Source organism: Brachyistius frenatus, unplaced genomic scaffold, assembly GCF_029030835.1.
Source record: "Brachyistius frenatus isolate BFR_SWC_R1_liver_20210118 unplaced genomic scaffold, ASM2903083v1 Contig_96, whole genome shotgun sequence".
In the NCBI taxonomy this organism is placed as follows: Eukaryota; Metazoa; Chordata; class Actinopteri; family Embiotocidae; genus Brachyistius; species Brachyistius frenatus.
Window position 1 is genome coordinate 784,673 of NW_027210695.1, and position 135,770 is coordinate 920,442.

At 41.7% G+C, this 135,770-nt stretch overlaps 2 protein-coding genes across 3 annotated transcripts; one reads left to right on the forward strand and one right to left on the reverse strand.

The window, feature by feature from the left end:
* The first annotated feature begins 2,602 nt into the window (after positions 1–2,602).
* On the forward strand, positions 2,603–71,003 carry chrm2a (cholinergic receptor, muscarinic 2a). Of its 2 annotated transcripts, none has more exons than XM_069711049.1 (3): positions 2,603–2,731; positions 32,254–32,404; positions 68,327–71,003. In XM_069711049.1, exon 3 carries the CDS (start codon positions 68,368–68,370, stop codon positions 69,859–69,861), a length of 1,494 nt encoding a protein of 497 aa, XP_069567150.1. In that variant the 5' UTR covers positions 2,603–2,731; positions 32,254–32,404; positions 68,327–68,367; the 3' UTR covers positions 69,862–71,003. The 2 variants fall into 2 exon arrangements, with proteins under 2 accessions (XP_069567150.1, XP_069567152.1); XM_069711051.1 differs by lacking the exon at positions 2,603–2,731 and adding an exon at positions 4,090–4,462.
* Positions 71,004–76,758: 5,755 nt separating this feature from the next.
* Positions 76,759–118,294, reverse strand: ptn (pleiotrophin). The gene is made up of 5 exons (XM_069711092.1): positions 118,177–118,294; positions 90,349–90,443; positions 88,915–89,088; positions 85,666–85,827; positions 76,759–77,600 (listed from the first exon to the last, which is right to left on the reverse strand). The coding sequence occupies exons 2-5, from the start codon at positions 90,440–90,442 to the stop codon at positions 77,545–77,547; spliced, it is 486 nt and encodes a 161-aa protein (XP_069567193.1). The 5' UTR covers position 90,443; positions 118,177–118,294; the 3' UTR covers positions 76,759–77,544.
* Between the last annotated feature and the right edge of the window lie 17,476 nt (positions 118,295–135,770).

A 135,770-nucleotide genomic window follows, 5' to 3' on the forward strand; every position in this document is an offset into this window, starting at 1 on the left:
GTAAAGTACATTAGGATGGGATTTTACATTTGCACTTTGATGTATTTGCCATTTACAGGATGGTGCACTAGATGACTCTTTGTTCGCTGTGTCTCTCTTGATTCGTCAACAGGCAGTCCATTAAAACTGTGATTTTCTATAACTAATTGCGTCGCACTCAAGTCGGCCTTTGAGGCTGGCCTGTTCATCAGCATAACACAGGTGCATATGCAGCACATGATCCATCCGTGGCCATTTAGGGTCCTGTTTACAGCACAACCCCACACACACATTCAAGAGCAGTATGTGTGCATATACTGTGAGTCATGTGGTTCAGATGTATTGTGAATATGAATAACTATAGCATGTGGTGGGTGTTTTGACTGTCACCCAATGTGTTTTTTTGGGGGTTCTGGCCATCAGATAGGATTTGGTAATGAGAACAGACAAGTGTTATTGTGTCGCTAATAACACATCATCCTCCCTGGAACATGCACGAGCCATTAATGCGTTATTTTCTCAAAGTTAAAATATGTAAAACTGTGTCTGACATTTGTCACCAGATGAGAACAACTGTATCTTATTTTTTTGTCTTTTTTTTTTTTAATCACACAGCTTTCCCTTCTTTAGATGCAACCTCTCTGAATTTCAGCATACCAATTTCTCAGTTGCAACAGTTACACTGTTAAATAATTCAAGTACAGTATGTTTCCGAAACCTAAACCATTGACATATTTTAATTGACAGCTAAGGTTCAGGACGGCTCCATTCAAACTGTGCCTGATGGCTGCTTCACTAAATATGAAAACACATAAAACTCTTAACGCCGGTGGGATCAATTCTGGAGTGATAGCATGAAGTCAGAGAAAGGAGAGGCAATCAGCGAGCCGATTGGTTTAGGTGAATAAAACTGAATTTAGCTTTGCCTCCTGGTGGATGACCTGTTAAGAGACACACACACACACACACACACACACACACACACACACACACACACACACACACACACACACACACACACACACACACACACACACACACACAAACAGAGTCTTTTGAGACTACTTCCCCAGTAGATGTCAGTAAAACATCCCCATCCCATGTTTATTTTTCCTGACATTCAGCCAAGAATATCAGGTTGAAAAAAGCAAATACTAAAAAATTTCAAATCACACTAAGCCTTTCATACTAGCAGACCAGCGAATTCAATGATGTACTGAATCAGACAGGAATTAAGCTTTCAAACAAGTGTTAAACAGTTAAATCTTGATAAGTGCCAGCCGGCTATGTTAAAAGCAGTGATTCAGCTGTAGGAGCTGTCTTCAGAGGGGAGATCAGCTCAGGCCATACCGGTGTACAAAACCTGACAAACAGCAGGTCTTCTTAGCCACGTTTTGAGATGATCAACAGGCTTCCTGCATGGACCGAGTTCAGGGCCAGAAAACAGGCAGAATCAGAGTCACATGCACTTTATGATGCACATTCAAGGGATTTGTCTTGGTGCATGTATATATGTATGAAATGTAGTGCACAAAAAAGACCAGAGAAGTACACAACTTATTTACATGTATTCAGGAGAACTTTTAATATGAAACTATGGGAAGGGTTTAAATAATAAATTAAATAAACAAAGTAAAGCTGAGAGAGTAAATATGTGCAGAATATGTGAATGTGTAACTGAGCATGAGGATGAAACATGTATATATTGTTTACAGTATAAACAGAGTCACGTAAACATTGTGCAAGGTGCAGTGTATCATGGTAGGAATGCGAGAACTCACAGGATGCGATACATTCTTCTGTCTACTTTTTATTGTTTCAATTTGGATTTAGTTACAAGAGATGTGTTAAAACTGACTGCGATATTGTTTTGCGTCTTGCTCAACCACAGAATAGCATTCATGTTTAAGTCACCGAGTTCCGTTTGTCGTCTCTATTTGCAGTGTGCTTTGGATGAAAAGAGGCTTTTTGCAAAAGGTAAAATCAGCGAATGTCGTGAACACGCTCTGGATTTTTTTTTTCCTCATCTCCAAATATGCGCTCTCCTCGGTGCTGAAACCAGAGAGTCTGCGTAAACCTACAGCGATTTCAGTCATTTTTTTCTGAATGGAAACTGTCATATCACACGAAGTCCGCGAGTTTCTACCAAGAAGTCAAAGAAAATGAATAGAAATGAGGATAAGTCCAGTCCAGAAAATAAATATTGTATGAAAAAGTGCAATGCCGTGAAACAAGTACTAATGAGCTAAATGGGCTGATTTCCCTCTGAAAATCTGTGGGATGTGTCTAATTCTGCTGTCATGAGCTTTAATTGGTGTTTTGGCGAATAAAATAGCTTTGGATGATTTCTGTGTTTTATATCACGTGTTGCTGCACTAAACTCACGCTGGTTTCTACGGATCGAAAAAGCAAATAACGACTGTCATGATCGTCAAATAAACGCCAGCCTACTTCTTATAGCTCTCTCCCCTTTCTCTCTCTCTCTCTCTCTCTCTCTCTCTCTCTCTCTCTCTCTCTCTCTCTCTCTCTCTCTCACACACACACACACACACACACACACACACACACACACACACACACACACACACACACACACACACACACACACACCCGCCCCCTCTTCACTTTCTCCAGTGCAGCCGAGGCGCTTTTCGTCTCCAAAGCCTGTCTCCAGAAGCATGTCCTCAGACATGCAGTCACGGTGCGATGAAGCGGACCAAAAGACGCCACCAGCATGACAGCATGAAAAAAGGTAAGCTCATAACTGAACATTTTCCTTTCTTATAAACAATTCTCCGCGTTTGCTCTGATAAACCAAAAAGAGTCGATATTTCTGAAGATGGTTTATCACAAGCTCTCAGACCAGACGATAGAGCGCTTGTTTCTGCGGTTAGAGAGGTCTGTTCAGCTGTCTTGCTCAAGGACACTCCGACAGGAGGAAGTATTTTTGGCCCGGGGTTGAATCTCAGACTTTTTTCAGATGCGGGACTCTCTCCAACTCCCCTATCGAAATCTGTAATCAGGATCCTCCAGTGCGTAAAAATCCAAACTCGATGATCACAGTGCTATTCTGATTGGGTTTTCTTTAAGATATCAGACACTTGAAAGTTATTTTGGTCAGCCAAGGTGACAAAAAGTCAACAACTTTGAGTTAAATCCTATAAATTAAAAAAGAGAAAATATCTCAATCACTGTAAAAAAAAAAAAAAAAAAAAAAAAAAAACTTGTGTCAGTGGAAATAGGCTATCGAATAGAAAACAAGCCTGCCAGTGTCTGCTGCTGGCAGAGCTTTGCATGAGGAACGCAAAGAGAACGAAATATGTTGTGCCAGATCCACAGCTGCCTGTGCCATATGACGCATCTTAGAGAAATCAATGACAGCATAACTTTATTGGTTGTCCTGGTATATTTTTGTGAACACCAGTCTCCGTGTCATGTATCGTTTAATGTATAATGTTTGGGGTTTTTTTTGCCAAACGATTACAACCACACTGTGCCTTGGTTACACGATTCACGTCAAATACCCCATTAAATAAGCACGTTATACTCTGCCTTTCCTCGACATTACGAACATTTTTCGCTTTTAAATGGCTTACACAAACTGTGGTTTGGTTATTTTTCCAAATAAATGCCCAGCAGTTTACCAGAAACGTGTGCAAGCCTATGCGCTTTGGATAAAAAGCGTCCAACACATCATTGCTTTGAAAAAACATCTGGTTTTATTTCTCCATGTCTAACATAGACCCAAAAGAATCGCTACAGACTCAACTCTCCTCTTTTGATATGTCACCTGTGCTGTCAGCCTAGTGTATAGTCGTGGATGTGGTGGCAGAGATGCAGATCCGTGAGTCTATTTCCCCAGAAGCAGTTTCCTCTCGTCTCATCAATTCGATCAGCCATTCTTGATTTCTTGATTTCGCCACCGCAGGATGCAAAAATACGTGTTTATGATCCCTGTGTTTTTTTCGTCAGTAAAGCAACCAACACATTACAAAGCAATGCTTTCATATAAGCCTATGCATTTAGATCTACAACTCCTTTAAAGAATGCGATTAAGAGATGATTCGCGTCGCAGTCACACCAGACGTGCGTAAAAGCGCACAGCAACAGAATAGACTTCAGGCGGCAGGTTTGTGTCGGATCTTATGACTGCTGGTGTTATAGCTGAGATTCTTTACGCACAGACTGAATCCCCCAAATCATGCTTTGAATGACGTACAGTGAGCTGCTTGCCAATAAATACACTGGAGGACTCAGAACTTGATGTTCAAAACTGATTTGATCGAACAACGTTTGTTAATCCCACATTTTCAGGTTACATGGCGTATTGTATATCCATTTTTTTTTAAATCAGGAGGACAATTACAGTTACTGCAGTTTTGTCTGTCTACGAGCCGAGAAAAAAACCCCGCAGATGTTTCCTCCTATCATTTGGCTGGATGAATCAGTGCAGTGGGACGAGGTCTACTTGAGATGGCCGGAGGTAGGTTCTAGTTTTGGATCATTTGACTTCACTTTTTTCTTACTCATAAAGTTGGAATCAGCGTAAGCGTTTTTAGATGAAAATAAAACCAAAATCAATTTCTCACTTTTTACAGTATTGAAGGAAGGAAATCAGAAAACTCCGCGTTTCACACCCTACTCCTAAACCCAACTAAAAACACGACTCTGCGATTCTGAGTTATTTCTGCACTGGAGAAGAAGCAAAGTCTGTACAGTGTTCTCGTGGATTTGAGCGCTTTATAGTGAGACAGAATATATTTTGTTTGTGATTTTTATTCACTTAATATTTTCATCACGAGCTGTCCGATACAGTTCACCTGTACCATTAACATCTGGTTGCTCTGAGTTGTGCGTATGGATGAGTGCTGTGCATTGATTAAGCCGCTGACAGTAATTGGTTTTGTTTGAAGAGATGGCAGGTAAACAAATAGGACCGACATTGCCTCGGTATCTCTTTCTGCCGTGGATTGTACGTGTGTAGGTCGATGCTGGTTTTGTTCTTGGAGCCTACATTCATTATGGATTCGTGTGGGTTTTCATTTGGGGTCTTGCCAAAGAGAAAAATGGGGATTTGCATTTTGCTACTGTCTGGAATCCATGAGAAAGTTTCCCCACTTCAGTTTTGCACTATTATTTCTTTGAAATGCCACAGCAGGAGAACAAGTGAACACCCACAAGTCCAGGTTTCTCTGTGAAGAACAATGTTTATCCATCTGGCAAAAATCTTGATCCAAATTAGGTTTAAAAAACAAAACAAAAAACGGTATCAAATGAGTTGTTGTTATTTAGAATTTCAACTTGAGAAAAAAAAAATCATTTGGTGCTTTTTATTTATTTATTTATTTTTTTTTTTTTTTGGTGTACTTGATTATGACTGGGTGCCATCTGCAACACTTGAACCAAATATTACAGGGATGACGATTTTTGACACAATTGTTTTTCCAGGTTTCATAAATCACTCAACACAACCTCAAATAGTTCTTTAAATAGCTACAATGATAAAGTGTGAGAAGAAAATGTCCGATGGTAATCACATTTTATTGTGTTCTGCAGTAAAAATAAATATCTTGACGTTGCTTGCTCTACAGATTTAATTGTTATTCATTTGTCCTTGTTTTGTCTTTTGTCACAACTCCAGATATTTTTTTAATCTTAGCATTGTTTCCTTTGTGGCACATTTGTGCACACTCAAATAGCTTTTCAGATATGTTAAGCTCTTAAATAATGTTGAACTAAATTACCAAATTTTCATTGTGACCTGCTGTTCCATCATCTTGCCTGTGTGTTGCGTCACTGCTGTTTTCTCCATTTGAAATTGGAAGAAGTTTCTTGGACTTGTTGCTCCATTTCCACTTATCATTCTGTCCGACACCCTGATGTTGATGGATGAGTTTTGCATGCGGCGTGACTGAAGAGTTATTTGATGGGGTTTTTCAATTTCTGTCAGCACACTGAGGTTTACTGAGGTCAGACATATGGCTTTTTTTCCCTTTTTTTTTTAAAACGTCCTTCTTTATCTCTGTTGACATCACATTGAAGCTGCGGAGATGATAGACTGCGTTTAATCTGTCAGTCAGTGGCTGTCAGTGGCTGTGATATAAATTATGATAGGCATTGATTTATAGATCGGCCTGCGGTTATGCATGAATATTGTCTATAAGCATGTTGGTCAACGCAGAAGAGAGTACAGTGACAAATGCAGGAAACATGTTCATTTGAATATCTGTCACTGAATTATAATAATGTGGAATTTCTCCGATTTAAGAACCAACCACAGATTTTTGTGGTAGAAAGTGTTGCTTATTGCCCCCTATGGACAAAACAAAACATTGGCAGGCATGACTCGCTTTCTGTTTCCTTTCATGTTGAAATCACGAGGACATAAACCAACACACACACACACACACACAAGGCAGAATGAACTACTCTTTCTTGAGCACACTCACATGGAGGATGGAGAGAAGAGAGATTGACGGAGGAGGCTCATGCTGCTACCTATATGAATGCACGTCGGACACATTGTTAAATCTGTATTTTTGGCTGTGGTGGAAACCGTGTTTGAGAAGAGGTTGCTTTTGTAAAAAGTTACATTTCGCCAGTGGGGTGTCTCGTTCCATGGACATAAGCTTCCCTGTTGTGGAGTGGCTGCACAGTGCACATTAGTGAATCTGTGTATCTGGCACACACAGAAAGGAATGTCTAATTATCACGCTTTCAGCCGCAGTAGGCTCCTCTATTTGCACTGAGCGCCTGCTTTAATCGCTTTCTTTTTCCATCATTACACACTTATTTATTTTATTTTTACGCAATTAAAATGTTATTTTTGCCGCGTGTGGATGAGCTGGGAAGTCCATGCATCAGCGGCTGGATGTTGAAGGAAGGTTTAATTGAGCAGAAGCAGGAAGAATGGCTCCACTTATGTGTGGAAATTTTGTGGTAGAAATAAAAACAGATTCTATGAGGGGTTTTTATATAACGGTGAACATGGTGAATACAAGTACATACATGCAGGGATGGAGTGAAAATACTGGCAGGATGAGGTTTGACTCATACATATGTCTGAATGTGGTTTCATAAACCTAACTATGCATGTCGTGAAATCTATCCACATTCATAAAGCATTCAGATGCTGTATCTTCTGCTAGTAGGACAAATGGCCAGCGTACCCTTTAGCTGTGCTTCTTATCAGATGCTGAGTGATTGCAGAGCTTTACAATATGAAGTGCCACTAACCCACCGCACGAAGTGTCATTGATTGGAAAGGATGGGAGGAGGGAGATTCCTCCTTAAGGTCATTATCTGGCAGACAGAGAGAGTTAGACGAAACAAACCAGATAATTGCATTTGTAACAAAAGACTTGGAATCAATGGACTAAGAACTACTTACAGCGTTGGGTTCGCATATTTCATCAACATACAAATGGTTTCGGTGACACTTTAATTGCTCGTAAAGGCTATTCTGTGAAATCACTTCAGCAGCTTCCTGACATATGGAGTCTGTGAGGACTCATATTTCATCTGAATCAGGGTACATCTGACAAACTGGAATACTGACTGACACGCAGCACACATTTAGAGAAAGTAGACATGTGAAAGATATGAAAGACAGTCTGATGTTTGCAGACATTACAGCAGTGACGAGCTGGGATTTACCACCAGTCTGTGGATCAAAAACTCAGGTGATACAGAGTGAGGAAGACATATTTTCTTTTTGTTCCTGGAAGGGGCAGCAGTAGGTGGGATAATACTGTCACTCGTGGTTCAGCACGACTGCATTAACATATATATTTTGGCCACATGGGGGCAGCAGAAATACGGTACTGACCTATTTTAATCTTTTAAATTGATATGAGAACTTGTTATACACCCTTCACATATATCGTTTTCACAATTTGGCTCATTAGCTGTTAAATGGTCCACTATGAATGCTAGCTACCTGCTACCTTTGTACTGGACAATAGCATGCAGTACATTTTTAGTTTTTGTTGTTGTTGTTGTTCGTTTTTAGCGAAAATAGCCTGCTGTTGCTTAAAATAATGCTCACAAGAACACTGAGATTTAATCAAAACAGAAAACCAAAACAGTGAGCTGAACGATGCTAAAATGCTGTAGCTATAGAGATGTGTAGGAGTATTGCCTCCCTGTTGAATGCTTTCAGCTGGTAAAGTGGCCAGGATGTTTACAGAACATAACGACCTTTGACCTTTTGGATATATAACGTCATCACTTCATCATTTCATCTTTATAGACATTCGTGTGACATTTTGCCAAACTTAGCACATAAATTCCTGAGTTATGGTCACAAAATTAACACACGTATGTGACAGTGACCTCTGACCTCAAAAATTGTATCAGTTCACCCTTGAGTCCAAGTGAACATTTGTGCCAAATGTGAAGAAATTCATTCACGGCGTTCCTGAGATATCACGTTCATGAGAATGGGATAGATGTACAAATGGAAAACGTAACGCCTCTGGCATAAAGATATTGTTGATTATATTAGTATTGAAGTATTGAAATACAGTTTTTCTTCTAATATTCAGTCCAACATTCAAATAAGTAAACTTCTAAATGAAAAAAAACAAAAGGTTAATCTTTTACAAGAAGATATTTCTCTCTGTATCTCTGGATTTAGATCCATTTCATAACACCTATTTTGGCCTTAAGTCCTAATTTAAAAACCCTCATACAAACGGTTTAGATTTCTAGAGTAGAACTGGGATAGTTTGGTTAAGACATTTTCAGGTAATGATTGAGACTTCTGTTAGTCCACAGATGATAGTTAATAGTCCACCTTCATGCAAATATACAGGACTCTTGGAAGTTATATCTGATCAGATTGAATTGACGCTGCACTCCATATTTAGCCCCAGGATGCATTATTGTCACATGTATTGTGATTCATTGGAGTAAGATATGTTCTTACACTTGTAGTTTATGTTTCAACATGAATACAGACAACTTTCACTTCGAAACATTCTGGATATCTGCAATAAAAAAAAAAGCAAACTGTAGACCTGGCAGTGACTCACAGCTGCATTCATGTCTCAAAAATTAGGAAATAACTCCTCAGGTGGGCTATGTATCAGCATGGTGATACTGAATTTGCAATCAGAAAAAGGGAAATTACTTTTTTTTTTTCATATTTTAGAGGCGCTGAATATAGAAAAATCCTCAAAAACACTGACATTTAACCCATATTTTCAAAACACTGTCAAAACAAGTGTTTTGAAAATCATTAAATGTTGCGGAGAACAGCATTTTATTACAAATCAAAATGGATTCAAATTCGCCCAGAAATTTGTGCAACTTTACAAAATCACTGTCCTTTGACCTCAGTGTTGTTTGTCTGCATTTCAGCATAACAAAACCGTACATGTCAAAGTCTGAGCAGCAGTTGTAGTATGACATAAAATAATCTCAGGAGATTCCTCTGAATGTGCTGCACTTCCAAAAGCCTCAGGTGCTCCTCAAGTCTTGCCGCTCATCCAGCAATTATGTCGGGCAGCTCTTCTCTGCTCTTAATTACTTTCAGCCTCAGTACCAAATAATTCCAGCCGGCTACTTCAGTCTCCGGCTCAGCCGTTATCATTCGCGCCGTAAAACATTCAGATATAGTCTGCTCTCATCTGACCTTGCCACGGAGGGCTTATTGTAATTTTCTGCGGTCTGAATTCCTCTATGAGGGGACATTGTAAGACATACGAGACAGAAAAAGGTAGAATTACACTTCCCTTCTGACCTACACATTAACACACACTTAGGGTGTATTCAGGAGAGGCTGACATTTCAAAGAGAGGTCAGTGATGTGGACAAATAGTGAAAGAAAGTAGGAATGATTTTACCGGAGATGGAGATTACTTTTTTTTGCGCTGCAACTTGAGCAGCAGGGGAAAGAGACCCGACTGCCGTCACAAGTTCTTGTAAATGGCGCCAACATGACAGGCAACCTTAATATTTCACTGTGCTGCTGCAGATGCTGCTTGTGTGGGTGTGTTTTTTTTTAAGTAGCCCTGTGTGACTTTTTCCTTCTTGTTGGCCAGAGCACTAACAAGCAATTAGCCAACAGGAAGAGCGTCTGGTATTTCAGGGGACGAGAGCCAAGCTCACAAAGTCTGAGACGACTCTGTTTATTTTTGACAGAAGGTTTTTTGGTTGTTTGGGGAAGCAAAAAGTCGCCGCAGATACTAAAGAGGCTTAAAATCATTTAGACAGACAAACAAAGCAGAGGAAAACATTGGAGTAGTTTTAAATAGCAGGCAGAGACACCAGACACAGATGCACATAACCTTCAAGATCCCATTGAGAGTTTTGCAGATTTACAAAAAAATTACACTACAGTACACGTGATACACTTAAAGGTGAATGCTCAACTGCTTTTAATGCAAGTCAATGAGCTCCCGGCAGTTGATTTCTATTTGAATGGGCAATAAAAGTAAAACTGGCTTCCTGGAGGTATTGCTGTCCTAATTACTGGCCTGCCTGAGGCTGATAAACAGGGATGATCTCCAAATGGAGGCGCCGTGTTCTTCATGTCAATAATGAATCACTGTGCTCTTGTCACTGGTATCCCCCTGCTCTGCATGGATACAGTTCATTCGGTCCAGTCTGAGGTACCTCAATGACTACTGGATGGATTACCATGAAAGTTTGTCAGTATTGACGTTCCCGAGAGGATGATAATGAATAAACAAAGATGGTGGACATAGTATAGTGAAGAATTTCTCAGTCATTTCTCAATGTGCTTGTGAGGAAAACAACTCCTCTCAATACTCGTGAAACACATTAAAACTCACTAAAGTGTTAGAGTTCTCCACATAGTCAACTGTTGAGAGTAAAGAGAAGCTGCAGCACTGACAGTTATAAAGCGATCGTGGAGTTTTTTTTAATAGTTTAGATAAAGTGAAAAATGAGGATAGAAACAGTTTATTATCCTCCTCTTGAAAGGGACTTGAGAATTCTATTGGCTTGCATATTTCCTCCTTTATCCAATGAGATCAAGAGGTGTTCCTAAACATTTTTATCCTGTGACTTCCCTTGTCTGAGTTGTGTCCAGTGTAGTGCGATGGTTTAAGGAGACACTTTACTGGGAAAAGGATCGAGAACACTTCAAATGCCCTTGTGGGTCAGCCTGTGTCTGTAAAAACTGAACATGAGTTGAAAACAAGAATTTCTCAACAAGTCGTATGAGGAACGAAGCTGAAAAATGACCAGTTGGCAGACACTTTAATGGAGCTGGCCATGATGTATGCTCTCTTAAATTTCAGGGCAGAGAAGAGGAACATCCTATTAAAATTGTTGGGATATATTCTATAATCTATTGGGGATCTTCCTCTATTTAGATTCTGTGACCTGTTTTTATTCTTGGCATTTATTGTACTGTATTTTTTTCCCATAATAAATTATGAGTGTGTGCCAGTATTCTGTCTGTATTTAACCATTATACCAGATAAATATGAGCATTGTCGTGTTGTGTTATGTAATGCCTTGCTGGCATTAGAAATAAGCCCAAAAGTACATAAATACATTCAAAATACAGCAACACAGCTGCTAGCATGGCTGTAAGCCTTCATCTTGATCACTGATAGAATCATTTTCCATCTACAATCCTAAATATAAATCATATATTTAGGTTTTTTTTATGTATTTTTTCGCAGGTTTTTCCAAAGCTACACATCTTTAAATGAAATCTATATCACATTATAAGTGTGCTGTAGATCGGATTACTCAGCATTATCATCTACTTCGCATTAGCTAAAGTCTGACGTTATAATTGTTGCTGCAAAGAAAATATGATTTGTAATATCCTTTTAACAACAACAACAACAACAACAAAACACACGTTAAAAGGTTTTTCTAAAGTTTGGATTCAGCCTCATTGCTGGCTTAATTATCATCGACTTTGCAAACTTAAAACACTCAAAATTCTGGCTTTGAATTGCATTAATCAATCAGGCTATAAAACGCAATAAGCAACCTTCTCCTCGTATGTAAGAGAGGATTGCTTACTGCATTTGGTTCCAACAATCTCAATCATTACCCTTTGTTAGTGAAATGTGTCCCTGGGCTTTCCATTGAATTTGGAAAAAAACAACACAAGTCCATTAACTTGAAACCGTCAGTTCATTTCACAGTGAAAGGTAACTCTCCGTGGGAGAATCAACAGGATACTCAGCTCCTCTCTGCTTTAATGAAAGGATCTGATTACTAAGGTGTGAAAAAGAGGGAAGTCAGAGTTTTAGTCGTTTTGACAAAGTCACATTTTTAGAAATTGATGAAGGGGTTCAAATGTTCAGATAAAAAGGTGCTAATAACTGAAAAAAAAAAAAAAAATCATCGGAAACTGAATGAAACTAATATTCTCTTCACAATACCCGGCGAGAAAAAAAAAAACCTGTGTGTGAAATCAAACGCTGAGATGGATGACAAAAGCTGGATACTGTGTACACACTCAACAGATAAACACAGGTCCGGACCCTGGATACTGTGGATCAATTCTAAAAAGGTAAACAGTTCTCTCTCGACATCTGGAGAGACCGTGGAGGACTCTAGAGCCGACACAGAGAGATGGAGGGAGAGCGACGGCTGCTGTGTATCCCTTCCTGGGTCAATATTATTAAGTCCAGAGACAATCATTGTCTCTTATTGTTATTTCATTCTGTGTCCGCTCGTGTTTCATTCCTGTGCTTTTTTTTTTTGCGAGTGAAGACCTGTTTATCGCTTCAGGTACAACCTCCTTCATCCTTTGTTTCTCTTAATGCCCCGAGGCTTTGTAAACTGTAGTTTCCTTTTATGTGGTCAGCCGGTTCAATTTATCGACTCTGTCTACGCTGTCGTTTTAAAAGTAAATATGCGATGAAACCCAGATAATGGTAACAAATACCACTGTCTCGGTTTGAAGGTATTTTGGGGGATGTCTGCCTTTTTTCCCCCTAAAAAAACCCCCACAACTGTCCTGTTTTTGAGGTGCCTTCGGGGACAGAGGAGGAAATCACTGGAGTCTGCAGACATGTCGTATTATTCCAAGGTGCACAGGAAGTAGGGTTGCGAGATTCTTCCACAGGATAAACATGACTGGGTTATTTAAGGGAACGGAAACACAGCCCGAGATGTACACTTTATAAGTGCAGCGTGTCATCTGAGACATGGAAGTCTCTCTCTTTCCCCTCAGGCTATACTATGAGAAGACGGTGGATGTTGTACTTTATCCAAAGCTTTGTACAGATTCATAGTTTAGTTTGACATTCTCAAAGACGATCCCTGAAGGTCTGTGTAACTCGTTCCAGGTGAATGATTTGACATTTGGAAGAAATGCCAGAGAGAAAGAAAGTGGGCACTACTTAGGTTGTCCGAGCTTGTGCGTGCATGTGTGTGTGTGTGTGTGTGTTGGGCTTGTTGTTTGCATTCTACACCGGACGTATGGTCCAGCTCAGTACATTTCCCAAACACCTTTCTTTTTTTTAAACCTCTCTGTTCAGCTGGCTCGCTGTGTCAGAGTGAGAAGCCCATCTGAAATGCTGTTATTTGACTTGACAGGAACAGTGCTGCTGACAGAGTCCAGAGACTGGCTGTGTCAGTGGAACACAAACAGACTGTGGGATAGATTCACTGTGTGAGGCACCCGCTGCCCCTATGTTCACACTCTCTGATGGCCCTTTTGACAGCCCTCTCACAAAAAAAAAAAGAACAAAAAAAGCAGCCATAGCAGATGAACTATGATCTTATCATCTGATCATATGAAACAACTTCGAGACAAACACAACTTGCAAGTGATTAACCTTTTAGGCTGCACTAATTGTTCTGTTCCCACATATATGACAAAGAGCAGTGTAATAAATATGTAAGCCTATATGTGATCTAACTAATTATAGATTTATTTTAAGAGGGACCACCAGAGCACTGATCAGAAAGACTGAATTTAGTGAATGACACGATAATGAGTTGTGGAAAAAGTGTATCAATGTTGTATTTCATGACAAAAGTTGATGCTTTTTGAATGGGAGTCTATTGGAGCCAGAGGTTTTTTGTAGCCTGCCCCTAATGGCCTTCAGTGGTATTGCACTTTAAGGCACTTCCACATAAAAATGGTCTAAAAAGTGAAGCCAGTCATGTTCTATACTATTTTATAACATTTTAATTTATCCTGTCAACTGTTATAAAGGACAGTGGCATTTATTAGCTTGTAGGATGTAGCAGTAAGGTGGGAAATAACCAGGGTTGGAGATGTTTGATGGCAAATGCCAGTGAGTGAGTGGTGGTCTGTTCCTGCGTCACATTAATCAATATTCTTTAAAGACCCCATGCTGGTTAAGTCCTCTTCTGAGTTATCAAATCAAATCTCAGAATGCTTTTCTCAATATTCATATTCACATACAGGATCTGTAGTTTTTGTTAAATGATGTAACTGCCATTTCACCGAGCTCACACGGCGAGGATTGCTATGGAGGTACAGCTGTCTTTACTTTATTTGTCAATCAGGAGAAGAGTGCGAGAGACAAGGTCATCCCACTTCTCTCTAATTTTACAATGTTTTCTCGTCCAATCAATACGGCCCAACATGGCTGAATCAAAGAGGTCTCATTCCCCAGTCGCCTGATAATTGGAAGCTGTTAGCATGGAGGACGGGACAGGAGTATCAATTGGCTCAGCTTCTTGCTTTTTGTGGAATAAAAACTGAGGCTTGATTGCTTTGCGCTAAAAGCTCAAGCGTTGGATGTTTTAAGTGAAAATGGCACTTCCCCATTTTCCACTTGAGTTCGTTGCATATTTCACAACCCTTGAATTTTTATTAGGGAACAAACCTGCCAGAAAAATCATAGAAACTAAAGCCTTCAGTGCTTTGGAGAACTACAATGAATCGCCAAACTATTTTGTCAAAAAACAAAAATGTTAAAAACTCTTTTAAAGGAGGAACATTCATTTAATTGAATTTTTCATTCAGACAAAGATACTATTAGTCCTTTGCCTTTGAGCATCATGCACAATATAATTCAGCAGTAAGAAGCACTGAGAAGATTTTCAAATAATGTAGTTATAAAATAGCTGCACAAACTCCTCAAAGAAATTGTAGTGAAATAAAAACTCATATTTGGCAGTCTACTGTTACAAACACTTAGATTGATTTAAATTAAAATGGCCTGTGTGTACCTGAAGTAGAGTCCCTCCCCCCTTCAATCACCATTTAAAAACCTTATTTGATCAAAAATGTTGCCGGTTTCAAGACAACTCTTCAAAACTTTAAGCCTCGATGCTCAGAGGTACCTCACAAAACATTTAAAAAAAAAAAAATTAATTCCCTTTAAGGCAGCCTTTCACTCCTTGACTCAACTTAACTTGTTTGTGCCGTGAGCTTACACAGGCCTCATCTGATTTTGTATTTAAAGACTAATTAATTGCTTAGTTCTCGGATCCTAATGAAACTCGTACTGTAATTAGTGCTTTATGAGAGGCAGGTGCAGTGGAAAGGTCAACAAGTTTGCAAAAAGCACAGATGGTAATAACATCCATTTTACACAAACACGCTCCTGCAGATGCCTAATTGGAATTATTAGGGTATCGTCACTTTTAAATTAGATCCAGGTAATATCCAATAAAACGTAAATAAAAAGGTCAAATAAGGAAACAAAATCATTTTTTTAGAATTAAAAAGCCCCCAATTTTGGAAAAACACAGACTGTTCTGTTGGTATTTCACTGCAAGCGCGTTTAATGTGACCAAGACGTTAGAGTCAAATCTCAAAGATCTGTTTTGTTCTCTTTGGCGGCCCCTTTGGCGATTATTGGTAATTGCAGCTGTGTTTGGATTTCTGGGAAGTGAAGTTCAAAAGTTTGCCTCGTGTGACATCAGTCAGCTGGCAGTTGAAGAGAGAGTTTTATGGTGCGTTCATGAGCAACTGGGAAAGTTTCAACCTCTGAGTAGTGAACTACACCTGAAAGCCTGTTGAAATGGGAAGATCCCGCTTGGAAACTGAGAGGTTTTTGAGAGCAGCTTTGATGTCACTTGAAATTGCAACGTTTGTAGTGAAAAGGACAAAATACACTTTCTCCGATGTCAAGGTGAAATAGTCCCATCTTGCTAGCTGTGTTAACAAACACAGAGGACAAATGATATGAACCTCCTGAGCTCCGTTTTGGATTTCTGTATTCAGACAGCAGAAACAGAGCAGTTTTCAAGGGTCTGCCATGTTGCCTGTTTATGAACGCTCTCAATAAGAAGTGGGAGGTTCCCAAATAGGAACTTTCTCAAATCTCATCTCCCTTCACACAAAAAATAAAACAGACCGGGTAGGCGGAGGTTCATTGACTTTTTGTGTTATATTTCTATCATTATATATTATTAACTGTTGCTTATTGTGTTTTAAGTGTATGTAAAGAGCTTCGTGACTTTATTTTTGAAAAGTGCGAGAGAGATACAGTTATTATTATTATTACTACCCTTTCTGATGTTGCCACAGCCACGCAGCTTGTTCACCTCATAATGCTGCAAATATAAGGGCTTTCATGAGCTAGGTCAGAGCCTTCACCATTATATCACCTTTTTCAGTGACAGAGATGATTACTTGAAGAGTTTGAATACCGCCACGGACTCTTGGTACAGGTCGTCCTCTCCTTCTTGCTGTCCCCACATGTCCTTTCATCTCCAATTGTTAGCTTTTGCATCAAAAGATGGACATGCCATAAATTAAAGGCTGACAAAAAGACAGTAGAGCGAGAAACTACAATTATCATTGTCTTTATAATGGATGACTAATGCGACTTTGACGTTCTGTCTCAGCAAAGTGCTTCAACAGCAATGATTCGATTTTCTTTGCATCTCAAGCTTTATGTCTTCACACAAACCTTGTATGGAAATACATTTACTTTTGTAGATAACCCAACACTGATCTTTAAATTACTCTGAGACTCTGTGAGAGTGTGAGTTGGGCGTAATTATTCCCTACTGTTCAGAAGTGGCTGGATGTGAAGCGCTGATTTGGAGCCCGGCTGAATATTCTCGTCCTTGAGGTCAACTTTGTCTCTCGCTCTCACTTTAACGTCCTTATGATATACACACATTAAAATGACTCAACTCCTGAGCACACCCTTGCTGTGGTCATAGATGTTAATCTGCTATCCAGGTCTACCTCCGGGTCTAATTTAAAATGTTTTCTCCTTCTCAGAGAGGGCGTTTATTCCCCGGAGAGGAGCGCCATCCTACAAGTTTAATGTTGATAATGATTCCTGCAGCCCAAAAGATTCATTATGACAACCATCTTGTCAGATATAACATTCCTGGAATTAATCCAAAAGGAACTAAATCCCCATTTCTCCTCTTGGAGTTAATTGCAAATCATGGTGTCACTTTTCATGGTGCTGCAATAGTCCCCTGAGTGCAGCTCGTCCAATTATCTGTTGGCTGGTGATTTATTTGGTCACTTCTTTTCTCCTTCCGTTGCCCTCGCTAGCATCCTTCATTCACACTCCCTCGTTCCCTCTCCCTACTCCATCACTCTCCTTATCCTATATCCTCGCCCGCTCTCATCTTCCCATCTCCCCTACGCTCGCCGCGTTCGGTCTCCATCTCCGGAGCAGTAATGGTCTGGTTCACCATGCCAAGACTCAATAATGAAGCTGCCGCCCCAGAAAAGCCATGTGAATGTTGACTCTGGGATCAGACTCTGCTCCGAGACACACAGCGGTGACGAATGGATGTGCCAGCGGGAGCCAACCGAGCCCAATAAACAGCGCCGTATAGATCCGAGGCTTTGACGGAGAACTGGGAGCCGAGATGATTTTGCAGACAGATTATGGATATGCAGAAAATGGAAATTCAAATGTACTCATCGGGGAATGCTTGAGTGAGCTGCTAACATGTGCTTGTGGTAAATGTCTGACCAGAGGAGGGGAGTCTGAGTGCAGCAATGCAGTGTGTTCATAAACGGCAAAGTAGAATAGTGGCTCCCTGAAGTATTGGCTCATCCATCTGGTTGTCAACAGCATTGACAAGCTGTCTGCCTGCTCCTGCTCCGCTACTCTGACCTGCCTCGACCTCCACGGACCGGTCTGACAGACAGAGATGTGCTCTGTTCACGGAGAGGTGTGTGCATCTGTCTGTCTGCCGTTGTGCTTAGCTGCATTTACATCTGAGGATTGGTGTGGCGCTGACCCGGGCTGACGTACATGCAGGCAGACGAGAGGAGTTTCCTCTGTCTGCCGTTCCCACGTTTCTCCTGTCAGTCTCCGCCTGTCTGTGATGAAGAGACGTCACGCATGACTGCTCTGCAGCTCCAAAAGATACTGTCTGCTTGCGATGCCCACTCATGTTCTCGTGGCTTCGTGTGTAATCCATTTAAGTACCTCCAAACTATATTAGGCCTGTTAGAAAGGCTTCTCCTAAGGCAATGTAAAACTCCACCATGATGAAATAAACATGCCTTGGCTGCCTATACATACATGTTCTGTAAGATTGTCCATGTCTGATTTTGAATGTAGATGCTTTCTTGTCTTACGTGTAACTTTGAAACAATTGTACTTAGTTTGCTGATTTGTGGTCAGTTTTAAACATCACAAATCAAGTGTCCTACTGCATTTATATGCGATAATACAACTGGAGAAGTCTTCTGCACATCCTGCTCAATATAGGATACATACAAAATTTGATAAAAATGAGATGAAACATCTGCGGCCTATTTCCCCAAAACACTTGTGAGCTTTGCTTACATGCCAATGCATAAAAGATAGTCCCATATGAAGCGTGATAAATGAAAGGCCTTGTTTACAAGTCTGGCATTTGTTTGTTGGAATTAAGAGGCGAGAAAATGATCTTATTTTGCGAACCGTAGCTTACAAATTGGGTGAAACGTGCCCCGAGGTGAGAACGTATGCTTTGATGATAAGTGCATTCACCTTATACCTGGGATGGAGTGCATCTGCTCTGCATTAAGGCACCGATAACAAATTTACATGCAGGAAATGTAAAAGGCGAGAATTTAAAAACCCCAAGCACGCACAGCTCTGAATTCAGCGGATGCAATCAGGATCCATCTTGGAAAAGGAGGAGCTGATTTCGCTCCGCTTCTTGAAACGAGTGCGGCCTTTGGTTGTCGCAGTTGGAGGGCGATGTAACATGAAACCCCAGATACGAGGTGCCGCTCGCTCTCCCACAGCACCCACAGCTAGGAAAGCTGCATCCGTCATGCAAAGATCATCCCCACCCTGCCTCTTTGAAGTAATGGCTTGGATCTGCTAAGGCAACATGGCTTCATCCACACAATTTTCTCCACACAGAGAGACACGAAAAGGTTCTGCAGCTACGGACCTACTTATTGAAAAATGCATCAAACTCCCCTCTGCATGAGGGATGTGAAATGTTATGAGACCAGGTGTAACACGGCCAAGTCAATCAATTTCCAATTAGGCCACGCGCCTCAGTCTTCAGTAATTATTTTTAGCATGTAAGTGGCTTTTTAATCTATTCAAACAGGAGGTGTGCTTAACCCATGAACCCTCTCTGAAAAATGTCAACCAGAGCAGGAGGAATTAATTACAAGTGCTAAAGTGTCTTATGGATAATGTTGATTTTTCAAGTGAGAAAATACACTTAATTTATGTGAATTTAATTGTGTTCGAATCAGGATGGCAGCTCCACTGACGCCCAACTCATTTACAGTTCAAAAACTCCAGAGATTTATAGCGTCCTTTCACTTGCCTACGTGAATAATTTATTACTCAATCTCTCAAGAAAAAAAACCAACCACTTCTTCCTGGTGTAATACTCTGTTATGTAGAGCTGTAAAACCAAAATACTGTGTTAATATTTTGGACATTTTTGTCTGTTTTGTTGCCATTTTTTCTTTGATATTGGGATTATTTTGTCGGAGTGGAAATCGCAGAAAGAAAAAAAAAAAGATACAGATACAGATTCAGCTCTATATGGAGATAAGGAGGCCTGGTTTTCCGCCTGAAAGTGGTTAGTTTTCTCAGTGCGGACGATGTGATTGAACACGCCTCACAGCTGCTTCTGCCACAGTCCTGCCAATTCCCCCTCGATGTGGCGACTGATTAAGCTGTCCCGACTGGATTTCCATTGGCCCTGTGCCCACTCTGGAGCCAAAATACACTACCTGGCCTGTCAGCTAGTGAAGTTATGACATCATGAAGCCCCTCATAAGGCACCTACATTGTTTTGAAATGAAGGCACATCAATTTCATGGGCTCCACTGCCCAGCGGATGATTTGTGAGTGCTATTATCTCCTGAAATCACTCTGGAAAATGGCTCCAGTGTGAAGGCAGGAATTGGTGACGGGGGGGGGGGGGGGGTTCATGGAAATGGTTCAACCAGTAAGAGGAAGTTCAAGGTTAGACTATGTAGAAAAAAATACAACAGAAGAAAAAAATATTTTCTATACAGAAGATGTGTTTATTATCATCATTTCAAAGTTTCCTTTAGAAACATGAAAGCACTTCATAAACATTATATCCAGCAAACACTGAACACACTTATGGCTGAAAAGAAGAAGACTAAAATAGAAAGGGAGGAAGAGTGACCAATAACCTAGTTACAAAATCAGCATGCAGGCGCTTCATCTTTTTCTTCTCGTAGCGGCGGTGCAAACAGGTCCGACTGCCATCCAGCTGACGGGGGAAGTTTTCATTTCCAAGCTTGACTAATTCATTATAAAGCCATTTGAGTGCCAGAACTCTGTTGTTATAACCTGAATATGAGAAATATAAACTGCTGACTATTTGAAATAATAATTTCAAACCTTGGAGGTAAAATGCAGAATGTATCCTGTTGGGAATTCACCACATATTTAGCACAAGCGGTTCAATTTGTCTGAAGCTTCCACCAACCTGGAGACGAAATAAGCAGATTGCCGATAAGACATGCTCATTAATCAGGTCACTGCAGCAATCGAAGCAGCATGCCATCTATTTTCCTTTCAAGAGTTTACTCACCTGTTTTTTAGAAAGTCAAAGTCGAGAGAGAACAAAAATCTGTTTGGAGGAAAGCATCGCGGCCCGCTTTCAGGAAACCAGCTGCCGGAGCACAATGCGTGGTCAAATGGTAAAGTTATCAGTGGAGTGCAGAAGTGAAAGAGCCCCTTCACCACTCTGCTTTCCACACCTGCACTGAAGGATTTCACATCACTGCCAAAGCCCTGTATGACAGCGCAGCACCGTTCTGCCGGGCTGAGATAAAACAGAACACACACACAAAAAATATAGTTAAATAATCAATTCCAAAGAAATGCTTGGGTATTAATCTGGAGCAGACCGCAGGATGGTACCTCCCAGGGGGATTGCAAGATGATTTGCAGAGGGATTTAGGAAATGATTCACAGCCTGTGAAAAAGGCACACACACACACACACACACACACACACACACACACACACACACACACACACACACACACACACACACACACACACACACACACACCAATATTTTCTGAAATACAAATATTTCATCATGTTTGAGTTCATTGTTAAATTTGTACAATGGACATGCTCAGCCTTGAGTCTTTGTTCATAATTATAAAGTAAAATCATCTGCAAAGTGAGACTGGCCTCTCTCTCAGTCACACTTACTGAGTGGACACACTTTTGTTCAGGCTTCATGATAAAAGAAAAACAAAATCAGACTCATTTTGAAGCTGAACGGCAGACGACAGTATTTTGTCATTTGAGAAGAAGATCATGTCAGATTAAAATGATACATTCCCATTAAGCAGAAGGAGGGGAAGTGTGGATGCTGTGTACACACTGTACGTCTGCAAAGGCTTTTATTAAACCCTGATGTGTGCTTAATTTGGGATAAGACTCCTTTCTAGGGGGTTGAATTAAAATGGATAAATGGTTCAAAACAATTTTGCTTCACTTTCGGCCAAAATCTGTCTCAGAAATGACATTCATCTTTTACTAGAATGCTTTCAGAATTAAATAGTGTGCTAAAACATAAGTGCTGCTTGCATTACGTTTAGAGGCAACGTGCTACATTTATGACCTGTACCCATCTTTATTAGGAAGAGCTTGGGGTGGATGACGGACCAATACTGCCACTTTTGTCTCACACATCAAACAAAATCACACAAAATATCAGTAATTTAAGCCAATGGCTTTAATATGATGGCGGTATCTTGACGCCCTGGGAACGAGAACGGACTGGGCAGGCGGCTCCTGAAGTGTTGATAATCTTCCCGTTAGCATCTGTGGGAGGGATGCATTTGTTTTAAGCTACGCGTCACATGAGTGGGTGGATGGTACGCTCCATGTTACAGTCAGGATACAGCGTTGGGGATGCAATGTTTAGCAGAAAACTAAATATTGGAATTTGCAAGATTTTTTTGCTCGTCACCGTCACCAACCGTCCAATCACAGTGAAGGAGAGGCGGGACAAACGGCACCCACACTGGTCGCTGACTGGTCCGCCCTTTAGATGGCTAAGCAAACGCTAACACGAGCAGCGTGTCCAGACTGTATTCACAGGAAAGGAAACTGGAGCCAAGTGTAGCGCAGCCAGGCGAGACTTTTAGCACTAACCGGTTAGATCCATTTAAAATGGTGGTCCATGATGTAAACGCTGAGGCAGCATTGTGTAAATGCTTTTCCAGAAAGCCTGTGTTTGAGAGGTAGCGGTAAATTGGATATGACTAGACTTCAGTGCCCTTTGCACTTCATTGCATACGCAGTAGTATATCTCAAAATAATCAATATCAGAATACTGGGTGCAGATTTTTTAAAGACTTGAAAAATGTCTGCAGTTTGTGCAAATATCTGAGGTTTAAAGGTTTGCTTTGAAAAGCTGCTGAAGTCACATCCAGTTCTTTAAAAGTGTTACCCGTAATCCAGTAATTGGATTATGGTGATCAAAAGGAGAATCAATGGATCTTCCAGCTGTAAAACCAGTTCCTGCAAAGTAACACCAATATGCGGAGGAAGGATGTCAAATATACGAGAGAAATGACAAATTAAATGCTTTTCTTCTCCATGAGCCGCTGAAGTAATTTTGAGAGACAACTTCCACCGACCACGTCTGCTCAACCTACGTTTCTGTTCTCTTCATTATCGTGACATTTCCTGCTGTTTGACTTCTCGTAAAAAGGAATACATCATTTAAATAACTCTCCTCCAAAAATCATCCATTGTGAATTTAATAACAATCCTTATTGTGCTACTTCACCTCTAATTTTTTATAACACGAGTCTCTCACACAGCTGCCATGTGATCCTTTCTATCTCTTAACTGAGGTTCTTTTAAATTCAGCTTCGGACGTGTGTGATTATAAAACCCATTGGCGACGTATGAAAAGTTGCGGTCAGTCGCCTTCGAGATTATTGTTAAATCAAAGCAGAGTCGAATTTGTGAGGGATTTTGTGGCGCTCCTGATTGTCTGTAATGTGAATCATTTATATGATCCTCTTCACATTGTGTTCATTCAAACCTTATCTGCCTTGTATTCGGATCACCCTTTGCTCTGTTTTCTCTGAAGCCTTGCCCTGAACTTTTAGCCCAAATCTTTTCCAATCCTTTTGTAAAAAGTCTAAGCCCGGCCAACAAAGTGAATTCCACCGAAGAGAGGATGAAGTGTGTTAAAAGCACATTTTTCAATAGCAAGGATTTAAGAAGCTGATAGAACGGATTTCTATAAATATGCAAGTGGTGGTTTTATCAAAAAGGCAAAGATGAAATTGGATTGCTTATCAGTTATGCGAGTTGAAAGTAAAATAAACAGATGAAATTTGAACATATTTCTGGTTCAGTCTTAAGCTCAGACTCTCTGGAATAATCTTTTTTTTTTTTTTTTTTTAAGCTATTCATCAGACTACGTACACAAAGCAATCTGAAGCTGATTTTTCCATCTGCAGATGTCTGATCTCATCTCAGGGTTTTGCTCACAGCCTGCAGGTATAACAAACAAATTCATTTGATTTACTATATTTGATCTTCATTTGCACTCAGTGATAGCTCCACACAGCAAACACCTATTAGTTAAACGGAATAAAAAAAAAAAAAATAAAAAAAAAAAGAGGCACAACGATTGCAGCAACAACAACAACAACAACAACAAAAACTCAAGAGTCTTGTTGTGATGTTGTTGGCGGCAACATCAAAGACTCTCCTCAGCGATGCTGCTGTTCGGGTAAACGTCTGGTTGCAGCCTGGTGAAAAGCATCAGCAGCTCCAAGTGCAGTGAAGCCTCAAACCCATTAACACAATATCATTATACTGTGCAGAGATCATGACGAGTAATTTAAAGGAATTAATAAATGTGGCAATGATAAACAGCTCAATTTTAAATAGGATATGATGTTTAAGATGTTAAAATACCATTATGTAAATGTGGTGACACAGTTTGTCTTCCCTTTGAGTCACCTTCCCAGTTAGACGGAGTTTCTGAGTGGAGCCGAGGCGACATGTTTGTCCAGTGATGCACCAGCCAGTGTTTTGATGTCGCCGAATGTGATGGCAGCAGTTTAGGCTTTTTGAAAACAAACCTCAATTCACGTTGGGTCTTGGTGAAGAACAGCATGAGCTACGCAGAGGACACAATTGCAGCTGTAGAAAATAGAGGATGTGAATTTATGTAGGACAAAAGGCAATAAGCCACCCACAAGATACGGTCAGCAAGAGCTGCAGGATTTACTGAACTGTCTGGAAAAGAAAAAGCAAAAAACTCCAAGAAACGGGGAAGTTGGAGTAGAAAACAACAATGAAAACAAGGCCGCTTGCTAAATGTCAGTTTCACCCCATGAAGCTCTAAAGAATCAACAAGTGAAGATAAAGGATGGATGGATATAAACATGGGTGCCGCCCCTTTCTCGAACCATGTCTTTTACACATCTTTTGAAATGTTTTTTGACACATATTTCAGCCAACAACTGTACAAAGGAATCCATTCACAACGACCCCCAATGTCCCGATGCTCCAAATAGCCAATCAACATGTAACGTTCAAATTTCTTTAAATTAAATTAGTTTCAGTTAGTTTGCTGTATTATTATTATTATTATTTTGATGCCCCAGTTTCCCTCTTTGGGAAAGACATGACTGGAACACGGCAAACCTTTATCTCTCCGAGCATCAGCCGTCACACGATTAGCTGCTTTTACAGGCAAATCCCAGCACAGGTCAGACTAAACCATTTGGAGCTTTTTGTCTGGGGGGAGAGGAGTTTTAGAGAGCCTTCACTGTAGTTTTCTTTTATTTTTATCCCCTCTACTGGTTTATTCAGCCAATTTTTATTCAGTCATAACAGCAAATATTTAGAAATAAAAACCTGGGTCGTTAGTCCCACTTTTCCCCTCACGACAACACCCCTGGATAGATCATGTTTCTTTCCTTAGTGGTACAAATCTTTAAAAGTTATTTTGCCATGTAACACTATATATCGTTGAATATTTTCTTGATTGCACAGAAGTCCGAAAAGTTGAAAATCACTCAAATAGCTAAAGTGAAACTCTTGTATTTAAGTGTGTATACATTTATTTCTTTGGTCTCTCCATAAGCCAGTATTTTTATTTTTATGGAATGATTGAGACACCATATAGAAAACAATTCACTCTCCTCATTCGCTGTAAAGAGGCCGTGTACGGTTTGAACCGTAAACAATATAAACCTGTCATACTCTTCACTGCGCTTTCAGATTAATGCCCTAGATTTTATATCTGCTGAAGGACTTAACTCAATGGGTGCCTAAAAAAAACTAAATAACTATTTTTTTCGAAGCATTATTTCAACATTTTTTAAGGCCCTACTTCTCAGAGTCTTCTCTTTTGTCTCATCTTTCACTGGAAGACAAGTGGCTGTTTGTCAGGTGGTGTTGTAGAGGTGTTTTCATCTAATGGCAGGGTTGCTGGTTCAAACCCCAGCTCTTCCTGTCTTGTCCACAAATTACAAAGCTTTGTCCCTTAAAGTCCAGTCTAGCGCCAGGTTGGTCCCCTTTTGGCCTTCAGAACTGCTTTAATTCTTTGTGGCACAGATTCAACAAGGAGCTGCAGATTTATGGGCAGCACTTTCGTGATCTGAATCTCCCGTTCCACCGCGTCCCGAAGGTGCTCTATTGGATTTATAGATGGTGACTGTGAAAGCCATTTGAGTGCAGTGAACTTCATTGTCGTGTTCAAGAAACCAGCCTGAGATGATATGAGCTTTGTCACATGGTGCGTTATCCTGCTGAGAGTCGGCTGTGGCTTTTAAATGGTGCTCAACTGAGAACATCCCCCACACAGGTACACTTCCACCACCACCAGCCTGAACGTTTGATACAAGGCAGGATGGATCCATGCTTTCATGTTGTTTACGCCAACGTCTGACCCGACCATGTGAGTGTCGCGGCAGAAATCGAGACACAGAATAGGCAACGTTTTTTTTTTTCCAATTTCGTCTGTCCAATTCTGTTGAACCCGATCCTTTGTATCCTCAGCTCCCTGCTCTTATAACTGACAGGAACGGCACCTGGTGTGGTCTGCAGCTGCTGCGGCTTCTTCAACGCGTGGCGCGCTCAGAGATGCACATTTGAGTACCTTGGTAGTAACAAGGTTGGTATTTGAGTTGCCATTCTATCAGCTTGAACACGTTTGGCCGGTTTTCTCCGACCTCTCCCATCAACGAGGCATTTTCACTTTAAGAATTGCCATTGAATTCATATTCTTCCCCCGGATCATTCTCTTTATACCCAGCGAGGGTTGTACTTGAAAATCCCAGTCAAGTATTTATTTATAGATGGTGACTGTGAAAGCCATTTGAGTGCAGTGAACTTCATTGTCGTGTTGACTTGAGTAAATACTATAGATTGCAGATTTAACAGGATGATTGGCACAGAGGACTTGTCACTGAATCAAGACTGACATTGTGATGGCGAAAAAAACTCTGAAATACTCAATCCAGCCCGTCTGGCACCAACAATCATGCCAAGTCACTTAAATCACCTTTCTCCCCTGTTCTGATGCTTGGTTTGATTTTCAGCAGATCCTCCTGACCACGTGTCTAAAAGCATTAAGTTTCTGCCACGTGATTGGCTGATTAAATATTTGCTTTAACAAGCAGCTGAAAAGTGCACCTGTAGTAGCCAGTGCGTTTACATAAAATCCATTTACCAAGTATAGCTCCCTCATTTCGTTTGCTTCAGGCAATTTATTTTAAATGGATCTTAGTGGTTGCTCCACTTTTCTCCTGAGACATTAGAATATCTTTAACTAAAGATAATTGTGACTTACACAGTGTCTTTCTGGGGTTGTATAGAGTTTAAATACTCAAGTACAAATGCCTCAGAATTATACTTGAGTAAATACTATAGATTGCAGATTTAACAGGATGATTGGCACAGAGGACTTGTCACTGAATCAAGACTGACATTGTGATGGCGAAAAAAACTCTCATGAAATTGATCAAAATTACCGAAATGTCCTTCGGTGGTTTTGCTAATTAGCGCTGTAAGCTCTAAGTGGGTCTATGTTGGGATGCACTTAAAATGGAAAGAGGAAGTCAGACGATAAACTCGAGAGTTTGCTCAGCTATTTGCACTCCTATCGCCGCCTTCTGCCCCGAGGTTAGACAGATCCACTAATCTCTCTCTTTGTTTGGTTTGGGGTTTTGCGTTCAGCGCCCAGAGCTCTGGGTGTCTGTGTAGTCACTTGCTCTGCTGTCTCTCAAGCTTCAACATTTGCCTGCCTGCCTACACACACACACACACACACACACAGGTGCAAAAAACATCCACCCACTGAAAAGAAGAGTGATGTCTCCATCAGTCATTATACAGATTTAATATATGCTGGCGCTTGTCCACGCATGTTTTACTGACTTGTTATTTGGATTTCTTGATCAATCAGGAGGAAAACATTTACCAGCAGAGCATGCCTATAGATCCATCATGTATATTGAGGGCATACGATTTTTCTGAAGAGATGCAGAGGCGCTGGAAGATTGATGCATGGGCCTGTAAATAGGCTGACAGCCAGCCTTTCAGACAGTTACATAATCAAGACTTTTTATCCAGACACATGCCCCACTGCTGGGATGATGGCTGAGTGCAGATAATGAAGAGCCGGTGTAGATGTCGCCTGAGATCTATGACTAGGTTGAGACTTGGAGAAGCAGCCCTTCCCTCCTCCCCATCATAATGCTGATGTTACAATAAAGCAGCAGCCCACACTCGATGGAGGACCCCGGTGGTTGCAGTATTGGGACACCGAGTACTAGGAAATTGCATTACAGACGTTCCCTTTAGAGTATTTAAAAATGGAAACACTGGGAGGCTGGTTTTATGGCCTGCGCTCTCCGAGGTCTCTCCGAGGCACTTCCGACAGTTCATAGCACTGTTAACATGTTTTCGTTGTAATGCAGTTGAAGCTGCACTCTTCGGGGGATCCAGTGGAGATGCAGAAGTCATCAAACATAAAACAGCAATTTCATATGAGGGGTATTCTGAGGTGAAGTTGTGATAAGTGAAAATCCAATATGAATGGTTTCCTTTCTGAGGATGTCAAATCCAGCTGAGTAAGCACTTTCCTGCATTTTCCATAACCGGCATGCCACATCCCTCTTCTGTGTACAGCTCTGTACTTAATGGACTTTTATTATATTTCTATGCATAGCTGACCCACAGTGAGCATTAATAAAGAAATAACAAGACCATGAAGAAATCGGCTGAAGCTGCAGTTTCCTGTTCCAGTGTGACAGACAGTTCAGCATGTTTAAATATTGTTTGTAGTTGTTTGAAATGACAAAACGTTATTTGTATTATTGCAAAAAAGAATTAGTTACTGATTAGGTGATTATTCTCCAAATAATTTAATTGGTAGATCAATAAATCACAAATTCCCTAAAGACAAAGGGGATTTTTTTTGTTTGTTTGTTTGTTTTGTTTTGTTTTGTTTGGCCAAAAATCTAAAACCCAAACATATTCAGTTTCCTCTCACGTACAGTAAAACAAAGATAATCAGAAGACAATTTCAACTACCGAGTGACTGGAAGAAAATATTTTTGAGTTAACTTGGCTTTAAAAATGATTTGATTGGTCCATCATCAAAATAATTGCTGCCTGATTTTCTCCTGATTCAACTACAGCATTAAAAGACATCTCTTCGGCTTGAGTTTGTAAAGCATAAACAAATACGACAAAACAGGATAGAAGCATAATTGAAAACAAAATGACAAACTAGACTGAGTAATACAGTCTTATCCAACTAATATTAACTAGGAAATTAAAATAATTAGCTTGCTTTTAATAATCCAACTGGAAATCCTCATCATCTCCAGAAATGCATAGATATATGTCCTCGAAATTTTAGGCTTTGGGTGATCTTGAAACTTCAAATCAAAAAGGCATTCTGTGGATTGTTTGTCCATTAGGAGAGGAATGGAGTAATGTTTTTGTGAGTTGGGTCCCAGTGAGGTTTGTTTGTCTCCCCAAAAATGCACAAACTGTATCAACTGCAAAGACATGTTGCAATGCACCGGCAAAGACACTGGAGAAGAAAACATTGGTTTGTTAAAAATATCAAATAGAAAATGAAAAACTCCATTCAGTGCTGATTGAGGAAAAAAAATAAATGCATTCAGCAAATGTGCAGGACTCGGAGTCAGGCCACATGCAGATCTTCTTGCCAGTGTATTTTACACCAGTAGCTGTTTCACTGTTTTGGTTAAACAAATCTGGGAGATGACCTTCAAGATCAGACGGTGTACCAACAGGTATCCACTGTGTTTTTAGTCGTCTAGTCAGGTGATTAAGGCGCCAGCCCAGCCGGCTTTAAGGCACGTCCTTTCAAATCTATAAAGACGTAAATCAGATTAACTTGGGAACATTAGTTCAGTTTAGGGATCACACTCACATAAAAATGTCAGGTTTGTGATATTTCAGCAGTTAATACCATCTGAAAATGTCAGAGGCGATAATCCCGACTTCCTGAGCTGGAAGCTGGTTCAGTAACGAGCTGACAAAGTTTCAAAATCTTTCCAGCGCTCAGACACATCAGGATTTTATGGTCCACAGTGTCCAGGCATGTTCTTTATCAAACGTTTAGCTCTCCTCAGTGATGATTGGTCATTTTATTAAATCGGCGTTCCTGAAGTAATTCTTAGGAGATTAAGGTGATGGAGTTTGGATAACGCCAGCCGCCCAGGTCAGTGCTGTTTCTTTCTAACCGTGATGGACGACTTTTTTTTTTTTTTTTTTAACGTCACTCATACAACAAGTCCGCTGCTCGGAGCGGAGAAGAAACGTATCTTCAGGTCGTGCCATCCTAAAGCCAATCAACCTGAAGTATATCTCTGTATATGTTAAGCCTCACAGAGCAGAATTCTGGGATTTGCTCGCCGGGGAATTAACTGCCTGTTGGGCGAAGAAGATTGCAATCCCCGTCCGAAGCTCCCTATTAGATACTTTAAACCCTTATCATCATCATCTGACAATTTTCATGAATAATTTTCACCGTATTATAATGCGACAATCGCGAGGAGCAGTCAAATCATCGTCTACATGATTAGAGAACATTGAAGTACACTTACGTTTGTGCAACGTCTGATCAGACTAACAGCTTTTCCTATTAGCATAATAAATGAATTAGAGCACCAGAGACAAAGTTCATTAGGCAGATTCTTCCCCACGGGGAAATCATTTGGACAATGTGTTGTCTAACTACAGGAGACGACAGCGATGCATCACGCAGCCTCGACGGGTTTCATCCTCCCGCTTCACCCACTGAAGCCCTGCTGGTGTTTGCATTCTGCAGGAAACGACCTTTGTCACTTCAGTGCAGATGTTTTGTTCAAACAAAACAAAAAAAACAACAACTCATGACCTGTGATTTCTCCTCCTTCTTGTGCTCTGTGATTAGTCGTGACGGTGAACGACGTGCTTCAGACCGTAGCGGCCGGCGTGTCCATGCAGCGACGTGCCCTAAACACAAGTGGTTATCATGACACCACATCTCTTCACTGGCGCCGACTGGCTTAGTGTACTAAACAGTGTGGCCTCGGGGCTTAAGGTTTATCCCATTATCAGCTGCTCCCATCTCCCCCACTGCTCCCTCAGGTCAGGTTGTTTAACCGCTTCGGCTCAAAAACGGGTTATATTAAACATTGTTTCGTTCTTGCTCTTCCTGTGCTGAGGACACGTGCAGCGGCTTGTTAGGAGTCGTTTTTAATAATGAGGTTTGGTTAAATAGATTGCTGAACTGCTTCGGTTGCCCTACAAAGTCTTCTGGGTGAGCTTTGCATTTAAACATGAGGTATGCCTGTTAGTGCCGAGGCACTCTGGGATAATGGTCTCGGAGGACTGTGGCCCCTCTACAGGGAGCACACGTACAGTAAACCTGGGCCGCAGTCATTTACGTCAGAGGCAGTCGGAGCCACCATCATTTTCTTTGGTTGTCATGCGGGACGGTTACATTATGTATGACGGGGATTATAGGTCCGCAGGTACTGAGCACTGTATAATTTATAGAATGAGGACTGAAATATTTTCTACCCTTGAAACAGCATGACTGACTCTGGATCAAGGATGACCAGTGCAGAAGTTGAAGGAAATACATAAGTTTCATGACAGTTTAAAGTACAATCAGCGGAAAGGCAGGAAATGAAGTGTCTGCAAAAGGTTGAAGTGGCAAATCAGAGGTAGAAATTGGAGTTCATGCCCTCTCATCTTTTTCTTTTATTCAACTTCAGTGGGTAAAGTTCAGGAAAATTCATGGGTAGGTTATAAGCTGAACTTATTTGACACAAATCAAACCAAAAACTTTAAAGAAATCGTTTGACCTTTTCGGGAAATCAGCTCGTTTGCTTTCTTTGAGAGCGAGGTGACAAAATGAGCAATATGTCTCAGCATGAAATATTAAGCTACAGCCAAGAGTCAGTTCATGTAAAACCAAAACAATACACTTAAGTTTTTTGTACAGATAAACATTAGTGACATTGTGTTGATTGTGCCAGTAGCTGGATTTTGATACTTTTGGACACAGCCAATCCAGCTGTTTTATCCGTCTCCATGATTTATGGTGAACTCAGCTGACCCTCTCTTGGATTTAACTTCATATTTAATAGACAATTTTTGTCTATTACCAGATGGACTGGTATCGATCTTCTCATCCAAATCTTGGCAAGAAAGTGCTTTCTTAGCACAGCTTTCATAGAAATACAACTAAAAGTATTGCTGTTAAGGATCGAACATAACCAGAGTTTTGCAGAATCATGAAATATCTGCATTCTGTCATGGGACGACATGAAAGTAGCACTTTAGCACTTGTATGCATTCCTCATCCTGTTTTGTCTTTGTTCTTTGTCTACAGTAACCATGGCGATCAACCATGAAGCTGGAGCCAGACACACCCATCGCTTCCCTCCGTCAAAAAAAAGCCTCTCTGGTGCTACACTGAACGAACACCCTCTGAATATGTCAACCAAGTGCGAGGAAGCCCAAGGGACTGCTTAACACTCACTGTAAGTACACACACACACACACACACACACACACACACACACACACAGTGGTGATGGTGTGTACTCCTGACACTCAGACTATCAAACCCCAGAAGAGACAAACTGATCTTCAGCCGTGATTTCTGAATGAGTCATTTCCAAATTGTGCCCCGTCTGTTCAAATATTGTAAGTGAGGCATCTGCAGCCCCGCTACCCCTCCCCTGTCCCCCCCTCTGCACTCGTGGATGCTTTTAATTTTATTTGAAAGGATTTGTGTTTTTTTTTTACATCCTGTATGCTCTTTTTTCTTGCTGTGGGTTAATGCTCACGATTAATTTCAACTGAAATCTCAATATTGAAATGTACATACACTGACATTTACATGAATAAATTCACCAGGCACTGATTACTAAATGTATTCACCCTCCATCTTCAAGTATTTAAAGGTAGTATTTTGAATGTGTTTCAGACTGCCACATTAAATCTGATATTTTTACTACCTACATTTTTGCACGCTAAAAATGTTGCGGACGACTTACGAGACCTCGGCCTGCATCAGCAGATACAAATGAGCTCTCGACCATGAAGTAACAGGAGAAATGTGAATCCTCACACTGAGACCTCGAACACTCGGTGCTCAGTCAGGAGGCTTCAGAGCACAAGGTGGGCAGGGTTAACGGTACCACAAAAATTTGGATAATCTCAGGTAAGTAGCCAGTCATGGTCGTACATACTGAACTGTAAATACAGCACATCGTATAAACAGTTTTGACCTGAAATCATTTGAAACTCTACAGCGCTGCAATTACAGTGAAGTCCTTTTTTGAAGTGGAAATGAGGCTCGCTTTCCGATCTGAATCAGTTTTCAGTACTTTTTATATTTTTAAAGCCCTAATAATCCTTATTTATCAACCTTTATGACCTACGGAGCATTCGAGCATCTTTCCGTTCACCGTTTTGGGGCCTGTAACTGTACTGTTTGGGTTCAGTCTCAGTGCACCTGTCAACTTCACTTCCAACAGCAGCAGCAGGCGGCGTACCAACACTGAACAGCTGACAGACACATCTAGCGACGAGCTGGAGAATATAGTGGAGAGTTTAGCGGCTGAAGGGAAAGACATTTCCCTCAGGCGTTAGTGGAGACCAAGACAGAGGACGGTAACGTGACCCCCAACTGAACGTTGAAGTCTTTCAGTGTCTGCTGGATGTGTAAATAGTTAACTGCGCAGCTATTGTGTTCGCAACTTGTTCCCCTGAACAAATCTGTTAAATGTAGCTTTAAAATAAGTGATCTTTGCCACTTAGATGCAAATCCACTTTGATTGGATGAAGTTCTCTTTTTCTGGTTTGTACAGCTTTGGTCAGTTTACAAGTTTAATAGCTCATAAAGCACCAATCTGCAGCAGCACTATCTCATCATGATCGTTTTGTGAGCTTTGCATTCCTCTCCCTGTACGCCTCCGAGTTGACAACTGGTGTTTTCTATCAGAGGACGGAGCGTCGATGCCAAAAGCCGTTGCTTCAGTGCACTATAAATGAATAGTGCATGATTTTGTAGCAAATCCTCTGTCAGCCTCCTTTATTGAAATCATTTGCACATATGATTAGACAGGAATATGTTTCCAAGGCTGTGCATCATGTTCAGAGGCTTCAAAAGCCGTCAGATCAGATGTCACTCGGTCGTGCCAGACGATCTCTGCAGACAAAATGGACACCATGTACAGCGATGTGCGAGCACTTGATATCAACAGCCTCACTTCTCACTCGAGGACTCTGCGTGCGTGCGTGCGTGCGTGTGTGGACATTATCAGCAGATGTGGCATCTGCATGTACGCACAGACACTCACACCACTGTTTGATGCTGTTCCACTAACACTGTCAAGAGCTCTCCCTCTTCATCATCGCGAGGCTGTCCAGAACCATATCTCAAATGGAATTACAGCTCTTTGAACTCAGATTTTGTGTAGCTGTGCGTGTGCGTGCACTTGTCTTGTCTGTGGCTCTCATTTGCTTGAGAGTTTGTGTTCCTTTGTGCGTGTTCTTGTGTTTTAGTGGATCCATATCTATCCGTTTTTACTCCTTTTCTGTGTGGATGTTTGCTCGCAACAAAACACCCAAAGGACCGTCAGGTCAGTTCGTTGTCAGGCGAGCCAAATTCCCTGGCACAGATTAACAGAAGAGGCCAGCGCCAGCCTTTGAGGGCAAGAGTAGTGGGAGCAGTCACACCAATTAGGAACCAGCAACCCGACCACACAGTCCCACACTAACCCTGGCTGGCTCAAGATAACAGACACTCTAGCTCAGACAGATAGGCGTGCATATGGAGGGGGGGGGGGGGATGCTCGCCACATACCCACTCATAACTTGGTAGCTAATACATATGCAACGCGGCGCCAAACACCATCCATTAGCTGCAAACACAGGCTCGAGCGTGCCGCTAGAAGTGTCAAATATGCATGAGGGAGTGGAGGTCTGTGTCTCATAATTCCCGAGGCAATTAATACAATCGTTTCCAGGGCCAAGCACCTACAATGGCAAAACCTCAAACCTGTCTGCGGGCTTGTTGAATTTTTTAGGTGGACTAAATTACAGATACGTTGGCCAGAGGCTGGCTGTTATGGATTGGAGCCGTCTTGAAGCCGACGGCAGGTCATACATTGAGAATAGTCCGCGGTGATGTATGAGGCAGCGGGGCCGACACGTTCACAGTGGAGAACACTGTTTAAAACACAAAAATGCACGCAAAGCACAAAATCCTCTTCAGCCAATTGTGTTGAAGTTGTAATTGAGCTGTGATTTGGCGTTTGATTTATTTAACTGAATTGAGCATAAATTACAGGTTGTTTGATTATGACAGAAATTTAATCCTAAAAGTGTGGTGCTGTTTTCAGAGTCGTGAGGCATTTACGCCACACAAACATGGTATTTACAGACTTTACTGTCACTGAGAATGCTATTTTTTTTGTTCCCATCGCGTTGTCGTCTCCAGTATGTTGTAAAGCATTTAATTCTCTCGCTTTTTTTTGGTTCTGCAGATGTTTTTAGCCTCTAGTCAGATATTGATTGAAATGTTCAGCCTTGTGCGAGGAGAAGAGAGGCAGGGAGGTGGGACGGACTGGTATTGAGAGCCGTTCGGTAGGTGGGGAAGAAGTATTGATTGCACTTAAAGTGACAAGATTGAGAAGCCCCACTTTGACACATTATCCCTATTGCTGCCAACAGACGAAGTGCAGGCCGGAGGAGCGGCGCCAATTTTTTTTTCTGTGATCATGAATGGCCTGAGACCCCGCGAATCAGAAGTCCAGGCTGTGGCTGCTTGAAAATAAGTCAACCATTTTTCATAGCGCTGTGGTAATGTAAGGACTGACAGCTTATTTGATTTAAGAGGACAAGTAAACACTATGGAAATAAATAGGCTTCTTGCACATTCTGACAAGGCGAAAAGTTCTCACAGCTCCGGCAATAACACCCAGCCTGTGACGCGCACCGACAGGCAGTATATTTTAGGCGGCAGGTATTGCAGCCAGCCGGTTCGGGCTTCTACGGGATTTCGTTGTGCATAATTCACTGGTGAGGCATGAAGCTGATATAGCCTCTCCCCATCTTATGATCATCCATCAGGTAAAATTGCTTTCTTCTAACATTAGGCTGTCAGCGAGAAATAACAAATGTAGGCATGCAGAGCAACACATGATTACAGGGTAATAATGCCCCGGGGTCACGAGAACGTGACCTCATTCAGAGCGCCTCGGAGGGAGCAAGTGAAAGACTAGTTGAATTAGATGAGGAGTCACTGGGGGAACAGCTCATCTTCATCTAACGTGACTGCTGTCAGGTAGTGCACTGCTGTGATGTCAGTTTTATAATCATGGTCAAAAATGTTGTTTTCAATCACATGAAACCTACAGTGACAATTATGTTATGAAAGAAACGCTCGCGAAAAAATGGTTAAAAGAAAAAGTTGAAGGTATGCAGGCACATGACTGGAAAAAAAAAAAATTCTGTTGGGATCTTTGTCCACTGCTCAAAAACATCTCTTGGCAATAGTGGAGGGCTATTTCGAGCCCCACATTTGCTCTGATTGATATTGAGTAAATCCATCACTATAATCTTCCAGGAAATTGCACAGGCGTTTCCAGAGGTTTAATCGAGATATGGGTTGCACTCTCAGACTGAGTAGGAGTGAGAACAAGGAGGAAAATAAATTAAGGAGAGAGGCGAAAGACAGATGGAGGAAAGACCTGCACGGGCCGAGATACACAAAAGTAATAAATGGCTGGACAGATTATGGAGCGTTTGAGGAGAAGGAAAACACACACAAAAAATTAATAAGTAAACAAGATACAGTAATTGAATGGAGGGAAGAAGAGGGAAACGTTTGACACGCTTCAGTGGTCGCGGTTTTTTCCATCCCCTTGTTCCCCTTCCTCGGTGTCGTCTCTGGTTCCATGTGCTGCATAGCCAATTACCCATGGAAATAAGACAGGGAAAGCTAGTGTCACATGATTAACACACACACTTAACAAGCACCTATTTAGTCGCAGGAATGTGGATGCACATGAAAAGACGAAATGTTAAATATCTACTGCAGTAAAGATATTCTCAATGGACTGTAACGCCACATCTGTATCAGGTATTGTATTATAGCGTTCAAACGAAGCATGATTTTGCCCTCACCTAATAGTGTGAAGTGAAAGAATACAAGAGCAACAATAAAGTGGGGGACTGGTTTGTTGGATGGTATTTTCTTTCCTTTACTCAATGTGCAGAGTGTCATAGCAGGAGGTTGTGCACAAGCAAACACAGCATGGCGTACCATCACCGAGTATTTGCGGATGCGGTTGTGGGAGGCTTTGACTAAATTGTGATGTAGAATGTTTTGTTCTTCACAGGGAAGGACTCAAAAGCATTTTTCAATGTTTGAAGCTTCGGGGATGCAGTTACATTGCCGTCACAGCAAAGCGAGGATACATTGAGTTTCTTATATAGACTCTTTCTGTGTTCTGAATGGCGTACTTGTATACTAACCATACACTGTATATTAAAATGGGCTGTAGCTTCTGGGTCTGAAAAATGACGCAGATGCAGAAGTGTCTTAAACTGCGATGCCACCGAGTGCCTCCAGAAGTGGCTCCAAAAAGCCTCCGGCTCCATAGACTCCTGCTCAACTTTCTCATAAAATTCTCAGTCAATAAAATTTTTCCACGAGTTATCGCAGTGTGGCTACATGCAGAAAGGGGCGGGGCCACCGCCGTAAATAATTTTCAAATGAAGGCTTCTGAGGAAGTTGCAGCTGTTCCTGAACACAACAAAAAGGTTTATTTTTCACTAATGCTGCTGGACAAAAGAATCAGTGTGTCTATTGAGTGTTAAACATAGGGTACGAAAACACATTGATTTCTGGGTGAAATAATTAAAGCTGCAGATATTTTGGCAGGTGATGTGTTCACATGCTGAGGTTATTTCCTGTCAGTGTGTTTCCAACATGTTCATGTTTACAATAACACTACTCTGTCAAAACCCTGCGCTACACGGGTAAGAGTCCTAACATGCAAGATCACTATTTGTTAGTGTGCTAAGGGAAGTGTGTTATTTGCAACACAGCAACTGAATCGCCCTGATAATATTTCCAACATCTATACGGTAAATTATAAAAAAATGTATGTCAGGTTTTCAGCCGTTTTGGTTTCCAGTCGAGTGAAAAAAAGACAAATGAGAAAAAAAAAAAAAAGCTGCAGTGCAACTGTTGCTCTTTGCATTCAAAAGGTCCTTCACCCTGAAGACTGTGGAGCTCAGCTTGTGTCCACCGTTGCCAGCGAAAGTGAAACCAAGTGGCTGAGAGGCACATTCCTGCTTGACAAGTCCAATGTGACAGCAGACTCTGCTCACCCTTGGGTAGTTTAGTGTGCGCGCGCGCGCTTGTGAACAAGTAACAATGATGTGCAAATTGTTTTCTCAGAACAACTTTGTTCTCTTTAAAATTCCACCTTTGATACGTTTTATTTGTTACTTACATTTTTCTTTTCAACACCCTCTCAGCTCCTAATCAAATCGCAGGAGGCACTGGGGAATTTATGTGCATACATACATCTTTAATATTATGAATAGTATGAATTTCTCTGACACGGCAATATATTTTAATCATCTGAGGATTTTAGTGATTGAAATGAGGAGGTTTTCCAGCTGGGGTGGGAGTAGCGACGCTCGGCTAAATGTGCGCAGTGGCTAAACAGTGTGTAGGTTGGTGTCGTTGTCTGCTGCGAGCACTTGCATGGTTGTTTGTTTTGTGTGTTACTACCTGTGTGTAATGAGCCTCTGACCCTGTGTGGATCACTTCCCTTCTTGGTTTTAATTAGGTTGTAAATGTCAACATATGAGCCATTCTCTTCCGCTGCGTGAAGCATGTGTGCAGTGTTTGTTGTTTGCCTCGCTGGATGAAAAAGGACCACCGTTCATCTCTGGTCACATGTTGACTCGGACAATTAGAGAACCGGAGTGACTCCAAGGCACGGCCGAGAATAGCTACTCGAGGAGTCTTTCTACTTCCTGACCTCCATTCCTCCCCGACGTGCATCACAACAGAAGCTGGAGATACGTGTCCTGGCAACCACCAATTAAGGCCACATATCCTTCACTTAAGGGCTATTGCTTAATCAAAGCTCTGGGAATAATGAGCTAAAGTAAACAGTAATTATTGCAACCAGGTCATTGATTACAGTTCTGTTTCTGACTTGGCCCCATGGGAATTTCTAGGGAAAGGGAAGATCTCCAAATATCTGCTTGATTGTAACATGCGACCTTTTGGCTTGTAATAAAAGCCATTTATCACGCCGTATTTGCCTCAGGTTTTATTCACAGTGCTTTCAGCCGAACACGTGTTCCCGAATCCTTCCGTGTTCAGCCGTGGAGATTGTTGAAGCCTCCTCCCCATCAAACACGCATTTCACACGCAACCATTTATACAGCACGTGATGATTGATCCATTCAGCTGACTCGTATCGGCACTGTGAATTATTCATGTCATATAGATTTGTCCTCCACATGAGGAAGAGGGGAAAGACATGACTGTGCAAGCCGCAGTCACATTAGGAAGAGATCGGACTTGAGAATGGGACGCAGCTTAACAGAAATCCAGGAGCAAGAGGTCAGTCGCACAGACAGAGATTTTGTTAATGATGTTCAGCTGGTGAAAACCAACTCGAAACCTCCTGGTTTACGCAAATGGGCCTCGGGTCTAAGCTCTGTTCATGGTAGGAGTGTGATGTTGGACAGATCGAGCTGTATTCTCTGGCACACACACAGGCTGTAAACTGTAGCTAACTAGCAAGGCACCCACCAACTATGTGTGGGCAAGGAGTGTGTCAGTGTATGCATTTTTTTTTTTTACCTTCTTTAAAGTTACCCTCCAGACATGTTTTAAGATGTATATAGAATACTCTGCTTTAAAATGTCTCAGTGGAAGAATCTGTGAATTTGCAAATATATTTCATTTGTAAAGTTTAACTGTTGGATGAAGATGTCTCTTACTTCACTGTAAAGTCCATTCTTGGTGTTCGCGCACTGAAAGTTTGCAGTTTTCACATCGTATTTGTGTGCGTTGAAGTCGATTAAGATTTGCTTTCAGGTGGTTTGTGATGTCACAAATCATGCTCTGAGGCCTGTCCCTTCAAAATCTGATTTTCAGTGACCTCAGAAACGTTCCCTCTTCAACAGATCGAAAACAGCTTTCTAGTTTAAAACTCTGCAACATTCAACTGTAGTAACAAGTGGAAAAACACATCTTTGAGTTGATCAACAACATCGCTTTCTGCACTAACTGTGACTGGAAACTACTGTATGATTAAGATGAAGGAAAGGTCATGTTGTGGCAAACAAACTGTGGTAAGTGTTTGGGCAACTGAAACACTTGGCTGAAGTTTAAGAAAGGTCAAGGTTTTTGATGATAGAAATTGAATTTTTTTTTTTTTTATCTCCGTGACCATTCTCGTCTCCCTCGACTACACACAGGCCGCTACTTCCAACTTGACTTTACCATTGGACTAAATGGTGATGTGAAGTCACATTAGGATGTAGTTCTTAGAGATATCACCTCAAGATTGGGCAAACATTTTTCTCTAATGATTCCTAACTTGCATGAATCTAAATCACTTCATTCATAACACTGAATTGACTCTTCCTCCAAGATCCTGTTTAAAAAAAAAAAAATTTAAAAGCTTCCGCTGCATACTTTTAACAAGCATTAAGTGGCAGATGTGTTCATTTCAGTTTTGAAACGTCACATGGGAATTTTTGGAAGACACTGGTTTTATCTCCAATATGATCCTGGCCAAGGAGCTGCTAACAGAGGACATTAGCAGATCAATCTACACAGTGCTCTGGTTGGGTAATGACTAAAGGTATTATGTTTGTACACCATTCATCTGCGGGAGGGGGGGGGGGGGGTTGGAGCCATCATAACGAGTGGCTGGTCATCTGAACATGAGCAGTGGGACACGATGAAGCTGCCCTCTGACATCATTACCGTTCATTGTGGCCATTATCATTAAAACGGATGCTCTCGTAAAAACACACATTACCTGTCAGTGCACATGCACTGCACTTATCTTAAACAATCTTTTATTACTAGCCTTTTTCCTATTTTCACCGAATCAGTAACGAGGAGAGTCTGAGGCATTTTTTATTACGAGCCTTTTTCCTATTTTCACCGACTCAGTAACGAGGAGAGTCTGAGGCATTGGAATTTCCATACACGTTACATCCAGCCCATGTGTATGGGCATCATGAAAAATGCAATTTTCTGCGTGACTTCCTTCTCTTCAAGATGTCAGCTGTGTGAAAGAGAGAACGTGTGCCACCTATAATTGCATCGACGCTGACATTTCTCACGATTTTGTTCCCGAACCTCGGCGTAAAACTTTGTTCAGTCTTCACTCACAGCCTGGATGGGCCGAACAATAAAGAACGCGTATCAAAATCGTAAAAATAAAAAAAGAGTGAAGAAAACCTGTTTTTATACCATGGAAATAATGACACTAAAAAGGTTAATAAAAACAACAGAGGAGCCAAGTAGTGTGCCAACGTAAGAATGTTTCAATTATGGTTGTGATTGCCAAAATATAAAGCTCGTTTATCCCTCATTTCAACACAAGTCTGTGATTAATTACAAAGCAAGAAAGTTCGGTTGAATTCTGTTTGGGGACAGGAAAGCTAATTTTCACTCTGTTCATGTTATCGTCTGCTCTGTCTCAATAACCCAATAACCTGATGTATACATGTTTACTTTTTGGAAATTCTGCTGTCCATCGAGAATCAGCTTTTCATTTTAAAAGTTCCACACTTTTCATGGGAATTACTCAAACAGAAAGAATTAAAAGAATTTGAGGGGAAAACTCCCTTTAAAAAGTGCAACTGTGACACTAACTTCGAGTTTTCTGTTTGTGTGAAACGTCCCACTGTGACCACAAAATAATAGCAAGGAGGACCAGAGTTCAACAAAGAGCAGACCCAGAACATCCTCGTTCTCTGACAGTAGAGTACATAACAGGGATTTGTTGCAGGGTTACATCTGCCTCCCTGCTATTTCGTATCCAGATACTCATCCATCTGAAAAATTCAAGTCCTCCAAAGGGTTTTCACGATCAGCCACAGGAGTTAAAGCACTCCGAGGCCGAATCAAGCACTCGCATCAGTGACAGAGTTTTCTTCAATTTTTGCTCTACATAGCCGAACCTTTGGCTGCCCGTGTTAGATCAATGTTTTGACATGAATATAGACCCGTGGAGAGTTTCAGCCAGCCACACGGTGTCCAAGATGTTCAATTTATGACAGCCCTCACTCCTGTGAGGGTTTCGATTCAGCACATCAATAGCACTTAGTAATTTCTAAACAGAATGAGTGAGCGGCCGGTGGGGAGTCTAGAAGAAGAGAAAATGAACCGAGAAGCTCTCGCTCCCTGTCCCACCACATTTTCTGTGACAGGATTATTCCTGGCACAGTGACACGCAGTAAATGTCACTCTTCTTCTCGTCTCTGCTCTCTGGTGAGAGGGCAGCCTCTCAGGGCACTTCTGCAACACATTTGTGAAAATAAAACTGTAACGAAGGATCCGACGCACAGAACTTAACACGGCGCTTCTCTGGATGTTTCCGTGCGTGGTCTCTCCACATTCTCCAGTGGCGTGATGTCGGCGCACAGCAACGCGAGGCCTTCAATCTGCAGCCAGAGAGCCTCAGCAGGACAATGAGCCGATTTTGGGTGAGAGAAAAGGGTACACGTCTCAGTCCTGAATGTGAGGTGTCAGCATTTGATTAATGCCTGACATCACTGTGCATATCGACTCGGGCAGGCTGATAAACGGAGAAATTGCTGATGGATGGCCACCTTCCTCCAAGATCAGCCTCATTTCTCTCCTTGGGATGTAGGCAATACAGAAACTAGCGCTTTTTTTTGGTGTTTTTTTTTTTTTTACATTTAAAGACTTTTTGTGTATCACATTGGAGATCTTATTATCTTTTAGTCTTTCAGGTGGCCCTGACTTTGCACACTCTTTCATGAAACAGTTTGAGTACTAGACACGTGCAGCTTTTGAGATACAGATTGAATTTCTTGACACAAAATACTATAACACACGATAGCTCATCTAAGTGGAAACCAAGTTTTCAGTAAAGCCTCAAAAAATGTGCAATGGGGGCTTTTACTTGTGCAAAAATAGGTATAGTGTGCATTGAGATGAACACGTCACTAAAGCACAGCTGTCGATTGCATCATATTCAGATGACCTAAAAAAATACATTAGCTGGATGATGATTACGACGGCTCGAGCAAAGGGACTTAAAATAAGGGTTCAAAAAGAGTCAAAGCATCCAGAAAACAGATGCATCATAAATTACTTCTCTCATCTTAAATTCACAGACTTTGCGATCACTCTGCACCTGGGAGAAATTTTCAGGTTTCATTAAGAGAAATCTGATTCAGCTATTAAAAAAATGAACGACAACTAAACATCTTCGTGGGGTCATTACCAAGAGCACACTCTGCATATTATAGTCAGTGCAAATTTTTCTCAAGAGGGCCAACTGTTGCTTTCATTTACCCTGAGGGTATGGCTGTTAGGAAGATTTACCCCATCTTGCAGGTACCTGCAGTTGAGTTGAGGAGATTCCCAGCGGAGTGGAGTAAATGAAATGTCAGCATCTATGTGACGTGTGATGAAAATGAATGGGGTCCCACACGACGGGAGAGACAGAGAGGGGGAGGGAGGTTAAAGTACAGTCTAGTTGACTGTCATGTTTGGTCAGACAGGACTTCAGTCATCCATATTAAATCCTCACTCTCTACTCGCCAGTCAGAGGCCAGCGGTTAAAGAGTTAGTTCACCAAACATACATTCCAGCTCACCGTTTCTATCATGCAGCAATTGTGATATTAAATGACATTTTTTATGTTTCTCCTTGCGTCAAAAAGCAAACGTCTCTTTCCAGAACTATTCCCTTTTTACATTAGGTAACACGTTCAACTAGAGGTGTTTGTTAAAGCTTCTGTAATAATTGTTAATACCAACAATGGATACAATGACTGAGGATCAATGTAAAGCTGCTCACAGTGACAAACCTACAAAAAAAACATTACTCTGCTTGCCAAAGGACAAATTTAGCAAACAGCTCATGATCAAAGTGGAGAATTTAGCAGATGAAGAGACCATTAGAAGGTGGAGAGGACTAAAATAGAGCAAAAAAAAAACTTGTGATCATTAGAAATTTCGCAGATGGACACACATTGGCAACTAAAAGTGAAAATACACACTTCTTTGCCAGGTTGAAATGTATGCTCGTCTAAATATGAACTAATGTGGGCGAACTGGCCCTTTAAATGAGAAAACAAGCAACGTGATGTTCATACCATATTCAAAGAAAATTCCAAGAAGAATAAAACAAATGTTAAGTACCGTTTCAGGTTTCTTAAGAACACAAGACTCAGGGTGGGGAAGGGGATGGCATACTGTGAATGGCTCACTGGATTTCACCTTTTCTAATCTCCGTCATACACCTTCCTCATCTCCTCACTGTAAATTATGAGCCACATTCACCACGGTTGATTTGGCAGCCCTGGTAATCGTATTAAGTAATCCCACTCCTGGATGGTAGCAACAAGACATTGTTCAATAACTTTTTCTAAGATGCTTAGGCTGGCAACGCGCCAGACATGACTATTCATCTGTTCTAACATTCTCCTTTTTCTGCAGTAGAACATGAGTTCACCTTGATCTGGTGAGAGAGTGTTGTCAGCTTGAGTCACAATTTGCAGCCGTTTTATGCGCCCGAGCAGAACAGTTAGAAGGACATACAAAAGGACACATTTTTTTTATCCTTTTAAAATGTATTTGTATCGTGCGAGACATTTCTTGGTTTAAGTAGTCCTGGAACTCCCGTCAACCATAAATGTCTTCATTATATGCAGGGTCATGGAGGTGAATATGGGAAGGGTATCCCTCCGGACTTCGCTGATCTGATTGGTTTCAGAAATTCAGGCAGAAAAATGATTGTCCAGATATGGCGCAAGAATTCGACAAACTCTGACTGTGTGATGAAGATTGCAGCAGGAGCAAAAAGCAGGAATTCACCAGTAGGAATAAATGCAAAGTTCGAGAGATCAGATCTCGGTCCCCTCACTTGCTTACACGGAATAGAGTCAAGATTTTCTTGGGTTCAGTCATTGCGAAATATGCAACATTTTCCCATAATGGCTCTGTGGTCTGCAACTTTACAACTAGTGCAATGATGCTGGCTGTCTCAGCTCAGTACACCTCTGAAAAGGAAAGGCTGAGCTAAATTGGGTGCAACAAAATGGCAAATTTACCATTTCATTCCAGTGTAACTCCTGCACATGAGTGTAAGGATGCGGCAGTACCGAGTAATGATTGTGCGGTGGTTGTGTCGGGAGCTCTTGGTGATGTCCCTCATGATTTTCTTGCTGAGGGAGTTTGTGTTATTTTTGTTTTTTTTCCCTCCGATGCAGTTGGTACTGAAGGAGCAAAGACATGCTGATTTAATTGGATGTGGTCAACATTTCCTACTTTGGTCATTTCTCAAATGCCCCCTTTCCCCTCTCTTTGACTCCAGCAGAATGGAAAAATCATTGTTTCGCCAGCCATTACCACCGGAGTCCAATTCATCTCAGCCAAACTGATAGCCAGCAGAGAGGAAAATCTTCTATCAGATCAATATTCCAACATATAGTTCTGTCAAATATACTGTTCAGACACTTCATTTACTCCTGCATGATTTTGTGCCATCTGTATCAATAGTAATTATTATGCGCCTCAGTATTTGATATGGTATTTAAACCACTAAATGGTCCAACATGTGGTCACAAGGTGACGCTGAGGTTTCAGATGGAAAACCGAGGTGTTGCCTTCTCTATTTACAACACAAATATTAGTTGCATTCTTGTCAACAGGGCAATATTTAAGCTTTACGAAAATTAATTTGCCTACTGGACCTTTGTCGTCACGGTAACACATCACAAATTCTTAAGGTTCGGGCACCAAAACTATTTAGTTGGGTTAAAATAAGTACGTTTGTTTTGCAAGTTACGTTACGTAACTCGTCCATCCAACCATACCCGATCTCGTCACCTGACTTTCTCCATTGCTGCCATCATAACTACAGCCACTAGAGGTCATAGTAACTGTAAATATGGGTCGCATTAGTCCGCATGCGCAGACGACCCGAACAGCCGTGTTTTAGAGGAGGACAGCCTGTTTTAATGTCTTTTTGTCACTTATTTTGTATAGTGCAAATTCGCAACAGGTTATTTCAAGGCACTTAACACAGTAAAGCCCTTACAACATTATACAGGAGGAACCCAACAATTCCCACGTAAGCTAGGAAGAAGAAAAAAAAACACCTCCCCTTTAAAAAGGGAGAAAACCTCCAACGGTGGGAAGGAAAAATTCCCTTTAAACAGGAAGAAACCTCCAACAGAACCGGCCATCTGCCTCAATAGGTTGGGGTGAGCGGAGAGCAGAGAGAGACAAGGAAAGCATAGAGATCCAAGACAATGAACTGTTGATCGGACCAGTAATCGCAGGAGTTTTTTTTCGTCTCGTGCTATAAAAAGGAAACTTAATATACAACCAAGGCATTCTGGGTACCTTAATAACAACCGACTTTCAGTATACATCTTCAAAACGCATTGAGTGCCCAGTGAACTTTCAGATTTGCAGCCCACACTGATCTGAATTCCATCATCAGATTCCAGCCAGTTCTGCTTTAAAAACAAAAAGTATTTTTCAACCATTTTTTAATTTTCCCTTAAACTTTATCAGCAGAATGATCAAATACCACACTGTGCCTATTTGTCTCGATTCTTAGCAACTAACAAAATATGCATTTGTGAACTGCTGGCAATTACATCAGTGAAATGTGTAGCGAGGACAAAAAAAAAAAATCATCCTTGGAAGACAGAAGCTGGCAGAGGAAAATGGCTTTGAGGAGCCCTCTGTTAGGAGTGTGCAGTGACCCATTCCTGAAGTCTGGCTTCTCAATACAGCCTCCCCAGTCTTTCACACACAATGCTGCTGCTTTTTATTACTGAAGGGGTCATTGATAATGGTCCTTTCATGACTGTATCCGAGAGCTTCCCAATTGTTCATTTCAATATACATACTGACACACACACACACACACACGGAAGGGGGATGTGATGTGCAGAATACAGCGTGTGCACATGCACTAGCTCTTAGTTGAAATTTAACATGCGAGTTTGCTCGAGACCGTCTTCATTCTCTAACAGCATCTCCTTATACACACACTCACAAAAGGATGACAGCCTCCAGCCTTCAATGCAGCTGCTAATCTGGGGCCATAAATCAAATTGGCAAAAGCCACTCCCACTCAGCCACCACATAAAAGGCAGCACAACCGAGAGTAGCATATTGATGCCAGCCCCTGGAGTCGAGCTGCAGCCGTCCAGCTGGACTGACGCCTGGCAGTGCTTCTGCTCGCTTCCTGCCATGGCAGGCGCACAGCACTTAGCTGTGGTTTATCAAATCCACCGTGCCATGAAAGCATGACAGCGTGAGGCCAGCAGATTAAAACCACTCAGCGCTCCCATCGTTGCAAGAAGAAACGCACAACACCCTGTAACAATAGATTTGACAAAAGTCACAGCTCTGGGTCACTGCCAGAAAGAGTTATCGTCTCCGTTCCATTCGCCTCCGCTGAAAAACCACAGAGGTCTCATGGAAATATGTTGAGTTTGGTCCCATTTGTTTGATCTTGCACTCGTCCACTTGAAACAATAATACAAAAAGCGGGACACATCCAGACAGCTCTATGCTCTCATGTAAGTTGCATCATTTAACTACAGCGATATCCTCAAGATTGACCTCGCAGGATCACTCCAAACCAGAGAAAAGCAGCAGAGATGAAGTCGTTATGCAACAGAACAGAACAACCCTCTCAGTGAATAGCCTGCAACCCTTTTAGCTCCTGCGTGGTGGCGAACTCCTACAAGTCCTGCCGGCTCATATGGGAGTAAACGGATCAATAGGCTCACCTGAGAGATGGACGCTCACCTCCTCCGAGCAGCAGTGATCAAGCAGATTCAACAAATCCCCTCCCTTTCAGCCGCAGACTAATGACACTAATGGACAGCAATGCTCTGAGACCCTTTGTTACACTGATTAAGCCAACAACCTCAAATATAATATCCTAATCTGATTAAGACAGAGACACAGCGGAGCAGGAGAGGGACGGAATAGAAAGCGGGAGGCAGCAGACTGGTCGAGATGGGTTTTTGTTGAATTCAAAAAGGCTAAATTGCCCGAGAACTGGATGTCTACTCATTTTGATGTACAGTGAACCCTCGCTATAACGCGGTTCACCTTTCACGGTCTCGCTGCTTCACGGATTTGCATCGTGCATTGTGTTCTGCGTTCTGATTGGCTAAACAGTCTCTCCGCTTCTTCTCTACCTGTTTGTCAATAACGTTGCGGTTTAATATGTACACGTACGTAAAACAGCTTGCCAAATTAAAAATAATCGATGGTGGCATGTCGGTTTATAAGAATCTTTTTGCCCAGAAGAAAAAAGAGCGACAACAACTACCGATAACTATGTTCTTCTCTCGAAAAACCACACCTGCACCGCCGGCTTTAGAAGAAAAAACCGCTCCAGAGCGGAGTCAGGATGCAGCGGCTCAGTCAGAAGAGCAGTGAAATACACATGAGTCACTATTTGTCCTACTGTGCTTTGTATTTGTTTTCATAATCATTTTTCATTTTCTCCCGTTCTAATCCAATGACTCGGGTCGCAGTGGGGCGGTGCCGATCTCAGCAATTTGAAGCCTTCAGTTCGTATTGATGATTAAAATTATTATTTTACAGTACAGTAGTTATTTGTAAAAAAAACATTTATACAGTACTTTTATTTGTTAAACAAATGCTTGGGCCTGTAAAAAGGTTTTGTTCTTTGGTTTCAATGTATTATGGAGTATTTCATTGTATAATAATTGCAAAAAAAATAAAGGTTACTACTTCACGGATTTCGCCTATCACGGTTTCTATTTGGAACGTAACCCCCGCGAAAAACGAGGGTTCACTGTATGCCAATATAATCTGCATGGTAAAAATTAAGCCATTTAAATGTGCACCGTTTACACTGGTAGTCTGTAACTGGAAGCAGCTCTTAGCTGTGGCCAGATCCCTAGAGGGTCTGACATCTAAATGGAGGATGTGCAGATAGGAAGTAGTCAAATGCAGAATATATAGAATAATTAGGTAAAAAGATAGATATTACGCTTTGCTATAGGCACTAAATCAAGAAGCAGCATACAGTGAGGTGTGTTTAATTCTGAATTATGTTAAGAACATTGAGGTTATTCTGTTCCTTCATGTGAAAGAGCTGCAGTCAAGCAGCAATCAGCAGTGACGTCACCCGTTGATTGTTGAGTTCAGATTTTGGCCGTCACCATCTTGCTAGTTCGGAGCGGTTTGGAGTCAGAAGTGACCATATTTTCTAAGTAAATGACGGGATTATTTTCAGATGGACGGTCAGAAAATTATTAAGTAGTATCAACTTTTAGCCAACAACACAGGGATAACTCGTGGAAAAATTGTATCGACTTAGAATTTAATAGGACTAGTTGAATGGGAGTCTATGGAGCCAGAGGCCAACCTCTAGTGGCATTCGGTGGTATTGCAGCTTCAGACACTTCAACATCAGGCTTATTTTTCTGACCTGCATAAATCAGAATTTTAAAAACATTTGATTCCGTTTTTATTGTCCGACATTTATTTATACGTACAGTTGTCACAGAAATGTGACATTTATTTGTTTTATTTTGGCGGGGTCCACAGTGGAATGACTGTTTCCTGTGGTGTTTAACAGCCAATCAGAGAAGACAGAGAGCTGATTGACTTTATAGTTTTTTGCAAGACAAGAAAAACAGCAGTGAAGCAACAGAACTGGGTTGCTTCACTTCCCCCCCCCAAAAGAGGTGTCATGCCTTCAGCCTCTTTCAAATCCAAAAGACAAAATAGCTGGGAAATTTATCATGTGACCCCGGCCGACCTAAATTCAATCACTCCCTCTGAGATGGAACCTGCAGTGATGGATACAACCCCCCCGGCTCGCTGCGAGACAAGAGTGCCACTTTGGGAGTGTTTTGGGGGGGAGGAGTGTATGAGTGTACGTGTGTGTGCGCAGACTTCACTTCATTTAGCACTGCACCACAGGGGCGCCAGGGGAAATCACACGGAGACATGGAGGGAGAATAAACAAACAAATCAAAAGCATTAAACCAAGAAAACTCAACATAGGAGGCTTTTTTTAGGGACCGTTAAATCTACATTATCCACCTCAAATTAAATGTCTTCTTTGGTAGATTCCTTTCATTGTGTGTGTGTGTGTGTGTGTGTGTGTGGTGAGGGTATATAATAAGCACTGAGTAAAAAAAATTTAATAACCAAACTAGCTAAAGATATCAACCCCAATCTTAGTTCATCTCTTCACAACCGCCCCTCAAATTTATGGCAAATTGAGAAAATGGGTTGTTGTCATTTCCCCCAAAATACAATTTCCCAGCTACTTTCCAAATGCCCATGACATTTATATTATCGAAAGGGAATTATAATAACAATAAAAGAGAAAAAAAAAAAGAAAAAAAAAAAAAGGCCTCAAACATTCCCACTCTGTCCCTCTTCTGTGTGCAGACACCTCTCACTTGGTGTGAAAGTGTTTTGCTGCTTGCAGACCACATATATAACCACACCTGCCATTTAACACCTGAAGGCACTCAGTCGTTAGCTGATCCACTCACATGATACAAGCTACCAGGGAAAAATATATAATATTTACTAGTAAAATATATCCTTACAGTAAACTCACATAATTACAGATTTGCTGATGAACAAAGACAATATTGCACAATTCAAAATTTATACAAATATGAAAATATAACACAAGCAGAGCCATTAAATTCCTGTTGAAATGAAGCTGGGATTGTCAGATTTAAAATACTTTGATTAAAATCACCTCCTTGTACCAGTAATTATGTTCAAAAGTGAAAAAAAAAATAAATGTAAAGCCGTTTTTAGCGTTTTCATTTAAAGGAGCAATTTAGGTAGTAAAATGCTCATTCACTTTTGTTTAGAGAATTAGATGAGAAGGCCGATACCACTCAAATAGGAGCTACTGAGGTTCGCGCCTGTAATGCATCAAGAGCCACCGTGCCAAACTTACACATTTATGTTTGCAAATTAAAAGTTTCAATTGGTCTGCTTGTTTCATCAACATTATAATTATTTTCTTTGATATAATGTTCAGTCCAGTTTGTAATCATTGATGTTTTGCAGCAGATTTAAGAATTACAAGCTGAGCTCTTTCTTTTTGTTATGATCCGCCCTTAAAAGGAGCCCGACAGCTCAGGTTGTTTTTTGTTGCATCAGTTTTGGCCAATTTTTTTTTTTTATCTCTCTCTCACCGTCCCACAACTTTTCGGCGGTGAAACATCACATCACCCCTTTGAAGTTTCATTTTAGGCTGAGTTAGAGGAGTGGATCCGAGTTAATTAGCAGACAACATGAATATAAAATGACTGGCCACTACAGATCTGTTACTTTTTTTGGCCTACATTATTTTTTTATGCAAAATTAGGAAGAGCAAAAGCTGAGCAAACAGATCCTATTTTTAGACTATGTGAACACTAAATGGAGCTGAGATCGTGTCTGTGGTTATTTATGTTAGCAAAATATCACGAAGCTGAGTTTAGGGCTTCATCTGAGGATGATATAAGGCCAGTACTTTCGAGCAGTGGAATATAAATGTGTAGGTCTCTCATCAAAGGTCATGGAGTTATTTATAAAGGATGTCTTTTTCCTTATAATTATTCATGACTAAGAGTTGTTTCTGACATTAAATCTGACCTCATTTGGTGTTTAAATGTGCCATTTTGAAATGTTCATCTCTAAATCATTGCAAATGTGATTCAGCGCTCAGTTTAACTGACTGAAAATATAAATATTTGATCAAGTCTGTTGGACTACTGCTGTCTGCAGATAAAACAGTGTTAGTCCTATCTGTAGGTTTATGGTAAAATATCTGAATAAAAATATAAACATATAAAAACAAAAATCAGTATCTTCATTTTATTTATCACTAAATCTTACTTGGATAAAGAGATGTGTTTTATACTTCAGGTCTTTTTTGTTTAAAATAAACTCTTAATTAGGTACACCCGGTGCATTTTTAGGTTTTCTCTTCAAATTGGATCCCGTTAACGACTGAGTGCCTGCAGCAATGGTGGGTGGGCGGGCGGGGTCAGAGCTGTGGTGGGCGGGGTCAGAGGAGATAAAAGGTGCACACAGGCTCACAATTGCCACAGTGCTGTGTGAAAGTGTTTGGAGGGGGAAGAGCAGTTTTTGTGGCTGTTGGGCAGACTGGGTTGAAAATACATGACACAGGTTTTTTTTTTTCATTTTAGCTTGGTAGCCCGTTAAAGCCTCCATGATCCTACAATATTGTCCCAGCAGTGAACTCCATCTATCACAAGCACCCCTAAAGCATGTGCTTTAGGTTGACCTGTGCTTGAGCACTGCCTCACTTGACAATCTGAGAGCACAGAAGATGCAATATTCTAGGTTGACATTTCAATTGAATGGATAGAAAATTGCCATAGAAATGGTGAAGGTTATTCTAAAAATAAGCAAGAAAAGGACTCTATGCCTTGTGGGTGTGTGTGAAAAAGATAATTCAGATTATTTATTCAACGAGCCCAGTTTCACCGAAAAGCTAGCATTCAGTCAAAACTGTCTTTGTGCGAGAAACGTCATGCCATTACACCATTAAATTTGATCACATGAAACATGAAGATTTATAAAGTGACTAAAAACAGGTTTCATGCAAATGTGGGGTTAAAAACATTTTTAAATCCATTGCTGTGAAAGCTCCAACAGGGTGAAAATAACTTGGAAGTATTTTCGCCCAACGTAATCCCCACTTTCCCAGAATTGCATCATTTATTTTGCCACAGACAATTTTGTTTCCCTTTTTAAGCCAAACAAAGAAATTATTGCCAGTATCCCTTGAATGAAACCGCCTGCAACATCGACCCAATTACACCGCCATTGCGCTCATTGTTTATTGGCAGTCTATATGTAGATCGTGCAATTTATTGACACAACGTATGGGTGAATGTGCAGCAAATGAAAAAAGAAACCAGGTTAAATAAGTGAGTCACACTCGAACCAGAGATATTTTTATTTCCATCTGCATGGGGTAAATGTAAACAAGCACAGGAAACGCTATTTCTCATTGTGGTTGTGTGGATTGTCGCACATGTTCCCTTTTTTTAAAAATTTTAATTTATTTTTTATTTTATTTTATGAGACCACTTCCTCTCACCTTTTCAGTCTGACTGACATCATAATTCAATTGAATTATTAATAACAAGCCGAGACAGATTTGAATCTATTCTCCAGAGACGGGGATATTCTCGCCCTTTCACGCCGGTCAATTATGCTTTCTGTGTGACTGGTAGTCATCTGAATCGAATTAGAACAAAGGGGATCAAAAATGCGCCTCTTCCCTGTAAATTACAGGTCGTGACAAAGTTTGAGCAGGAATGTGGGATGAACTTACTGGAATTAATCAGAGTTTATCATTGTTGCTGTCACACTTGCGTGGGCACTCCAGCACTCAGACGCTGCAGCTCCGTTTGCCGTTAGCAGCTTGAAGAGGATCCCTCTGGGTGTTCGAGGTCATATTTTAACCCATTACACTGATGATGGGGAAAGCTTTAGACCATTTGTAAAAAGAATCACTTGGAACAAAAACACCTTAGCATTTATTATTGACGCAGAGGTTTCTGCTGATTTTTTTTTTTTTTCTGATATAAATTTTCCATGCAACATCCCTCTTGCTGCGCACCTCAATTTCATAATTGAAAAGTTTTCCATCAGGGTCATGAAGAATATTTTTGGCTTGTTCAGACAGGAACGGCTTTTAAAAAAGAGCTGGTGGTAATACATTTATAATTGACATGGTTCAATCAGAATCACTGCATAATTAGACTGACATGAAATTAAAGCAGCTGCCGTACATGCGATGATTGTTCTTGGTGTGCGTCGTGGATGAGCTGCGAGCCACTGTAGGCTTGCATAGCAGAGTGTCCTTGCTCATCCCTGGTAAAGCCTCATTTACCTCGTCTGTCCACGGACTATCTGCTATCGGTCTTTCTCCGTATGACTTGATAATTAGGCTTCTTCCAGATGAACTGTATCACCTAGGAAGTGGATAAAAGCAGGCAGAGGCAGCAGGGGTCATTGACAAAAAGCGACCATCAATATTGTACGAGACCTCACAGAAACCATTCAGATCCTGTCGGAGTCCACTCGAACGTAATAAAATGCTACCAGACTATCACTAATCACCCTGTGCGTGGTCTCCAACAATTGCTTTAAAAATGTTGGTCTGTGTGACGGGGTAACCGGTTTAAGATGTTATAGACAATGTGATGATTATAACATTTGAGGTTTAACCTCCATGATACTCAATGAAATGTATTTTTCCAAACCATATTTGAAGGTGATTTTAAAATGATTCCATTCAGATTTCTATCGATGGACGCTCTGGCTCAGATTAGATTTCTTGTGTTACTTGCTTCGCAACACAAAGTGACTGTCATTTTCAGGGTGAGCAGAATATATGCTAGCGCTAGCACAGCGCTATCAGAAATTGCAGATTTTGGCACTTTGGATGACAACCACACTGTGGAGGACCTGAAATAAAACGGTCTGCTGCCACTTCCATGTTGGAAAGGCGCATCACCAGCGTATATGTGCGCACATCGTTACCACAGCATCCCACGCAGATTGGTTGGTGATGTCTGGACACACCAAATCTGTCAGCTGTGAGATCAGCAAGTTTTAGTTTGATAATTTTCAACATAAACAATGTCATTACTTTTGAATCGGGGATAAAGCTAATTCATACATCCATCCTTTCCAGTCAGTAAAGACAAACTGCAATGCTTAAAGCTGTGAGAAACCTGCACCCGTCTTGAGTGCGAGATGTTATTGTTGCCTAAAGTTTCATGACATTGAAGTTTGTCTGGATCAGTTTGAAATCTAATCGAAACGTATTGTGCAGCGACAGCCGGTGATCGATTTCTGCACAAGCCCGCCTCATCTAGGACGAGCTCTATTGTTACCTGCTGGCTGATTACAGCGGTGTTTATTTCCCTGCTTGTTGGCACATAATCCCTTTTAATATATCCTCACTGGCTTCATTAACTCGCACATTTTCAATCATGATAAGGGGGAATTACACAGAGGGAACAAAACAATACAAACAAAGCGCTGCAAACAAAGCCCCTGTTTTTGCAATGTATACCCATCAGTGTGTAAACTTCAAATATACCAATTGTGTTTTTATGCTATGGGTCAGCATTAACAGCAGTGCAAACTCCAGTCTACACTGGAATTAAAGCAGAGACATGCTAATTGTACTTTAAAAGATAAAGCAGGATCTAGTATTAATTATCAGTGCTGTCTGTGGGCGTGTGCAAATGCCTAAATTCTGCAGTTTGCATGGAAAAAAAGCAACGGAGGCGTGTTGTGAAAGTGTTGCTATCACTGCAACAGTGGAAACCCAATAGAAGCAGTTCAGCTAAATCTGGCAGACAGTTGCCTCCTCTCCCCCTTCCTTTCCTCCACCCCAGTGTGGCTGAATTCACGGTGTCTGTAGTGCCGATGATGTCACCTCCGCCACAGGCTGAATAATGTGTAAACACTCGGCTCATCGGAAGGACAGGTGCCTCACCGACGCACCAGGTGAAGCTGGTCGGACTTAACGACTTATCTTTGCTGACTTCAGGTGAAAAGTTGCAGACTGGCTGTAATACCCTCTAATTGAGTGTTGCTTCTTCACACCATTGAGATGAGTCTTGGTGCAGCTACAAGTTGGGTTGTCAGTGTGCATTAGCAGTATTTTATGCCCAGTAATGTGCCATAATCACGTTGGCAGAGCTGACAAAAAAGAAATGAATGCAATGAGAGCTGGAAGGCTCAGACATTCTCATTGACTGACACAGTAACTTGGCCCGTTGACATAATTTGGATGAACATGGGCACGATTACTGTGGTAACTGTGTCCCAAGGTCTTACATCTCAAACGGTGGGCTTTCTGCTTGTTTTACCACGCTCTGACGGAGACGATTTACACATCATTTGATGCTCCAGAGATTTGATTACCTTATTTCATTTGAACCAAACGCTTTTTGTTTTTAATGTTAAGTTGAATTTGATTCCATTTCAACCACTTCACTGAACTTGTAAGTCATCGAGTCTGAGTGAGCAAAGTGAAGATCTATACCTGTAAAAACGACAGCCATCACTACACATGCTGAAATTAGAGGACTAATAGCAGACCAGTGCAAATAAAGGAGGACCGAAGCAGGTTCCTTGAGGTACTCCAGTCCTAACACAACTCTTGTGCAATAAGGTTCTCAAGATATACTTCTACCAGCTAAACAACAAATGGTCCACAATAATGGCAATTCAATCAAATATTATTTCTATCGTGCCAAATCACAGCACAGGTTATTTCAAGGCACTTAACACGGTAAAGTCCTTACAACAGAACTTTACAGCAATATACAGAGAAACCCAACACTTACACAAAACTCCCTTTTAACAGGAAGACACCTCCAACAGAACCAAGCTCAGAGGTGGGTGGCCATCTGCCTTAAAATCTGTTACACATTTTGTTTTTTAGGTTTCTAGTTGTCACTTTAAGCCAGCTGCCAATCGTCAATATCAAGATTTTACTTCTGATCATCACACTGATATACCGTACATACGCATACTGAGATGTTGCTTTAATAGTAAAATGCAATTGACAAAACTTGCTTGTAAAAAGAAGAAAAATGCAGAATACAAAGATAAAGTCATTGCTGTTTTAGCAGAGGGTTCACTGAATGATGCATTTTTCTAGTTTTAGTGCTTGTCTTTTAAATTTGATATATAATGGAAATATAAAGTCAATGAAGAACATTCATATCAGTGAAAATGGGTCAAAGATTGGCATTTTCAATGGATTTTGGCTGCAGGGAACATGACATCAAGATGGACTAATTAACAGAATTAGAAATGATGGCATGTTTCCCTGGGCTGATTTCCTTTTTAATGCACTAATGTCAACAAAATAGCCTTCACTGGTGTCAGGTCTGCTAATGACTGTTTAGTGGAAAGTATTCGATTGGCTCCAGGCACAATGTTTTGATGAGATGTTGGGTGCACTGTTGTTGCTCCAGCAGATGTGAAACACCAATTAGGCACATTTTAATGGTGGAAAGAATGGTCTTTGAGCACTGAAGTCCAGTGGCACGCTTTCCCTGAAATATAAAGCCGTCAGTCAGAGCACAAGGGAATAAGACGGTGAAAGTAAGGGGTGGAGAGAATAAAAAGGAATAATTACATAACTGACACCTCTTGCCCTTAAACATCCTTTGCACAGCTTTTTTCTATTTCTCTTTTCTAGTCATTTCACAACAGTGGCTTTGTTTGGCTGTGTATCACCGCCTTAAGTTTTTTTGTTGTTGTTGTTTTTTTCCCATTATTTTTGGGTCATTGATGGACATAAGTGATGTATTTGGTGAGCCTTTCAAAATGATGGTAGTTTTTGTTATTCCTCCTGCGGTACTGCCAGGAGCACTTGTCAGTGTGATCAATCCCGTGTCGAGAACTACTAGAAAGACAGATGCCTCAGATAAATCAAATATGATGCAGGCGCATGCCTCTCGTCTCTAAGAATGCGTCGTGGATCCTCCCTCGGCAAAATCATAATGCTGCTGACAGCATGCCAGCAGCCTTTTCCTGCGAGGTCTGTTTTCAGAAACTTAAACCGGGTTATCGTTATTTGTCTCTTTAAACTTCACAAACATCATTCAACTAAGCAGCCAGTGTTATGAGTGGTCACTCCAGGTCGTTCAGCCTCTTAAAGCAATGCAAATAAGAGTAGGATGTATGGTGAAACTGGAGTATTTTGATGACAATGGCTGTGAAATATGCTTTAGAGGGTTATACTCTTCAGGAGTTTGTGCAAATCATCTATAAACTGTCAAACATTGTGGGTCCCCTCTGGAGAGGGCGGTGAGGTGAAAATAAAAGATGGAAAATCGCCAGTCAGGTGTGGCATCACTCCACTCCTAATCTCTTTTCATCAGCAGATAAATGAGAGGCAGTGACATGTTAATCAAATCGGGGAAAGCCACATAAGTGGATCCTGTCAAAACTGCCTGTCTCTGTAACAACGCGGCTTGACAGGCCGTCAGGTTTCCAACACATTGAATTTTGGTCATGGCGCATCTGTTACTCGGATCAAGGTTGACTTTCCGTGGATTAGCATCTGTCAGCTTTATTTTCAGCAGCATCACGAGGCTTCGGAGCACAGATTACTGCCAAGGATACTGATGGCCACTTGTGACCGGCTCTGGCACGTTGCATTCCTGTCTTATCTGACATAGCTGAAGCCACCTCTTTACAAGCGGCAGACAGATCCCTCTGCAAGGGAACAACCAGAGAGTCTTCATACATCAGTAGTTCTTGGACCGCAAGTCCCACAACGCTCCACTGAAATAGTCAGTTTGTTACAGTCTCCTGGCTTTGGGTTTAGGTGATGCATTCAAAGAACACGGGAAACTAGAGAGTCAAGATGAGAACATAAAGGTATTTCACTCCCGTCAAAGCTTCACATTATTCACTGAATGCTGCTCCAGATGAATGTACATTTATAATGTAAATCATTTTCTGGCTTACTTGACGTGGAAAACGAGAGCATGTACTGTAAATAGAACAACCTGTCCAAGGGCAGCATGGCTCTTTTTTTTTTTATCATTAAACTATGAATCACAGGAGAAAAACGCAGTCGGGGGGCGGGGGGGGCAGTGAAATACAGAAACAATGAAGTGGAACGAATCCAACAGGCACACGCTTTATCTCGTTCCCTTCGCCTTCTCCGCCTTTTTTCCATTTTTGCTATCTTTCTCTATCTTAATGAGCAGCACAGCTTTCTATCGAGGGATGGTGCCAGTGTGATACATCACAGGCAGGACACGTACAGGGGAACGAGGACAGGACAGTAGCAGGGTGACGGTGACGCTGGCACAGCGATTAAGAGCGCTTAGACAGGCACGCTGATTCAGAGTGTGAGCAAAAGAGCACCATCATGCTCAGGGAAAATGGCTTCCAGAGCATGGAAGCCTGGAGATGAAAATGTTAGGATGAGTTGTTGAAGAGCTTTTGTGTATCTGTGTTTTTAAGCAGAAAGAAAGCCATGACTAATTAGGAAGAGTCAATTCCAAGACTGAATCCATTTGAGTCAAGGTTAAAAGGCAAATGAGTGAAAGTCGAGACAAATACCAAAACAAACTGGGGCCTAAATAGTCCTTTTTTTTTTTTCCTTTTTTTTTAAATGCAAAAACTAATTAAGTTTTAAGACCTACCTGCAATCAATGCATGAAAGGTTTTAGGTACATACTTTGACCTCCAGTGACGGTACCAAAGGAAATACTTGATTATAATGCTGCTATGTCTCCACTTGTGGATCCAATTTGTTGAAACTAAGATGAATAAGCTAGAAGCAACAGACTGCTACATCAGTATTTGAAAGAAATTGAAAATCGTGCATATATATAGACTATAAATGTGTTTCTGCATGTGAAATGATTTATTTCTAATCTCTTCAAAATATATTTTCCATGTTTAACGAGGATTCAAATGCAAAGGCGACTTTTCTTAAGACCCAAAGTCAGACTGTAATGACTGTCAGGGGTTCACTGGGAGAGGACGCGAATATACAACACGAAAGACAAGAGGTCAGACAAAAAGCAAGCTTTACAGCAGGTAATGGTTTTACACCCAAACACTAAAAGCAGAACATAACAGGCAGATATGAAACTGAGGTGACTTGACAAACTTGGCGTGACTTGACAATCTGGCAAAGGCGTCGTGGCTAGTGAGTTGTATTCTGACTGATTTAGTGAATGATTGCAGCTGAAACTGATTGGGAAACTCTGAGCAGGTGAGGTGGACGTAGTGGGCAGGAGTACCACGCAAGGAAAGAGGGATACAAAGTGGGAAACTCGGGGTGCAACAAAGAGAAAGAAAACTATAAAAATTACACTCCAGTACTGCTGTGTGTGTGTGTGTGTAAGATCACATGACTTTTCTTCACTGGCCCTTAACTGCTGAATTGTAACTGCAGTATGTGCTTGACACCGTTTGGAGTAGTTAAACCTTCCGAGAGTGTCGCACTGAGAGTGACATTAACAGGCTCATGTTCCTCCTGCTAAGCACACTTTAGTCCGGGAGTTATAATTGCTCATTGGACCGCGTTAAAATGTCCGGTCACAAAGTCAGACTACTCGGAACCAGTGATCAGACCCACTCGCTGTACAAAATCTGAGAGCTCACATGCATAACAGTCTCATTATTCAGAGGCAGCATTGCATAACATTAATGCGAGGTGACCTTTCCATTTGTCTGCAGCAGACGCTGCTGCATGTTGTATTTTTATTCCTCTTTGTCGTGCTGTCTCAAACTCTTCAACAAATCAAAAGTGGCGTATGTATATTTTTGTAACACTTATCCATCCCCTTCTTTAAAAATTACCATACTCGGAAATGTGACACTAGACTCATGTTCGGTGGTGGCAACTGAGAGCAGGGATTAATTGAACAAAGCTTGTGAGAAGAAGCCCCAGTGCAGCGCGAGCGGGGCTCCGTTTTACTTGCGTGAGACGATTACTGAGCCGCCACATAAATGTAGAGACTCGGTGTCGAATGCATCCATGTCTGTTCTATGTGAAATCAGTAATGAGCCAGAAACTACCAGGAGAGACCAGCAGGCCAGCTCATTACCATGCATGGTATGAAAAAGCAGAGACGGCAGGGGGGTGGGAGCCCCAGGGGCAATATAGGAAAGGCAACCGGCTATATTGTCATTCTCAGGGGGGAGAGGGGGTACATAACTCGGGAGATGCTCTCGGGTAACGGCAACAATAAGGCAAGAGAGGATATTGCCACATGTAATGCTGTTCTTGATTGCGTTCCTGGCCATGTGAAGCTCAGCAGCGGCTCCATTTCCATGGAGCTCCGAATGCAGCAGGTTTGTCGAGAGATGAGCCGTGGAGAATGCATTGTGCAAGAACAATCGTCGACGATCTATTTCTGCCCACGACACACAGATTAGATAATCAAAAGTGGGCATGTTTTTTATGGGAGAAGAAATGGAAATGTCAATACACTTACTCAGGATTTCTACATGGACAGTGGGGAGAGACTAATGTGCGGCAAGATCCGTGTACATTATTTTTTTGAGTTATTATATTTTCCACGGCATTCGCCCTCGCACACATAAAGCCTGCTGTTGTGAGTTGGCAGCGTTTCACCAGAGATGACTCGCCTGCCATATGTTGGCTAATATGTCTGTCTGTTGATTATAGCTTGTTTCAGGGCTGCTGCAAATGTCCTTGGTGCCCAGTAAAAAAAATGTTTGTCATGTATGAGCTAACAGACACCTGGGACTATTTCCACGAGGAGAGAGCAAAAGAGGTGTAATGTCTTACAAGCTGTGATGTGTTTCCTGCCATGATTTTTTTTTTTTTTTTTTTCAGGAAAAGATGATAATAATGACGGTATTTTTAGATCAAGGTTGCAGCTAATGGCACATATGCATGCCGGTATTGGAAACGCATCTGATGTTACTGAAACTATAATAAATCCCTATTGAGAGCTAGACTAATGAAATTGTACTAGGAGTTTTAGCAGCTCATACTACTGCTCTACTTCTGACAAGCAATTAGAAATATGGAAATCTGCTAATTAAAGCCAAATCAACCGAGGATTGAGAGATGCAGGATTTTTCTTTTCCAGTCCTGGGTAAATTATTTGTATGAAACAAAATCTTTTCATGAGAAGCGAGCTGGCAGGTGTTTGAGTAGCTAGCGTGATGCCGTTTGTCAAGTCGTAGCTGCTGTAGGGTGCCTCTATGACATGAGAGAATTGACTCGTCCCCCTTACCTTTCCAGCTTGCTTGAGGACATTGTTCAGTCATTACTGGCTCAGTTCCAGAGGTTTTTTTTTTTTTGCATCCCAGAAGGCTTGTGATATTTTCCAGACAAGGCCGACTTCTGAACTGTCAGCTACGGTTCGAAGTCTATAAGATACTCGGCAGAAGGCTAAAACATGCTTCGAAATGTGTTTATCTAACTGATATTTGGGTCGAATGTGGCAGGTTACAGCGACTCGTTGGCTGGGCTTCCTACCGGAACAGCAGAGGTCGTATCTGACACTGTCATTTTTCACAGATGGTGTGGAGGATGCCACGGCAAAGTAGCTGGAATATCAACAGACTCATCTCGTGAGCATCCTCTGAAGAGGTGGGAGGGGGGGGGTTGTAGCTGGACAGAGGGCACCTTTTTAAAATTACATTCCTGCAATGCTGAAGATAATTTGTGGTGAATCAGTACGAATATCATTTCTCTTAAGTGGTATCTAAAGGTCACGGTGAAAGAAAGACGTGAGCTTTTAGCTATCAAGACTCGAGTTGATTCATCAACGGACATAAAGAGGGAGTGACGCAGTTGCTTGATTTTTTTTTTTTTTAATTTGGTTGACCGACTAAGACCCGGACACAAGATGGAAAAAGTGTGGCCAAGATCACGCGCCCCCCTCGCTGTATTCTTATTAACAACAAACAAGGGCATGTAAATGTCTCCTGTGTACATTTTGATATTATTCCTTGCACCGTGACAATAGGCACCCTTCAGGTCCTTTTGGGGAACCTCTTAGTCGTCGACTGTTTACAGATTATCACCGCTTGTTTATCCGCCTGCTTGAATACCATTTCCTGCATGTTAACTCTCCATTAACGCCTCTTGTTTTGTGTCCACTTAACACGAGGGCTGCCCGAGAGGTTTGGGTTTGAGAGGCTTTGTCACACCTGCAAAGGAGAGGTTTGCCCTGCACTTATATCCACTCATGCAGAATGCTATTGTCTGACATTTAATGAGAAGCCACTGTCAAGTTTTTTTTTTTTTTCTTTCATGAGGATTTAATTATCCATTAGCGAATCCTAATCTCATCATGTTGGTGAGGCTTGTGCGCCACTGTGATCCTGGGAATTGTTTGGCAGGAAAAAAAGCTCCTGTTTGATTCTCCCATGGGTCCCATTAGGACCAAGATTAGGAGTGGTTCCAAGGTCCTTTTGTCAGCTTTAAATGGGAAAAATGATCCTACATGGAAACCCCTTGCATATGTCACATGCTCTCGAAATGATACCTCAGTTGGAGTGAGACTTCATAGTTGCTAAGGATGAGAGGCACCAACAACTGAGATCGTCTTGGTGAGCGAGAATATGGGCCGTCGTCATGAGCCCTCTGGTTCTGTAGTTTTGGCGTCAGGTCCAAGGGTTCTCTGTGGGCTTTGGGCTCCACCTTGGCTTTCAGTTTCTGGGAATTGGTTGCCATTATCATGGACAGAATTGGAGTCAAGGTTTTGCTGATGATGTCTTTGTGTGACCTTCAGCACAAACAGTTGTGCAGCAGAGATGAAAGCAACTCTGATCGGTCTTGGTATTTCCACGTCTGAGGGCTCGGTACTCTGCAGGATAGCGGTGGTTTGCCTCCTTTGCTCTGTGAGTAACTTGAAGTCAAGGTGTCTCCTTTGCAACAAATTTGGATCCCACTCTTATACGGTGACTGGACAGGTGTACAAAGGCAAGAAAGGAAGCTGGTTTTGAATGTTTTACTCACTCTTTCAATCCCATCAGAAGAGACTGTCTGAAAATAGTTAACCCCATATTTAACTGATGCATCTTGCCTTTATCCAGTGTTTACCTTTGGGCCTTTTGGAACCAGGATCGACAGTCGGCCGAGCGCTACCCATAAGGTAGCGTGTGAGATTGACAACTGGATGCTGGGATCGTGCTGGACTCTGTTGGTTCAGAGGAAGATGGGCTCAGTTTCCCCGGTGACCTCTTTTCAGCTCTTAGTCATGGTTCTGACATCTTGTTCAAGACTGAACGAATGAAATTGTAGATGGAAGCAGCCAAGAATTGCTTCCCTCAGAGGGAGCCTTGACGCTCCCTTTTAAGTTGGACCAATGTTTTTTTGTTTTTTTTGAAGTTGAAAGAAACCAGTTGTTCTGACCTGGATAGCTCCAGGATATTGCTGGTGGAGGTATCCCCCCTGGGTTTCCCTCCATGTCGACATCCCAGAGAATATTCTACAGAATTTGAGAGGGATCACGCATCATTTCTGGGCAGAGAACACCCCGGCATTACCCAGGTAGAGCTCATGATCGTGGCCGGTGGAAGACATGTGGCCTACTTTTGTTTATCCGAATTCCCAATAAATGACTGTAAATGGATGGATAAATGACTGTGATCGCTCACAGTATAAATGTTTACACGGAATCTCTCCTGGGTGTCTGTCAAGTTCTATAACTCAGTCTGATACCCCCGAGACAGTGGGAAGAGCTCGAGGAAATGAATGCAAATTTGTAATTAAACTCCAGCTCAAGATTCGGATTGTTTAGTAGCCATCTTTCTTCAGGACACTGATAGGGTGTGTCTGTTCGATGGTTATCAGGACACTTTTCATTTCCTGCTGAACATTTTTTCCATTTCTGTGTCTTTGTCAGAATCCCTGTCTGAATAAAAGCCCTACTGGGGAGCAGTTTACACATGCTTGGGATAAAATGAGCCAATATTTACCAAAGCAGGAACTTAACCTCACAGTGGAGTCCAAAAAGAAACGAGATTGTCTCGGTGAGGAAAAGACTTTCATTTTGTTTACCTACCACAAATGATATGAGCCACTGTTAACCTGCCCACATCATCATATTGGATTAAAACTGGTGTAACAATACCACTTCATTTGTCAGAAAGCTGACAATAGAGAAGCTCTGATCTTAAGATGAGCAAGTGAAGAAGAGATTTCATTATTTATTTACTAAATAATAATATACTAAAAGGTGCACTTAATGAACCCACACCCCCTGTGGACCGGCTTTACTGCTGCAATGATAGGTTTTGGATTCCAGTCATGCTCCTGTGCAAACACCAAGTAAACAAAGGCCTAATCCTGCATGCTCCCATGGAGAGGGTCAGCAAAGAAAAGTCGTGTAATCATCGTAAGCCGGGGGCAGGTGCCTTGGGCTTTGCCTGGTATCAGTGCTTGGAGATGGGGACTGGGGATCTGGACACTAGAGAGGCAGTCAAATGTGTCTGTTGGAGATGAAGGCTCCACAGCTGCCACATCTGGGAACAATATTTCCAATATTTATGCATGAAGCCACATCGACAGAAAGCCAACACTTGTCATCTTTCCCCGACAAAACTGCTGACCTGTGTAAGTGATTATTCAGCAGTTACTGTAATTGAATTAAAAATGCAGCAGTTTGACTTTTACTTCCGTAATGTTATTCTGGTTTACTCTGAGGTCAACTGACCAGCTGGCAGTCCACCACAAAAAACAAAGTGAGGACAGAAGTTGTGGGGAAAAAAATGGTGAGGTTGGTCCTCTCTGATTCCCAAAGGTCATAAGTAATTTTCAGCTCTAGTGAGCCAGCTCCAGGAATACCCAAGTCTGAACACAGAACAATACTAAAGCTCATTTATTCATGTCCTCCCATGGCAGCAACAGACTTGCCACACTTTTTTTTTCCCTACTAAACAAAAAGGGCAACGTTAGGAATTACTGAATCCTCTGACGAACATTTTAAATCATTGAGTTAAACGGCAAAAGATTCAGAATGGTAAAGACAAACATCTAATCTATTTAATATATGTCAAATGTTGAGAGTCTGTTAATCAATTAAGAAGTGTGATGAATATTCAGATTGGTTTTTTTCCTGATTTATTTCCTCTCTCGGGATAATAACGGAGGTGTCACTCACGCTCTGATTGGGCTCTGTCAGATGCACTACCACTGACTGCAGTAGTACTGACACTTGCTGGAAAGCTCCATGATTGATAGTTTTGCTAAGAGTGCTACTGCTGCTCCCCCCAGGCGATGGCAATTGCACTCCTGCTCAGCAGGCTGCAGTGCCAGTGTTTCCACCAGTCAACACTAAAGCAAAGACGTTATTCTTCAGTTCAGTACAACTTCCTGAGTATTTCTTGCGGTCTCTTTATGAGATGAAGCTGTTTAAGCAGCAGAATGAAACGCGACAACCTGATGGTAGAAATAAAGCACATCACTGTTTTGTTTTTTTTCCTTGAAAGCAGCTGTATCTGCTGTAGGATAGTCATGTGTGAATGGAAGCTTCAAAAACCAAGTCCGGGTTCCCCTGAGACCTTTTTTTTTTTTTTTTTTTTTTTTTTTTAAACTATGGCTGTCCGCATTGAGCGTAAAAAGATTTGTGCATCTTTTGTAGACTCTAGCCGGGGCGCAGCTTCTGCTGAGTCGTGGCAGAGATGTCAGATGTGGGACAAGGCTTATGGCAGCCAGAGGTGGACAAAGAGCAGCTGAGGGAGTTGACTGCGTCCACTGTGCAATGACCATCAATACTGATCCACTTTATTTCTCTAATCCACTTGGCTCAAGCAAGCAACAAGTGGGTCCCAGTTGTATGGTTAGTGTTTTTGAATGTAAATTGGTGGACTTAAATATTTTATGGGGATTAGGCCAGCTTAGCTCCATGCCTAATGCAATGATTAGGGATTTCTGGCACAGCCGATAAGTGAATGTTCACTAGTGACTCAGCGACTGGGCTCAATGGTTAAAGACCTGGTGTCAAAATGGCAAAGTCTTGGGGAAGATGGCTTTCCAGCGGCAAAAGTGTCATCTATAACGCTTAATTAAATTTGCTTTATATGGTTATAGATCAGATTGTTCGTTAGTCAAACCCAAATCAAAAGAGGAACTTAAACAAATTATGATTAAGACTGTCTAAATATAATCTAAAAAATAAAATGTAGAGGAGTAATGACCAATGGCCCCCAAAATGCTTCAAAGAGTTGTGACCGCGCTCGAGACGCGGAGCAGACCAACCAAATCACCCCTCAAAGCAAAGGACGAAATAACATGCAGAACTCGGCTGTACTTTTCAAAATCAAAGCAAGGTCTGCAACATGAATGTTTAAGGTTAAAAGTGAGAACTAGTGGGTCACTTGGGGATCAAAAGAATGTTATAGTATATGAAGAGAATTTTCAAAGTGCAAGTTGGACATGGACCCTTTGAAGATAAAATGTCAGTTTCAATTTTGTCAATAATTCCTTTTTAAAGTCTTTATAAAACTCCTGGTAAAACAGACTGTGCGGTGTATAATTACCCTCTCCCCCCACACACACACACACACGCTTTTTAAGAATGTATGCACCGCCGTTGCAGAATTTTTAAAAGGAGTACTGATTATTAAAACACCCATCAACTGCAAATATTAGGGGTTGGAAACGCATGCAGATGACAGAATAAATGAAAAGACAGTAATTCAAGTCCCAAGCTAGTCATTAGGCATTATGTGGTCGAAAATGTATCCATCAAAAGTGGATGGGCAGACAAAAGCCTGGAATATAGTGCAGCTTTGATCATGAAAAAAATAAATGCCACATTGACAACAGTGGGGATGTACATGGTTTGAAATGACAGCAAAGCTTTTTTTTTTTCATAAATCACAGATTTCTACCTGGAAAAATTGGTTGCTACGACTTGTTTTTAATTTTTTTATTCTTGAACTCCAACTTTTGTAGGTTTCAATAATAGCCTTTGGAAACACTTAATGAACTAATTTGTTTAGCATGTAAACCACCTTTGTTTTAGTCTCATTTTTCAATAAACTATTCCTGTGCATTAAGATTGTAGCAGATGTCTAATGGGGAGATGCTATTTATGCACTGACTACAAAACATATATGTGCCAGATATCTGTTTCTAACTTCCAGGTGAAGTGGTGTACAGCCAAAATTGTCACTGTTATTTGATGAATCGCTTTTAGACGTGCTAAAAGCTGGTTTACAACGGAAAAGGTCACGCTGCTCGCGCTGATGGTTTATTTATTTTTTTAAATCTATCTCCGGATCATTATTTCTCTCTGCTCACACCATTAAATGTTAAAAGATGGCATTGAATATTTCACTGAATGTCACTGAAACTAACTATGCTGTGCCGCTGACATCAACACAGTCATTTGATATTTCCATTTTTTTTTTTTTTCCCCTGGGTTTTTGGATCATTTACATTTTTGTTCAATCTTGAAGGGAAAGGATTGGGAAGGCTTTGAGATGGGACAATAAGCGACACATTCCCAAACTTAAGAGCGTAATAATGTTTTATCCACAACCCTATTGTACACGCCATTCAACAGTGTTCAGATGAATAAAAAGGTGAAGCTTTTGCACCTTTATTACAAATCTTCTCTTCTGTTTCTGTTCTCTCGTAGGTTCCATCTGAGTAGGAGGTGGCAACAAAAGACCAAATGCCATGGATGTATTCAATTTCACGTATGGGAATGCCTCTGAAGGCAATGAGACAGACGTCGTGGCAGAGAGCGAAAGCCCCTACAAGACTGTGGAGGTGGTGTTCATTGTGTTGGTGGCTGGTTCCCTCAGTTTGGTTACAGTTATTGGAAATATCCTGGTCATGCTTTCCATCAAAGTTAACAGGAACCTACAGACTATCAACAACTATTTTTTATTCAGCCTTGCATGTGCTGACCTAATTATCGGACTGTGCTCTATGAACTTGTACACAGTCTATATAGTAATAGGCTACTGGCCTCTGGGGCCGGTGGTGTGCGACTTGTGGTTAGCCTTGGACTATGTTGTCAGCAACGCGTCTGTCATGAACCTCCTCATCATAAGCTTTGACAGATACTTCTGTGTCACCAAGCCCCTCAGCTACCCTGTCAGACGAACCACCAAAATGGCAGGGATGATGATTGCCGCTGCCTGGGTGCTGTCTTTCATCCTCTGGGCGCCCGCCATTCTCTTCTGGCAGTTCATAGTCGGCGGGCGCACCGTGCCTGAGAAGGAGTGCTACATCCAGTTCTTCTCCAACGCCGCCGTGACTTTCGGCACAGCCATCGCCGCCTTTTACCTGCCCGTCATCATCATGATCCAGCTGTACTGGCAGATTTCCAGAGCGAGCAAGAGCCGCGTGAAGAAGGACAACCGCAAGCCATCAGGGGCCAACCCAGAACCTCAGTCGCCTGTCCAGAGGAGGAACAACACACCAAAACCCAACAATAACAACGTACCAGGGGAGGACGCGGGGCACTCCCAGAACCAGAACGCTGAGGACGATGGAAAGCTACAGAACGGCAAAGGGCCTTCTTCCCCCACTGCTGAGGGAGAAACTGAAGGTGACGATGTGGCGAGGGAGAACTGCACTCCTGGAGAGGAGAAGGAGAGCTCCAATGACTCGACATCCGGCAGCGTGGCTGCCTCCAACCAGAAAGACGAGGAACCAATACCGTCCACAGCCAACTCCAGCGCAGAGACGAGCCAGCCAATCCCACGTCAGCGAGCCAAAGCCGGGGGCTCCAAGCTGACCTGCATCAAGATCAAGACGAAATCCCCCAAAGGCGACTGCTACACACCATCCAATGCCACCGTGGAGATTGTCCCGACCTCCGAGCGTCAGAACCACGTGGCACGCAAGATTGTGAAGATGACGAAGCAACCTCCAAACAAGAAGAAGAAGGTGGCGCCGTCACGGGAGAAAAAAGTCACCCGCACCATAATGGCCATCCTGGTAGCTTTTGTAGCCACCTGGACTCCTTATAATGTGATGGTGCTTATTAACACCTTTTGCTCCAGCTGCATCCCCAACACCGTATGGACTATTGGTTACTGGCTGTGCTACATCAACAGCACCATCAATCCAGCCTGCTACGCCCTCTGCAATGTCACATTTAAGAAGACATTCAAGCATCTTCTCTTGTGCCAATATAAAAATAGTAGGTCGGCCAGATAAATACGGGCCACCTGGAAGGAACCATTGAAGTATGAGTTGCCTGTGTATTTGTGGGTATGTGTGTATCATCCATGTATATTTGTGTGTGTGTGAGAGAGAGTATGAAAGAGGTTCGTAACCATGGTCAAGACTGCGAGAGTACGTTTTGAAATCACTTTCCATCATTTTATCGTTAGTTTTCCAATTTTTCTCTCCATAACCGGTTGTAGCACTTTACACAAATTCAACCGAAGCCAGTTGCATTGAAATGTGCTGTGCAGACGAAGCGTAGATAAGGAAGGTCGTACAAAATTCAGTTACATTGAGCGCTGCGTGCGCCGAAAAAACCCAATGAGGGTGCGTGTAAAGCAGGAAACACTGAGCAGATAAAAAAAAAATTTAAAAAAAAAATTACCATAGATAAAGAGCAGAGGAAGATCTTCGCTGTACGAAAAATATGAGACAACTTCAAAAATGGGAAAATAGGGCTGACTGATTTTACAAACCACAGAAGTTTGAAGTTCAGTGAAGATACCTGTAGATAACTGTACATATCGGTGTATATTCTATTTGTGTGCGCACATGTAGGTGTGCGCTGACTCTGCTTTACTGTGCACACCCACTTGTGCCCCTCTGCCTGCCTTCTTCTCTCTGTCTGTGATCATCATCATCATCACGGCACTTCCAACCAGCAACATGTAGAATCAATTTTATGTAGATTGCCTCTGACACGGTCATATCAGGGCTTGAAGCTCTCCCATCTAACAACAAGCCCCAGAGGGAATGAGTTGCCATCAATGCATAATAGAAAAATATATTAAAGTTGCACTTGTCAACTTTGCATGCTGGCAGGAACAACTCGGGTATTTTTTAAATATCTGTCTCCAAATTTCTGCCTCCGTGCCAAAACCTTGGGGGTGTTTGTGCTCGCAGCATGGAAATATCACGTGTTAAAGAAAAAACTCACACTGTAAGTAAAATATTTTTTTGACCAGCTATTTAGTTACCCAAAAGATAAAAATGTACTCGACTACAAAACTTAAATTGGACCAATTGGATAAATCCATGATTCTACTAATTGAATGGAACTGCTTGGTATTTTGGGAAATATGCTCTTCAGAGTTAGAGGAGGTTGATACCATCATGTGTCAGCTGGGACCAGGAGAGGGTTATCTTAGTGTAGCATAAAGAGGGGACACCGGGGGAGGGAGAGGGGGCATCGTGAATCAATTTCACCAGCTTCTCTAATGCTCTCTGATCGACACGCTTTATCTGGTTTCTGTTTTTGTCTACAATAAAACACACGATAATTTGTATCTTGAGGGGTTATGTATGGGACTATTTCTTTGACTTGGTCTGAGGAAGTCAGTGCACCCAGCCACTGAGTAGTCCCTCGCATAGACCCTGCAAAACGTGGAATTACACCCACCAGTCTAGTAAGGACAGCGTGTCAAAACGCATGTATTTTTGTGGCGGAAAACAACACGTAAACACCAAAAAACTCACCAAAACACACGTCGTCTCGGATCCTGCAACTTAATCCACAGCTTTTGTACTTGGTCTCCTGACCCCTCTTAGCTGATGTTTATCACCTGTCGACCTGTCTCAGTCGAACGTGCATGTTCTTCTCACGCTGTCCTCTACTGGACCTGCGGGTGTATTGCACTATTTGCCGTGCTACTGAGCTGCAAAACGACAGCTGCAGTTCTCACATTTTGTATTTTGTATGGATTAATATTGTATTGTTGCTGAACACAGCCTGTCATGTATCGTCATAGTGAACAACCAAATAGCTGTAACTGTAAAAACAACAAACAGTCCCTACAAAAGCTATGATTGAACAGAAAAAAAGAGATTGTTCAGTTGCACTCCTTGAGTTGCCTTCCACACATCACTTCAGCTTTTCCTGCTGACAGGATGTCAAAGGTTTATTTTATTGCAACTATTAAGATATTTATGTTTGCTGTTAAGTTATTCACCACTCCGAAGAACCCTTTTACTCACAGTGAAACAGGTGGTTGGAGCTCAGAGCTGTCCTTTATTACTGTGTGTGTGTGTATTTGACGTCATTTGATCCTGCTGATTAGTGGATTGATGTTTCAACCTGTACTGTGCTGGAGATGATCATGAAGACTTGTGTGTGTGTGTGTGTGTGTGGTGACGTGTGTTTGTGCGCTCCAAGAGTGGAGTTTACTTCTGATCACAGGTCGCATCCTTGTGATTTCAAAAAGGGCTACTTCTGCGTCTTTAAATCATTTTTGTGATCCATCCTCATTTTCTTAAAATGTATTTCACAATTAACATTTTCGTTAATTAATTGTCAGAAAATCATCATCCTGAAATTCAAATTGATAAGTAGTGGGGTTTATTTTTTAATAATGGAGAAATGGGAAAACATCAATTTCCTGTTAGACATGTTCTGTGTTCATGCATGTCATCCATCATTTCAGCCTGTTGGACAGTTCTGCTACAGTAATGTATGCTCACCAGTTGGCGTGATAAATATGCAGGAGCGGTTGCCACAGAGGCTGGTAGGGGGGCTTTGCAGAGAATTAGACCCGCACCGAACAGCTCCTCAAGGCTGTCTCGCTTTAAAGAGAGATCTGGGACAGATCCCGTAATGAAAACTCACCATGGGGCTGATCAGATTACGGGACGATGTGGAACACCTACATTTGAGATTAAAGACTGCCCATTACACGCTCAGCTTGTGCTTTGCACGCAACACGTCCATGCCCCACTTAGTGCTCCACTCAGTCCTGATCCTGTTATAGTCTCCGACTCTTATAAGGTCATGAATGTAATGTAAATATCGTGTGTACTTTTCCTTTCTCCTGCTCCAATTATCGCCTTCCTTCCTGTTGCGTGAAGCCGTGCACTTGATATATGTGCAGAGCTACAACAGTGCAGAATAAACATCCTCTCCCATTTTACACCGGTGGTGGAAGAAGCATTCGGACTCTTCATCAGTAAGAGTTGAAGGAAAAATACTCTGCAAGTCTTGCGTTCAGAATTTCCCTTAAAGGGGCATTCCACTGATTGTAAAAGGTCCAAGTAAATTTACTGGTCAGTCAGAACTGCAGTGTCTATCAATTCTTCCTCTGTGGTTTCCATCTGATCTGATAAAAATTACTCCAGTGATGTCACTCAGGTGACCAGGCTTCAGCTTGGAAGTGCACACCTGAAACGATTAGTTAAATAATTAACCCATCGATTGATATAAATTTCATCGGCCAAGACTTTTAGAATTAATTAATTAGTAGAAAATCATGGATAGATCAATTGGTAATTAAAGTTGTTAGTTGCAACTGTATAAAAGTGCTGTACTAAATCACTGTAGTACACCTTTCAGTGATCAATAGATGTACTTATACATAAAGTTTAGTCTTTTACATACTTTATTGATGGGACAGTAATACACTCTTTAGATGCACAAAATGCAATATGTGGCTCCATATGGGATTTAGTATCAATCTCTACATACGTGATAGAATTATTAAGTAGCCTAAAATAGAAAAAAAAACGAGTAAAAGTACCTCCAAAGTTTAGTTAAGTACATCGTGGTTTTTGTACAGCAGTTTCAGCAGGACAGCGAGGCATCCATCCCAGTTCACCATCCAACCATCCGTCACGGTGATAAGTGGAGCCACGTCTGTCCGACATCTGTCACACATCTCAGCAGTGACTAAAGAGCCTTCCAGAATATCTGATTAATCTCAGTTTAAACTGTCATTTGAGCGATGCCAGCAGGGAAGTAAGTGGCTCGCGCTGTGGTCCGGGGGTCTCGGTCTGAGCAGCTGCTCGGGTGTTTGATGGAAGGTGACGGCAGTTTATCACCTGCTGGTGAGCTAAAAGGGTGAGATGCAACCCCCCTCCCCCCACCAAAAAAAAAAAAGATAAAAAAAATAGTGCTCACTGTGTTCATTCCCTGCACTTTGGACGTCAGTTTTCGTAAACTGTGTCACACACACCCCAAGTCTCGTTGCCAAGCTGTTGAGCAAAAAAGGCCTTCTTGTATCGGGCCCTGCCTCTGGACAATGTGGTGACAGCGAGAGGAGCGTCGTTGGGTGTCGGTGAAAGAGTACAGTGAGGGAGAGAGAGAGCCAGCTGACGGCCCCAAGGTGCAGCCTGCACGTATGAAACAGATAAGCGTGCCTTTGTAGTCATGGTACGAGCGGGGTTGAGAAAGGAGGGGACAGAGTGTGGGTCTGTCGGGGACAAAATCCAAAGCGCAGAGGATCCCGCTTGCATGTGCACCATGTTTGGAGAAGTCACAGCGATTCTGGGCAGGTCAGCCAAAGGTTTTTGCTGCAGGAATTTCAGTGTCCCAGACGAAACCTGCCGCCTGGTGTAAACACAGCGTGATGCCAAACTGTTTACCGTCCCTTCTGCACTTTTATTGTTCAAACAGAAATCGGTCGTTTCTCGCTTTGCAGCGAACGCGGTCATAACCTTAACATTTCACGAGTCCACTCGAATGCATGTATGCACACCCATAATGTGACGTTCATCTGTCCAACGTGGCTAAAACAAACATTAGTCTGCATTTGTAATCAACAGATCATAATGTGCCGTCAGAGCTAGCGGGGCTCCTGTTCATACGGCTTGTGTCAAAGGGCTACACTCCTTTTACGGAGTACATACGGACTACATGTGACATGTAACGTTGGTCAGAGACGACTTCAAATTCAAGGTTTCTCTGGCTTCACTCTGGCGACTGTCGCCGAGAGGAATCTCAACACTCTTGTGCAGCGGCGCAGACGTGAAAAAGCAGCAGCTCGTCCACGCTGCGAGACGGAAAAGTTTAAAAATATATATATCGCCGGATTGTACAGAGCAATTTGAAGTGCCTTACCCGGAGTGACATCAACAAATTGCTCTCTTATCCTTAAAAATCTCTGTTGTGTGTCTGAGTGTCCGTGCTGAAAGTTGCAGCTTGTGCTACGGTGTGGTGCGCGTTACAGAGTGTGTTATTCAAGCCTGCGTTATTTTTCCTTTTCCCGGCTCTGAGCTCCCATTACTGTAATTTCCATCCTAACAGCGGTCGCCTGATTGCAGAGGCAATGAAAGTTTGGACCGAACAATCTCAAACGATCATCTCCACGCCTTTTGAAATAATTGATCAAAAACTGTACCAGTGTACAGCCGCCACGGCGACACATTTCAACACTATCTTGCAGGCACAGTGGGCCGTTTGGGTTGATTTTTTTTTTTTCCACGTGTGTGTGTGTGTGTGTGTATTCTCATTTGTCATATCGGAAATGTTGTGCTTTCCTCTGGAAACCCTGCGTGTCTGTGATTATGTCGAGATCAGTGCTGTCATTTAGTGTGTGTGTGTGTGTGTGTGTGTGTGTGTGTGTGTGTGCATGCAGCTTGCTGTGTGGTGTTTAATTTTTATGAAATGGCATTCTCAGCATGAAGACATCAGATTGGACAAAACATCATGCCGCACATCAGGGAAGATGCACACGGTGTGATTGTCTCAGTCATCACTCCTTCCTCTTCAAAGTCGTACAATAGTAACAAGGTTCCAAAGACTCAAGTTAGACACGCCACTGGAATATATGTAGATACATGACATCATACATTTTTTATCACATTTTGTAAATCTGCTTGTCTCATCATTGTACAAATGTAGTATTACAAACTGAAATTATAAAAAATGATCAGTGTACAGCAAGAGTTTCCTTTCCTGCTTTGAAAATGTCATATCAAATCTACATAGAAATGAATATTAAGGATTATGAAAAGTGTTTCAAAGAGAATATTATTATAAAGGTGGACGCTATCAATATATGTGCATTTCTGGAGTTCATGATTTGCCAAGAACTGGATTGCTGCTTTGCAAAATGAGCAACTGGATCCAAACTTTTCCACATTGGCGCAGCGTTCAATGGGGGTCTGAAGAGTGACTTTTTGCAGCCAGAAAAGAGAACGAGAGAGAGAGAGAGAGAGGAGAAAAAGGAAAAAAAAAGAAGAGCAAAGCTTGGAAAGCCAGGAAGAGAACAAGAGCTTAAACTAGTTTCAGTGTGGCCCAGAAGCCCCGAGGAAAGGGGCTTCATTTTGATTTCACCTGTAAATTTATGAGGCTTCACACTCACCTTGGGAAGGAGCCGCTCCGCCCTGCTATCTCACCGGACACACTTTATAACTTTTGCAATTTCAAAATCCTGGGGAGAAGTTTTTGTTGTTGTTGTTGTTGTTGTTGTGAAGCAGCCGTCGTGTTGAGCTGTGTGACCCGACCTGAACCTCCAAGGGGTCAAAAAAAAAACAAAAAAAAAACACCGGGATTTCAAATAAAAATCAGCAAATGGGAAAAAAAAAAAATACAAAAAAAAAAAAAAAAATAAAAGAGAAATCAGTAGCCTGCTGCAAGTGTTAAATGTACATTCAGGTGTTACTTTTTTTTATTTGCTTATGTATGTAGATGTTCATTGTGTATTCACTCACTGTGGCTTGTGGCTTCTCGCAGTAGGAAAAATGAATTTAACAGTCTATTGTTTGCATTGTATATATCTAGATGATAATACATTATATGTAATTCAAATGCGGTACATTTGAAATGTACATACACATGTTTAATAGCTACTATCTGAATGTTCTCCCTCCCCCAACAATCCCCCATTTACTCTCCTCCCCTTCCCCCACTATGATACTTCCTGTACAGTAACAATGGTATTGATTTATCCGTTTCGATGCATTCTTGATTGATTATTTGTTCTGGACAATGAATCTGAGTGTTATTATCACTGGCCACCTATGACACTGTAAGACGAACTGCATTAAGTGGTTACATTGTGCCATATTCTCTCCGAATGAAGTTCAAATAAAAATGAGATGTGTTTGAAATTTTGTTGTTGTTTTTTTTTTTTTTTTTGATTGACAGGAAGCTAAAGGTGAACGACAAAACACTTTGGGTATCTTTTCTAAGTTTTATTTTTTATATATATATTTTTTTTTTCATTTTTGGAAATGTACCAGGAAACAAAGGGAATGTTAACTCCAGTTGAGGACTACAATGTCAGGAGAGACAGAGAGGAACAATCAGTGGGTATAAATTGAGGTACAACAGAGCAGCAGGTGGAGAACAAACTAAAGACTGGACACGTGTACAGTTGCTGTTTCATGCAACTTTGTGGACAGAGCTAGCTTGTGTTTCTTCTGACTTGAAATTTGCCACAGTTTTTAATTGGAAGGAAAGAGTTGCAATTAACTTCAGCCACTCAAAAAATTGCAAATGTGACTTTTTTTTTTTTGCACAAATTAATTAAGTGAAGATGTTTACAGCTTCACTTTTAGCAAACTGCTTCATTAAGTCAGAGCATGGACCAAAGATTTCTCCAAATTAGGGTTAGGCTATGCAACTGTAAAACAAGTCCTAGGCAATTTGTTCTTAAGAAAATAATCCTAGAAATAACATAATTAGGTGAGAACACTAGTAAACAAATCTTCTCATTATTTGTCCCTACCTCTGAGGATTATATCTCCTATCGGAAACATACAAGTTGTTTCTTATCGGGCGCTAGAAAGAAGAAAAAGTAAAACACGTTGTCACTAAAAGTCATATTTCCACTGGTATTGTCAAAGCTATAGAGGCTCCTACTGTCAACCTACAGGACATATATAGAGGAACCATGTTGAAATGGGGCCAGTGGACGTCTTTCCACCGTCGTCTTCCTCTCCTCGCTGGCTCAAACATCCTCATCAGTCCATTTGGGTGCGCTCTCGCTTCTTGCCTTCCTTCTTTTGCTTCTTTGCATCTGCAAAAGAAAAGACACAAAAAAAGGTAAACCTCGCAGTCTTCACTTCAACGACTTTCCCTGCCAGAGGTGACGTCTTTGAAAATAAAAATAATCCCATTTGTCTCCGTGAAGAGAGGCTCCGCTTCAGATCGTGAGGAGTTTTAATCAGTTTGTTTTCTGCGAGCAGGTTTAGTGCGGTGACACTGCTTGCTGTTCCTCCTGCTTTCTCCTGGGGATTGATTTGGTGGACTGGTGCATGCCCCATGAAAAAACACTTTATCAACCTCCTGCAACAGTGGATTGCTACCTGGCAGTCATGACAGAAGCCACAGTGCATGGCTTCCCTTTCTGCTTCATGGCCTCTCCGCTCTAGTGAGCAGAAAGAGGGCACAACCTGCAGCGGTTTTGGCCAGCGAGCTTCTGGCTCGCTGTTTGTGCGACTGTCAATCTGCTGAGTTGTTTGTGTTTCTGTGTGTGTGTGTGTGTGTGTGTGTGTGTGTGTGTGTGTGTGTGTGTGTGTGTGTGTGTGTGTGTGTGTGTGTTAGCCAAATTGTCTTGTGTCTTATCTTCTGAAATCTCTGTTATTGTTTTTTTTATGCGTGTGCAGATGTTACGGGTCTTAAGAGTCCAAATATGCAAAATAAGATGAATCCCTGCCAACAGGCATTTTTACAGAAGTCATGTTGACACACCACAGCAAGAAAAGGTGTAAATAAAAAAGGGAATTCAACTTTGCGGTTCTATTTTGTGGCTCCTCATACTGACCCGGACAAGCTCTTCTGTGGCAGAGAAAGGCTTCAGCATTGATTGGGCACTACTCGTGAAGTGTACCCAATCGGATAACGTTGGGATCGGAACATTGCTCAACACCACAGAGGCGTGACTGCAGACAAGACCAGAGCCAAAGCAGCGCAATTTTAAATGAGTTAATATTATTGGCGAAAAATGCTAAGTATCGGCCCCGACTTTAAAGACATAACGATGTTACTTCTGAACAAAGCCAGCATACCCGTTTTCCTTTTTCAAGTCTTGGCTGTAGCTTTGTATTTAGTACACGGACGGAGCAGTGGCATTAATACTTACTTCACTCGCAGCAAGAAAGTGCTTCCTCAAAATGTAGAAAATGCAACTAAAAATGTTAGAAATGAATAAACGGGCTGTCACAATGTCGCGGCTTACTTGGACACTCGAATAGAACAACACCATTGTTAATGTTATTAACAACACCTGAGCTTTTCCTGCAATGACGAGTTGAAATGGCTGGTGTGAAAAAGGCTTGTTCTGAATAACAGGATGTATGCTGCACTCGTCTTCATCGCCCTTTTCAAAAGCATGTGCTTGTATTTCTTGGTACTACTAATCTCTAACTGCATGTACTGTTCTTGCGCAAGCTTTTCAGCTCATGACATGCCTGGATAATCCACACTCTTTTGTTTAGACCTTGTACGTGAGCCGAGGCAAGTTCCTTCTGCACTTACTACCAAATTTAGATCCTCCTACGTCGCTTTTTATTTTTATTTTCAGGTCCACAGCTAAACCTATTGTATACAAATGGCAGATGTGTCAAATGTGAACTAAAAGTCAAGTCAAAGTCAAACTAGTGAAATAAAATGAGCAGATTTGATTGACATGTCTGAAAATCCAGTAAAAAAAAAAAAAAAAAAGACAGTGATAGAAAAAAGGGATCTTACTGCAGTTTAAGTGATAATATATGAATAGTTAATCCATTCATAAAAACTTTAATTCAGGGTTTATCTTGAAAGGACACCTGCATAACTCACAAATCCTCTCGTAAGATGCCGGTGAGCAGTACTGAACTGCGACAAGGTATGCTTAGTCAATGAGATTTCAATCGAGTTTCAACCTTTTAACATTCTCCATGTACACCACGAAATCTTGGAAATCTGTTCCTGTCACCTCAGCTGCAAATGTCCACAGGCATAACAATTTGGACTTGCAAAGCGGTCTCACCCATGCAAACATGGAACCTGCTCTTCCGTCCCATTTGTTTGCTTGTTTTCATTTGTTTTTCTCCCTTTTTTTTGTTGTTGTTGTTGTTTTCCTCCCCCAGTTGTTTTGTGTCTGCATATTCTGCTCCCTGGAGAGGCAGATAGAGGAACGAGATTCACTCTCACTCTGTTCTGTCTCCACCGTATACGAGATGCAGGCTTTCTTATTGTGCTGGAGTACTTTATGCTGCACCTGCATGGCACTGCTGCTCTTTGCCTGTGACACCGGCTCATAATCAAACCGTTGCCGCCTTCTCCAGCTCAAATCTACGCTGAACGGAAACAGCCAAGCCCACGATCTGACTATTAGACATTTGTTAAATGGTAAAAAGCACATTCAAGCAATTATTATATTAAAATTGTTCTCATCCTTTAAACTTAAATTTTACAAATAAAGTAAATAATGTAATCCACCGATTTTACTTGGCAACTTTCGTAACTTTGCGGAGTAATCTTGTGCACGCAAACCAAACGGTAAAGTAGTTAGAATTAGCGCCACCTATATTTCTTGGAACATGGAAGTGCTCAGTATCACAAGGCTCACAAGCTCATATGATACATTTAATTAAGGCATTAACGCCCCAAAATTGCTCTTAGAAAATTTATCATTTTTAAGAAAACATCAAATTTGCAGGAAACTGCAGGCAACGGCTGTACAATTACTGTAGTTACTGAATATGTCTTCATATTATTAAGTTTTATATAAAATCTTACCCTTCATTCAGACGGGTTTTTTTGCTCTTTTGCTGCACTCCATCTCGATCTTTAGACAGCTCAAGCAAAGTTTCGTCAATTGGAATTATAACTTAATTTGCACTAAATGATTTGTTTAAATGGATAGGAAAGTTTTGAATTTTTTTTCTGAACTTTGTCTTAACATCCAAATGAGAGACTAGTCTCAATGTGATAGTGGTATCTGTGTTTCTCAACAAGGTCACCAAGTTATTTGACGAAAAGGGGGGGGGGGGGAACTGCAGAAAATGAAGTTATTATAACTTTATCTGTCACACAGTTCAACCAGCCTCAAACTTCAAACCTTCCTTTTCTTCTACTCCACGGCTGTGGTCTTTTGGGCAGACTATGGAGTGTAGAAGAAACACCATGTGTGGCTGTGAATGCAGATCTTGGATTTAGAACTCAGGACACCACCTGTCTATCCAGGAGGAAGGACAGAAACCAAATTGCACCCGAACAAATTCAGGTGCCAGATTTATCCAAACAAAGGCTTTTGTTTAACCTGACATCTACTTTGGCATCCAAACACTTCCTTGTGCGCCTCTCTCTCTCTCTCTCGTTCTGCTGGAAGAGAAGGTAGGGACCTTGAGGTTTATACAGGCATTCATAATGTTTCAATTCTGTCACTTTGTTGTCTCTTTCGCGACGCAGAGTTTGTGTTTCACCCGGAAAAGACGGCGAAAAACACGCAACTCTGGATCTCGGATCGCTCCCGAGGCGCCTCTTAGCATTGTCTCCTCCTGAATCTGCAAAATGACAGATGCTGCCTCTATTACAGCAACATGCAGCAGTCAGGCAAAACCCATCTCTCAAACCTGAGGTGGCTGTTCAGAATTGCAGATTTGGCTGGGCAGATCTGGTGCTCCCAGCCGGGGGTTAGATGGCCTCTCCTGCCTCCATCTCAGTCACTCGCAAGCCAAACATTTCTTTTTTTTTTCATAAGCCCTCTGATCCTGCTGCTGTGGACTGTATCTCTGCCATCTCCTGACACACGGAGGAAAAGCATACACAATTCCCCTTCCAATACACACCTCTCTGTGCACGGCACCCCCTCTTTCTTTTTCCCCTCTGCTTCCCAGGACTTATCTTCCAACTGGCAGACATGGGAAATCACACCTCGCTCAGATAGCAGGTCTCTCTCTTCCCAACCGCCTCCCTTCATCTTGGCCACCGTCATCCTTGCTCTGCTTCTCTTCTGCCCCTGTCTCTCACGCCTCTTCTACTTGTCACACTTCATCTGCTCATGTGACCTTCATTAGAACTGATGCACGCAGGAATGCAGCGCTGCACACATGTCCGCTAACCTCGTATTTGACTTATGGATTTTTTTTTATTTTTTTTTCAATACATATGACGTGCGGCAGTAATTCATCAATTTGGCAAAAAGTTATTTATATTTGCAAAGTAATACTTCAGATACCAGGAGAATTCCTATTGAATTAAAGGAAAGGTTCCATGCCTGGCAGCGCTGACCAGCGTATGTGAATGTAGAACATAGAGATGAGTATCGATTGTAAGTTTGGAAGTCATAAAAAACTGAAAAAGAAGTTTGAGACTATTGTCCTTTCTTGTTTCCCTTGTTTGTTTTTTCACTGGTACCTGGTATTAATGTGTCAGTACTGCAATAAGGTGGCGATACAGCACCTAAAAGCTATTTGCCAACTTCCATGTGAGTGGCACTGAGACGAAATGCTACGCAGCTAACAGCTGAGACATGCAAAGACGACGACAGCCGTCAAAAAGTTCTGCGTAGAACCCCTGCAGAATATACAAATGAGGTGTCGTGTTATCTCCACCAGGTACAGCTAGCATATCATGAGTTTACATCTACTATGCACAGTCATTTGGGAGCGAAGCGCCGAGCAGACGGTCCGTCCACACGTCAACAATCGATGGCTGGCTTTGTTAGGTAAGGTTAAGTTTGATGTTCGAGGTGCAGAGCAAACGGTCTTCCTCGTCTCAAAGACAGAAACTAAAGACTTCCCATCAGCTTTGTCCCAGCCAAGGGGTTTTTAAGTGTGATGGCATTTGTTGAAGCACCAGTGAGTCTCACTTTCTGCGCGTATTGCGGCAGGAGAAGGTTTCAAATAGTTCAATAGTTCCCACCGAATACTGAGTGCTATTTTTGCTTGCGATGCCCATCCCTGGTAAAAAAAAAACAACAACAAATGGATGGATTGATGCATTGACATTACTCAAGTCTTTCAAAGTTAACCACAAAAAACTTTGTTATATATAAATACTATTATTAAGTACTAGACTGATTGAATGGGATTTTGCTCAAATGTCATTTTTCTTTGCCGGACAGTTTCACGTGACAGAAAATATTATTTGTCTCACAATTTAAAATGTCATCCCTGATGCTCTGTATTTCTAACCCCTCCCCTTCTATAAATCGAAATACATTCCTTTATATCCTGTATCCTGTAAGATATAGATGCTGCACAGCTTCGAAGCGCCACAGATGGCAAATACAGCGCAGATCCTCCAGAAACTTCCTGTCACACTGCATTAATGAGGCGCTGCCGAGTGAAAAATGTAACTGAAGTCAAATAGAGTTTGTCATAAAATCTTAGGACAAACAGTCGAGCAGACAGATGCGATGCAGTTCACAGCACTGCAGACACACACACCCACACCTACGAAGAGACTGCCTAAGTGCGCACATCGTCTTATCTCTGAAATTTGTGGCTTCATCTGATGACTGTGGTTGTTTGATGAAGCGGCAGTAATGTTAAGTAAACTCCACGTGCTAAACCCCGTGTGCAGACGAGTCATCTGCCGAGCGTGATAAGGGTGCAGTTTATGGCCACTGGCAGCCATTCTGCATTCATTATAATCCTGTTTGAACAATGGGAGATTCACAGAGGGTCAATTACATCCTTGTTTACAAAAATCAACAAAAGGCATCGAGTCACTTGGAATGAATCAAGTGATTTCTTATCACCAGTTTTACACCAAGCAGACTAATATAGTTGAATATAATGTATCCACGTGGTTATTTACTCTTCTCCCATTAGGTCACATCTTGTTTCTACTCAAGTTTTCTGATAACTGACATTTTTCCAGAGAATGTGGGAAGTAGAAGAGGGAAAAAAAACAAAAAAAACAGTCCCCCTGGATTGAATGTTTTTGACGTGACTGACGCAAGCTTGTAATTATAGTTGAATAGTGAGTTAACCTATTCACCCCTTCCTTAATACTGTCACTCAATGTTTCATCTCAGCGCTTAAGTAGGAGGATTTCCATCATGTTGCTGGTGGATTGAATATGAATGTGAATCACAGCTGGCATTGCCTGAGATTAAATCATTTGCAAGGGTTTGTTGGATTTAGCAAAGATGCAATCAGACCGAGATAAACCAGGGGAGGAAGATAAGCATCCCACTGAACTTTCACAGTGATTATCACAAAGAGGACAGAAGAAGTTCATTCTGTTGTATTCCTCGATGCACATACTGATACTAATTCGTCCGAATTAAGATGAAACTCACATTGGTTTGCCTGCGATTTTGACCCGAGTGTACATTTTGCGCCGTTTTCGAAAGTTCTGTTTTTAACAAAGCTTGTCAGCAGGAAGCTCAGCAGAAGAAACAGAGACGCCCAAGTGGTAAACATCCCTTCAGCTATAATTAATTAAGCTAACCGAGTGATCTAACATCCCCTGTAACTGTTTACAGCGATCTGACAGTGATGATTTACAAGAAGAATCATTCCAGGACTTTCTTTCAGCTCGTTTCTGCACGCGTTTGGCTTTTGATCCGAACCGACATGTGATTTCTCCGGAGAGTAAAAACCATCTCCAGCTTTCCAACTAGCCCCAAAAAAGGCTCGTGCATCACAGCCCCGATTCAGAGATGATGCGTTTCAGCGAATCTGTCTTACCGTACAAAGTCCATGAACAAGGCTCGTAAAAGACAATGAAACTGCACGTTTCATTGAATATGGGCATATTTCATGCTCTTGGATTCGTCAGTAGTTTTTAGTTTGATGTGTTTATCGGTGTTTAAAGAGCAATAGGCTTTTGAACAAAACAAATACTGAAGGAAACAAGATGCTGTGCTGAACTTTAGTAAAACGCTGTAATGTCACAGACTGAAACCGGCTAACTTCAAATAAAGTGAAAGAAGTCAAAATTGTTTAATATAATAGATAGAATAAATAGTTGAATTACTTGTTAAAAAAAATATGGAAAACTGTTGAAAGAGTTGAACTTGTTTGCTAACAATGAATTAACAGTTGATACTGAGCTAAGAGTGGCAAACAGTTGCATTTTTTTAAGCTAAACATGGATAGAAAAATGACATTTTTAGGTAGTAAGGACAAAATTAATTAATTTTAGCTACACATACAAAGGTAAACAATTGAAACTATTAGCTAAAAGTATGGTCAACAGTGGAAATTATTTGCTAAAAGTATCATTAAACAAATGAAATTGTTAACTACTTAGGATTAACAAATAAAATGTTCGCGACACATAAAGGAAAAACAATTAAAACTGTTAGCTAAAAGTATAAATAAATAGTTGAAATTGGTTATTAAATGCATGAATAGCTGGTAAATGGAGAAGTCAGTAGAAGACGTGGATGACTTGTTAAAATAGTAAAATAATTATGGACAAACGGTTCAACTAATTAAGTAACCATAAGCTGAAAGTAGTTCAGAAATGGAAAGAATAACTAAAAGTGATTTATAAACACGTTAAATAAAAACTGTGGACGTAATTGATGGGTGTTAAAATCTACAGTTAAAATATAGAGCTTAAACTAATGAATTAATAGCTCAGACCAGTCTGACCTAAACAGTTCAACTGGATGAAAACAACGTTCATCATGTAAATTTGTATATCTGAAGTATTAAATACCATCCAGTTTAAAATAAGTTCACAGGAACCCATTTGAACATGAAAGGTGGCGTTGATAAAGGGGTTCTCGAGTCCACCTGACAGGCCCGTGGGTGTACGTCAGATGAAAAAAGGTTGGGAGCCACTGAAGCAGCAGGTGATGTCAGTATTTACAAGAGCTGCCATTTCCTATTTCTACATTAAGACTTGTTTAAAGGAAAAAGGTAGCGAATAATGTAAATAGCTTACAATATAGAAAATGTAATTTTCTCAACTAACTTGAGCCCTTGGGTCTAAAATGTCCTGCATGTTTAGTTTGTTGCTGTTTCTGTGCAGTAGAACATCACGTCCTGTTCTTTGCGAGCGGAGACCCACGTTCCACACTTTCGAAGACGCATCGGCAGGACTTCAGCGCATAACCGCGGTCGGCGACGAGCTCCACGCCGTCCACCGAGGCCAACATGTTATCTCCCGATGACTCATTCCTCTCGGCTTACCTTGCAGCTTGGTCTTGGGGATTTTCCCACAAGGCTTGGTGGCTGTGACCGTGGTAGCGCAAGTGGCGTCCATGAGCGCTCGCTTCAGCACTCCCGTTCTGTTCTTCTTGCCCGTCGCCAGGTCGCACTCCCCCCAAGCCTGGAAGTCGTACTTGCATTCCCCTAAAGAAACAAGAGACTTAATTAGATGCTTTTGTTTCGTGAAAGCCCTTCAGAGAGGGAATATTATAGAAGCTAAAAGGACACAATTACAATTGACTGCTTTTTAATGACAATATATGTAAGAATCTGCAATCAGTGAGTGGAACAAACCCACTGAGCATCAGGAGCTGTGAGTCATATACTTTGAATGGCCGTTTGATGAACAGTTGGCTATTACCTCCTCCTGTCAATAGAAAGCGTCCCAACAGCCATACAATAAAAGATGCATATGCTGCAGCTAAGAGGAGCAGATGGTGCATCACGCTTTTGATCTTATGTATCCTATATGATGAAACCCGCTAACAGATGGATGCAATCGAAAAGCAGGCTGGCTGCCTTTCGTCATTGATGGATACGATCTCGACAGCCGAGTAGCGAAAGCACTTTCAGCAGGACCATTTCGCACGTGTGTGTTTTCATTTGATATTACGTTTAACCCACCTTTAAACTCAACCAGGATGCAAGATTGCGGCGTAAAATGGCAGCGGCGGCTGGTGTATGCAAGAGAGATGGTCTTTTGAAGAGCGTGTGTATGTGGTGTTTGTTTGTGTACCGCGTTGTCCATGTCTCTCGTATCGCCCTCCATTATTTTGTTGCCCATGAAGCCGGGCTCCCTCGAGACCGTGACACTCATTCGTCAGCTTCCTCTCACATGAAAGCATCAGACCCCTTGTCACAGCTTCTGAGATCCCAGGGTGCTCATCAGAGGGAGGGGAGAGGTGGGTAGATGGGGCCGATGAGAGGAGGGTGTGGAGGCCAGGGGAGGGTGAGTGATGGGGCCATTGTAGCGAGAATCCTACAGGGACTTCCTGAGCAACCAACTTAAATTTTTTTTTTTTTTAAAAAACCTGTGCCTCCATACCTAGAATTTGTCACAGAGAGAGAGTTGCCCTGCGGGCTCCTGGGAATTTTTGTTCAGGCAGCCCATGTCCTCTTTAAGGTGTCACATGGACAGTGAAATAATGCCATAAAAGGGTGAACACACCCACTCATGAATACCGATGCATCCATTCCAAGTCCTAGACATCTAAATGAGATTTCTTAATTGCTGGAGAAGATCTGAATCACAATTATTATTATTATTATTATTATTATTATTATTATTATTATTATTATTCTAAGGCCTTCATTTCAAAGTTAAAAAAAACATCTGGCTGCTGGTCTGTCATCATGTGGAATTATTTTCTGAGGCTGAAGCAGGGAGTTTATATCGGTGCATCGTGTTAAATGTTTGTATTAATTGATGGATAGATGTAGTTTGTGAAGGACATTATCATGGTAAACCCAAATATTCTGTTTCTATTCTGGATTCCACTTATTTACAGCATATTATACAATTTAAATTGTATGATTATTATTATCACCATCAACATTTTATAAAGCAAATCATTTTTTTTAAAAACCTTGGATACTCAAAGATATTTATTTTGATATTCTGCACCATTCCTATATTAGTCTATTATATCCAATTAAAACAATAAGAAAATTATGAATCAAAATGAAAAGAGAAAAAAAAGTCATAATTAATTTATTAGTCATTATGAATTTAATGTATTTGTATTGTCAAACGACATCATAATATGTAGCATACATGCATCCGGTCATAGCTGTGGTGCATGTTGTTCATGTTTGGGGAGCAAAGTATCATAGTTATGTTGCCAGACTGGTATTTGCCATAATCTCCATCTCGTTTAAAAGCAGATATTTTGACATGCAGTCCTGCTGAATTTTTGTTTTTGACAGATGATGCCTCGGTTCCATCAAGTGTCTCCTTTCAGCTTTCACCCCTTTTAGAATCATTTATCTGTTTGAGCTTTGTGTCTGTGGATTCAGCCACTGCAGCACATTGTACCACCTTTTTTTCAGGTTTATTATATTCAGATCCATTAGCAGCCGTGTTTGTTAGGTGCTTCTCTTCTTTTTCTTTTCCTCTGGGGGGGTTACGCTGCTGGAAACTCTGACTCCACAGCATTTTGCACACGTTTCCTGTTTTAACATTCGTACGTACGGAGAACAAAGTGGCCCATGTGCTGCAAACTCAAAACCACCGTTAACCTAGTTTTCACGAGTTTGTTTTGAGGATCTTTTGGGGTTTAAGCGTTTTAATCACACGTAACAGTTTTGGCTAAATGGGTTGTGAAATCTTTCATGCTCAGGACCTCAGAGCTGCACTTAGTGCGAATGAAGACACATGCTGCTGTTCTTCAATGCAGTATGCTACCTACCAAAACTTAGTCTACCAGCCTGAGCAGTTTTCTAAAGAATGGCTAACAGACATCTCACTCAGCAGCACCATACAGTGTCTAAATGCAGCTCTAGCTGCCAGGGTTAAATTGTGAATTAATTACCAAAAATATTCAAATTAAAAAAGGCATTGCTCTCAGGTTGCAAAGATCTCTGGCCCCTACTACTCAGACTTTTCTTTTCTGTTCTTTTCATTCCTGAAGTAACTTTCCACAATTCAAAGGCCACAGGCGTGTAATGTATTGCCACTCCTCCAAAAGTTTTGCTGCTATAATCTATGTCGTCGGTTAGCAGGGCCATTATTTCCTGCAGTGTGTTCATCATTGGTGACAGGCTCATTGCAGAGCAGCAGGCTCCTGCCTGACAGGCCTTACCGTGGGAACAAAAGTCCCCTGGGCTTTTCACCGGGAGACATTTTCTGCTTGTAAAAGCTGCACAGTCTCGAGCCCGAAAAGATGATTATTCCTGCGTTTTCCAAAACAATGCATCATATTCGCAGCAGAGATTTCTATTATATCTCTCATTAGCTAGATTACTCATTCCTGTTTGGGAAAATGGGACAATGGTTTGTGTGAATGACGGGGCCACAATCGATCATGAGGACGTGTGGAGTGAGACGGATAGGAGCCATGCCTTCGTACAGAAGGACGGGACTTATATGGGTCTTTTAGTAGATGTAGATTATTTAAACACTATCAAAAAGTAGACCTTTAAAATCCCACGAGGAAATATCTGGTAAATACCAGTTCAAGTAGCTGCTTATTTATATTTCTTTTTCTACAAAGTCCGAACATTTCTCCTCACCTCCAAACTTCTTCTTCCAGTTGCAGGGGATCTTGCAGCGTTGAGTCTTGATGGTCTGCTTGCAGTCGGTGCCGGTTCGTGTTCCCTCCCTGGTGCCGAGTCCACAGTCACCTTCGTTGGCTACGCACACGCTCCACTGCCACTCCCCGCAGTCCGACTTGCGCTCCTTCTTTCCTGTAGGAATGAGCCGCACGTATCAAACACAAGTGTTGTTACCCCGCTGACAATGTCATGGCAGAAGGAGTTGAAGGGGCAAATCAAAGTTTAATAATAGTTCCAGGGGAGTATCGCTGCATATGTGAAAAAAGTTGAACGAAGCCTTTTAAGGATCCAGATGAAGGTGCGCAATGTCGGAGTGATGCTGATTGGGGGAAAGAAGTGAACGTACCAAATCCCTGTAGCCTCATCCCTGCTGAGACGAGCAGCTAGAGGCTATATTAGCTTCTACTCGTATAATACATCTGACTGAACTGACAGGGACTCTGTTACATATAAAAGTATATACCTACCTACCTACCTACATTGAAGGTTATGTAGGCAGCAGGTTTTCACAAGAATAGAAAAAGCTGATAATACTAGTTCTTCTGCACTGATTTTGATACTTAAAAAACAAGCAAAGTTGGTCGAGCCAGAGCTGTTTATAAGTGACAAGTCTTCAGACAGTATGGAAGTTTATTAAATCTCTGAATGCCGACCATTAAAATTACATTCCCCTTTTATTTTTAATCATGTGGTTTTACACAGCTGATGTCAAGAGCTAAAACTCAAATACCTAAAGCAAGTGGCCAAGCAGCACCTAACTGATGCTGTTATTTTTGGTGTATCTCGAATACTTAGTCAAAACTTGACATTTCAAGAACGAGTCAGTTGTTTCAGGAGTTAAGTTTTAAGCCTCACAGGAGTCTTGTATACGTCAGGTCTGAAGTTCTCATTGTTGAGTCTCACATCTGCAGCCCTGGTTATATTTAAAACTGTGTTAGAAGATGTTTGTTTATATTCTAAATTGAAATTGCTATTTGCAGAGTCTAAAAAAGTATTTACCCCCTCTTGGACTTTTTCACATTATTTCAAGGCAGTTGTAATGGGCTTAGGCGCTCGCACTAATTTCCAATGCAAATGTGCTTTTTGCCTTGAATTTAAATTAGGTTAAATGTTGTTTTCTTCACCCAAGTGGGATTTATCTAACTTATTTCCCTTTTTGCAAACTATTGCTATTTGTTTCTGGTAAATTCTCAAAGGAGACCAATTACTTCAAACTCTAAGTTAAAAAAGAAAAATGCATCTATTTTTTTATTTATTTTTTTAAGTTCTGTTGTTCAGAGGGACACAGCACTGTGGTAACACTATGTATTCTACATCCCTTGATGTGAGGTTAACTGGCAGAAATCGCGTCTTCATCACCGAACAAGTGTACAGATGGTTTGCGTGAATCACCTTGTTTCTCTCCTTTGCCTCCTTCAGCTGCCATCACAGTTAGCACCAGGAGTGCCATTACTGCCACCCGTGTCCACTGCTTCTGTCCATTCATTCTGAAAGTGAGAAGAGACAACTGTTCAGGCAGAATCCGACTGTCATTACACAGTTCAACTGTTAGCAGTCAGTGCTATTCAGCGCTGTTCAGCGTAAATCCAACACTTGTTCTGGGGAGCCTTCCTTAGATTGTCTCGTCCAAGTGGACGCGAACTAATGACGTCTTACATTTGAAAACTCTTTAAAAATGCTCTTGAACGTGACACATTCAGCTTGAGGAAGAGGAGAAGAAGAAAAAAAAAAAAAAAAAAAAAAAGCAAATGTTGTCCAAAAGTCTCATGAGACCAGGGGAAGAGCCTGGGGAACTTCCATTTCTTATCTTGCGTCATTCCCAATGTCACATTTTGATCGTCTGCCATTACACTGAAAGTCATAGATGTGTTTGCTGTCAGTCTCATTGAAGTCTTGTCACGGGTAAAAAGTCACCACAAGTTTGATATGATGTCTCAAAACTCTTGCTTCCTTCAGTCTGAAACTAGAAACATCGATGCTCACCGAGATTCATCAAGATTTGACCTTGTTATTAAAGGTGCTTCATTGGAGCCTTTGACCACTAGCAGAAGACTTCCAGCAAGTAAACGGATGTAAACAACGCAGGTATAAAATCAGCATGAATATTTTTTACAAGAAAAAAACATACATTTGAAATGTTCATAAGATAAACATGAATCATTTTGTTGTAGCAAAAGTGAATGTAAACAGAAATTGTGTCCATTTACAGATCCAGTCTTAACATAGATGTTGGTTTTTATCATTACCTTAAATAAAAATGATTCCAATCAGGGAGGATGTTTTATTTAAAACAGGAGGAAAATTGGACCCGAGAAGCCCTAATTTAGCATAAGAATAAGAAGTAGAAATGATTGAAGAAATGTTATGCATCTTAATATTTCTTTCCTTTATAAAATATTAGAAACACAGTTGATGCGGAGATCTCCCTTCACTCTTCTTTGCTTTTTGAGCTGCCATTAGGTGCAAAACAGGCCAGAGGTTTGTAGTTTGAGAGGCCTCGAGTCCAAACGGGCTTACTGAACTGCACAATATTTGCTGAAGAAAAGATTACACCTGCAGCGAGAAAAGGGCAAGACAGCTCCGTTGTGTATTTGTGTGTATATATATATATATCTATATATATATATATAAAAGGTTAAACAAATCAAACTGAGATATTATGCATCACAATTTCCTTCCTTATTTGACGCTCCTGCTGGTTCTGGATCAGCAGAAAGCCGTTACTGTCACTGTCACCAGGCTAATGCAATGAGATTAAATTAATGCACAAAAAATTCCACTGTGCTCTCCGCTGCCCCCCCCCCAAGTGAGATCCTCCAGCAGACAGCGCTCTCTGAGAGGGAGACAGCATGAGACCGAGCCGAGTGTCTGACGCCAACAACACTCCTCTGGGCTCAACTTCCCATAGAACAGTTGAGCCTGGCAGGGAAATAATATACCTTTGTAATTTTATTTTTTTTAATCATGAGCTGGTTTCCAGCCCCTCCTCCATCACATTGTGTAATAAACCTGTATTCCCAACTTTTCATTTCACTCACTTAAGATTTCATATAAGTTAAGTCTGAGTGACAGTGAAAGCCTCTGAAATTTAAAAGGTATTCAAATCTTCTATGTAATTATTGGATGTTACTGAAGTGAGTTTTATCTCGGCGTTAATGTCTTCCAACACTTCTTAGAAAGTCGTAATGAGCCTTACAGCAACGCCTGTAGTTTGCCTGCCAGGAGAAGGCGTCTGAATCCTTCACATGATGGATTTTATACTTTTCTGACTGAGGCAGCTCACAGACAAACCCGGTTTTGATTAAATACTTCAGACTCCATCGCCCATATTTTTTGTTTTTAATGTTGTCTCTCAAGAGATTCCAAATTATTCATCTCTTCCACAACCCAAAGAAGGAAGAAGAAAAAAAAAATCATTGAATCCCAACAGTAAGAAGTGCACACACGAGTTTCATAGAGAAAAACCCAATGAGAGCTCCCTGATAAAGATAATTTTTCCACGAAAAATGCATTGTTGCCTTTGAAAAGATAAGAAAGCCTTTCCTTCAGTTAGTCACACACAGTGATGGGCTCTTGGTGCAGTTCTGGCATAATATGGAACGGGGCTGATGACTTTGACTGAGCTCTCCATACAAAAGGTTAAAGCAAAAAAAAAGTCGTGGAATTAAGGTGACTTAACCATTTCCTCTTTAGCCAAAGAATCCTGAAAGAGGACAGGTTTCTCCTCCTCCAGAAGTCAATAAATGATATGAAAGTCCCCATCTAGCTCTTCTTTCCGGAGCACGACAGCACCTATAATGGATGACTGAGTGGGTCGGAGCATTTGACTATTATTGAGTCGGTATGTGCGCTGCTTGCGTAACCCTTCGCGAAGAAGCGCCAACTTAAAGGACATCCACGTGTGCTTTTTCCATTAATCCTCTCCTCTCCTTCACTTTCTTTAAACACAATCAGAAACACCTACAGCTCCACACTTTGTGACCGTAAGAAGAAGAAGAGCTTTTATAACACAAAGGTTTCTTCCTTATAAGTCTCGGTTCCTGGCAACCTGAGCACGAATCAGCCTCTCATCATGACTCAGACCCCCGTAATTTGGCTAAAGCAGTGGGGGTTTTAGTATAAACTCAGTTCACCGCCATCCCTCGACTCATCCTTCATTATAGCCGACAAAGACTTTGTGTTTTGTTTTGCTGGAGATGTATTTTGTCCAGATTATTTAAAGGAGATACTGATGAATATCGAAAAATGCACATGTTTCAATGTTCTGTTTAAGTTGATATGCAGGTAGAAGAAGAAAAAGAGTCATTCATCACTACCTAACCTGCCCCCAGATTCCAGGCTGGATACCTAAGGCAGGATATTGCCAATTCCAGAAGGTCTAGTGAAGTGAATCTTCTTCAAATAAAAGAAAGTCATTTTATGCCCCGGAGATTGTGGGAAGAGAAAATGTTTTAGAAAAGTTGCCAAAGAGTCCTTGAATTTTTTTTAACAGGTTCTAAAAGAGGCATTGTTTATGGTCAGCAAAAGATAAGAGGTTATACATCTGGTCTCTTGTACGTGTTGGTTAGGATGAGCCTTCCTCCAGGAAGCTGCCATAATTAAAAATACAGATAATGTGACTCCCTGGGATGGACTGGTCACAGTCGATTGCAAAACAAATCCCTAATACTGAGGGGAAATGTACTGAATGTCCTGCACATGCAAAAAGCCAGAGCCACAATCTGTGTTCATCGACCACCAGAAATTGGACCAGGACGGACATCAGTTTTGTGCCGTTCACATGTGGGCAACTGATTAAGTTCAGCCAGAGAAACACGCAAACACATTCAGGTTATGTGCACCCACTGTGAAAGTGGGATAATATATATATATATTTTTTTACTTGTGCACTGAGTTACAAACACAACATGACATTTTGTTTTCAGGATGTCAGGACTGCAGAGTCACTGCCCGTCTTCCTCCACAGGCTGAAAACCAATCTCTTCAAGCTACTGTCCATCTTGACACTTACTACAATTTCAGATGATACCAAGCACTTGTTCTCCTTCTCCTTCTTTGGAGTCAGCGTTGGTCAGTCAGTAGCTTTTCGAAAATTGATGCCCAAAGTCAGTTTACACTCACAGTGCAAAATGTTTTTCAGCTGTAAATGTCTGCTTGCAGCTGGCAAAGAAATCATTTTCGGATTTCACATTATTGCTTAATGTATATCCACTGGTTTAAGAGACAGGAGATTCTAACTGAACAGCAAACTTTAGTTTAAATGTCTAGTTAATATGTATTAAACTCAGGGACAAATACAATCTCATTTAGAAAACCACTTGCAATTAAAGTCTGAATCCCCCCACCCACCCACCCACCCACCACCACCACCACCACCCCCACCTGAGCTCAGACAAGGACAGGAGAACTGAATGTTTGCAAACCTCACACTAATGGAGTTACTTTAGCTGGAACATCAGAAACGTCCAGCGGTCGGTGTGGCTCATAAGCGAGTGAGAATTAGTCCCATCAAACCCTCCCATTTGGCCCATTGATCCAGACACAGCTGTGGGTTCCCGGGGAGGGGGATGGAGGAGGAGGAGGAGGAGGAGGAGGAGGAAAGCCAATACTGGCCACCAATCGATGGACCTTCAGTGACTCCCTGTGTGCTTCTGCAAATATGCACAAGACACTCCAGCACTCCGGAGGTTCGAAGCACTCTCCGTCTCTCCCCCTCGCTCGCAATCCCCACCGAGTACATAAAGGAGAATCTATTTATACGATGAGATCCTTCGGCTCGCGTTTCATATGAAGGAAGGAGGTGAGAGAGAGTCAACAATGTAGGAATAAAGGAGAGAACAGTTTAATGAATCAATTGGCCCGAGGAAAGGGGACCCGCTGGGGTCATTAGCTGTACTGGCCGAGCGAGAACATTTTCTACCATTATCCTTCTGTGAAGAATGGATTTTGGTTTCTCCGATTAAAACCATTAACCTCTCACAATCCAGTTAATAATCACAGAACTCACACTATGCAGTCTATACACATAAGGGCAGAACGTAATTAGGCAACACCTCCTCTGTGATGTGATAATGAGAAACACAAATATTATGATTCGACACATGTATGCATTTAAAATACCACTTAGCTGCAGATGAATTAAACATGTTTTTATTTTTAAATAACTCTTTGCCCCTTGAGCTAGCAAATCAAAGGATGTCATTTCCGAAAGCAAGTCTCTAACAGCTCTCTCTGACTGCGTCATGCAATAATTACAGTTGAGTCTATATATGAGGTAATATTTTCTTATCCTATAAGATCTTTAGTCCAAACGTGCTTTTCACTTGAGTCAAATGGAGCATTAAGATATATTAAAACCCTAAACATTATTTAAAATAGACAAAATACAAATCTAGTTCTAGAAAAAAACTTAAAATCTAAAACTATTTTTTTTTTTTTTTAATAAAAATGAGTCAAATGACAACGTAATGATGTCAAAGGTGTCGCATGGGTCACTTGTACTGGGGAAATCCTAGCATGGACCCCTGAGTGGCTTTTCGTTGGGTGCAGTCAATGTCCAAATCATGAACGCATTACTGACAGCAGATAAAGTCAATGAGAAATGAACAGGGCAAAGCTGAGCACATATACTGTATGTGATCTTACAGATGACAAGATATTCGATTTTAATTATACATCATTAACCACTTTTAGCCATAGAAATATAAATGATGATTCATCTGCTATTCTGCTGCCCTTAAGTGGCTACAATAATCAGCTAATGTTGGTCTTGAAAATCATTTTCTTTTACGATTATATTTAAGGAGATATTTGGACCAACATTAGTGGAACAGCAGGTAAATCTATGAAATGGTTCCACATTCAGGCAGGCTTACAAAATGTAAGTACTGTTTTAATTTATACAGGTTGCAACAGAGAGCACAGCTTAACAGCAGGCCATACAGGAGCAAGCAGTCAGTTTCCAGCTATTCCATCTGCTAAGTAAGAAGAGGGATGGCAGGCAAACGTGTTGCATGACATAAGGCTGATTGCCCGGAAAACACCAAACAACAGATCAGCAGAGACAAAAAAAAAAAAGACAACGTACACATGTGCACTTTGCACAAGAGAAGGTTGGAGATGGCAAATAGAAAACATGCTGCAATAAGCATGTTTCGTCTTGTGAACTAAGCTTTTTTTTTTCCTTTTTTTTTGCCCTCCTTCGCCCTCTAGCCTTTCCGTGCTCTCGTAGACAACTTTCAGTTCTGGAGGTACATTTCACATGAACATGCTATCGTAAGGAAAAGGTAGCTTAAGTCTGGCACCCATAGTTCTCTTCCAAGTGATAAATACTGGCTTCACGAAGAAAAAGTGACTCAAGCCGATGTTGGGTCATCAAAAGGAAAGCGGAGAAGACAGCCGACCATCTTTACTTTCCTTCTCTCTGCTACTGCATGCAGGTACTAAACATCCTACTCACATTTGTGCACATGCCCAGCAGGGAAACACACACACACACACAGCAGACAGCCGGCCAAACGGGGTCACTCTCACTTGTCTAAAGTCTTACTGACGATGTTGGATAAAGGTCAGCTGGGCGAATCTTCATAAGAACGCCCAGCTGCCTCTGAGGGTTCACGGAGGTTCGCAGTCAAGTGGCACGTCCTCCGTCGGCAGACCCGGGAGCACAACATCACGCGTGACTGTTCTTTCGTCCATTTCTGTTATCGCCACATCGCCTTGACCGCAGACTGTCTGGGTCACGGAGAGTTTTAGGCATTTATTGGAGTCTAAGTTCACGTTAAACTGTTATAAGAAATTCCTTCCACATTGCATCACTCTGCTCACACACAGCATCTGTAATATTCTCCCACTACTCGCACACAAATGGAGCGGAACGCACGAGTCTTCTCATGAACGCACACGTCCTCCGTACAGGTTGAATTTATCAAGTCGAAAAGAGCCACATAACAAATATTGGAAGCCATGATGTTTTTTGCGTGTGTCACTTAGAAAAAAAATAGGAGCGAATTCCGCAGAAAGAAGCAAAGAAATTTCAGATAAAAACACAAAAATATTCTTCCACGAGGTCCAGTCCATATTTAAACTGGTGTTAAGCTGCTCTTAACTGCATGCTTGTCCTTGTTTGTCCCTGCAAGTGGTTTCAATACCTCAACTAGTTCTAGTCTGGACAATATTTGTTGTTGTTGTTGCTGCTGCTGCTTTTTGTGTTGCTGTTCAAGTTTTCTCTGAAAAGTTCTCAGAAAAATCTGACTTGGGCTGACTTTTCTTCCCTTTCTTGCAAAATTGATGAGCCTTACCTGAGTATAAAACAAAAACACACACAATTGTTTATAAAAATGGAATATGAAACATTGCAAACAGATATGGATGATGATTTCTGTTCCTACAAAGTAACTTCTGACATTTAGAAAAACAATAACAAACGAAAAACCCCATTGCATTGACCGATTTTGTTGTTGTTGTGTGGCTCACCGTTTGTTTATCTTCAGTAACAGACAGAGAATACAGCACTATGTCCTTGGGAAAAGTCAAACAGAGAAATCCACTTCTGAGTGGCTTTCCCATCTCGGTAGTTGTGATTCAGAAGAGGAGCGAATGCCTCATCTAGACACAGGGCATATTGAAAGGATTTATTTAGGAGTTTTTGCAGTTTGTGTGTTCCTTGAGCTGAGCTTTGGAGAGATTTCAGCACAGATGAAATGAGAAGTGTATTGACTAGAGGACAGAGGAAGGCATTTGAAAGAGGCAGACAAGCATGTAAAGTCGAGCATATGCCTCCAATGTGCAGCTATTAACGACGTCGGGTGACAGAACGAAAGTCAATAACAGTCAAGTTAAAGGTTACTGCAGGATTATGGATTACTATAAGGTAAATTCTATACGTAAAGCGAAGAAAATGCAGGTGATTGCAATAACGCCTCCGGGTTTGATTATGAACTGCCATTGAAGAAAAGTGAACCGTTGTCTCATGGGGGCCGTAGGATGCTTTTAATTGAGGTACGCCGCCATTTCTCATTTGTTTAGGTGCAGATGATCAGAGGAAAATGCCACACATTTCTGACTTGTGTTTTGTAAAGGTTAGACAGTGGGGGAGAGAATGTGAGGAGAGGGTCCCTGCTATCTCTCAGAGCAGCCCTGGAGGAGCCCCCCAGGGAGCCTCGCACCTGGACAAAAACAGCATGTGTGGCTGCCTTTCAGTGTGTGTGTGTGTGTGTGTGTGTGTGTGTGTGTGTGTGTGTGTGTGTGTGTGTGTGTGTGTGTGTGTGTGTGTGTGTGTGTGTGTGTGTGTGTGAGGCCAAGTCCTGAAAACAGAGGTAAATTTGAACAGCAGTGCAGAATGATAGGCTTGTTTAATCATTCATAATGTCATAATTATGTCATAATAAGGATGACAAACAAAAGCTCTGAGAGCATCCGAGCTGAAACTGCTGTAATTGAAAATGAAAAAAAAAGACAAAATGAAAAGAAAAGAAGAAAAAAAGACACATTGGACCCTGAAGAAAGGAGGCCAGGTCTCGGGGCATCTCCCAGTCCCAGGTACCCATCATGCACCAGTCAAAGTGAGGCACACATTGTTCTCAAAGCTCCATGGATCTGGTGTTCTTGTACAAGAACAAGCGCTGCACACTGCTCCCGCTAGCGGCAGAAACCAGGACAAGTACTTGTTCCTGTTCTTGTCTCAGGTTGTCCCAAAGCGTCCAGGGGGATCTTACCTGTCATGGGCAAACCAGTCTTTCATACCCGACTCTGCCAGACCTCTGAAAATACTTGGGAAGGTGACCTGACCTGATCAGTTCATGATCAATACTGACGACTCAAGATTCTCTGCAGTCGCTTAACTTAAAAAAACACAACAACAATAAAAGGCGAAAAATACAAAAAGCGCAAGCTCTAGTGGCCACACCCCTTTCTTAGCTCATTGCTCAGGTTACGTAACCACGGTTACGTAACGGCCAACATAAAATGAGTTTCCGATCATATTATACGACGCCTCCGAACACCCACTCATTTGCTTATCCTCCCACTCATCTCTGTGCCCTCTCTTTCTATATTATTAGCATCATGGCAGCGTTATTAACCCCACACCATAACTGGCAAGATAAACTCCAGCAGTTATCAATCATCCTCCTTTTGTGGGGTTATCAAACTGCAATACCACTAATTCAACTTTCTAATAATTTAGCCTATGTTTTCACAAAGGCTGCACAAAGAGTGCCATGGGGGCCACGCAAGTGGATTCAACTTTCAATATGGGCTTCTTTTCAGTGGAGACAAGTTGGACAAATACCAAGAAAGCCAACGTGTTTTTAGAAGTGCCTCAGAGGGTAAACATTTCAAACAAATGTCAGACAACGTGAAAATTGTGGGCGCTGTGCTTGAGCGCGCAAAGGTTTTGAGGCATTGCCACTGTTAACAAAAGTTATTTCTGTCTTTAGTTGCCCTCTCGTATTGCAGTGTACTGTGCAATGATCTGGCGGCCCTTCTGAAAATAATTCCCTAATTAATGAGATATTAGGCCACAAAGTAAGGTACGTTTGGAGGGGGAGGGGAGGGGTGAGAAGGATGAAAAATGGGCAGGCTGAGCGCTTCAAAACATCAGTTCACAACCCAATGGATCGGTCGCTGCTTGGTTGCACGCTGGCCCAAAAAAAAGCAATATTCCCCACAGATAATAATTAGGAAAAGAGCAGCTGTAAAACACTGAAGATGTTTTTCAGATCCAAATTTGATCCATTCAGATCATTGATGTTTAGAGGAGCTGCGTAACTCCTTTATCGTGTGTGTGGGGTGTCAACTGGAAGTCATTAAATAACCGATAACGTTGGCAAGCGTTCTTCTGTTTTCTTTTTTGCTGTTTTTCCCTTCACATGCCTTGACATGACTACAAACTCTCAAAGACTTTTTCATCAAACAAACTGCTGATATAAGGTTATACTATAACTGCAACAGTATTCATAAATGTACATTTTATATAAATATTCTTCATGTTACAAGGCTAAACACAGATGTTTAGCCTTTTATGTCTATAAAGTGTGAATATTTTGAGTCAACAGGTTTTCATCATTTTATATCGCACTGATATGGATGTGCTGTATCGCCCTATTTTTTATCGTATCCATTAATATTCTTCTCAGTGAAGAAAGCTACAGTATAGCAGCACCCATGTACAGCCTGGCGGCAGCAGGGGGGGACGTCTTATCACCCCTGCTTGTCCTTTTCGCTTTTCTCTCCGTTCGGGTGCCTTTTGAATTGCTAGAAATAGCCGGGGCTTGTTCCCTTCAGATGCTGTCTGTCTGGCTGCTGGACCTGTGCGGTCTGATGCCCCCCCCCCCCACACACACACACACACACCCCTTCCCCTCCCCTCCGGTAGTCGCTGACAGCCCAGGAACAAGAGCTCCGTCCCGCTCTGTCCCTCAAGCCCACGCTGTTAGCATCAACAGTCACCCCCTCCCTCTGTCCAACTCTCGGTCGCTTTCTTCTGCCTACTCCCCAAAGGCCCCAATTTAGAGGTGTCTGTCTAATTGAGTAGACAACATTTATCTTTATGTGAAAGTGTGTGTGTGTGTGTGTGTTCCTCTCAGGAACCCGCTGAAAGCACCTTAAGTCACTTGTTCATTAAAGTATGCTGGATGAGAAAGCCTTTGCAGGCAGCGTGGGCAGTTTTGTCCGCCTTTTGATTAAGCCGTCTTCCCTCCTTTTCCTCCACCACCGCCCCCCCCCCCTCTTCTCTCTTCTTCTATCTCTTCCGTTCTCCGCTTCATATTCAGTGTACTTAGCTGTTTGTTATACAGAGAATTTGTGTTTCTGTCCACTTGAGCAGCGCCGTGCATATCTCGGTGTATTTAATTTTTTTGCTTGTAAACAGACCGTGGAACGTCGTATTTTGGAGTGGAGCGTATTAAAGAGCCCCATAATCACAGGCTTCTTGAAAGTGAGAATGCACTTTATCTGCTTGGGATTATTGTACATAATGCGGTAGCAGATATGGCTGTCAGTCATGACTCACTTGTAAGTAGTACAGTAAAATAGCGAAATATATATATATATATATATATATATATAGAGAGAGAGAAAATTTTCATTAACTACAGTCCCACAGGTTTGTTCCGTAGGTTTATTTCAACTGTGTGTTTTAGGTTCTGTGGTTTTTTTTTGCCGTATGTGACGGGCACATACATGAGTGCCAGTCTGTGAGCCCCAAATGCATTTAATTAATTAAGTAAATTGAAAGATGTTAATTAAATCGATCTTTTTTTTATTATTATTATTAAGCATTCATCCCCAGGAGGCTTATACTGTTTACAGCAGGCAAAAAAAATCTGTAGTTCAGCTGCCGAAACCGAAGGCATCTTGTGCACCAATATGAAAGGTGAACTGCTTTGAAAAAATGGCAGTATGTGATGGGATAAGAATGGGTTGGCACCCCAGGCATCTCTTATTGGGCTAATATATAATCATTTATGTAATTATTTTCAGAAGGACCACTGATCAGGCGGAAATTTTGTTAATGACCAAATCACCACAATGACTTGCGAAAGAAATATACTGACTTTGCATTTCACGAGAGAAGCTGACACTTTTTGAATGGAATTCTGTTGGCGACAAAAGTTGTTTCGAGTCTGCCCCTAGTGGCCCTCCTTGGTATCGCGCTTTAAGCTTTGACTGCGTAAACGAAACACCTCACAGCGAATGGAGGCTATGTTTCAAAATGTGGCTGCAGGCACTGCTTTCCACATCCTAATGTATAACTTTACAAAACTTTCCAGAGGCTTTCACTCACAATCTAATTCAGGAACATCATCCGATACAAAGCTGCCACATACAATAGTTGTTCATTAATTGCAGCCTCCTGCAGGTTTTCAGACTGTCTCCTTTAATGTGTGAAAAAGAACTAAATTAAATTTAGGATTCAGAAATTAATGACTAACAGCTTGAAGATGAGACCAGCGTTCGAGCCTTAGTAATGTAAAAAAAAAAAAAGTAACTCTCCTTGAAAAGTTGACTTCGAGAAGAAAAAGGTTTTTTTTTCCAAAGTTGACATTGAGATCAGAATAAAGGGCATGAATAAAGGTTTCTCAGAAACAGTGTCACACACAAAGGGTTCAGTCTTCTAAGAGCACGACAGAGAACAGAGAAGTCTGACTCAAAATGCAAGGATTTGCAAATCAATACAATTTTAACTATCTGCGCGCTTGAACGTCTATATTCTTGAAAGTTGTTTAAAAAAAAAAAAAATCCCCTTTTACAAGGAGAAATTTGGGGACACTTTTGGGCCCTCTTGGTAAAAAAAAAAAAATGTTTTATCACAGAACAAAACAGAAGTGTCATCTGGTTGGGAACCTCCTGGTGGCTGTGGGATGTCAAGAAGTGACATCTATCCCATGTGTCGGCCGGCTCGAATGACAGCAGGCTGAAAGCGTGAACTGAGTCCAGATACAGCAGAGGACTGTATACTGTTTACCACACAATACAGAGAGGAAGTATTGCTCATCTCTGGATTTAACCATGATTCCTGTCCCAGATAACCCACGTCTACCGCCTACACACACGCCAACATTTCCTCGCAGAGGTTTCCCACCCACCTCCCCCCAAACCGGCCGTCACACATGCGAGGCTGAGAGGTAAGCATGTCTACGGCTGCTGATGGCGCGATAATGCCCGCAGTTACCTGTAATTCCACAGCAGCTGCTCACATGCAGCATCATGGTCACAGCAACAGCAGCAGGGAGGCACCAGGACCAGGACCAACACCAGGCCGAGTACTCGCAGAGTGCAGTAAGAGTGTGAATATCATTAGGCGCCACAAATTTATTTCGATGGGATTCCTTCACCGCCGAGATCTCTTTTCTTTTGTATCTTCTCCTGAAGTTTGAGTTTCTGCAGTGATTTTCTTCATCATTTTACGTTCATCTATTTATCTCAAACAAATCAGAAACCAAAAACGTCTTCGCACTATGTGCATCAATCCGAGAACATCTACTGTACCAAACATCAGCTGTTGAGAGCGGTAAATCGGAGCTTTGATGAGTCGAGCAGCAGACGAAGAGCAAAATCAAATTAATTTATATAAAAAGAAATGTCACAGATTTTTACTTTGTGCTCACTTAGCAGGCGCACTGCGAGGAGTTCATTTCACCCGGGGAGTTTATGCACTCCCGTTGTTATGCGACATTACAGTGCGCGTGCTCGGGAGTGAAGCCGAGCTGTATGAATATGATTCGATGTCATGCAAAAATGACAGCAGTCACTACAAGTCAGAGATTAATATAAAATTCTGTAAGAGAACAATACCCTGCCTTCAACGACACCTTGACAAATTTAGTTAATGGCAATTCTGAATCTGCCATCAGGTATAAAATTATAAATATGCGAAATCTTCTTATAGTAAAGAAAAGATATCTTCAAATAACCTCTGAGATCACCGTCTTTTTCTCTTTGGCGGCATCTATGGAGATAAGTGGTAACTGCAGCTGTGTATTTGAACTTCGCTTCACCAGAGATCTAAACAGTGCCACCAGTGATATCATTTCTTTTTCTTTGGATCCGCACTTCTTTTGAAGTTTTAGTACCTGTATTCATGAATTTTTTTTTTCTTTGTTTGTTTGGTCAACGTAACCAATTTCTCGCAATGCTAGCAGAGGTCAGAAAAAAAACAGTACAGCGCTTCTTCTTCAGCTCGTTCAGTTCGTAGTACTGCAAACACAAGGGTTTTCATCAGCGGGCCACTGGCTCAATCACCATTGTGCTCCCTCATTCGGGAATAACAGTGACTTAACAGACTTTTACTTCAATTAAAATCTTTGCGATTGCTACTATAATGTGGATGTAATTTTTTTTAAATACCAATGTTTTCAATAGATATTTTAGTGCATGCCGTGACAGTCACAAGTCTGATGTTTCTGTCAACCTGATGTCTGTAAGTAAAGCAAAAGAGAAAGTTTTGTGCAGTGTGGTATCAACCGAGTCAGCCACCACTCTCCATTTAATAGAGTAGATTGAGCTTCAAGGTCAGCAGTTGGAAATTTATGAGTGCCAAGTAGCTCCGGATATGTTCTGCTCTCTGCAGTCAAAACATGACATAACCTAATGTACATTATTTGGTGGGCTTTATTTTTTTGTTTTAATTCAAAACATATAACAGTATAGAGTCTGTTTGAAAAGATTTATGCATCAGGTTTGTAGACAATAACGTCGAGTGTATGTACTGTGACGCATGAGAAGATTATTTCCTTTTATTACTGCCCGTTCTGTTATTCGCAGCAAAGTCCAAAACAGAATTATCTACTTATACACGTTCATCAGGAGTATTACGGTGTGCTGTGTCCGAGTTTGAGAAGAAGCCAGTGAGGGGGAAACTGTCAAAAGACGAATGTTCCCTCTCTTTCCTCGTCTGGCATTCTGCCTGCGGATCTCATCCCTGCATCTGGAGAGACGCCGTCGTGACAACGGCGGCAACATTAGCTTGCAAGGCATGCTAAACTGTGCTGTCACCGAGATACGCACAAGATGAGAAGTTTTGACTGTCTGACATCTAAGCAAGACAATAACTGAGAAAGCGCGGGCGGATCGTGTTCATTCAGTTTAGCAAAACAAATCGTGGTGGACAGTTTTGACAGCTTTTCCCGCCAATCTGACGAGACGTAACGTTGTGTTTACAGTATTGGTGTCACACTGCCGGCATAGGCACTCGAATGTATACAGTATCTGCTATATCTATTTACCCATCACATTTAAACCAGTGCTCTCCTGAGCCCACATACTGTGACTCAGAGGTGCCTTTATACGCGTCTCTTCATACCTTCTTGAAATAGGTATTAAAGATCTATACGGTCCCGGATGGTGAACAACAAAAGATACAGTACGGCTTCTTTGTTTTGCTCAAGCACCTCAGCCCTGTTGGCTCCCTTGTAGCCTGTGTGGCAGTGGAACAAAGCCTGACTGCAGATTACGAAAGCCTCACAAAGGCAAACAGTAGTAAATTTCCCTCCAGGCTGAGGCTCACCTCAGATCACAGGCAGCGGCAGCGGCGAGAAATAGTTACAGTTCAACATCTACAAGACGCATGTCGCATGCCCTCAATCAGACAAGCCCCCACAAGCGATGCCTAAAAACAAACAAAAAAAGCCTATTGATTTTAAAATAACAACAATAGTCTGGGTCTGCAGCCCTTTGAGTTGCCGCATTACCTCAATATCCTTCCAATTTCAGGGATGACTGCAAGCGAGCAAGTTTGGGACTTTTAATCACTAAACCTGTGCGGTTTGGTGGGGAGGCAATAATCAGTGGTCATTTTCAACTGTGTTCCCCCGCCAAGGACACCCGTCAGTGACCCTTCAGTCTGCACCACATGTGCCCATCACACGCCGGAGGCAGGTGTGGATTTAGTGCCCGTGCCTCCAAAACCCCCTGTTCGATTCCCATCTCCAGTTTGAAATGTTTGCTTGATTAAAATTCACTGACATGCTGCTCCCAGGAGAGCAACCTGCAGAGAGATGGGAGCTGTAGGTGCAGCACTGAATAACGGCGTTTATCTGCTGCTTCGGTCGGGGATTTGTTCCCCCCGTGCAGTTTTTTTTTTTCCCCCCTCTCAAATATCCCTGGCTGCCTGTCTGATACTGAAAGATGGATGGCCACAGTTAGGGTGAACTTGGAGAGGGGAGTGAAGTTGCGTCTCCGATGCCTCCATGTCGGTGATAGCGCTGTACGTCTGTCCCTTTCTTTTAAATGTGATATTGCCTTTAAGAAATGTCTTTAAATCAGAGAGAAAATCTGTGCCAAATTTGAAGGTAGAACTGATGAGAACTTGATGGCCGAAGGTCGAAGGTCAATGTGATCTCACAAAACCCATTTGTGGCCATAACTCAGGAATTCACACGCTAAATATGACAATTTCACACAAGTGTCGAGTTAGATATATATATATAAAAAAAAAAAGGTTGGGTGATGACATTTTAGATCCAAAAAGGTCGAAGGTTAAATTCACTGACACTTTTCATGCCCATTACTCAACACCATAACTCAGGAGGAGCAGGAGGTGAAATTGTGACCATATTTCACAATCGATCAGATACCGAATTGGTGACACTCATCTTGAGTTGTATACACGAGTGTTTCTCAACCTGCGCGTGTCAGATGTCTCATTGATCCATCACACCTGATTCAAATGAACGGGGCGTCATCAAGCCCTGCAGAAGCATAATATCGACCCATTTATTTGAGTCAGGGACACATCGATCTATCTCCCCTGTGAAATTACATCGTGAATGTTCAGTTATTTTTTTTCCTATTAAAAAAAAATTACTCGGGGTTTAGAAGTGTTTTGGGGGGAAAAAAACAAGGAATAAATATTTTAATTTAAAATGTTTAAATCTGAAAGCTTGACAGGAAAAGTTTTTCCTACCTCTGTTTGTATCACATTTAGAAACAGATTAATCTGCATCAGACATCAAGTTACTTTACAGTCGCACAATTTGCCACATTTGTTGTCTTGTGGAGTAAAATAATGCCATTTGTTCTGTCGGCAGGTTCACATCTGTAAAATGAGGTTGTAAAGTAGAACAGCTTCAACCTTACAGGCTCAAAAATGAATCACCGGTCACTTCTGCAGACTATTAAAAAGTGTTGCATATTCATGCTGTTCTCCTCATCATTTCCACATGTCCCTTTAGATCACTAGATCATTACTTCATTTCTTTTACAGCAGTAGGTAGGTGTTTGAATTAGGATTTTAGGGCTAAATGATGGTTCTAATTTCTCAGTTCCACTTCGATTCTCCACATGAAGGGGACAAAAAGCAGTTAATTTCGGATGACTCAACCACGGAAAATAATCACACGTGTTCTGCAAAGTCTATTTTTCTTCTTAATGTGCAGCAAAAATTGGAAGCAGGAGACTTTGTTTTGTTGGTGATATTGGTTTTCTTTTGATTTAACTGTCAGTAGAGGGCTCTCATGATCTATCTGTAATGGCTCTGACCTCTGCAGTAACTGCATTTAATGACACCCACCATCACTGTCCTTTCATGGCAATACTGAGTAGGTCTTTTCTCTCCTGCTCACTCTGGTTTTCTACCTGAACCAGTGGTGGAGATGGGCTTATCATTTACCTCACCCGACTGTCAGACACTATATACTGCTGCAAGATGTCCCATTGATTTCCTCAGTGATCTTGGACTGAATTATATCGACAGTCCTCTCTCTTCTTATCACCTACATGTAAAGGTGTTTAAAAGCCTTTATTTGTATTTTTTTTCCTCCACTGTGTCGCTGTCATACTGAGTGGATGACCTCATCAACTACACACTGGCCTCTACTGGGTGAAATTAGTTATTGCCTAAAGGAAATGCACAAAAAGATACGGATGGTTTTGAGTGAGATAGGATCATTTCAAAAGGTTTTTTGCAGGTGGAAGGTGCCAGCCATATTAGGGGCTCATTTAAAAAAAAATATCATCAGGAGGCAGCAGGGCAGAAAGGAGAAAACGGAGTTTCTCCGTTCCTGCTTGTGAATCTCCGTGTCTTCTCATCTCCCCAAAACACTCTTTTGGCAGGCTTTGAATTACCTGCACTCATCCCTGCCTAAATTGTTCAGATATGTTAGAAGTTGATCAAACAGAAAGGCTTTCGGAGCGCACAGCTGACAGAGCTTCCCCTGTGGGCTTTTGGGGATCAGACATGAAAACAGGGAAAGAACAAAGGCTTGTCGGGACTGTTAAAGACGCCTGGACCACAGCGGCCTATCAAAATTCATTCAGTGAAACAGGCATGAAATACCCGCCAACCGCAGGAACCTCTCAAACATGTCAAAACTCCACTTCTGCCTCTTAGAAAATATCATGTCAAAACAGGGAGATTCTTCCATACGAGACACGAAGCCTTTACTTCACTAGATCCTTGTTTTCCTCTGTCATAAACCAATAAATAGTCTGCACGTCATGTTTCTATCCACAAATAAATCACAAACAGTCATAATAGTCATTTTAGGTGATGTATTTTTGTGTAAAAATACTTTTGGCAGTTCTGACAAACTTGCTTTTCATCATTTTCAATCTGGACCATACTAAAGCAAATTGACGCTACATTAATAGATATTTTATCAACCTGTAATATTGACTACTTGTAATACAAAATGAGTCAATCACAGTAACAAACACAGAAACGATCATGTGAACTTCCAAACACATCTTTAAGCACTTTGTGTTTTTCAGAGAGAAATGTAAGGCCATGAAACAAAGACAATGAAATTGAACAACTAGTTAGTAAGCATAGCTGAGCATTTAAGGGAAGTTATTGGTTTCATCAGGTGCGTACGAACACAACTCCATCTGAATGTCATCTTCCCAGCACCACTTGGTAAACATAAAAGGTTATCAGGTAGCTAGTGAGCAAAAAAGAGTTGGTGGAGAACAAAAACAAAGCTGAAAGTAAAGTGAAATTTACATTTGCTGCCCAGGAAAAATCAAGTTTGTACTGTTCTAAATTAACCTTCTTGGAACACAATATTTCCATATTTGTGTTTATATAAGGTAACGCCACTAAGAAGGCATTTGTTTTTCTTTTAATTTGTCTTTATTTTCCATTTTGGCACACATTATTGATGGATTACACCTTGGACAGGTCACAGGCTAAAAGCAAACATTCTTTGTTTGTTTTTATTACAATACTACAAGGGCCATAATGAGAAGCAGAAGCATGACAGAAATGAGATGGAAGAGGCTACAACTCAATATGAGAGAGATATTCGAATGATTAATTTGGTTCGGTAAAGAATAACTTGCTTATTGTGTTGGTCTATGCAAAATGTGAATAGAAGCAGTGATTTCCTGGAGAAACCTTCCACCACAGGGAAAGACTGCCATTTTGAACTTGTTTACTCCAGTTTGCAATGATAGTGTCACTCAGTTCCTACTCCGCCGTGCTCCTCTCTAGCCCTCAATGAATCAAACATTGCTTGCAACGCACTATATTCCAGGACCCAGTGACAGTCTTATTTCCAGCCATCGAAGAAGCAAGGGGAATGTTATTTACTGAGAACGGTGGACAGAGGGAGATTGGACATCCCTGATCTGTCAAGGACATGACTTTTGGCCAAAGCAAATCCTTCACATTTATTGCATTGTCTTAGGGGCCATTTGGCACGAGGAGATCAAATTGGGAGGCTAACGTGGAGCATTGCTTTCATCTAGCACCGTCTCTCACAAGTTTCCAGGAACAAGATAAAGTCCAATCGAGAACTTGTAGAATCCGGAAACATGATTCTTCATCGAGTCTGGCCTCACTCTCTAAAGCAAACTACTGACCTGGACTTATATTAACATTATAAAACCAACCGGTATAAGATGATGCACTGCCTGGGTCTTTTTTCATACAAAAAAAAAACAAAAAACAACCCAAGCCATCAGCGTTAAAACATCTCTGAATATCAGATGGATGAAAGCTGACTGAACACCTGTTTTCCTAAAGAGTACTTAAAAAAATCTTAACACCGAACTAAATAAAACATGCAAATAACTTCTGGTATGTGACATTCTTGGCTTGAATAGAAAATAAAAAGATAGTCATTTCCATGTCATTTGCATCCAGGCAGTCAGTGTGCATGTGTGTGTTTGAGAGAGTTTTAAGTGGAGAGCAGTCACCCAGGAGGGCACGTGCAGCACCGCAGAGACCCAGCACCTGAGGTGCTTCTGACGTCAGCTGGAGAGGCTGATGGGAATTCAATACACAGCATCCATACCTCCTAATTTATTCGACAATAAAATCGGCGAGAGCTTGTTTGTCTGCCATTCCATTGACGCGTCGGACCGATGAATGACACTAAAGTTCACCACAAATTCTTTCGCTAAAGAGCTTTCTGGGAATCTCTTTCGATTATTTTGTTGAGCTGCTAAACCAAGTACCGAATATCCTCCAAAAGAAAAACTGTACGGCCGGTTCATTCACGGTGTTAACTGCAGTAGTGCTGTTATAAAACAGGACATTGAACAATCCAATATTCCAATAAGCCACATGCAATAAAGGGAGCTGAAGCATCCATCATTCGCCGTAAAGGCAGACACTTTTTTTTATTATGTAATACACACAACAGTCCATTTTCCAACCAAACTCATTTAGTACTTTTGCTCATATATACAATGCAGTGTTTGCTAAAGTTCACCTCACAGATCCGTTCTATTCACCATCACCCTGCCTCTGCAGTAAGCTATTTCTATCCATCAGAAACGCAACCCACCAGATTTTCTCCGCGCCTGCTGCTGTCATTGTCTACATTCATCGGCACAAAACTACATTCGCTGCAGCTTTATGAACCAAACCATAAATGTGGCGACGCGATACGTGACACAATTTCCAAATAAATTAGGGAGCCCATTTGGGTGCGCGGGACAGATCCGACCGGTCCCATTTAAAATGAAAACACAACTCAGAGCTGCTGTGCAAATGCCCTCGTTGCAGACGGGCTGCTGTGCTCAGCTGTGGCATTGGTGTAGGGCTACGGGGTGGAGAGAGAGAGATGGGGGGAGGCGGGGATTGTGGCTCTTGCCCACAGTCACAGCCCAGGGCATGAAACATAACCTTTGAACTTGCCACTGAGCATCAGAACAAGGCGGAGAAGACGTCGAGTCCTCAAGTGTGAACGCTTGCGGAGTGTGGCGGTGCTGCTGCCTGCGCTAACACCCTCTTTCACTTTAATGCGCGTCAAACAAAAGACAACGCCATCAAGGTAGTTTCACCCTGTGCGAAAACGGTGCCCAAAACATGCAGTCGATTCAGTTACCGAAAATATATGATAATTAACAAGCAAAGGAAAACGCTGAATGAATAAGTGAAGAAACTTAAGTTTATTTGCACACCATAAATTGTTGATGATAAGACAATTATGTTCAGAACTTATTTCTATGTAAATCCTCTTGTTCTCGTTTCACCCGTTTTCATTCCCGGGAGGTGGTCAAATGATGCTGTTTTGTCAAAGCTGCTGACGTCACAGTGATACGCAAAAGGTGCCCTTTGGTGTCGGTGTCGTGTGCACCTGATCTAACTGGAAAATTAGGTGAGGTAATAAAAAGTGACAAAATCTGCGTAAGGAGGTCAGGGTTGTTGTTTTTTTTGACGGATAAAACACAGGACTTTCTCGCACCCTAACCCTGCACTAATTAAAGCACCCGTGTCGTACGAGAGGGATAATCATGAAAAATAAATAAAACATTCATCCACACTGCAGAGACCCCAGGCTGCACCTCCGGCAGCGAGGCGGTTCGCTTGGTGGTAGCTGGTGGGGGCTCGTGCCCTTGTCACGGTACTGAATTCTGGTTGGTCGGTCTGTAGCCTCCCCAAGTCAAGCATGAAAGATAGAAGGACTCCAGAGTAGAGAAACTGGCCATTTAAATTAAAGCAGCACTGATTTTCAGCACTGATTTTCTCTGTATCCCCTGATGATTATCTTTAAAGGTCACTCGGGTACATGACCGAACTTTTCAAAATTCAGATACCAACTTGCAGGAAAGAGTGCTATTATGCACTTGTTTGCCCGTTTTTTGGAAAGTGCACAGGTGCTCCGCTAGTATCCGATGGCATCTAATCTCTGTGCATATCTACCTGTTTTACATAAATTTATGCATGAAACATCTTACAACAAATGGACTTTCTTCCATTTCAACTGAGTGCATAATAGCAACATCAGTGTTTCAACATCTCTGTTCAAAGCCCGAGCTGCATGTCACCCCCTTTTATATCACATTAAAAGCTAAATGAACACAGCACAGGTGAATTCATTAGAAAAACACAAATGTCACCTTTGGTGTGAAGCAGCAGTGAAATACTTAAATGTATCACAGTTAAACTTAATCATAAAATCATGCCTTGCTCTCATGAATATTTTCACGTAAAGGTAAATAATACAAACTGACTTGCTTATTTGTTGGCTGATATTTGCAACATGACTTCGGGCAAAGATTATCTCCGTTGCGTACAGGTTTATGTGCCAGCCGTGAGCCGCCGGGATCTCTCGGTGATACACTACTGGGGAAGGGAAGGTGACATGAGTGGACGTCTCAAGGGCGGAAAGATTCCGCCAGACAATGCATCAGGCTGCAGAGGGTGTAAATCCGAAATGCGCCAAGGACCCAAACAATATGAATTTCATGTTGTGTTTTTGTCGTCTTCTTCCCCCAGGATGCCGCCTTGCAGTGTACTGTCATCATCGTGTACTGAACAGCATGTGAATTGTTGCTTTACTAGGCCCGCTAACATCTCTAAACTCCAGCGGAGACGGAGGGCAAGGTCACAGCCCTGGCCTGGTGTTTATGGTCAGATGGAATGTGAACTCCGGGTGAGAAAAAAGGGGGGAAGTTATAATGAGCCATCCCCCTTCTGCCGGTTGTTTGTTTGGACAGAGCGGCTGTCTCACAGTACAAGCTGTGGATGGAATACTAATGGATATGACTAATGATTCTCTCTCGCCTCTCTCCATTTCTCCAGATTCCTTCCCACTCGACTCTTTTCTCTCAGTCCTCCTTCTCCATTGGCCTCCATGTGGCGAAAACTTTTAACTCTCGAGTAAACGATTCAAAATGCTCGGACAGCTGTGGCAAGCGCTTCATTTTAGGGTATTAAGGGCAAGTAACAGCGCCCCCACTTTTACTGATCCTGGTTTCTAAGCACTTGTTGGTGGGCGGACATAAAGCTATCCATGGTGGTTGTACCCTTAGAGTGGGCTTATCTAATCCTCTCCCCATCCATCATAGGTGTTTAACTTTCCAAATCATGCCTCCTCCAGAATGTGGTGCCCTGAGGGAGGAATAGGAAGACATCCCAGAGCTGCAGAAACTCTCCACTGGGCCTGATTAAAACCTGCTGAGATTTAACCAAGGATTAGACACCCCCTTTGGCATGGCTGTATGAGCGGTTTCATATTTGTTGGGGTATTAAGCATTGAAATCGTGAGAAGCAGCCAAGTAACCACTGTTTGGCCTAATAAATAAATAAATTAAAAAGCAGCAAGAGGAAAACGATAAAAAAAAAAATTAAAAAAAATCCTGAACATACAATATAAAATCAGTTGGAGAGAATGATGTGAAAGCATTTGGATGTCTTCATACACTTAAAATGTGGTTGACGGTCTTAGACATGGTGGACCCCTCCAGACTGGACTTTGCCCTGCCAGATTAAAAACACTGGTACCGATGCTGACTTGACCTGATGTTATAACCAAGATGTATTTATGTCAGACTGGTGATGTGCGAATGTGTTATTATTTGCTCTTTCCTTCTGTACTGTATCCTTAAACTTCTGAAGTTCTGTCTTGTTAAGTTGTAAAATCAAAATAAATATATATAAAAAAAACAAAAAAATGTGGTTGAATTTCATAGGGAACGACGTAAGCCATTCTAATCAGACAATTGCTCACCCCTGTGCAATATTACCATGAGCAATCCAATTAGCAGTCGGATAGGAATAGAGACACAAAGTGGCAGACGGTGTTCCACAGTGACGCTCGCAATCAATTAAACTTTCCATTCAACATCAGTGGCCACATCACAACAGATCCCTGCATCCCTGTGATTAAGAGCAACCTGCTGCCGTGCATCTCTGAAAGCTCTTCTTCCTTTCTTCGAACCCTGCACGTTGTTTTAGGCCTTCGCAAGAAGCAACTTCTCTCCGTGCAGATGATTATAACATCACTACAAACTCTCCTGGCCGGGTCGAATCCACTCCCGGCTCCCAAGCAGCCGAAGAAGGGTTGTAAATAAAATGAGGCCGCATTGATTGCGCCAATAGATTACAGCATTTAGGTGGGGCTTTGGCAGTGTATTGGCTGCATGTTATTTAACAGCCCCCACAGGATTTACTTCTGAGCCATTTAGCAAGCTTCTGCATTGGGTAGAACTAGAGAGTCATTAATGTCCAAGTCTGAGTCGTTAATGTGGCTTACTTTTTTGGTATTTATTTTTTTTGTATATCTGCAGCACCTCTTATAATCAGGAGAAAGACTGACAAAAGAACGATTCAATGGTCATTATTAAAAGTGACCATTTCTATAACTCCCACTGAATTCACCTCAGTGCTAATCCCCAAATGCTTCCAATATGTTAGTGTTTAGTTTCGTGGTAAATACAACCCCGAGTAGCATTGTTTATCCAACTATCCTCTTTACCAGACTGAGTTTCCAGTTTCCTCTCTGTGCTGATAGAGACAAGATCATCCCTCAGTTCATTAGACGCACACAAACACTACCCATTCCCCAGTGCGTCACGCTCTGAAGCCTGTACACACACAAACTAAGGGTAGGGGAGCACCCTCAGGACCTAAATTCCCAGTATGACATTTGCTAAAGATACACAACGATTGCATCTGTTCAGAGTCTCCATTTTGTACACTGATGGAACTGTTTAAGCTGTTTGTTTGATAACCAAATAGCACACAAGGAAAGACATACATTTCCAAGTTGTAGCTTCTTATTTACATATTAAACATACTTAAAGCTGCTCTTAAGGACATTTTTTTTTATAACAAATGGGTCAAATGACTAAGTGTAATGGGAAAGGGGTCACCCGCACCCTGCAGTTTCCCTCATCTCCGTGGAGCTTTTATGCCTCTGCAAAGCTCATTGTTTCTATTTTACAGCCTCCCTGCTCTCACCAGTCTCATTCCAAACATCAACACAACTGTTTTCAACAAATAAGCTCTTAAAAAAAAAGCTTACACTAGCGCAACTTCATTTGAAATTCTGCTAAAAAAAAAGCAATGTAAATGTCATCATAAAAAGCACGCAACACGTCGTGTGATGGACTACATAACAGAGTTTTAGATGCTTCTACAATAATCTGACATTGGGTGGCTGCAATTGTAGACAGGATGGTGGTTTGAAAAACGCAATTTGTGGTAAATGGATTGAAATTTGTGTGATGACTAATGTGGTCGTTTATATTTCAATGTGCAACAGATCAACACTAAAACACAATCAAATGCATCCAATTATGTCTCCCATTACAGTCGCATGTTTACTTTCCCAGTAGGTACAGAACTTCCCATCCAGCCACGGGACCTTTGCCCTCGTTTCTTTCAGTCACTTACTGGGGAGAGTTTGTCCGAGTTTGTGTGTGTGCGTGGATGTGTGACCGAGTGGGACACTAATGAGCCGACTGATTACACTGGAAGGCCTCAGGTTATCATTAGCTCCCCGAGGATCAAACACCAGATCAAGCCAACAGCACGGCAGGCAGAAGCCGACCACAGCTAGATATATATTTTTCCCGCTGGAAAAGTTGAAAATCTACAGAAGGGAGGCATCTGCACCGCTGAAGCTAGATGGCGCAGAAACTTGCTCCTGATCAAAAAGCAGCTAAAAAGTATTCACAACAAGGGTTTCAATACTTGAGCACAAACACAAACCCCGACTAGTGTATTTGAATTCCTCCACAAAAGGCGCAAGGAGCCTTTTCAATGGGCTTCCTCAGACAATTGAGACCAACATCACACAAGCAGAGAGGTATTGCAGACAGCTCTGATTGTCTCACCCTTCCCTGTGATGAGATAGACGGTCGCTTGACATCTCTGTGAGAACGTCTGCATTTCCGCACATGATTATTAACCTAACAGCCTCGGGAGCCGGTCCCTCTTGCAGTCACCGTTCATCGCCACAGCTGAATAAAACATCGGGTGAAGATTTAGTTGGGGAGGAAATGTGATAGTGTGAACCATTCTGTCTCTGGAAGGGCTGTAGGTGAAGGATAAATCCGGTTCATCAACTAGTTTCATAGTTTTGGCCATTAGTTTTAATGAAGTTATTGGATGCGAATACAATACATGAACCGGCAACTTTTCTAAAACGTGGTTGGATGATCAGAAAGATTGAAAACAGGATAATAATTACAGCAGCTTGCCTAAAAACACTTTATGTAGAGGTAAAACTGAAAATAGAGGCTTCATAGATGGTGGTAATAATCCTTCAGACACGGGAAGGAGGTAGGGCAGGTTTAACAAGACAGACGTCTGAGTTGCATTATGGGAATTGTATGAATAGTGGTTTTAGAGCATGACAATAATAATATATTCTTGACCACCATTAGGAATTATAACTCACCCTCTGCTGCTTTGATTGCTTTTGACCATTTTCTTTCAAATGTGTTTCTCAACTCACCTTTTTAGGGAGTTCAACTGTGGGATATGTGGACTACCCCCCTTTAGTCCTACTGGTTGTACAATTGGTTTATTGCACTGTTGTATGTCGTTTAGTGCTTTCAATGCGTTTCCCAGATTTCAGTAATGAATTTACAGGGAGTGGTGGCCAAAACTATGAAAGTAAATGCAAGTTGCAGGACACCAGAATTATTATTCAAGGGTCACAGTATAACCTTTTCCAGCTCTACTTTACTAAAACTTCTGCGCAACAATGTTCAGAAGTGGATGCTTGAATGATGGTTCCTTGACAGGCCTCTCTCCTGGCACCGCTCCCCTCCTCTCTTTTCTTCTATTCCTCTCTTTATCCTGTCCTCCCTTTCTGTGGAGGCCCTCTGGACCCCATCGAGGCTCATTTTGTTCATCCCACATGTGAGGGGTCAGTGCATACCCAACAAAAATAAAACCAGCCACTCAATGTGACGATCTTTGTGCATGTCCTCACTCCCCCTCCCCTCGTTCTCTCTCACACTTACTTGTGCCCTATAGATGAGAATTGGCTCCATTCACTGGGCTTCCCTCCCCCCTGGAGCGGACTTCTCGGGGCCCTAACAGCGCAATTCTATGCCTTATTGCTCCGGCCCCTCCATGGAGAACAGACTCGTCAAAGCATTTGTGAGGACAGAAGGAAATGAACTGGCTTTGTCCTTAAATACATTGACATATAGGCGAGATCACATGGTGAAGTCTGCGGGGCAAGCATTTAACAAGAGAAAAGGGCACAATGTGTAAAATGTCTTTTAAAGGCCTCCAAGTGGTCATCTTGGCAGAAAAATGCCAAGACTTATTTAGAAATGAAGCAGTTTTATGAGTTTCCCCCCGTGCTGGCTGTCCTCCAGCTTAATCCACATTGTCTTCTGACTTCCTACGGACCAAAGCAGGTTTCTCAAGCTCATCTCCACCTCATGTTTAATCTCCCCCTGCTCTTTCATGAGGACCACACCATGTGTTGATTCTAAAGAAATGAAGCGGACACCTCATTTCGAGCAAGAATGAGCCGGAGGAAGCCTTTGTCCAAAGTAGGAATGCCCATAAGACAGAGAGGAACACTGTTTGGTCTGACTCGGGTTGCTATACCAGGGCTGAAGAAAGCCATGGCAACGCAAGCAGAAGGTCTGCCGGATCACATAGCGCTGATACAATACGGCGGCTCGGGGTTTGTCATTCCAGTCAGGCCTGACCCAAATTACGACATCCTGGGAAAAAGTGGCCCACTTCAACCAGCACACACGCACAGACAGACTTAATTGGGCTTGCACATACTTAGCTGATAGCAATGTTAAACAAAACATGTGGATGTTTGAAGTCTAATCACTGAGGAAATGGCCCTGTTAATGATTTAACACCGCAGTCCATAGCCCATGGCTGGTAGATTATTGGGACTTTCCAATTGTTTACCCAATATGTCTACAAGCTACTTTTCCATCTGCTGTTATAATTCTCAGCATTTTTAAGCTTAATAGTCTTTTATATTTTCATGTTTATTATCTCCTATCAACAGCCTCAAGGCAAAATCTGCTTGAAATGGGAAGAACAACAAAGAAGCGATTAGGACCATGTCTACAGAGGTATTTTACCAAAAGGCAAAAAAAAAAAAAAAAAAGAAAAATGCACAAATGCAAAACATTGTTTTGGTCACAAGTGAGACCTTAACTGAGTGTGTTTTTCAACTTTACCCAAAGTTTTGTTACTGTGAGATTTAAAAGTAACATGAACACAAGAGGGGTTGATATTGACAGTTCTGGAAATCATATAAATCTCCTTCCCAACCATACACACACCAAAGATCTTGCAGAGGTAACCATAAACAAGCACACACACATACCCATCAAACATCTCGCAGTTTCACCCTCAATGTGCCTACAGACTCAGCCAGCAAACACACACCACATAACCTTCACACCAAGTCTTTTTGCACAACTCTATTCAAAACTTTTTTTTGCCACTTGCCTGCCTACTCAAGTAACCACCTCATCACATCATATCCACCCCACAAAAACCATGTATCAGTCAGTGTGCACCCAGAAAAAAAAAATTCCACTTACTTTATATTTGGAGGTCTGGTAGTTGTATATCAGAGCTTAAAGCAATAGTTTCTCTAGTCTCTTTTCATCTGCACCTCTGCCCTGCTGCCCTGCCACTGCAATACTATTTCTCTTTGTGGGCTGAGCATACGATAGCTGTGTAGACTTTTTTTTTTTTTTTTTTTTTTTTTTGGTCTGTGTTGCATGGGGTGAGGGGAGGGTGATGGGGTGGGTGTTGAATGCCGGGTTTCCTGACTCGTGATCAGGAGCTCATTACCCCCAAGGTCACTCCAGGGACGCCCTGCCTGGCACTCACTGGGACACCAGAGAGGAAGATGTGAGATGGAGGAGGAGAGTGAGAGAAAGAAAACAGGAGAGAGCAGTTAGGAGCCAAAGTGCTCGGGGAGATCAATGGGGACGAGAGGAGAGAGAGAGCTGAGAGAAAATAGACCAACAGATACATATAAACAGAGAGAGAAGTGAGACAGTGAGCGACACTGATCCAAATGCCAACAGAGAGGCAGATATTCAGGAGGAGCGAGCAAACACAACAACTAAATGTGACTGAATGAGCCTCGGTTGAGCCCACAGAGTGAGCAAGCTGGGAACAGCAGTCCAGTCAAACCACACAGTTGCATAAAATATCATGCTGATCCATGGAAAAGGGAGTCCAAAGCAATCAATACAATATTGACAAACACCAGCTGGCCTCTGGATTTGCTTTTCAGCTTTCTATATGGGACAACACCGCAAAAAAAAGCATATTTACTGTGTTTTGTGAATGAGTTCTGATGATGAGCTGAACGTGTTTGTCACTTCAATATTATTTTAAGTCTTTTATTTACTTAACTTTTGGAAGTCTGGCTTTACATGTGTTAGTTTTTGTATGCTGGGTTTGTGGTTCTCTAACTTTAAATGCTGACGTTAAATGGGTTAAATGTCCTGAGGTGACTCCTGAATAAGAAACATGTTGATCTTACAGAAAATTCAGATTAAATATTACTAAATCTGCAGATTTCATTAATATGACGAATTATTCTGGGTGCATTTAAAGTTTAAGTATTTTTGGCACACTGGGATTTTATGCTCAAGGTGACAATGCTAACATGCTACTGTTTTCGCAGATAAAAGGTGTTTAAGATCTTTGTACGTGATGCATCCTTAAATGTACTACTTGGCACAAAACACACGCGCGGTTGAATCTGATGTTTTGCAGGTGCTTGGAAATAAACTAGTAATGCAGGTGCTAGATTGGAACAGTGGGAGGGACGGTCTGTCTCTGATTGGTTTTCATGTTGAGGTCAGTTTTAGCTGATCAGGATTAGGGATCAGTTTATTGACAATGAAACAACTAATCACAACAGTGAAGAGTTTAGGGAGTGTGTCCCTCCAGCTGATCCAATCTCGTACTAACGAACTTGTACTAGCATTGGCCACATTGGAATTTAGACCTGATGATACGTGAGGAACCACCAAAATGATTAAATAGCTGTTGAGAAGTTTCATTAAAAAAAAAAAAAAAACTAATATCAACAATATTAAAGAGAAACCAGTGATCATTATTTCATCTGTTAGTTGAGACATTTCAGCGTGAATCAGACTGGTAATATAATCAGCAGCGTACTAACTAACCTTTGCTGATGAGTAATTACATTTTTCAATCAGTAATTAGTGATTGATTATGTTTTTCAAGTAACTTGCCCAACGATGGTTCTCTGTTGTGTGACTAATCAGCTAATTGACTAATGAGCTAATCACCAAACCAAACACCACAGTCCTACTTGAACATAAATCTGAGTGACATTTTTATTACTAGACTTTTATGACTAGCCCTTACTGAGTTTTTCTTCTGTTTTTAAGGTTAGATCCATTGTAGCTCTCAGTTATGTCTCCATGTCCTTTTAGAGTGGGCGTGAGAGTAAGCTGTGGATCCTCTCGGTGTGTTTGGAGCGGCAGATGGCTGAGATGACCCTACAGAGCAGGCCCGGCTCGCTGCCACAGCTGGACAAGTCTGGATTGACAGATTACAGCACACACAATCAATAAAATGTACCATTAGTTCTGTCCACAAAGCCCTGTGTACAACATTGAAGTCAGGACACCTCTGTAAACTCTCTGAAGTCCACACAAAGAGGAATGGCCTTGTACATCATATTAGAAAGCTGTCTTTACAGTCTTGGGTTATTGATTGCCGTTCATTCTGTACTACCCTCGTGGCGCTGAAAAAGCAACTCTTCAGGTTCATAATTATTAGATCACATATTGTATTTGACAGAGTGCTGTTGAGTTGCTGTAATGTAAATATAATGCACGATTACAGCTTTGATGGCGTATAATCAGAAGCACATTCAACAACAGTTAGACGGTGTGATGGACTCAAATAACTGAAATAAAATTCTCAGCTTGGTTCTGAACACTAAAGCCACAATCTTCTCATCAGAGCTGTTTTAAAGTCAAGTGTCAGTTGAAAGGAGTCTCTGCTCCTTTCCGACAAGTCTCAAGTCCTCGAGGGCACCGTAAAATCTTTAAAAGTAAATTGCAAATATCTGAATGAATACCCTAGCATTAAATCATTATTTGAACATTTTCCTTTCAAAGCTGGATTCCAAGTTGAGAAAACATTCTTTTTACGAGGACAGTTAAATGGCTTCTTTTTTTTGTTGTTGAAATTATTGTTTCCATCTTCGGCTGACAGAGCTGACCCAGTTGTCAAAACAGTTTAGATGTTCAAATTCAATATTTCTGATCACTTTAAGGGGTTCTAGACTGTATTGGATCAAAGGCTGGAGTTCAACGTTCAGTCGTTATCTTGAAAACAGTGGTTCAGAAAGTCTCGTAGCAAGAGGCTGACAATCACAAGCATATGATCTTCCTCAGAAGATGGAGTTTATCACTGTTGGATATATATATATATATATATATATATATATATATATATATATATATATATATATATTTTTTTCAATCCCTTTATCTACTAGAACACTTTGATGTTTTTGCTGTTGGGTCAAGTCTTGAGGGAGTCTCACAGCACTCAAGTCCAAGTCAAAAAACAGATTTTGCTGATGCAAGTATCACTCAACTCCAACTAAAATTACCACCTCACAGGTGTATATCTCCGCCAACCCGTCAAACTCCAGTTTATATCAACGTCTGTGGCCAAAAAAAGCTGATCGTGATAAAACCCAAAGGTTGAAGCCCTGACAGCTGACAATGCTTCAAATATGGATGCTGATGGAAAGAAGCTAAAACTTAAAAAAACGTAGGTGCTTCACACACATCTACAACCCGACAGCACGGGAGATCTTTACAAATGTTCCTCGCCCGTGGTCCTATAGACCCACCTCTCCATTCTCCAACACACCTGATTCAAATGAACGGGTCGTTATCAGGCTCCTGCAGAGCTTGATGATGACCCTTTCATTTGAATCAGGTGTGTTGGAGCAAAAGAATCGTCACAATTCTCCCTCCTGTTTCTGATTTAGAGCGCTGAATAATGGCAAAAGTCTCACAGTGAAGCTGTTCTTTGACCTTTTAGATCTAAAATGTCATACCTTTTGTCATAATTAGTGTGTACATTTTTGAATTATGGCAGAATTATGTGTTTGCCCAGGTCACAGGTGTCATTTGACTCCCAAAATCTATTCAGTTGAACCTTGAGTCCAAGTGAACATTTGTGCCAAATTTTGAAGAAATTCCCTCGTGGCATTCCTGAAATATCGTCTCAGAAAAATGGGATGGACAGACAAACGGATAACTTGAAAACGTAAAGCTTTCGGCGAAAGCGTTTACTGGCGCAGAGGCATAGAAATCTGCTTTTCACTCTGACATTGAGCAAATGTGACATAAAAAAGGATGAAAGAGCGGTAAAAAAGTGAGGTGTGAGACTTGACGCAACGAATTTCAAGAGGCTGCCGCTCAATCGCAGGTATTTCAACTTAGTTCAAAAGGACGACGAGTCGTGCTCCTTGAAAACCTTTATAGCAACTGAAAGCTTGTTTTGAAAGTCATCAAAGAGCTGTGAAGCTGAAGAAAAAAATAAATGCTGAAATTGACGAGTAATAGGCCAACAGCAAAGTAATAGATTAGTTAGCGAGAAGCCTTTAGGCTGTTTGGTGCATCAGCACCAGAAAAATGCTGTAGGTCCTCAGCGAAAGTCTGAATTAGGGCAGAAAACTAACAGGGGTATTGATTTGTGCACAAGAATTTTGGCATCAAAAAGCAAAATGTTTTCAGAAAATTTAGAGCTTCGGAGCAATCATCTTCCCAGTCTCTATTTTTCTAACCACCGAATGCATAACCGTTGGCTTTTTTGTAATAATTACCCGGCACTTTAGTCCATTGTTCTTTCATGAAGCCCAACCTGCAGTTCCACATGGGAAGCATCATGTTGCACTATTGGGGATTTCGGCATCAGCCCAAGTGATGGTCAGTAATTAGTATGACTCATACCCTTAACTGATAAAGCTATACTATTCCACTGCTGCCATCTCATATTCAATTCATTAATAATAAATTTCATCCATTTGCGCCCCCCCCCCTCCACCTTTCAGCCCTCCCCTCAGTATGTGATCTGCTTTAGTGCCATCAACAAGGAGCATCTCCAATGACATCATTCCCCTCATTTGATTAAAATGAGATATGACAAATGATTAAAAAGTAATGAAAAAGATCCTCAATGGCTACATCCAGAAGTTGATTTACTGTGATGCCGAAAGCACAAAAGGAACTTCCCCAAATAGTTTACACGGATCTAAAGGAGTTTGAGTGAAATACGATCTTTTTATTAAATCTAACAGCTCCCTCATTACTTCACTCAGTCTAAAGTGGCTGCTGTCATGTGAGCCTGAGCAGAGCTGGGAATGAAGTTGCTGTAAAGCCCCACTAACCCTGTTTGTTGAGTGTATGTCCACCGGCAGCCCAATAAGAGGACGCCAGTGACTGGGCCTGTCTGCGGCGAGAGTCTGATGAAACCAAATGAAATCCGCCTGTCGAAGTCAGCCACCGCATTTCTACTCTGTCTCTTTTTTTTTTTTTTTTTTTTTAAACCAAAGCCCCATCGGCTCTACTTCTTCATCCCATCATTCCCTGACACGAACACCGCACAGATGAGAGTGCCAGGAAATGGAAGAAAAGTCATTTTTCCACACTTTTTTTTTTTTTTTCAAGCATGTATTCAATTTGTGCAACATGTCTGAAAGGAAATGGAGATTGAATTTATGGATCTAAGAGAAGGAGAGAAAATAGCTGTGGCTGAGAACATCCTCTCAATTCACTCAAATCTTTCTTTAGATATAAGATAATCATACACAGCATATTGGTACCTCTCACAAAGACATACTCCAGAGTCAGGAGGGCAGATATGTACTTCGTCCAGTTATAATCCATACCTTTCTTTCATTTTGTGGAGGACAAAACCCAGGAACAGAATGTCTTGACAGCATGATTCACAGAGTGTACCCTGCTATGCTAAACACACACACACACACACACACACACACACACACACACACACACACACACACACACACACACACACACACACACACACACACACACACACACACAGACCGAACATCTGCGGGGCCATGACCGCCATTTAAATCTGAATCCAGCCACATTCGGTATCCAGCTGTCTACAGTACACCTAATGAAACAAGTCAAGTTTATTTATACCGACCTTAATCACAACTTTTTCAGAGAGGGCTTTGCAATATATGCAGGACACAGCAGCCTCTGTCCATTCAAACAAGTGAACAATTTATAAATGATACATTATCAGGAAAAGTAGAGCGACAAGGACCTCAGGAGGAACGACAGAAGAGGGATATCTCCATACTACGTAGAAGCTCCATGTACTGAATAGGAAGAAATATAGCATCGAAACAACAATGTAACTTCAGAGCAGTAAGGAAAATAATACAGAATACTATCAAGAATTGCAAAGGTTGCAGGGATTGGAGCAGAATGAGCTATAATATGAGGACTTCAAGCATTAGTAAAGTCTATATACAAGTTTGCAAAGTCAATAAGTGTTGAAAAAGTTTCAGACAAAGTGCAAGTCAGGTTTTATAGCAGAGAGAAATTTCAGACCAAACGCAGCTCACTTCAGTGAGACTGCAGAGAGCAGGATGGAGCTGATGGACTTTAACTCGGAGGACATTTTGAAACTCAAATTTGTTCTGAGGTCCAAACTTAAATCCTTTTGGCATTTCCGACCTTTGAGCGAAAGGAGATGTACTCAAGAGTTTGAAGTAATCCTGCTCTGCTGTAGCATTGACTGCTCCACAAAGGAGACTGTTGGCATGTTTATTGGCCAGTCATATCAAAAGGATAAATGATGTTTGCTACTTGGGGTGAGAGCACCGAAGTTTAAACACAGTATCGGTGTTTGCAAAGTTAACGTTTTTACATGTGCCCAATGGCTTCAGCCAAAAACTACGGATTTACAAACGCAGCAGACGTGGCACAGCGTCCATTTGATTGTTGTCATGTTTCTTGCCTCTCAGCCAATGAAAGACTAATATTCAATCCTATTTTAGCTCTGTTTTGGTCTCCAAATGTCTGTCTCTTAGCAGTGAGGTTTCTGGTAATAAGTGGGCGGGCGCAGTGTCCTCTTGCTGTCAGTCAGATCCACCGCTCGCTCCTCCCCAGCTCGTCCAAGTACGGTCACTTCAGGCTCCAACAAAGCAAGACGGCGACGGACAAAAAGAAAACGCCAGACTTCAAACCTTCAGAAGGACAGTTGACAAACCAACGGCTGGTGTCACAATGTGTTGCTGCTCGGTTTGTCACCACTAGCGACCGCTTTACCGTGTCGCCATTTAAATCATTGTTACTATACAATTATTGATTAGCATTGCTTCGAGAAATCACCAGTCCATTTGATTCTTATCATTTATAAATGGACAAGACCAGTACAAATATTAGCGCGCTGTTACATAACTAATTAACGCAACACAAACACCTCAGTAGACGATTTCCATCACAATCCAATCCTTATGAAAGCTCAACCTTTATCTCCTGATAAAGTTTATGGCTCTCATCTATTAAGCATAAGGTAATGAATGGTATCCCATTATGCCCATTTAATTTCACAAGAAGCTCAGTTTCATGAATAAAGCATAAGCTCTTGGTTGAATATTAATATTTATATGCCTGTGCCCTAGCTAATAAAAGTAAAGAGATTTTTACTTTCCAAAGACCATCCTCGGGATTCCCTGTGGAGTATGATTGGCATGTTTTCTTTTACTGTTGTTTTTAAACGGTTTGCAACTTAAGGCAGGACTTCTTTTTTTCACAATTTCATTGTAGATTAAAGCAACGCAAGAAGCAAAGGTTGACTGCTAATGCTCCCAAGACTGCAGCTGCATTTGTTATTCAGGCCTTAATGCAGTATTTAATCTCCATTTAAAATCCATTTGATGGTAATTAGTCATCATACACTTTTAGCATCAGCAGTATAATGATGAAAATCGATTGATTACCGAGATAATCAGACTGAAAATGAATGAATGTTGATTTATTAGCCTGATACTTTTGTATGATAATGTGGTGCCCTGGTATCGGAAGCCCTCGATCCCACGGGATCTTCAGAAGATGTCGCGTGTGAGACTGTGGAAACTCCTACCAGTCAAACGAATGGAAATCTGATACAGTACAAGGTTCATTTTGCTGCGTACAATGTCTCAGAACTTTCGCAGCTGAATTTGAATGCAACTCCAACCAGATAAATCAAACATGTCCTCTACAATGCTCATGTATAACCATGTCAGTTAAAGCCCGTCCTGGCAGTCCTGTTACAACACTGCAGAACTTAATTTATGACTGACAATTAATCTGAAGGAGCCCAAACACTCCAGCATGGCCGCTGGAGCGTGACGGCGTTGGTGAAAACAGCTCTCGCCCGATTCGTCTCCCAGCCGACAGTCTGGCCCCGTTGCCCAGCATTTATCTGCCTCCATACGCTTCGCCAGAAAAACTCATTAATCTCTAATGACTTAATTCTGTGTTCCCTGTATAGCCTGCGTATGTTCTCTGTAATGGCTTTTCAATCTTATGCTATAGAGCAAATGCAAGATTATAAAATGTCTTAATTTTCACCCCCAAAAAAAGAGAAAGGCTTAGATTGGAAATAGGAAATGTACGTGTAAGACTTGCAGTTATTTGATGTTGAGTGTGGCAGATAATCAAGTATGAGATCTGGTAGGGATGATGACAGAAAATGAAAATGTATAAAAGCTTCAAGCAAGTCACAGTTCAAACAAAAATTAAGGGCTTGTGAAAGACACTGAAAGACACAGGGCCAACTAACTTTACAGAGGGCAAAGGATTATTCCCTGCAGTGTGGCAGTTTGTTCACAATGCTGAAATATATCCACAGCTGGGGGAAGAACAACCATGTTTAATATTTGTTAAATGAGTAAATGGGGAACCTCAACAAAAAAAGAATTGTCCAGAAGTAGCTCTGCCTTGAAAACTTTGCAAACAAGACACAGAGTTCTGCAGTGTTGCTCTTAACTGTTGTTGGGATTATGGATTCACACACTCCCCCTCTGGGTATTTGCTCTGTGGTGAAATAAACACAGTGTACCATATTTTATTTCACTCTTTCCAATTCAAACTTTCAGTTGTCAAAGCAACCAGAGAGCCTCAAAAAAGAAAGAACGCGTGCACTTGAATAGATCTCTCATGGCTGGTACACAACAGCTCTGAGGCCAATTAGCGAGGGAATTGCTGTTGGGGAAAAGAAAACAAAAAGAAAAAAACTACACAGACAGAATGATGGCTGGAGTGAGCGAGGTGAAGACAAACTTGAATGACATATCGGCTGCCCGCTTCTGTAAAAGTAACTTTGTGTCGTCCAAAAAAAAAAAAAAAAAAAAAAAAGCAGAAGGCTCTGTACTCGAGCTGGAAGCGTCTCAGTGTTCCCGGCAGTCACCTTTAACAACGGGATTAGTGCCAAGCTGAGCAGCAAAAAAAGAGGGAAAGGGAAGGGAGGATCAAAAAAAGTGCCTGGGATCAGTGCTATCACTGATGGAGCCTGAACCCTGAGGGAGCACTTGTCTTTCTGTTTGATTTGTTCTCTGTCATCTACTGTGTAGCCAGTAGGCTGAGGTCTGTTTGTTTGCCACTGGCCCGGCCCTTTTATCTGCCGATTGAGAGTGAGAAGTAAAGGAAATAGCTCTGCGACCAAAACGCTGAACTGTCCTCGTCCGTCTCCTCGGAGGAAAAGCTGGAGGAAAGAGGCACCGACCTGAGGACACCGGGCCTGGTTACCGCGAACCCGATGCAGGATGCATGCGTCCAATTCTGTGCGATACAACTTGCTCTGAACGAACGCCTCGCCTCAGAACTCTTTGCAAAGATGATGTACCAGCGATACTTAAGTGAATTTAGATAGAAGTCAATATCCTCATACTCAGACACGTTTTTTTTTCTCTCTCTAGCTGATCACTGGTTGTCAGTGTTTGGAAGGGCCTCGAGCACTAATCGATGGGAAAATAAATTACGTCTGGCAGACTCAGCAGAGAGGCCGAGCCACAGCTGCAATTCAACCACAACTGACCCTGTTTCCAAAGAAAGGGCTGAAGAAATATTTGCAGTAATAAAACAGCATCTGGGCGACAGGGACCATATGCAAAAGGTATGACTTTGACTGGATTTTTTTTTTTGTGTGTGGACTCCCTCTTATTTAGGGGGATTTAGCGAGACAACTAAAGTGTTTGTGATTGGCACTGGGCCCTTCTGCCTCATTTCTCCAGTTGCGGGCTTTTCTCCGAGTCAGCCGAGCGTGTAAACACACATCAGCTTAGCGGGCGCTGGTCCTGCCCTTTGCAGGTGCTCACTGTCAGTCCAGGAGGTGGTAAAGTAAATAAAAGTCCATCTGACAACACAGCTCGGACCATCTGCAACCAGCGCTCTGCAGACTGCAAGGTTAATGTTTTTCCTTGGTCGCTAACATTATAGAAGTCCTACCAGCGAAGTGCAACATTAAAAACAAAAACAGCAGGGTGATTGTTACAAGCTATTAGTCTTTTCATTAAATTTGAGGATTTGCTTCATGCTTACTAGCAGTATTTGATTTGGAAAGGTTGGAAAAAAATAAAATATTTTTTTTTTTTTAAATCAATCGATTTCCTTCATTCAAGAACACATAATCAGTCTTGATTAAACGTGATTCACTTGTTAGTGAATAAAAGGAAAGCTTATCGAGTTTAAGAGGTGGTCGTGATGCCAAGAGAGAAACCTAAACACCAAGTTCAAATTACGAACAAGACGAAGTAACTTTATTTAAACAGGGACTTAACTTTGATCGCAGCACTCTCAGCTCATTTTGATCAACATCAATTTTTAATGAAGCCACATGCAGCCCCCTCACCAGAAACGTGCTTCAGCACTTAGCAATTTGTCACGGCTGGAAATGGACATTCTTGCGAAGATAAAACGAAAGGATTAACGTCTGCATTGCAGTGTGCCATGCTTAATGCTTGCTGATGAGTTTTCATCTATCACCAAGGTATAACAATGCTGTATTCTCATTAGCAAGCATTAAATGTGGCCGATTACAATGTGGCCGATTACAATGCAGCCTCCCAAATGGTCTCCATTACTGTAATTGGACGGGTGGGTTTTTGACTACAAAAGCAACATTTTTTTGTACCATTTAAATTTCCCCCAAAACTTCTCAATGTTTTCTTTTTTCTTTTTTTAAAAGATAAGGCTGAGCCTAATTGTGTCTTGCATAAGTAATATGAATATTGATCACAGCATTAAAAATGAACCATTCTAAGGCATTTGCACGTTACATTTTCTGATTGGTACCGTGTGAGAAATATACCGAGCAGAGCCACTCTCGTGTTACGCCTTTCTTTTGTGTTTTATTTGGGTCAATTTTAGCCGAGCAGACGGAGCAGAGCGCCAGCCGCATTGATGTCTGTGTTAGTGTCTCCTGGCATACAGATGAGAGTGCGTCTGGTCCGAGAGGAGCTCTGGTGATTTCCACTTAATGAGGTTGAGAAATTGTCCCAGTCCGAGCAGGTTAGGCTCGACTCTGTCGACCTTTAACACCCCATAACTATCAGTCACAAGAGCCTGTCAGATTGCAAGCAACCGACCAAAGCACCGGCCTGGTGATTCATATGACTCACTGTGAGGAGTCTTGAAACTGTCGTCGTGGCGTCAATTCCCAGTTGATTGAAGTTATCAATCCATATCAATTGAAATTTTATACACATAGGAAATGATTGTAAAATGTTAGAATGTAAGGACCCCCCGTGATCTCCATCTTTAACAAGACCATAGCAGCCAAAACACAGCCACAGAAAAAAAAAAAAGTGAAAGAGTTTTTCAGTACGGTCTGTGTCATTAGCTGCACTAAAGAGACGATTTGAATCGTCCAAGCAAAGCCAGTACGGCTGTTTCTTTCTACATAAAATTGCTGAGGTGTGCTACGAAAGAAACTTAGAATTTGACTTATCTGCTGAGACCGGACTGCCGATAGCACAGGCACACGGAGAAGACCACCAATGAGACAGACGGGCTCATTAACAGCTTTATGGTATTTTTTTTTAGCAGTCCACCAATGCAGTGGTCCACCGGGATTTGTCCCAATATTCCCAATGGCAAGTGCACCACAAATGTTTTGTCCGTAAAAGCTTTCACAACATAGCAATTGTTAGCAATAACAGCTGTTTATTGACCACTCCAGAAGAAACATTGCGATCAAACGTCATTCTTGTGCTCACCAAGAGCTGCCTCCAGTGGTGGAAAGCAACACCAATGTTAACCCTTGGTTTGCTCTTAATTTTTACACGGGGAGAAGCGGAGAGTATTTAACTGTAATTTGGTCCAACGAAGAAAAAAAACCTGCCTAAAAAAAAAAATGCCAAAATTTATAATTTATTCTCTGAAAAGAAAAGAAGTAACCATAATATACCATAATAATAATAATAATAATAATAATAATATATTGCAACAAAATGAATTAGTTCATTGACTTTTCTCGAGTCAAACAACGTCAGACGCCCGTCTACAAACCAATCAGTGTCCAAGTATAGGGACGTCATGCACAGTTTTTCAGTGTGCTCACAAAATTGCAATGTAAAACCAAAACAAACCGAATCTAATTCATAAGATTTAACAAAAACATTAACCTTGGTTAATAACTTTGGTGTGAGCGTTCACTTGTGAAAACACCCTAAAATCCATTCCTCTCAGCTGAGGGATTCGTTTTTAATATGCCATTTCCGAATTTTAAATGTAAAAACAAACTGTTGGAAAGCCTCAAACAGCTTTAATCAATAACACTATTCCATGTAACTGCACGGTTATGGTCAGAAGTGCTGCCAAACAATCAATAAGGCATGACCTTCACCGAGGCCACGGTGTGGTCATGGAGGGAACATCAACACAACAATTACCTTGGCTCACCCACCATACTTCCTTGTTTTATTAAAATCGAAATGGCTGAATACAGTCAATGAGAACTCCTGCGTCCAGGGATCGATTGCTGATTAGAGCTCCTCCTGTGGTTTAAACACCTCTCATCACAAGCCAAGTCGGTCCAAGCAAGCACGAGTCGATACAAATGGTTGCAATATTAGAGGCTACATTATCGCTATCATATTAATTCAATGGAGGTTTAAGTTTGAGTTACTGTCTCTCCTACATATGAGCCTATAAAAGAGATGTAAAAAAAAAAAAAAAAGAAAGAAATGCTGCCGTTTAGAGAAAGTTTCCTGACGTCAGATATCTTGAGGAAAGCGAACGCAGTTCAGAGCAGAGCAACCTCCTTCAACTAGATGTGACATTCATTAGATTTAGGCCATTGCAAAGTTATTAATATTTGAAAGGGGACGGGGGAAACAAAAGGACCACAACAAAGACTTCAAACGTTGCATTGTTCCGTCTCACCCATGGTAAACCTGTGATTTCTCAAGTCGAGAACTCAGCGAAGCTTCAGGATAGTCTCATTATGCAATTGCTGTTATCTAATGCACGCAGTCGGGGCTTCACTCGAAGAGTTTGCTGTGTCTCCTCTTCTTGAAAGGCACCGCTGTGATAAAAAAGGTCTCTTATCAGTTCCTCCACTCGTCCCACAATTTTCTAGAGCATCTCCCTTTCCGCTTTCATAAGCATATTAAAACATGTCAAGACATAAAAATCATTAGCCCTTGTAGTCTGACATTTAAACGCAGCCAATTCTCCGAGTCATCTGGGGACACCGTGCTCCTCTTGTAAAAATGTCAGACTAATAAGGTACAAACAGCCACCGTAATCCGATTCAGTGTACGTCTTTAAGAATAAGATGCAATCAATGTATTCAGCCCTCTGGTATCCCGGCAACATGTCCTTGTCTCTCTGCCCAAGCCTCCAAGTGTTTGCTGCTATTCTACGCATAAGGGAATAGGAGGGGGCAGGCTGGTTACTGGGAGGAATGTATGTTCATTTCTGCCCAGTAAACAGGATGTCGATGTTAAAAGCAGCAGCACATGTATAAAACTCATTTTAACAGGTCATGAGCAGAAAATATGTCAGCCAACCTCTGACACCCCTCCCTCTGACTTGGAGGCAATTGGTTGACACGTGGGGGTCGTCTGCAGATCTAGTTCACCTGGGCCTCCGGGCTATAAAACGTGGCCCATGTGCTCCCTCTCTCTTGCTTCTAGCAGCTGATTTTCACCCCGTGGCTTCCTCTTTCAGTTTGCACCTGCAACACATCCTTGTATTGCTGTTAATCCCTAACACTGCTGATTTCGACATACTATTTTTGTTGTTGTTGTTGTTGTTGTTGTGTTGGCTTGAGTTTTATTAGATTATTCTTGTTTTTAAGATTAATCTTTTAATCGCATTCTTTGAGCCAGTTTGTAACAGAACAAGAGTCAAAATAGGCTGTATATAAAGGGGGAGGTAGTCGCTGGGTCTGAAACGTGAAGCCAAACCACAAGTGCCTTTAAGTACAATACCACTTAGGGCCACTAGGGGCTAGCTCCAAAAAAAAATGTCTCCATTAAAGTCCCAATTTAAACAGAAATAACTTCTCTCATGAAGATCAAAGTCATTATTTTTCTAAAACTCATTATGGTGTCATTGGCTTCCCCTTCAGATAAGTGATCTGCTGGTCCTTAATAAATAATATCATTAGTTAGACATCAGGGCTTCTGCCTTTCCAAATATGGTCATTTCTGGCTCAAAAAACCAAGACGGCGACAGCCTAAACACCGAGCCTTCAAATCAGCAGCTGTCATTTGGTAAAAAGACTTTGAACTCTTCTCAGCAAAAGGATTCTCTTTTAAGGGTCCAGTCAGTCGTAAAAAGAATTAAATAAATAAATAAAACTATACTGGATATCCTTGCACATATATGGCATTTGGTTTTTAATTTTGACCTTTTTCAGTCTCCTAAGAGTCCCATCCATACCTCTCCTTCGGTGAATGGGGCTGGTTTTGTGCTCCTCATGTTTTAATCCATAGCCCATTAAACGACTGTGGGCAGCTCCTGCAAAGGATGTGAAATAAGAGCCCATTTAGTTGTGCATGAATGCAGGAAACTTGAAAAAAATGCAGCTGAAAACACAATATTGGAGGGAAAAAGGAAAATGCAAAGTGTTGCAGACTCAGAATAAACATCATTTTGAGCTCACACAGCAACCGGATGATTTCGGCTGAGGACAAACGGTTGCTGGGATAAAGTAGAGCAATGCGAGGTTGGGATTTGATGACAGACGACATGTGGGCGGTGGTGTTGCTGGTGTTGCTGGTGGCAGCTATGGCCTTAATGACGAGGCAGTGTTACTGTATGAGTCCGTGAGAGCTCTGTGTTGTACATACTGTAGTAAGGACCTTTTGCAGTGCTGCCCAGATTACAGGATTACTGCCGTCGCGGACTGTTTGACACCTTTAAGTCAGGCGAAAGCTCCAATCCTTTTTCTGGCAATTGGGGATTTATATCTTTCAAATCCTCCCTGTGGCTAAAATAAAATAAAAAATAAATAAAAATAAAAATATATATATATATATATATATATATATATAATCTCACAGAATTGTAACTGGCTGAAATCATCCTGATGTGTGCAGCCCCAAGAATGTTAATTAATGCTGATGTCTAAAAGAAAAAGGCCCTATCGGGAGAAGCAGGGCAGATATTTGAACCTGAGCAGCCGCGTCTGATTTATCTGCCTCACACAAATAACCACTACAGCTCTCGTGTATCTTTAAAGCAGCCTCTGTGCTCCGCCATGGTTTTGTCCAGGTCACGACTATCAGCAAATTACGTACATCGCAAACACTTCGATATGTTGTCCTGTGTTTTTATCACTCCCAACAGGAACACATCCAGACAACCGCACACGCACACGCGCGCACACACACACACACACACACACACACACACACACACACACACACACACACACACACAGAGAAGTTGTAGGGGTCAACGGGGGATTGTGTAGCCGCCATCCAGCAATCCATATCTTACAGTTGCACCAGTATAGAGCCATCGAGGGCGGGGTATCCGTCTCCCACATCAGCTCATAGCGGGCACCATCACGTGGCCGAGGGCCTTTGGGTGTCATACTGGCAGAGCAAGCACATCCATCTGAGCCCTAAAGAGACCCAGGCCTGCCTTCAGTCGATGAAATGAACGGAAGCCCGGGGCCAATTTGTTCCAGGAGAACAAAACCATATATACATGCTTTTGCACAAGTCCCGTAAACTGCGGTTTGAAACGGCAGATACGGTCCGCCGTGATGGGCCCGATGATCACATTTAGCATCCTGTGGGGCTTCGAGCTCAACAGTGTCGCTCTGACTCTTCCACCGCTGAGATCCCTGGCTTCAGCCCCACAGCCAGTCATGTCACGCCACAGCTGATTTGACACATCGATGGTGACAGACGGCTCTGGCCCGAACTGAGCCAAATGACCCACATAGGATGGTCACTGCACGGCCCTCCCGATGCCGCACACAGCCTCGCGGAGCCATCGCAAAGATTCAAGCCTACAATTTTGTGTAATTTGAGATTCGTCTTTATGAAAACTGAAGGAACCAGAGGAATTCCATGACTATCCCGCTTCACTTATTCAAGATGACACAAAATGCTAAGATACAAGAGAAAGTAACAAATAACTCCCAACACAAAGTGATTGTGAGCAATTCCCTGACACGGATACAATTTCCTGACTCCTACGCTCCCATTTTTTGATAGCAGAGCAGTGGGGTGGGGGAACGTAATAAAGATTTGGGTCATCGCAGACAGCAGATTCATCCGGCTAAAACAAAATTGTCATCACTCTGCTTTGCTGAGCCAGAGTTTAAAGGGAAGGGAGGGAACCAGGAGGGGAAATGGGTTAGCAAAAAGATGGAGAGAGCAGCTGTGTTGGAGTGTGCTGCCGTGTCCCTGTCAGGCTCGGGCTTATTGAATTGATGTCGCTCCTTTACATTTCAGTGGGTTGGGTTGCTGTGTGCAGGTGTGTGTGTGTGCGTGCGTGAGAGAGTGAAATAACTGAGGTTTTCCTGTGAATCTGGAGGGCCTGGCGACCTTCCAGAGACTCAAGGAGGTTTCTGAGCCCGAGGCTTTCCAGCAGGCTCTCCAATAAGATCGAATTTACCACCAATTCAGTGCACATTTGCGTTTGTGATACTGCCAGGCCGCTTACGTGTGGGTTCTGCTGCATGCATGTTTGGGTGTAGGTGTGTGTGAGCAACATGCAAGTGTGTCTTTTCAGTCAACCCCTCCCACACACCTACGAATACACACTGAAAATAGCTGGCAGGGAAAAGACCTAAACTTTGTTACTCAGATTTCTTTTTTGTCTTTTTTTTTAACAACATCACACATGCCTTGCGGTGTCTGTGTGAGAGCTTGTTGTTAAAAGTTTTTCCGCCATTACCAAGTGGAAAATATCAATAAGTGACCAAAAAAAACAAAAAAAAGGTGAAGACAGGTGTACCTGATCTTTGAGAGTGCCTTGCGCAAGCCCTGGTGAAATTGTGCATTTAATCCAATTTATATGGAGCACTCACTCCATGTGTGAAGGAAAAGATCAAATAAAAGCACCCTCTAATGAAATGGATGGTGCTACAGTATTTCCCTTTGACGATAAAGCTCGCTGCTCATGAGTCACCATGTGAACAGCATGAAAATGGTTCATGCATGCGTCACATTTTAATCTGAAAAGATCAAATATAGCTGTGGCAGAAAGTAGAAGTCAGTTCTGCCCTTGTCCCTCTCGCTCTCTTCCTCTCATCTCACTGGTTGCAATTACAACACAACTAAACTACGAGATTAATCTCATGACGTCTTCACCACACTATCCACTGACTCAGCTGGACACGCCGCAGCTTAAAGTAAAAAAAAAAAAGTAAAAAAAAAAGTAACTTCTAATGTGAGGTGAATTTATGAAGTCAAATGAAGCAAATTCATCCAAAAAGGTGAGAACTGAGGCGAAAACGTTACCAACTACAACTTTAAGCTTTATTACCTCAATTCAGGTACAAATAAAATAAAAAGAGGCTAAAGGACGATACCTGACACAACTTGAATTCCTGATGAGATGAGATCCGTCTGAAAGCCGAGGTCAGCACACGAGTTCACACACACACACACACA

Bases quoted from the DNA above. Each gene is read 5' to 3' on its own strand.
- chrm2a (XM_069711049.1), top strand. From the start codon at position 68,368: ATGGATGTATTCAATTTCACGTATGGGAATGCCTCTGAAGGCAATGAG.
- ptn (XM_069711092.1), bottom strand. From the start codon at position 90,442: ATGAATGGACAGAAGCAGTGGACACGGGTGGCAGTAATGGCACTCCTG. The intron at 85,828-88,914 runs GTGAGGAGAAAT...TTGTTTCTTTAG, and splicing joins CTGGAAGAAGAAGTTTGGAG to GGGAATGCAAGTACGACTTC. The intron at 77,601-85,665 runs GTAAGCCGAGAG...TTTCTTTTGCAG, and splicing joins CCCCAAGACCAAGCTGCAAG to ATGCAAAGAAGCAAAAGAAG.